Source organism: Typopeltis vanoorti, chromosome 1 (genome assembly GCF_054136105.1).
Source record: "Typopeltis vanoorti isolate ZY-2024b chromosome 1, IOZ_Tvanoo_1.0, whole genome shotgun sequence".
Taxonomy (NCBI): domain Eukaryota; kingdom Metazoa; phylum Arthropoda; class Arachnida; order Uropygi; family Thelyphonidae; genus Typopeltis; species Typopeltis vanoorti.
In genome coordinates, this window is record NC_143549.1 from 151,037,150 (window position 1) to 151,181,328 (window position 144,179).

The 144,179-nt window shown below is 33.4% G+C and overlaps 1 protein-coding gene across 1 annotated transcript; it reads right to left on the minus strand.

The window, feature by feature from the left end:
* Nucleotides 1-134,714: 134,714 nt before the first annotated feature.
* Nucleotides 134,715-135,791, minus strand: LOC150110542 (beta-1 adrenergic receptor-like). The gene has a single exon (XM_090400810.1). It carries the CDS (start codon nt 135,684-135,686, stop codon nt 134,715-134,717), a length of 972 nt encoding a protein of 323 aa, XP_090256936.1. The 5' UTR covers nt 135,687-135,791.
* Between the last annotated feature and the right edge of the window lie 8,388 nt (nt 135,792-144,179).

Genomic DNA, 144,179 nt, shown 5'->3' on the forward strand with positions numbered 1-144,179 from the left:
ACGTGGTGTGTTTGGTTTGCGTAAAGCACTGTGGGTGATATTTAGAGATATAGAATCGTGACATTATGTGTTTGGAAATTTCTGGGGAACATATGTCTCTCTGTGATATCACATGGTGTTGTTTTGGTTTGCCAATGGAATTGTGGGGATGTTTTTGAGATAAGATATCTTGAAATTTTCCAGGGTGACACACACATCCGTCATTGTCATCATGTTTTGTATTTGGTTGTCTATAGATGGCAGTACTAATTTTCCCATACAGTTTGGGGTATTTCTTTCCTGTTAAAAGACGATGGAAATTCATAGAGTATAGTAGAGTCTAGTAGCAGCAGCGTTTAGGCTTTTCTGAATAATTTAATTATATGCTGGTGTCCCTCAAACACCACACACTTTTTTTTCTTATATACATAACTCATCCGAATATTTTGATTTGTCTACATTTAAAATCTTATACTTCATTACTTTTCTAATTAACGTTATCTTTTTTACAAAATGTTTGGCTATTGGTAATTTTTACTTTACAGTCAAGAGAAAAACTAAGCAGCATTTAAAAAATATATTAAAATAAATGGACAGTTAAATGGATTACAAAACCTTCTGTATGTATTCTAGAAATTCTAATGATAATTTAAATTACTTACAGTCTTTCTAGAATTGCTCTTCTAAATGAGAATATCCCAAAAAAGATATTCCAAAATAGTTGAATTTTATATCCCCAGCACAACACACATGCTCACACAGAACAATATTTCGGTAAATAACCAGAACTAGTTGGCTACATTCTTTCGATTTCCAGTCATTTGGTATAACTGTGTGTGAATTTTTTCCCACAGTGTTTATATTTTCATTAGTCTTTCTTGAAGATAAGTCATTAATTTCCGGTCTTAGTTTTTGGTTCCCTTTCAGTTCCCATGGTGACAATGAGATTTTAGCATTCACATAAGTTTTACAGTAGAGGCAACAATTTTTCTATTAACTCAACATGTCTTTTCCTGAATAATATGGTTTATTTCCTACAGTCATGGTCGTTCAATCTATGTTTTTTTTTCCCACGGTAACTCAATGTGAACTTTTCTAGGGGGGGGGGGTTGGAATTCTCCTGGTCTTACTAGAGGGTTTGATAATATTTCCCACACGACAAACCAAACGGCACCTTCTTTATGACTCATACCTCTCTTTGATGTTTTGCATGGTATTATCAGTTCGGGGTTTGAGTATGTGAAAGAAATGTTTACAGATTTCTGATTAAGTGTTATCTTAAAAGGTATATCTCATATCCGTTTGCAAATTTGTTATACTAAGGTGAGAAATCATGTGTTTTAGTTAGAACTCTTCTTTCCTGTGGGTAATTGTTGCTGTAGTAATTAATGGTTACATTTTTTAAACTAATACATATAATTCTAATCAGAATAACTGAGCAAAAAGAAATACCGCAATGTTGAACGCGAACCAAACGCACCACATGGTCTCGCTGCCAGAAGCGGGGGGGGGGCGACACAGCGAAATTCCAAACATTCCAAACTTTATCTTATCACTATCCATCACCCATAATTCCATACGCAAACCATTTACTTATCTACAACTCATAACAGCACATATCCAAGACACTAACGCCGCTTCCCCCCATTCACCTTACCACTATTTTGTTCATAGTGTCCCACCAATCACGCCACGATTTCTTATCCACTAATATATCATCCTTTTCCATTCAAAACAATAACGTCACTTATTTACAACTAACAATTATGTTACTTATTTACAACTAACAATTCACGCCACTTATCTTCATCTGATAACAACACATCTACGTCACGATTCATTATCTTATCTTGATCTTGATCTGGTTAGAAGTGCCCCACCAATCACAACACGAATCCGTATCTCTACCATCACCCATAATTCCATAATCGAACCAAAACACAAGAACTGAAGCCATTGACACATATGCCCCCAGGGAAATTCCAAACATTCGAAACTCATGACGTCACACACAATGACGACATGAAATGAACAACCAATCACGTCACGATTCCTTATCTTATCTTGATCTTGATCTGGTCACTAGCGCCTACCATACTATTTATATGCATGAAATAATACCCTAAAGTATTGATTTTTTTCATTTGAATGATCTATTGGCTGAATGGTTAACGTACCTGCTCTCCAACCCACAAATGGTGCGTTCGAATCTCTGTGCACATGTTTATTGTTGTCATTTGGCAAAAGATGAATTTCATCGCTGAATATGAAATTTTGCATGATTGTTGAAAAACGTCATGCTGATGTTTAAAACGTTTCCAGAACACTCTTTCTTGCTTACGTAAAAATAAATAAAATAATGGAAAATCTCTTAGCCAATTCGATATACTGAAGTAGTATAAGTTTGGAATCTTTTGTGGTTGGAAGTCACATAAGAGCAAAGTATCTTTTGTCTGTCTCAAATAAAACCTTACCGTGATTTATTTCGGTAGAACGGATATGCCGATTTTTGCCATGCGGATGTTAGAAGAGAATTGGACATTAAATTTCCCCCGTGGGACTGCTGAAAATCCGAGTTCTTTTTAGCTGACTTATTAAGAGTAAACAAGTATAGAAATGCGAGCTCTTCTTTACTCGTAATTGCTATTGCACAACATCGTTCAACACAGTACTTTATTGTAGCAAAGGGCAGACATTTCTACCTGATAGCCAAACGGGCACTTACCTTAAATAGCTTTCTTTTGTTTTCTTTCGGTACAGCATGTTCCTAATTAAGTGCAGAATGCTGTCGACTGATGATAACAATTATTTTATTCGCGTGCACTAATTGTATCCACATCATTTAGACGAACGTGCTCTTCACAAAAATAACCTAATTAATCTACTCTGATAACCACTGCTTTTAAATTATAAAAAAAGTATTTTTTTTTAAATTTTCTTTCACATCGTACTTACAGCAATCATTCAAGATATTTCGTTTAAATGGGAGTGAATTGTTCTTGAACATTCAGTTGGAAAAAAATGATGAAACAAACCAAGCAGAAAAATTATTTTATTTATTTTATTTTCATTCTAACATTACAAAACATATTGGTTCAAGGTCAATATATCACGATCACATCTTTAGAACTCTCTTTTTTGTTTATTTTTTTATGAGGTTACCTTTATCAGTGTCATTTATCAAAATTCCTATATAACAATAAATAATTGATTTCATAGAGACTGTTTCATATTTTGAAAATAGTTGTGATTCTCATCATAAAGAAAGTTTGCAATTGACCCCAAACTCCCTTTATAACCAGTGTTTGCTCCATTTGTCACATCTGGGAAGGTAAATACTCCAAGCAATCCTTCAGAAAACACAGCAATTTTATTTCATGCTACATTTATTCCGTTTCGGTTAAATAAATACGGAAGGTATTTTTCGGTGCTGTTAGTGCATATATATGAGTACACATGAATTTACATGGTACGGTCATAAGTGAAAAATAACAAGTTATTTTATCATGTACAATCTATACCTATTACTTTCAACTAGTTTATTAATATTAATAATAACAATTATGACACTTTTGAGACGTTTATACTCAGCGATTAAAGTTGTTTTACACGTCTTATTAAAGAAAGAGAAGAACATGAACGTAATGTGGAGAATGAATGAACAGGATGTGTTAATTCACAGAATGGTTTGAATAAACGCAGAGCAGAGTTAGGACAGTCAAGTCAAAACGAATATATTGTATTTTATTATACGTGAATAATACAATATAGACTATTCATATTAATTTTAAATGTCAATATCTTCTCTCGACAAACAAATAATTTGAATGAGCTGTGATATGTAATTTACTTAACTACTGAGAAGTAAAAAAAAGTTATTTTCGGTGAAATGAAGTAGGTGTTTAAGTTAGAAACGATAAAATATTCATAATTAAATTGTGCGTTAACTGTGCATATGAAAACATTCTTGAAAACAAATTTCTTTATCTGCAGCATTTGTTACATAAAATTAATTATAATAATCTTTCTTGCATTTCTAATATATAAGTAATGCATTAGAAAGTATTTATAACGTAGAAAAAGTGCTCTTTTTACATGATACATGAGTAGTTCCACTTAGCTGACATCTTGAAAAGTCCAACGGATATATTAAGAATTTTGGTTGGAAAAAAAAAGTGTATTCTTTTCTCTCGATATCATATAATACGTTGAAATGTTAAATTCATCAAATTTGCTACATTTACATCGTTATCCTCCCTCGGTATAGTCTATATCCTCAATCGGTATAGACTAAACCCTTTGAGTAGAAAATCTCGGTTAGAATCTACAATTATTATTATTATTATTATTATTATTATTATTATTATTATTATTATTATTATTATTATTATTATTATTATTATTATTATTATTATTGTTGTTGTTGTTGTTGTTGTTGTTGTTGTTGTTGTTAATATTATTATCTGAGACCTCTAGAAAGTCAAGGACTCATCTATAAATCACCGAAACCAGCTATCATACCTTCACTTAAATTCATTCACACTAGATGAACTCACTCTAAGGATCGATTATTACACTCACTCATTGTTTTCTGGGAGAAAAACCTAGCTCTTATCCCTATTTTGACTATGAACAAACTTAACTTCCATGGATGCCCCGTGTTCTCTCCCCATCTTACATATAACGAAACATTTATCATTTGAAATGCTATAACACCCATTGAAAAGTTTATAGACCTATATCATATCACCCTTCTTTCTCCTGTTAACCAGAGTGTGCAATCCATATACTTGCAATCTGTCCTCATAATCTAAATCCCATAATCCAGATATAATCTTTGTAACTCTTCTTTGCATCCTTTCCGCAGCTTCTTTATTCCATTGGAACCCGGAAGACCAAATCAATTACAGTAAAGAAATCCAAGTATTCTTGGAAGGATAGCTTAAGTGCATTTTTGAGCCGCGGATGATGATCCTTCTCTAAAACATTCTCTTTTAATCATGTGATTCATTTTTCATGTCAAATCGTTTTCAATGTGAATTCGATATATGAAAAGTTGTAACGTCATAGTACATTAGTACTGCGGGTGGATTCACTATCTAAGCCAACATTCTTTGCTTTAAAGACCAATGTATGAGACTTTTTTCAAGCCACTTCCCACCTCTAATAAGCTGGGTTGTGGTTTGTGGTTTCAGACCTTAGGACACGATTCAAATTTAGCTCCACCTAAACGAATTTCACAAATACCCTTGCCCATGGTGGAATTCAAAACCACAGACTGTTGGTTGGATATCGGATAAGCTAACCAATAGGGAAGTAGACTGGCATGTATTTACGTGACATATTTAACATTAAAAGGTGTAAATTGCATTGGTCCTTCAGAAGCCAATACACATGTTTTTCATTTATGTTAATACAAGAAAAATGCTACATAAAAGAGACTAATCACATATGCAATGATCTTCAAGATAGGTTGGTAACTGAGAATAAACTTGCAAGTATAAAACTTAATATAAAGCTTCAGAGATACACCAGATATTTGTTATCATGTTATATCAAGCAAGGAAAGAGATAAACTCTCAACTTTACAATTAGGCTTCATTAAATTTGTAAGAAGTTTATTACTCCATTTCCTAAAGCAGGAACTGAAAAGTTAGATGAAGATCTAAAGACCTGTAAATGCATATACCATAAAAATATATTTATATATATGTATAAAATTATCTAGGAATACGTGCTTTTGTTATGATTCATTTACCAAGCACCTAGTTGCTGGAATAATTTCAAAATTACGCGTTTCGATTTTAGCATATCATTCCGTACTGCGTGGCACAGTCTTGGCGCAAACTGTATAAATACGATATTATAAAGGAAAATGAAATGATTAGAAGGAATGCTTAAGGAAGAGAAGCTTCGAATGATCGTTCTTCTGAAAGGGCTCCTGTAATTAGCGGGACTTCAATGAGATTGCTATTGGGCCATTGTTGTTCTTAATTTTCATTAATTATAGCTACAATTTTATTAAACATTACTAGTTTACAGATAATAGTGTGAAGGATAATTTACAATGACAAACAGGGCCTCTGGCTTCAAGACGGAAATATAATGTTTTATTAGTCTGAGTGGTGGAAATAAACTACAACAGTCTAAAATATAAATTCCTTCATATGGGTAGCAAAACTCCAAGAAAAAAGGCTATTATTTTGGAAGGACTAACTCAGAACAATGGAAGAATAAAAAGAGTTTGGCTGCAGTATTGCAGTCGAGTATCAAATTTCTGAGATGCGTGAAACTATTTTTATGCATCTCAGTTCGATTTGCAAGAGAAAAATTTAAATTTGCAAGACTTTTTCTAGTAGATTAAAGAGAAGGTAGAAATGGAAGATTAAAGAGAGCATGGAAAACGACTCAACCCATAAAATTTTTAACTAGTATATATTGAGACATCCAAAATTGCAAACAAGATGGTTTTTAATTTGTATGAACTTTGCTAGTAGACAAAATGTGATTATTCTCCTTTATGAAACAGCAGCTAGCCCTCTCATCCAAAGATTAAATATATATACATAAAATAATGTATTCAAATATGGAATACCTACATAAGAAAGAATGATTGATATGCCGCAGAGTAAAGCGAACTTAACCGGAATGAGGAGTTGTTGTTATTATTATTATGATGAAATAGTTCTTCGGTGTGCTAGGTTGTAAACCTTAGAAACAATGCGAATAAAATGGGATTGGAAGAAAGCTGTTATAGAAAATACATCACTCGAGTTATAACGATATTTTGATATTTTATTAGAGATTGCGTACTACACGCCATGGTTTTAAAGTAAGATGTAAGAAAATATTATTTTAGTGAAGAGTATTCAACTACTGAAATAAACTTCCTGAAAAATATTGTAGCTGCCGATATGATAAACACAGAAGCCCTAAGCAACTCTCTGGAGAGCATTAATCAAGTTTATTTGTTTTTCCTTAGATGTTGTGCTTATGTATAATACTTTTATTAGAAAAGTTTTTTTTAATTTATTTATTTTAGCGTGCTATTATTTTTTTTATTAATGTTTAGTTATTTGGGCGCAAATGCCGTAATCGAGGTGCTTAGAAGCCAAGGAGTACCAAGTGAAAAAATTTAGTTTTGAGAAAATTTAAGTCAAAGCTTAATAAGCATAGGAAATTCCAGCTAGCATCTTATAAGCCTATGCGGTTTCCTTATCCATGCTTACATCTACTTGTCCAGTAAAAACTGTAAAAAACAAATTGTTTATAACTTTAGTTACCTGCAATTAATTATATGTTTTTCTTCAAAATGTCACTTATACCTTTTGGCTTCTAAGCGCTCATTTATGGAGATTTTATTGCATGGATATATTGTTTTTATGATGAATGATATTCACAATAGAACACAAACTGAATCTCGAGGTTTAATTTGTATTCTAAAGTCATTAACAGAAACTTTTGAATCCTGTCAAGGACGCTAAGTAGCTTTATATGTCAATGAACCTTCCTTCAAAGTGGAATTTTTCATACACAAAACACAGACATATAATTGAGAATTCTTCTGTCATAATTCTAATTTCAAAGAACAATAACAACTTCTGTCATAATGCAGAATAGTACAATCTAATTCGGTCACATTGATGCTATGTAATTATGCTTAGCTTCCCTTAATTGGATTTCATACTAATATTCACTGACATTTAAATATTTATTAATATTTGTACTATTCATTTTTTTGATATTACTGCCTTTCTCTGTTTCTTATATTTTAACAGTTTAGTTTTTTTTCGCAGTCTGCTAACCAGTTACTCCACTTAATTTCAGTTTTATTGGTGTTATTAGGATTAGAAAAGAGAACAAACCCTTCATTACAAACTCTAATATCGCGTTCAATGGGCCCACATCTCTTCAATGCTCATATTAAAGTGTCTCTTGTAACTGACGTTTGTGAGAGATGCGACATTAATTCCAACTTGCAGCTTTCTGAATGACTACAAATTTAGAACAGTACAATGTTTGCTGATCAAACTCAAAATCCCAATGAAGATTTTCACACGATTTCACAAATTCAGATCCCAAAAAATGTTAATTTATAAATAATTTTTTTTTTCATTACAATATACAGATTTCTTTAACATTGGTATTAACATGTACTGAAAGAGTGTGAAATAGATAATAACAATAATAATAATGATTGTGATGATGATGTTGTTGCCGAGACGGTGGCTTTAAAATGATATCGAAAATTCAGGAAAATACATTTCTAGAGATAACGATCATTGCTGAGAATTTTTTTGCACTACATTTACACAATATATCCTTTAAAGTACTTTTAGTTAATAAACAAATATGTGATAAAAGTGACCCACTAATAAAAATAGACGCAATATATTGACCGTACACAAAAATATTTATTAGAATGAAGCATGGAAGAACTTTCTGCAATTAGAATACTCCACTGAATTATACGCAATATATCTTACGAAGCATATAATATACAACACATTCATTACACAAACGAAAGAAGCACTTGGTATAGTGTCTCACCTCGTGGCAATTAGATTTCATAAAGTTCTTGATATATAAAGCATAATTTATTTCTTTTAGCTGTAAAGACATCTTGCATGAAAATCATCTATAAAAAAACATGTAAATTATTAGATACATAACATAATCAAGAATGACAATATTTTAAAGTCGTACTATTTTATACTATATTATCGGAATGAAGAATGTGCTCAGGTTTTTAGAATAGATAACATTTAGTCCTTTCATAATACTAATTGTAGGATAGATTGGCATGATTCACAATGGAAAAAAAAAAGAAAAGAAAAAAAGTAAAACTCAACTTATGGCTCACAAGTAAACGATGCACGATTGATTGAGTTTTTAGTAATCAGCTGAATAATAAATCATGAACTGGTAACTAACGACGTGAAAATTTATAGTTAGTTCATTTGTCATTTCGAAAATATATTAATTAATCCATAAAATTAATTTTTAATTAATTTTATATGATCTCAGCCACGTTTGTAGTTTCTACAGTTAATTTATATTATGAAATTACGGCTTTAGACAATATGAATTTAAAACTATATAAGATTTATATCCTTTTCGATATTCAAAATTATGTGGGCATAAAGAGAGAAGTGGAGGTCGCTACTTTTAAAAAAAGATCATGATGCTGCGAAAATAAATGGAAAGTCATTGCCATATTTAAATCGATTAATAACCATTTAAACTAAGCGAGCGATTTATTAGTTTTTCTAATCGGCTTATTCCTAGTCAGGTTTTTTTAACCATCTGTTAAAGATATTTCTTTTATTTGGAATACGGATATTATGTTTATGGAAAGTTTATAGGTTATAAATCATATAATTATAAGAGTGCATTTTAAGGTAAGCTGAACATTTCTGTACAATTTTTCCACCACGTTTCATTTGAATGCTACCTTTTAGGTGTTGTTTTTTCCAATCTTAAGAGCTTAACAGGAGCTGCAAATTTCAAACGTAACCTTTTCCAAACTGTAATTTACGAAATCACGTGACCCGCGTATCGAACATAAGTACAAATTGTTTTCCGATATCGCTTTGAATAATCTTAGCAAGGAAACCTGTAGTAAACAAAGAATACAGATAATGTTTTTCATTTTCTTCCGTTTTATGTAAAATAATCGATATTAAAGGCTGCAGATACTCATTACTGTAAAACACCGAAGTCATCGCTTATTTCGATAAATTTCCATTCGGTAATGTAAAAATAAATGAACACCCAAGATACAAATACACACTCACACGCATCTAAGTGACACACTATTAACTAACTGTAGTAATAAAACTGTGTCACTCACTTAGAATACAAAACTTTCATTAGAAGATAAACTTAAAGAACAGCTTGTGGAAATATCGAATACCACTTAATTCTAAATATAAACTTCATCAAGGTGATTTGAATACCGAAATATGTATCAACATGAACAGTTCATAATTTGGCAAATGGTTTACTTTCCGTAAAAAAAGTCATTTTTGCTATACAGTACTTACACAGCATTGGCCAAATAATTGTTGAACACGATGGTCCGTTTTATATAGGTTTATGCAAATTAAAGTTCAAATTTATGTGAACAATGCAAACAGTTTTACTGCCTACAGGGTGTAAAGATGCAGGGTATAAGGGATACCTACACCCTGCATTAAGGGTAACAATCCACTTTATATGCACTGTTTGGTAGAATGTGTTTGTCGCCTTTGTAATATAAAAGTACTTTGCTAAACTCCAACAACCTTTAAGAAACTCATAAAGGTTGTTGGAGTTTAGCAAATTAAATTATTTGATTATTTTATTAATGTTAGATTTAGTTTAGTGTTCTGGAGACTTCTGCAGCAGTTTTATAGCATTACGTTCTTAACTACAGTAGTTGCACATTTTTTCTATAAAATGCTACTTAGTAAAACATTACTGTTAGAAATGTGTAAAATTGACTTGGTGTACTATTACATTCGATTATATGATGAGATACAAGATTTTGCGATGACATTAATTGAAAATGCCTAAAGTTTTTACATCTACTTACCTTTTTACTTGTTTCCTAATTCCTTATTCCTGTCAAAAAGGAAAAATGTACGATAGGTCAGCTCTTATCCCATATGGATAGCAATTTACACCTTCGTATTCATATTTCATTAGCAGAAGAAGATTATTTTCATTAAAATAGATATATAATAAATATCCATGGTTAGTTTACATGGAGTTGGAAGAAAATATTTTTAATTTTAAATAAAAAAAAAAAAGAATTTCGAAAGGGATTGCGAATGTATGAGAATACAAACCGCTAATCATGGATTGTCATGGTGTCGCAAAATATAAACACGAACTCTTTCCACATGTTCGATTTATTCATACTTTTGATGAACAATTTCTGATAACGACAGTGTTCAGCTGTCAATTTATACCTTCCGACTATTATTTGCCATCAGAGGCATCGGATACCATCCAATACTTATTTACCGACAAGAGAATTTTTTTTAAAGTACCTTAAATAGAAAGTCACGTCCATTTGCACCAAAAATGCTCATTCCTCTTAGCATTCAAATGTAAACACCTGCTTAATTGCTTATAAACTCGGAGATTTATTTACACACAATATGAATAATTTGTGATGCTAAGAATTGAACCTCTCTGAATATTTCCTACTTCCCATTTTCATATTTTGTCTGATTCTGTCTTATCTCCCTTCCAAATTCATAACGTTTTAATGTGAAGTAAAATTTAAAAACAAAATACACGAAAAGAGAGTCGGAGTCCTAATAACCTAAATATATAGCCTTCCTTTCGCCCGTGATCATAAGCAGCTGTTCCGGTAGAGTAGAGCATAACCTGAAGGAATTCACTTATTCTCTTAGTTCCAGAAACACGATCAGACTTTTTTCATGCGTGTCATTTTTCTTTCTGTACGTCTTTGCAGGTCGCGAGTTTCCTTATCCCGCAAAATATTAGAAAGATTTTCTAACGGTTGACAAAAGAACTTAAAGTCAGCATGCTCGGTAATCCTTTTGGTTAGTGGAAAGACGAGTGGGGGTTTAATACATCGAAGAAAGCTGTGGAGAGAAAGCAGACCAAAGAAACTTTCTCAGGTTCGTTTATTTACTTCAATTTTTTTTTTTTTATTAATTCTACTTAAAATATCATTTTCCTTTTCTGTTAAGGAAAAGGAAAATGCAAACTTTTCCAAACAAAAGAAAGCTATAAGCAGCCTTATTCAAAGCCAATATCAATCACTACGGACATTGTAATAACCTATATAACAATCTAAGAATCCTTTTATAGGGCGCCGTGTACTTATCCATATTCACTTACTCTATTTATTCCCCAAGAGGGATTTTTTTTTTATACCCCAGGCGAGGCCATTTAGCAACAGGTAACGTTTGAATACTGGTAGACAGTCAACCTCCATCCTTAGCCAATCACCGATAGCTCTAGCAATGATTTTGATTGGCATTCGGGAAGGAGTATACGAAAGGCACCAACAGTACTCACGTCTTTATTAACCCGAACAATCTATATTATATCCTGAAATAGTGTGAGTTCTACGGCCGTTTTATTTCATATACTTTTTTTAATACGTAGACATGGATTGAACATCGGAATTGTTTAGATGATTGGTTGAACTAAGATTTGTTCCAAATAACTGTTGCTATTTTTCTGTTATACCGAAACTCAAATTCCTGATTAGCTTTGTTTATTCACGTTAAAACTGAATTTGCTAAAAAATACGATGAGAATTATTTATACTCAGAACAGCTGAATTTGTTCGAGATATTAAGCTTCGTGAATTTTAATAAAATATTTGTATATAACATTTTATAAAGGAGAAACCACTAGTAAAAAGTAGGATTGATAACAGCACTCTCACATAATGATTTATTCATTATTTGATTTCAGATAATTAATAATAATCCATTCTTTTCACTGTATTTGAATCTAGAGCTGTTCATACTTCATGTAGTCACAAGCATTTTTTTTAGTTAAATTTTTCTAAAATGTTCCAAATAAAAGCAAAATGGAATTGAGGTCGATAATTATACTTGAGATCTGGACGAACATAGTAGAATTATTATCATCGCATTGAAGTATTTTGATAAATATGAACAAAATGGTCCGTTTGTAAACAATTCAGTTAATTGGGAATATTATAGCATAAATAGAAAAATTAAAACACAGTTATGATGTAAAGGCGAAGATGTCATGTGCTTCGCTTTTACCTCCTGAACCTTAGTCAGAATGATTTGAACTAATATTAATAAATGCACGCAAGATGGATTTTAATTTAATGACAATTGATATTTGGAATATTTGTTAAATCACATGTGGCCATAAAATTATGCACATCCAAATTATATGTAATGCAAAATCTGGAGTATATGATTTGCCACAGTAAAGTATCAACCAGTTTGGGATTATATTCCCGAAATTTTTCAAAAATTCCAGGAACGTTATATTACTTTATAACATAAAAGCAGCTCATCGGATTTTAGCAAACAACCACAACTTCGTAAGGTAGTTCTCGCTAAAAATAACTAAAATATCAATATCGAGAATTGAATATTCATCTCCAGATATTATAAAAATTGTATTTCATATACCGTTATTGAGCTCTTTCTAAATGAAAAAATTCCTTGATGAGAGGTTTGTTTGATATAATTGGATACGTTTAGTAGCATTCTGCATTACTAAAATGCAAAATCTTGTTTTTTTTATTTTTTATTTTCTTACTTGTTTAACAAGTCCTACTTTCAAGATTGATTGATAAAATATTCTACTCATATTTTATTAGAAGTAGAGCGCTTTCGTTTCATTTGAAATTATAATTTCTCTGACTTTATTTAGAAAAATGTGCTATAGACGAAGCCATTTGGTTAAAGATAGCTAGGTTCGAATCCTCGTCGAAGCGAAGAACCTTTATCATGGCTTTTCAATGAAGGTAAGTTAGTCAGTATCATATGGTAGGGCTGGTATTTCCCTCTGGGAACTCGAGTAATTCATCCCACAATCAGGCAAACCGGCCAGACGCGATTTACATACAAAAAATACTTTTAGGGATAGGGCCAACTACTTTATCCTAGAATTATCGTTATGAAATCCAAGGATACTTGAAAAGTACCTTGATTATTCTTGAAAGCTTAATATAATCCTTGTTATAACTCTTATAACCTGCTATAATCCTTGATGATAATAACGATGATGATTAAATTTTACTTTTAATTTGGGCCATTTATTTGCAAAAATTTGTTTTGCTAATTTCATCTCTAAACATATACTGAAACAAATATTGAAAATGTGCGTCAGAGTTTGTTATGATTCTAAATAAAGAACTTTAGTAAATTTTGTCTACTAAAAACTGAGAATAACATGTGTTCGGAATTTAAAAAAATATATATATATATATATACATATATATTTTTTAAAGTGAATATAATAGGTGCTTATGCATTATGCAACGCGTTTCTCAATCTTTTAATAGACTTCAACAAAAAGAAAGTTTCAACTTCCTCAGATACTTTGAGTGGGTAAGTGTTTATGTTCATTAAAATAGCAAAATTAATTACCGATTTGGAAAAATAAGGGTAGAGAAAGAACAAATACTGTGTAGAATTATAAGATAATTATACGTAATGCATTAAAATTGATAAAGCTGAAGTGGAAAGAACCATCAAATAAATCATGAATCTTAGAGACAATCTGTCTTAAACCGCTTGTTGTAACCAATATACTTCGATCTACGTGTGTTTCATGAATTCAAATTTAAGATTGCACTGTTCCAAAGAACAAAAATCATCTTAAATGCTGAATATTTTTTTATTTTTCATTCAAAACCATTATCACTGATAGTAGAAGTAGTAATATGAATAACATGCTTATTTTATCTAGAAAATGGTCCTTTTTCAAGAAGATATGTCCGAGTACTAAGTGCGATAAAGTTTTCCATTAAAGTTTTCCATGTCTGTTAAACATCTTCAGTTATTCAACGCAAAGATTATTGGAAATCGAAAGATTAATAAAAAAAGGCAACTGCAGAGCTGTTGTTAAAAATTTGAGAAACATGAAACGAGATGCTTAAGACTTACTTGACTTACTTTTTTTTTCAGAAAAAGTGTATGTGTTGGAAATCTCTGATAATCAATTCTTTACTGCAGATACTACTTTAAAAAACTTATGGGGAGGATTTCTTTACCTACAAAGGCAGGATATAAGAGTCCGTTCTTCATCGAGCAGCAATTTTATTTCCGAAACAACGAAAGTGTGAATTATACACACGTAAGACTTTCCGTTAATAATTTGTTGTCCTAAAAATATCGTTCTTCAATCCAAATACTCACTACCATCGTGCAGAAACTATTGACTTCCGGCTTAATGAAGAGTGTTTCCAAGCAGAGCGAATTTTCTCTGTAATTATTGAGTTATTGATGGCTTGAATGTCACCCTTCATGCTTACTTTCAAACGTTCTCTTCTCAAACAGGATATGAATAAAATTTCTGTGTTAGTTATCCGCAGTTTTACATATATGGAGTAGCTTAGTAAATTAATGATGACTTGTGAACCATTGCTTGCTGGAAAAATAATTTCGAATCTTCACAGTCAAGAAACTGTGGGTCTGTTTATTCGGTTTGGTTAACAGTTCACAAACAGAGGTGATGACTATTTCATTTTCTCCCGAAAGTTTAGATCATCATTTTCGTAAGATAGATTAATTCTGCTGTTGCTTTTTTTGGGAATTTAAAATTTAGTTAATAAAATAGATTATGGTTACTAAATATTATATCTCTCTCTATTATTTGGTTACTTTGAGAGCCTATAGTATACTGTTGCAGTGGATCTAACAAGCGGGTGGATAAACCGGAAACCCACGTCTGCATACTTATATATATTATACAATCTGAGGGCTCCTGTCAACAAGATTATGATGATGTAACATGGGACAAGGAATGATTAGAAACTTATGAATAATGTAAACATGTTTACGAACGGTCTCATAAGGATTTGCAATTCTTATAGCTCGGTTAAATTTTGTCATTTTAATAACATTCGTATATGTCTTATATAAGAGCAAAGTTAACTTTCTTCTTTGTTGTTTACTACAAAGCAACCCGAAGGGCATATTATGTCTGTATTGTTGAATTGTCTGTCCAATTTTTTTTTTTTTTTTCGTGTGTGTGTTTGGTAGAAAAACAGTACTTCCGAAAATGCGAACTGCAGTTTTTCCTTCAGGAGCTATATTCTATCCTATGAAAGCGCCTCCTTGCGGTTTTGAGATTTCGCAGATGATTCGTTAATAACGATGTCATATAGTTGGAGAAACGTGGCTTACAGTTCCTTCTAGGAAGCGAATTATCTAAAGATTATTTCATCTAAAGGTGTGTTAGCCAGTTTCATAAGGAGGTGGAGGGATTTTTCTTACAGGTAACTCATCTATTTAATTTAGAATATTAGACTACAGAATACATGCGGTTTATAAATATTGTAAACTATGTACGAAAGGCCTAATCACTCTGTCCAGAAGTATTAATTATGTTTATAAGTAAGTTGCTTCGGTGTGATTAATTGAGCCTAACACGTAAAGAAAAGCTGAAGATGACTGAAACACTAGCGTTTCCAGGGAAAACACTTTCAGCCCCACGATATTTCACTCTTTGACTGCACTACTGAGATATTATTAAACAACGTTTGAAAAATCAACGATTCTGAAGTAGTTATCACACATTCCTCCTCATCTATGCTGGAATTATTGTGAGCATGCAATATTTTCTCATCTCTCTCTCTCTCTCTCTCTCTCGTCTCTCTTTCTCTCTCTTGTTAATCGCTTATATCAAAGAACTTATTAGATTTTCGCTGAATAGATATTGTTCGTTGTTTTCCACATTATTTAGAAGTCTAAAATGTATTTCTCCTTTTTGAAAAAAAAAATGCAGTTCTAGCCTCATTCGTTTTCACTGTCCAAGCTTAGCCTAAAAGAAGTTGCTTTGTAATACAGCTTCAAAGATCTACGCCCAAGAAACTATAAACCACTGAACCTGATAGATCTTTTTCTTAAATGTAGACAGAGAAAACATTCGGATAGATTAAACTCTTTAAATGGAAAAGCTGAGAAACAGTTTACAGCTTAGACCAACTATGCTCTCCATTCGGGAAGCTGTATCATTAATCTAAAATTTTCAAAACGCAAATGTTGTCTGATGTTTCTTATGTGATTCCTTTCACCTGGGCCACTTTAACGACTCATCCAGTTACCAGTTTCGCCAGCCAATACTTGGCACAGTTCTGTTGCCTCAAGCGAAGCGAGAATCATACTTGGATCAATAAGTAATAAAGCACTTAATAATGTCGCGTATGGCTCAGGCCGTTATCCTTGATTGACTACTACCGGTCTCTACTCATCAGATTAGACTACTTTCTTGGAAAACGTATGTTTAATGCAGGAGATCTCATGGCATCCAGATATATAATTTATGTAATACAAATGCGCCGTATTAGCCTCGAGAGATGTGAAGTGTTGATTACTTTACAAGTTTTGATGATACATGAAATATGTTTCTCTTAATGTCGGACGTCTTCAAATGATCGATGCAATAACCTGAAGCTATGAATTTGGCTTAGGAGTTCGCAGAATAATGAGAATTTCAATGTACATTACGATTTAGTCATTGTTATATTTTTAAATGCGTATGACCTCAATTCTTTTCACCGTTTAAAGAACATGATTTTAAGTAGAAATTTATGGATTTCTTTGCGTTTATATTTGGTGGTGTTCGTGTAGTTGTGAATTAATTACATTTCTTAACAAACATTTTAAAAAGGCACTCTTGAAATCCTTTGTCTGTAATTACTTCCATTGTTAGAGTTCTTACAAGCGTAGAATCGGTTTGGTATCGATGACGCGATATTCTAACATGGCCTGGTTTTATAGATTTCTATAAAACTAGAATGACATTAGTCTGGCTAAAAATAGAATCACATTATCAATTACCAATCATCAAATTGATGATTGGTAATAGAGGTTTGGTGCGGTTGTGGAGACGGAGAACTGTACAGGGCGTCCTCCGCGATGAGTCTTCGGACTCCTTGGAGGTGTCACGAATAATAATAATAAAAAAGAGTGAGCATGTACATGCAAAGAAAAGAGAGTTTATCTCTGGGAAAATAATAGAAAAAAAGGTATTTTTAGTTTTCGAAGGACGCAATGTGAAAATCTTCGGAGTGTTATATACAAATACATCGAAATCATCAGTGAAGCAAAATAAAATAATCAAAAACAAATACTTTAGTGTTAGTGTTTCGGAAATTTTCGACGTTTATATGAATTTAGCTCTTTTATAGAGTCTATTTGTAGGTCTGGAAGGTACAGATTGAGATCTTTAATATGGAGTCACTAATCAGATAAGTGAGACCAGTCAATTGCTTGTGACATCTGACGTATTGTACTGAATAGATTGTTTATATATTAATGCGAAATAGTATCTGTGAAGAAGGTACAGAGATCTTTTATGAAACTTGTTAAATTACCCGTGTGCATTCTTCAGTTTTGCAGTAAAAACGTGACACAAATGGTGAAGCTACTCCACCACAGCTCTGCTTAAAAGTATGTTAAAGAAGAAGGAATGTGTTATCGTTCGATAAAGTGAACTTGCTCGAAAGTTTATTAAAAAAAAGTAGAAATATGAGGAGCATTATAAAACTTCCCTCTCATAAAATTTTTCCTTTTCCCTTGCATAATGTTACAGTGCCATGGGGGAACAACCCACAAGTTCATCGATAGATGTTGCAATGGAAGTTATATAATTTGCTAGTAGCTGCGTCCATAGATTTTGACATTTGCAATACTACAAGAGTAGATGTCATAGGAGTTTGGATGCCCGATAAATACTCATTTATTGAAATAGTATGCGACTGAAAAGAAATCTCAAACAGGATTTGATAATGCCTTTCCTGGAAATCATGGCTAAAGAATAAGAGACAAGAAAATTGGTGTAAACGTGATCCTTCCCACTGTTATTACACGTACGCGTAACCACAACAGTGTTCCTAAGCTTTTTTTTATACAAAGTAGACTGTAGAAAGTGTATTTAATTATTAAGAACATCAGCGGTTCATTCACAATTTTGAAATTTAGGCATGGCTAACTCCCAGTGACATGCATGGTCTCCAACAGTTAATTTTCTGTTTGAATTCACAAAGAAACCTTCTCATTCGCTTATTATACTTCGATCAAATATTCATACTCGTACGTAAGAATTTCCGAATCGTTCATTAACTGGTTAAAGATATTTGCATTCTTTTCGGAATTTCAAGGTTACGATATTTACTCTTCACGAGTAGGGAATCTTCTTGAAGTTATCTTGAGATTTACCAAGTCAAACGTATATCCGATTTCTCTCGAGCATAATTCAAACAGAATCGCATTATCATCAGAAACGTTTCCAACCCAGTAATGAAGTTGGGATCTTCAATGTAAGGACTTTTTGATCGCATGAATGCGTTAAAAAAAGAAATCTATCAAATTCTATCATTTAAAAGAAAAAAAAAAGTCTTTAGACTGCTCGTTTTCCAAATGCAGTAATCAAAGATACTTCTTTTGTTCGAATAGTCGGGTCACTTGTATTAAAGCATTACCAATTTAAAAGCTCTGCGCTATGTCATGTTTTTATTCCTTTTTTAAACACACAAACAGCTACGGGCGTAAGAACACACACACACACACACACACACACACACACACACACACACACACACACACACACACACACACACACACACACACACACACACACGCGCGCGCGCGCGCCTACAGTTAGCAGACATAATGCACATCATTGCACATTGGCCTAATTAGTCGTCTTGCGTAATTAATTCTTATCCAGTCATAATTAGTCACCTTAGGATTATGGTCTTCATTTTCTCGTATTGCGTTTATCAAAATGCATACGCACCAATAACAGTCATTTGTGCATGACTCTGGACACTATTTACTCAGCAGTTCTGACCTGCATGAATTTTACTCAGATTTGATTTCCATCATTCAACTAGTTATTCAAAATATTGTTTCAATGGGATCATTTGCTGGAGAACAAATGGGGGTAAAGGTATCGATATTATATATTTCAACTAATTCAGATGGATACAATTAGTGTAGTCAAATTTTGGGTTTAGGATAACGAAAAAGCGAAGTTAATTGATTTTGAACTGAGTGAAATTTAATGAAATATGGGATTTGTATTAAATGTATCAAAACATTTCAATATCGGATTGAATTTATTTGTATTTCCTTGTTAAACGAGTTCTAAGCTCAATACATTGTAATAAAATATTGTCTCCGTTATAACTTAGTTTTAGTGAGAAAATTATATCTTTTGTTTTGTTTGTTTCCCGTATATATACGGTATGGCGTAGAAAACAGCTCTGAATAACTACAACGATATATATTATGGAGTAAACTGGTTTATTAACAAAGAAATATATGTTTCAAAGAAATATGTTTACACATGATGATGATGATGATGATATGTACATCCACAACTATTGGAGGAATCTTGGTCTAATAAAGCATTAGCGACGGTAGATTACGTGCTCGAAATGAACACCGTGTCTTTCAAGACAGGTTTCATAGCGCATGCGAAAGGTTCTCTGTCATCTTGAAGAACAAGGGTTGGGACATCTGCTGGACGTATTGTGTACTTTTATTCCTTAGTTCATGAAGGTTTGATGGCGGGTCATGCTGGAATACCCATTCCCTCGAAATACCCCAAACGAAGTCATCAAGTGATGTGAAAGCAGGAAAACGTTAAACGTACGAGAATTCTGTGAACCTCGAAATGAGAATCCCCGGGAAGTGGTGTGATAAATAGGCTCTAGAACCACATGATATGTGATAGGCTGCTCCTTCCTGTTGAAATATCTGTGCACGAAATAGAATGTTTTTTTGCACGAAAATTGCTCCAGCACACGCCCGTGATTATCATTTGTGTTAACAGTTCGTAGTCCCCTTTACATTGTGGCAGAACATTCCCCGTACGTCGGAACCTCTCGATTAAGGCAATGATGACACTATTGCTTGGGCACGTTTACATAAAGCACGAACTGCTCAGAAACATGTTGTAGTCTTTTACCATTTGCACTACCAATCCCGTATGAACGAAAATAATGCTCAACAATGAAAATTTTCTTCCAACGTCTATCTACGCAATTGCTGCAGCTAAATGTAATGGCGTGGACTCTATAGGGCTCTTCTATTAATACGCATGCAGTCAAACGGCATATCTTATATCCCGTGTACTGAAGAGGGTGCCGAGGTTCATTACTGTTTTTTTTTGCTCCATACCGTATAACCGATAAAATTATGCCAGAAGATTTTTGTGAGAAAAATAAAAAACTACTGATTGCGATTATTATTTTTTTACTAAGACTGGTATATAAATAAATATTAACAACTACTCAGAGAAGCACTTTGCAAGAGGTTGTAAGAGTATGTCTCCGGAACTTGTTCATTGGTAGCGTCGAATTAGAAAAATCCAATATCGAGCACCGAGAGAGAGAGAGAGAGAGAGAGAGAGAGAGGGATACTTATACCTACTCGCTAATATAATAAACTAAAGACCCTTTAAACAAAAATCACGAAGCGTGATTAAAATATAATCACGCTTCGTGATTATATTTTAATCACGAATTTTTCTTAGAATTTATCTTAGAATTTTTCTTTTCATGTTTTTTAAAGATGTAAAAGTATACATTGTGAGATAGTGGCAGGGTAGGGTTAAGGGAATACCCTCTGGGAATCAAGTTTTACTGCATCTGAAGTAAAACAGAAAGCGGTCCAAGATGTTTGAGTGGCGTTTCCAATTCTTCCATTCCATTCCATTTCTTTTTCATCAGTCCTCACGTGAGCCCAACCCTAGCACTGATAAGCCACATGTTCTTCTGCCTCTCATGTGAGCAATATATATATATATATATATATATATAAATTAAACACGGTACTATCGTCGTCTTTGACGCTGAAGATCGGGCTGTTCAGAAAATTATTTCCTTGTGGTAGAACAAAGTGAAACACTTATCATATGTGTTTTTCTGCAGCTTTGTTTTGTGCCTCAGATATAATTTTTTTTCGCCTTATCTGTATCCCAGATAAGTTGAAGGACTTATCCCCAAACAATATCTATGTCCCAACATATATTGTGGTATTTGTGGTATAACTGTGGTAATTATGTAATTGTGATATTCCAACAAGGAATACCTTGTTGGAATATCACAATGGTATTCCTGATTGGAATACAACATAAAGGTATTCCAACAAGCCTAGCTGCGCCATTTTCGAAGCAGCTAGAGGCACACTGAACAATGGAAGGAACCCAAAGATTCACTGCATACAGTCACGTGGATCTTACTTTGAAGGAAATAAAGTGGATTGTGTGCTTTTTAATTTCCCTGCAACAATTATTTCCAGAATATTTTGATAGGTCTTCGTATGTTCAATAGTTGAATTAAGTAGTTTTATTTCAGTCATCCTAAGTTTCAAAATTGGGCTGACCGGACATCATTTCGGTTCGCTTCACAACTTTCGTTAAATCATTAGAGGGGAAGTGACGAAATCACAAAGCAAAATCTGTAACGCTTCTGATGTCTAAACGAAATAAATTCAAATTTTAGGAATGGGCAAGAAGCTCGAACTCAAATATATTTCATTGGATATCCCATAATTGCTGACTTTCTCAGGCGTATGATTTTATATCTGAATATTTTTATGAGGTTTTCGCCCACAAAAGGTTATTAGTAAACCGATTGTAGATTGTACTGTGGGTAGGCTAAGGATTTCTTTCCCCATGTCTATCAATTTTATATATTTTTGATTTTTTTTTAAATTTATTTTACTGCTATAGAGAGACCAAACACGAACCGTTTTCAAGCCATTTCAAGCCTCCCATAAGCAGAGCTGGGGTTTCACACCGATGAAATTCATCTTCCACCTAAAGACAATCACAAACATCCATCAGCACTGAGGGATTCGAACCTTCGACCTGTTGGTTGGAGAGCGGGTATGCTAACCAGGCCGGCATTTATTTATTTAGAAAATAAATCAGCTTAACATCTAATCCTGATGTTCAGATTGGTATTTTAAATTTCAAACTTACATTTTATTAAATCACTCATTTCTTATACAAAGTTTACCTTAAAAAGTATATCAGCGCAAATAACTAACCTTAATACTTGTATTTTACTCACTTCAATGCATATGCTTCTCGAATTCTTCTGCATACTAAACTCCCCGTGATCGATATGAGAGAGTTCTCATAATTAACATTTTAAAAGTGATTTTTATACCTAAACCATTTTCTTAGGAGATCAATCAATATTTTCATTAAAGCATGACATGCGGCCTGACAACATGTTGTCCAACGTCTACATCACGCCTTGCTTTACCATACCTCATTACGCTTTCGAATTACAGCGTCTATCGTAATTTTACTCATTTTCTGCATAATTTTCAACCAACTTTGTAAACGATGCAGAAGAGGTTTTCAACTATTTCTCTGTGTGATCGAAAATGATGGTTAAAAACTATTTTACACAACTTTTTAAACTATTTTCAAACTATTTTACATCATTTGGCAGCAAAATGTTTATCTGTAATTGTAGCATAATTTAGTTTTCATAATTTTTCACTGGAATTATGTTTCCGATTTTTTTTAGTTCTTTGAATCTTTTAATAGTTCATTTATCACTATGTGAGAATATTTCTGTAAACAATCTTCTTTCTAAGTCGTACTCATATTTGGAGAAAATAATATTTAGTTCTTACAACTATTATCTTCATATCTTTCTATAATAGGGGATCAAATAGTAGTAGTGTGTTTGTGGGGGGAGGGGCATTGGGTCGTAACCATATCAGCGTTAGTGGTTTTGGAACTTTGTGATTACTGTTTAGCAAACAGTTCTCATTACCGAGTGCGACAGCTTTATGCGAATACATTAATCATAAACACGTATCGTCGAAACATAGGATACACACATTTTCCCTGATTAAATGTTTTTCTTTTTGTTGTTATTGTTTTACCTTAACATGTTCATTGCCAATCACGCGATATCGCGCGATGCGAGCTCTCACCAAACGGTCGATCACGCGTTATCGCGTGGATGTCGCTAACTAAATAAAAAATAAAAAAAAATTTGGCCACCACACAAAATTCCAATTTTCAGCTCGGCAATGAAAGTTTAATGACAATAAGAGCGTTAGAAGCCTAGCCTCGGATAGTTAACTTTCATGACATTAGAAATACAGCACATTTTCTTTCTTTCTTTCTTTTATATATATATATATATATATATATATATATATATAACACTAATTTACAATATGTATTTCAACCAAGTCAATGAATCGTCCCACACACACACACACATATATATATATATGTGTGTGTGTGTGTGTGTGTGTGTGTGTGTGTGTGTGTGTATATATATATATATATATATATTATTGTTGTATTGTACTACCTATAATCCAACAGTTCTATGTATGGGGCAAGAGACTGGATTCTCTTAATGCATTTCTTCTAGAACTGGAGAGTATGTATTTTTTGAGGAAATCGTGTAGAAAACAACGTTTCAAAGGACAGAAGTCTATGGAATGAAGGAAGAACAAGAAGAAGGGAAATTTCTCATTTGAGTTTGAAACTTTATATTGATGTTGACCAGCAGCTGCCGTATTCTTGCATGATTAGAGGAAAGTGCAAGAATGGTGTTGACAATGAAGCAGCGCCCTATAGAAAGACATAACGCAGAAATAGAATATAATGGAATGCGAGTGAAGACAGGCATTGGAAAAAAGGAGATTCATCTATTAAGCAAATAACTCTTTTCGTATCACCAACATTTTTGAAGGTTGAAGAGGTTTCCGAAGTAATATGTTTATGTCTGGATAGTCTAGATGTGAAAGTTAACCAAAGAAGGAGAAATCTCGTTAGAGAGAGAGAGAGAGAGAGAGAGAGAGAGAGAGAGAGGCGTGTTTTGAGGAATGTCATGTTCTCAAGTCAGTGCAACTGTGTCCTTGTGAAATGGCTACGAGAATGGAAGGGACTGAGTTTGAAAGGGGCGTTGCAACATAGTATGCTATGTTGCAGGCCTGTATGTTTCGCAAACTGTTGACAAATTGGACAAACAGTGAGGTCATACTAAGAGCGAAGCGCATAGAGTCAACTGCAAGAGCTACCTGCAGTGCACAACCCATCACATCCACCGAACATGACCGTAGGGTTCTACAAAGGATAATATGAAACTTTCATATTATCCTTTGTCGGTCGATATGTTGAATTCTGAATCTGAGCATCGACTGGAACACAAATCTCGACAAAAACATTTAAAACCGAGGCTTGCAACATGTTTTCCATGTTAGGACCGCAATATGCAAGCTCCACATTACTGAACCAACATACAGCGTCGTCTTCAGTGGTGCAAAGAGAGTGTTATTATGTGCATTTATATATGCACATTATATAATGTGCATATAATGTGCATATAATGTACAATATAATACCAATGTACCGTGTCATAAGGATACTGCTGTAACTGCGTGTTTTGTGGATATGAATGTCACCTCACTTGATTAGCCTCCAGAGATCTCTGATCTCAACCCTATTGAACATCTTTAGGATCAACTGGAGCTTCGGGTAGGGTGAAGGGACGTTCGCTCTACAACAGTCCAGGATTTAATTACATGTCTACAGGAAGAATGGTCTAAAATTCGCAATCGTACGCTTGTGGAAAATATGCTACATAGAATTTCTGCAGTCATCGCAGCAAAAGCGATGACTTATATCCTATATCTTATTAAGGTGGGCGCTTTGATTTGTTCCTCACACTATGGTGTCCGTTAACTTGTTTCCAAGCAAAGCGTATGTGGTAGGGATTTTTACATTTAATATTGTTATATTTCTTCTTTTTTTGGCGTTTTGATATTTTTTGAAATGTTTTATATGTTTGCTAGATTTTGTAAACAGTAATATCAGAATATATTTCATGCTATCTTTCATGACAGTAGAATTGTAGAAAACTATAGAGCAGTGAACACAACTCCCACACAGAGAATGTCCAAAGTCCATTCCAGACGCAGTCTCAACAGCTCTTCATTCAAGTTACTAAAACTTACCCCTTCTAGGCCCAGCCTGGAAGAATAAATAGCAGCAGAAATATTCGCTAACTGACGGGGAATCTCTCAAGTATTACCTGTAGGTTCTGTCTCATGTACTAATTTGTCGACCGGCTTGCTGAAACCGCATTACTGCTGCATCCTCGAATGGAGGTGCTGACTCCATGGTTGAATATTTATGGTGTGAACAGCATCACCAGCGAGGCCACAACCTACACTGCATGAAAGTAGACGGGATAGAAACCAGAGGCCTTCCACTAGAGACGGACCTTGGCAATAGTCACATCATGAGTATAATACGCAGGACGGTGGTGATTTATTCAGTAACTAAAGTCATATTCGACATAGCGCTTTGCTTGGTATTTCTTTCAAGTGGGAAAGACCTGTTAAGGCTGCAATACTCACTAATTGACTCGCCTGGTTGCCCATGTAAATATAGCGTCTTTCAGACACTGCAGCCCGTGTAGAGTTTCTTCCAGGAAACTCGAGTTTTTCATCAAGGAGAACAGGCAGATCTGCCAGAAAGCAGTAAACCAAGGCAATATTCTGTTTTCTGACCTTATAGCTTTAGTTGTTTGTCACTTATTCAAAACAATACAACACATTCCTGCATACTAACTATCTTAAGTGGCATAAAAATATAAGTTTGAGTTACCGTATTATGATTCAGTGTCCTGTGATGGCACATGTCCTAATTACCAAAAGACAAAACAGAAAATAACATCTTCATGTTCATGCTCATGTATTCATGGGATGACTCACTGCTCATAATATGCATTTTAATGTATGTTTGAATGCAGAGAAACCCACCAACACTATTATGTCTCACCTTGAATTCACTTAATATTGGCAAACATCAACTACCCACTTTGGCAACATTCAACTCATCATACATGTAAAGAATGCATTTTTGATTTCTTTGCTTACAACATCCTTATACAGCTTCCGAGCATCTCGTGTTTTTCCAACTCCACTATGTTTTGGTTTGGAGTCTCGTATACCAATTTGGTCAACTGATATCACCAACTTATGAGTCTAAATATATTTCTCTTGTCTGCTCAATTCTCCAAACTGCATTCCCTTAGTCTATCCTTATACGAGACGTTCTCGTTGCAATGTTAGTTACTTGTCTTTTAATTCGCTTCATCGCTTCCTTTATCTCCTAGATTTTCAGGAGAGGTATATGTATTCATTGTAATCCAAATGAGAGCTAATTATGGTCTTATACACTAATAACATTACATTCCTATCAACTTGGATGTTTCTTTCTGAATATGGCTGCAACCACTGGATAACGTTCGCAATGTTCTTCGTCTACGCGTCAATATTTTTTCCATTATTACCCTCTGATCCGTCGCCCTCTCCACCTGCCAGTGCTCAAATTTTTAAGTATAATGCATTACATTGCATTCCATTTTTTCTAGAAAAGATTCACTGTGATTGTTATCTAATTTATTCCAATTTCCAAATAACTGAATATAGCCATTCCAGCTTTCGAGTATGACGTTAATCTATAAACTGAAAAATAACTTTCACGAAACAGAATCTTTTGGTGCATTACGTATCATCGCTTTCAAGATACTGAGTTTTCGATAAAGTTGCCTATGTCTATCAGCCAACCATTTCCATTTACAAACAATCCCTCTAATATTCATTTTTCAGGCTATCCATGCCAATTTGCTATACGATATTCTGTCAATAGCAATTGCAAAATCCCTAAAAAAATTATTACCACATGTGCACCTTCTCTTTCAATGCATTTGTGACTCTATTACAAAATATCAAGAAATTAATGAAACAAGATCGTCCTTTAACAAAATTAGGCTATCATCTTATGTGATTATCATTTTCTTAAACTAGGTTCTAATTCTAATGTTAACCATTTTTTTCAAATTTCACCATTTATTGCTGAAACACAAACCAATTGACAGTTTAATGTTGTTTTCGATTTCTTCGGCACTTCTGCTAAATTCTGCTATGAAGGCAGTGTATTATGTCCGTTAAATGTCAATTCTCCGGGCACTGTTTAGTGGATGAACAATCCTTTTCATCAGCTGAAAAGCTTTTAAAAATGTGTGTCATAGACGGTATTCTAACTTAGGGTTTTCCAAAGATACTAACTGAGTTATGAAAGTTCCGATTTTTGGGGATGGCTCAGATCCGATGGCGGATCAAACGTAGGATTATTTTCATGTTCTCCGGTGGCTTCCAGACATATTATAGCTTGTGAATGGACGACATCGAATTGGTGTTATCATCTATGGAGTTTCGTTGGTTCGAGAATAAGTGTGTGTGTGTGGGGGGGGGGTAATTAAAATTGTTTTTATTGTCATGAGAGTGAGATTGGATATAGTCTTTGTGGTTTATTTCGTATTGGTTGATTATCACTAGATAAAACAATATCATGGGAATATAATGGCATTTAATAATGGTGATCTCTATTTCATATTTAAATTGTACTGCACGGAATGATAGTCCAGCAATATTTGTGAATATTTTCGTCCTTTTTTTCTTTTATTGTGGAGTATAAAGAGGTTGATAAGTCGATCAGTTAGTGTAGATTTAGTAATCTTGACAGTTTATTATGGCGAAGATTATTCTGCAATGAGAACATCTCACGATATGTTTGATGGCTTTTATAGATGCAACAAATTTGTTAGGATGTTATACAGGCGCCTGATTTTTGGTTAAGATATTAGGTGAGGATTAGTTTTAAGCATTAATAAATTGTGTTAACAGAGAAATTTCAGTAATTTCTAATATTTGTAGTTTTTTGATATACTTTTTAGCAACAAATTTAAGAACTTTATCGATTTAGTTTCTTCATATTTGATAAATAATTTTAATATACAATTATTAATATTAATGTGAATATTAAGAAATGTGTAATCTAAAGTAATCCGTAAATATGTATTTCTTTTGTTGAATGTTTTTTTTTTAGGATTTTCCTGAATTTGTTTTGAATATCTTGAGTAGAAACATCAACAATGTTCTACTTCAGGTTAAGTGAATGTCTTACATTATTTCTCAAAAAACTCCTTAAGTTCATTTTCCTTTTATGCTAACTCAGAATAATTTAGAAAGTATCTTAGAAATATATTTTCGAAAGGAGTGTGCTCTTTGTTGTTTTGCAACATTAAACACACAAAGTAGCAAAGTCTTGAATGCCCTTCTTAATAGAAACGATCACAAAGCAACGGTAAACACTCACTACCAGCATTTCTTTTGAAACGAATTTTGTTAAAAGATCTCATTCACATCACTATCACCTACAGGTATTTACTCGGTGTGCCTACTTCAAGCAATCACGACCGGATCTTTAGTGAGGCTCTCGAGCGTTCTGATCTTGATAGGCTCTTATCCACTTCTTTGAGTTTTTCAGTAAACAGAACCAGCAGTTAGACATTAGGACATTTTGAAAGTTCACGTGAAAAAAAAGCCAATGAACTCGTGATCACAGTTTGGTCTCGGAGGATGTGAAATGCAGCAGACAGAATCCCTTCGATGGACAAAATGAGAGTTGATAAAAGAAGTGAAAACTGCAGAACATAAAGAAAGTGCATTAGTGGTAAACTTTGTTGAATAATTGACAGGATGATGTAAGGCAGTTTAATATATTGGTTCACCTTGGAAGCAGTCACGAAACATTCCTGTTTCGTGATTAAAGTCCATTTATGTTTTTTTATGGTTTCTGCACACCTTCACAGGTGTGCAGAAACCATAAAAATCGGTGATTATGCAGAAGAACGCATCTCTGTACTTATTTTCAGAAAATAAGAATTAAGCATGAGAAAAGTATTAAGCATTAAGCTTAATACTTTTCTCATCGCAAAGACGAACCGTATGTTTATCATTACAAAGTTTAAATGAATGCTTAATGAATACCATGATGTAATTATGTTATGTTTCAATTTATATATCGGTGATTATTTGACCTTCTGGCTCTTTCCACACACGCATATTGTTTGCTTATTCAAGTTTTAGATTTGAATATAAAATGTTACCAAAATTAATTTAGCTTTCTTATTATCAGCTTACACTGACCTTACTTATAAATTTGACTTGGAAATCAGCTAAAATTAAAATTAGAATTGCGAATATTTATTTTCATTTTTTGCATTTTTAGAAGTTAATTGCGACTGAGGTCAAGAAAATTTCTTCTGGTAATAAAAAATATCAGATATAAAATGAATTTACAAACAAAACATCATTATATATATTAAGAACACAAAACACTGGCAGGCAAACCAACCATCCAGGTCTTTAGAGTCACTCGATAGGACACGTGATAATCATGGCCGCCAATCTCAGGACTGAAGACAGTACCTGAATAGATGAATTATTAAAATAGATGAAAATCACAATAAAGGTGCTCACTTTAGAAATAAAAGGATTGCTCTGGTGATTTGTGTACTACTGAGGATAAGGAGAATTGAGCTGAGATAGATTTTGTGAGAAAGAAGGCTTGATTGTGTTTTGGCAGCATCAAAGGTGACCAGGTTATATTCGATTCATTGAAGGATTTTATGGAAATTAATGTTTAAGGCACAGACTGTAGATGATTTTGATGTTTGAAACAGTTGAGAGCGGCAAAATGTGCAACATTAATAGGAGAATGAAGTGTGCTACCATCAGCAAGCTGGGGATTGGATTCTTGGTGGTTACGAACAATTCATTTATGTGTATGAGAAAGAGGGCAAGTGATAGAACAGAAAACGGATCTACTCTACACTGGCGGAAAAACTCGAACAGAGGGAGCCATTCATCATGACACAATGGACGACATTTCGAAAGCTAGCTATTCAATTACAGAGAGTAGACTGGAGGAAGGTAATTTCAGAGCATCCCTTGATGCCAGATATATACAGCCATATGCTGTTGAAATGCCAAGACTGACTGCATATTTATCCAGACCTCTCCACGGCACCTGTATAATGTAAATTATACAATTAGTACCTATTTGTATAGTGGTGGATGATTTAGGCCAGGGGTTGGCAAACGTTTTCTGAGAACGAACATATAGTAAATATTTTACGCTTGGCGGGGGCCAAGAGGTAATTCGACGACTTAATGTACTTATGTATATATAAATAGAAAACCAAATTTACGCATTGTGTATTTAATTTTGTTGTTGAGAAACAGATTTTTGGGAACTTAGTGAGAAGTATGGAACTCGTGTTTATGAAATACACTTAATTGGGGTTCAAACTTTGCGAGGGCAGTCATCAAAAATCAGCTGCAAATGCTCATCAGATGACGCTGACATGTAACGAGACTGCGTATTTCATCTTAAAAAAATGTATTTTCCGAGCTACGAAATTTGAATATAAACAAATAGGTACTAATATTTACCTAGGAAAACTGTTATGTGATACTTAGAAACGCAAGACACTCATAATACTGTCCAATTAGCACTGTGCAAGCGAGCAGCGTCAGTGGCAGAGAGAGCCTAAGAGAGCGAAACATAAGCACTGCAGTAAGTGTAACGCAAAATGCGACCATAGATAATGCACAAACGAATGGCCACTGTTGAGCCACATTAATACTATTCTATGATTTCATGATTCTGTCTTAGCATTTATTTTAAAAACCATGCGCCTTAGTTCGTGGTCCATACAGTAATAGACGGCGGGCCAGGTCAGACCCGCGGACTGTAGCTCTCCAGGCTTAATAAGAGATCAGCCGTGGTTCTAGAGTAGCAGAATTCATAACAGTAGTCGTTTATTAACTGAATTCTTCGTTGTTTTAGAGAGGACTGAAGTAAGAACTATCAGTCATTAGTTTGGTAGCAAAGTATCTAAACTTCATCTAATCTTTTTTTGGAAAAGATTGGATATATGCTTTACTCTCATGAATATTGGGGTAAGTGCTGGCTGAGTATAAAATATTGTAGAGAAAGTAGAGGATGGATGTGTATTTTAGTTCATCGGCATCTCTCCAATTCTCCATTGGCCTTCTCTGCAAGGCAGAACTTAGAAAAACTGAGGAAAGAAATCACACTGCATACGATTGAACATCGAAAGTGGATTATAGTGGTTGTTGTAGCTGCAATTTTTGAAAAGAATAGATGTCTTCTAAATAATGGTAAACATTATTCTATCCCATATATTTCTTTCATGTGGAGGAATACCGGAAAAATGTTTCTAGTATGTTCTCTCTTCACAGAAGCCTATAAACGACACATCATTTATATTTGTTTATGTCAAGCATGTTGATAGAATTGATGTGAAAGGGACTTTTGTAGTGATTTTGGCACTACAAAAGTCCCTTTCACATGTTTTGTATATTTTGTTTTATCTGTAGTTTTCGTTGAAGTTAGTTTCTGAGGGAGCTTTTCTTAATTTTGGAAGATACATCCTTGATGAATGCTTCATTTTGGTTATAATCAATTATCTGCGAGAGGGGGGGGGGGTCTGGAAAGTTCTGATAAACTCCTAGAACAAAAATTATATTAAATCAACTTATATAACACACGAGAAAGAACATACTAGGATATAAGAATATAAGAACATAAGTTACCTTCATAACTCTGCTATTAGTATGTTCTTTCTTGTTGTTATATCAGTTCTAGGTGTTTATCAGTACTCCCCCCCCCACCCCTCGTAGATGATAATAATTATTAAATAAGTAAAAAGAGAGTTGGGCTTAGACAGACGCCCATACACAAACAAGCGTATGGGCATCTCACCTTACTATAACATGGTCTCGGGAGTGCCTTCCACATACAACTACTGACCCCCCCCCCCTTCCTGCACGAACTTGCAGAGCATGTAGCAGAGGGTTATACACCAGCTAATCGGGAATCCTTCTGATTCCTAGTGACAGATTGGGCCCGTGTATCATATAGTGGTCGATCATGCACAGTATTACTGTTCACTCGAAATGGCGAGAGGTTTTGAGTTCTGTGAGTTTGGCATACCTTTTAGGAGCATCACTCACACTGCATGGAGAAGAGGATGAAGAAGAGAACTTCCAACTCTTTCTCTCTAGAAAAGTCATGCATTTGCCACTTTGGGACTACCATAATCAGGAACGTGGCACTTTACCAAGCAATGAAAGTAAACGTCTATAAAGTGAGTCTAGTTGGCATTTGCTCTAACTTCAACCCTATGAAAAGGCGTGGTTTATAATTGACAAGGAGCCTGTGTTTATTAGTGACCCTAGACCAACTTGATTGGTCCAATGAAAAATGACTTCGTTTTCCACCACATATTGTAGGTTGCAAGTGCAAATCCTCTTAGCAGTAAATGTTTATAGTTGAGAGATGATATTCATTCTCTGATTTAAGACAGCTATCTTTCTCTTTGAAGATTTGAGGTGACTTATAAAGTACTATGTTTTGTCTTTAAGTAGGTTCAAGGATATATTCCTGGTTGGTCCCACTACCAATTATAGTTTTCAAGTTCGAATCCTCTTGGCAGGCAATGAATGTTTGTAGATAATAAATGCTTTTTATTGTCTGATGAGAGACAACTATCCTACTACTCTTTGAAGATATGATGTGACTTAAAAAGTATCTCTTAAATAGGCTCAAAGATATATAATCCTCATTCCACTCAGGGTACCGCTCAGATGTAGTTTTTGTCTTTTGTGAGATTGTAATAAAATGCATCCGATGGCATATCATACCAATCATGTAAAGTTGATAATTAGTGGTTAAAATTTCCTTAACACTAAGGCATGAGTGGAAGCTTTATTAAGATTCATTCGCATCTACCTAATTCCACTTACACCTGAATATGAATTTCTCTGAAGTAATAAGCCAACACAGGATTAAATGAAATATAAGTAATACCAAGCATTATGTTGAGTTGTCTAGGATTATCTTTTGAGGTTCCGAAATCATATGTACGGGCATTAAAGGAAATTATAGTGAATGTTTGGCTGTTACAGAGGTTAATTAGAAAGCTGAATAACTTAATTAATACGACAAATCAAAAGAAATGCAATACTTTAGGACACTTAAGACAGTAATGAAACTTTTCACTACAGCACAAACACAGCGAATTTATATTATCACATTCCATGAGTATACAGATCTCTAATCTAAGCATATAAAAATATCATATGAAAGTATAACGTAATCTTTATTTCCATATTTTTACTAACGTATCTCGATGTCTTTACTATCTTTGCAATATCATTCGTTTATACGCACTTTATAAATAAAAGATATGAAAGTCTGAGGATGATCTAGAGACTCTACTCCTATGTATCATAGTTACCACTGGAAATTCTTGATAGCTGGCAATCCTAATAACCAAAAAGTATCTACACAGATAATACCTCTTCAACCACCAACTTCGGTGAATGCAATAAATATGCAGTTCTACCTTTTACTGAGTTGATTCGCTTGCGTGGTTACAAATAAATTTTAGCTAGCATTCGTAACGTTTCCAATGGCGACCTGATGTTTACGAATTTTGCTTAAGCCCATTGCGTTATTGTTAAACAACCCTATAGACACGAGCTATTAATTTCCTTGTGCAACATTTATGGATTATGTACCACCATTCAGATCGATATAGTAATTTGTCTTCGAACAGAACCAGACTCTTTTAAAATCTTTTTAAAAATGTCTTAGCAAGCATTTACATTCGCTCGGCAAATGTTTGATTTTTGTTTTCCTCATGTGAAGGAATTTATGTTGAACGAATAAATTAGGCTTTTCATCTTGTTGTAAATCCATTTCGATATATCATATGCAGTTTGTTCCTTTGTTTTCTTAATAATCATCAGTAATGATATCCCCAGAAATATCAGAAAATTTCGAAATACTCAGGCGCAGTTGTAAGTAAATTATTATGAATATTATGGGTAGCTGATTAATCACTGAAAAATTGTTGTCACAATAGGAATTAAATTCAGCATGATGGAACAGTCATTTTAATGAACATGCATATACATATAATGAATATGTGGGATTGAATAATAGAAGCATGTTCGTAATTTTGTCTGACTGGCCCAACTTGCCTCCCGCAAGCAGGCAAACCGGCCCCTGTGAAAATACACAGCTACAGACATAGGCCACACCGGGAGACATAGGGCTAGCCACCTTATCCCCGGGACGGGTACGGTTTAGAAGGGCTAAACATAGCTCCGTAAGGCCCCTAGGCCCTTAATACCTGAAGGGAAGAAGAAGAATTTACAGAACAACATTTTCTAGGTAACTGTGACATTAAATTAAAAGAAAAATAAACAATTTAAATTTAGTCTTTAAATTTTACGTTACGTAAAAATAAATCTTTAGATTTATTTTTACGTAACGTTTGCATACTTGATTACAAAAATATGGATTTTACACTTTTCATTATTAGTTCCACCCCATGCTCCGAGCCACCAATATGAGGCGTAGTCGTCAAATAATTCACCGCCCATTACGTGGTTGCTATCAACAATTTAAAATATAGTCGTGCCTCCTACCATTTATTACTAAACGTTACCAGTGGAAAGTATCATAAAACTAGGTCGCCATCTGCGAGTTCTATGTTCTCTAACAACAGAGTATATTTGTTTCGATGAGGGAAGTTATTTTGCACGACACTAGTTACTCTCTGAACAACATTGATCGATATTTCAAAATATAGCAGCAGTTAAGCCGTTCTTTATACTTCATTAATTGTCTAGTAAAAGTAATAACACTAGAATTTATGATGGGTTATAAGCCTTCATTAGAAAATGGCTATTTCAGTTATCATTTAAATAGCTTTGTACTAGGACTTTGTTATAGGACTTAGTTTTTTGCAAATAATCCAATTCATTTTAAGTATGTTGCAAACTGAGTATTTTTTATATAATATAAATATAAATACAAACTTAAATATAAAAACCTATCATTCTAACATATTCCTTGCGTACTTTGTAAGGTGTCTAAAGCGTGCTTTAAAGCAGAGTGATTGAATATTAGATTTCGATCTATGCTTTATGTGTACTCATACAATTACATTTTAGTGGTTTATTTTCAAATCATACGCCTATTTTTAGCCTACCTATAGTTGTGAATTTCAAGATGCATTCCAGCGAAAGCAATAACTAACCGTGAGCAATAACTAAAACGTTTGTGGATGGCCTTAAACCTAAGAGAGAACATTTAAATGTAAACGGATAAAACTAAAGTGACTTTACCTTGCTTTCGTCTGGAAAGGCTAGTCTGAAATATAGTGGTTATCTATGTAACACTTGGAGCGGAAGGTTGTAGCTGGAACTATGAGAACATGGGATTTAGGAAATACAAAATGCACTTTTAAAACCCCGAAGGAAGATCAACCTTCAAATGGAATAACAGAAATAGTATGTATCCAGTTAGATAAAAGAGTATAAAAAGAATGGCAATATCAAAGGCTTCAGGGAGAAAAACGATCTCAAACATCAAGAAAGAAAAACAGTACACGTATGGAGAACAAATAGTAGAATCCTCTGAGATGAAAGAAATAAAAGACTTCACAGTTTTCATACAAACCGTTCGAATTTTATTCTGCAACTACAATAATTTTACAATAAAAGTATGAGTACATTTTTGAATAGACTTTTTCTATAAAATTAATTTCCTCAGAGCCATAATCGAACAATTGGATAAGTGTACTTCATTATTATTATAATATCATAACATCACAAATTATTATTGTAATTTGTGATGTTATGAATGAGAAGGAAATATACAAAACTTGTGTTTGTTTTCTAAAAATGTTGATTTTTGGTGACGCTTTCGTGGATATAAATAAATAACTGCACTATCAATAACCGACAAAATCGGTTGAACTGTTAGTTTATCCAATCCCAATTTTATCAACCTTTACGCTCATAATCTATTGAAATATAATGCTCTAGTAAATCATTTCTAGCGAAAAAATAATTCGTGGTGAAATATAATACTTTTATTAGAATACTTCTAGGGAAAAGTTTTAAACTAGTAAAACAAGTCTAACGAAAATTATTCTAGCAAAAATTCAGGCTAAAAATAAAAATTTAATAAAAATTCGAATGAAAACTGATGCTTTCATTAAAATAGTAAAATATAACGAAAACAAACTAGTGAAATATAATACTATACTAAAATATTTCTGGTGAAAAAGAATACTTCATAACAAAGAAGCAAAATTCTAGTGAGAACTAGCACTTTACCTTTACCTTTCTAGTGAAAAATAATACTTTAGTAACATTTATGAAAATAATAGTTATAAAATAACGTCAATTTTGTGAAAAAGAATACTCTATTAAAATAGTTAACAAGTTGTGTTTGATAAATTCAGTATTCAATAAAAACCTTCAGTCTTGCCCACTTATCCCACTATTTTGGATCATTGAAGGTACCAGCAGAAGTACGAAATATATCCCGTGTACAGTACACTACAGATAAGGCGCATTCAGTAGAATCATGATATGCGCAACTACTGTAATCTGTTACTTTCTGGAATGAACGAACAGATCCTCCAATGCAAGCAGCTGTTCACATCAATCGACTTTTTCGAAGAATGAAATTTTTAATACAGTTTCTGTTTTATCACACCTGTTGTTTTCCTTATATATAAATGATAATAAATAGCTAAAAATAGAGTTATATATTTGTAATCCATTATATTATTACAATATATGAATGAAAAGAAACTGATTGTTATTACAATACGATACTTTTAACATGTGTGTGTGTGTGTGTGTGTGTGATATCTGACCGACAAACGAACTTCACAAGACCTATAGCACATTAATATTAGATACGAGTAAGAGGATAAGAAGAAAGAATGAAATAGTTGACATTTTTAATTAAAGGCTATAGTCTTTGGGTAAGATCTGAGCGAGCAAAGAACAGAGGAATGAAAGAGAAGGAGTTGGTTCGATAGTTTGGAGGTGGGTAGTAAATGGATGCCGACCAGTAGCTGCTCTTATTCGTACAGCTTTGGAGAAAAGTGGAGTAATGGTAGTGGATAATTCAGCAAAGCATTAGTCACCATTAAAACGGATAGAAGAGGCATACGGAAGAAATTGGAAATGTATGTGTGTGTGAGTGAGGTGAGAGAGAGAGAGAGAGAGAGAGAGAGAGAGAGAGAGAGAGATGAGTTATTGATTAAAACAAATCGCTTTGTAAATTAGTTATTCCAGATTAATTATTATATTATAATATTAGAAATTATTTATTCCATTGGGTTTTCTCGTAATTGCAAGATAATGAACTATGGTAAATGTAAATATTGATTAACTTTAACTTCAATAAACTCTTGAGCTGTAAATTTCAAGAAGACAAAAAGTGTTTTGCACAAAAAATGAAACTTTTTTCCTTTATTCTTTGTTTCCTAGTTTTTTTGAGTAATTACCGTTATATAATTAAGTACGAGTGGAGGTTATATTACGAAAATGACAGGAGTCTTCTACACTGCCTTAAGACGCCGAAAGTAAACAATAAAAGAGCACTTTCGTTGGCAAAGAGGTGCAGCACATCGACGCACACATTGCTTCAAAAACAGATGACACTGGATACTTTCTGCAAATAAAATTACTGAATTATGTTTGCATTTTTTTTGCATTTCATAAGAACATAAACTTACGAAATTTATGATTCTATTCGTGCTTTTTTCAGGTGATCATCTACTTTTCTACATGGATGATCGCCTGAAAAAATGCAAGTAAATCATTTAAATAATATTTATTTGCTTAATAGTTTCATTATGTAGATTGATTTGTTACGCAGAATTTTGGCAATCGTTTTATAATGTAACCGTTAAACAGATGCTTAATCTTACAGATTTCTGTTCATTTGAAGAATTAAATGGTCCTTTATATTTAACTCATTTTGGACGGATGGAGTTCTTCAGGAATATTGCTGATTTTAGGAATTTTAAGTTTTGTATACATTACGAGTACAATACAGAAATTTATTGAAGTAGCTAGTCATTCCATTAAGATTATGATCTTTATATAGATTCAATCATAATTCACCTAACGAACAATTAAAATATTTCATCATAATCATGAATTTAAAAATATCATCCTATGATATTTTTAAAAATATTTTTATAATGATTATCCAAAACATGACAGGTCGAAATAATGTATATTACGTTAGTATGAGCACTTCTAGATGGAAGTTTTCCTCGTCGGATTTGTTTGAAGACCTGTGAATTGTATTCGTTGCGACCATATGGGGGGAAGGGACCGTTCCAGAGAGAATGGAATATTATGGAAATATTTGTATAACATTCAAGCAGTAGAGACTGAACGCCTTTGTGAAAGTGAGTGAAGGGAATTGACCATAGATGGATCATTGACCATGCTGATAATTCTCTTCTTTTCTGAATCATACATCTTTAAAGATCTCTTAGGGACACCACCTCAAATAGAAGAACTGGATTCACTGGTTGATCAGATTTGTAATTTTTACAGATTTAATCGCTATTCTGAGGTAAAGCAACATCTTCAGCGAAAGACAGGAAGAGAAGATTTCGATGTTATCATACGTAAGACTTGAAGAAATTGGATCTGTTTTGTGCGATATAAGGTAGGATATTTTGCAGATTTATTGCATTGTAGAATGGTCTGGAGATCACAATTTTGGTGATAAAGGTTGACGTTCTGGATGTTGTGGTGATTTGGGTAGTTTGCGTTGAAATTAGTCTACGTACGACCTATCTTTCTTAGAAGAGGGTTGTACGTAGACTCATTTCAACGTTAAAGAATAAAAGAGCCTTAAGAGGCGACAGAACAGGACAACTAGAAAAGAAATACCATCAGGAGAAGGATTCTTTTTTATACCCAATTTAAAGAGTATTATTTTGTAATATTTATGGAGAAAAGTCAAAGAAGATGTATTACATGTTGTTAGGTATGTGTAATGGTTGGAGTATTTACATAGTGAATGCAAGAATTTAAGGAAAAGTAAAAACCAGGAGTTGACTTTTTGGATGTTGGATAACGTAATAAAACGATTCGAGTGTAACAGGGGTGGGAACATTGTGTTAAACAAACGGCAAGTTCCCTGATTTTAGGTCTTTCAAAATCAATTTTGGGGATATGTGGATAATTTTTGTTTCAGCTGTTTCAGGCTTTCATATAAGCAGTAAAGCAAGAAGCAGATTTTGGTGAAAGCCATTTGCAATATGTGTGGACCTTCTTTCAGACATTAGTAGAGCAATATTTATGGCTATTAGTAGAGCAATATGGAGAAATGAGTCTATGAACAACTTCCGGAGAACCAAGCTCCAGAAAATGTTGTCGAGGTTGTGGAGGAGGTTAGAAGTGTTTGGAGTTTGGAGTGTTTATAGCTATTTGGTATTCTGGCAGGCATGTAAACAATTGTTTGAGATTACTGATGATAACATCTATCTGAGTATCTTCACTAGTTTGATGTATACATTTGAAATTTGAGTTTGTTAGGAAAAGCAGGTGTGGTTTTTCCAGACTGGAGACGAAAGGAGTCATCAGAAAAGAAAGTAACTTAAAAAATTTCCAGGCAATACAAAGAAGGATAGATGAAAAGAAAGAAAGATGGAAAGAACTTACCAGGCGCGATAAGTTATTTTCATCCGTTTGTTCGTAGGCTCAACGCACGCAATGGTACCTGATAGTTTATTTATGTCAAAATTACAACCTTCGGCTAGTCTCCGAATGTCGTGCTCTTAATATTTCGTTAGTATCAGAGTGAAAAATGATAGATGCTGGCATACTATTTCTACCTCAAATTGTAAACCAGCGGTTGACAAGTATAGAACAGAAACATTACTTTTTTGATAACGAAAAAAAAAATGACATGTAAGCATCATAAATATTTTATCTGTTTAATTTCTTATGAAACAACCCCGAAGAAAGAGGGTAAATATTTCAGTAACTAGCACAATCCCGCGTGGATTATTGGGTTTAGCTGCGTAAATTTAGTAATTTGGGTACGTCAAGCACGTAGTAACACCTGCTATCCTTATCTGGTACACATTCTTCACAAAATATTGTACACTGATTTATATATTCAAATAAATAGTTAATTAATTTTTTGTACTATGGAAGTGCTTAGATATTCCCAACAGAAAAAAAAAAACAAAAAAAAAAACACGGTGCAATGAGAAGTTAAAAACGATAAACGGTGTTAGTGTTGGGAGCATCGCTAACTTAGAGAAAAGAAAACATTGGAGAATTTATTAAAAATGCATAAATGTGAAAAATATTACTCGCCTGAATGGATATAATTTAGAAACTCTTGTAGTAAACTTCGATAGTATGGTATTTAAATACATCCCTCTCGGCAGTTTTCGATTTATACGCCTGCGTAGTTCATAGCAAGGACGTGTTTTTCAAGAAGTACTATGATCATTAAGAGAATGATGAACGTTAAAACTGAATGATATCTTTTATTAATAATGACTCGGTTTAACATAAAATTTGATTAGGTAATCAAAATATCTTAATCGAAGAATATTATAATCAAAACAATAGTACTGGAGATGTGATATAAACATAATAATATTTACAATTAGAGTCACGGCGAAGAATTTAGCCATACTGCAAAACTGTTCGTCATGAAAAGCAATTAGAAAAGAATAACGAATAGAAAATTTATAGCGTCCTGTTCAAAATTCTACTATAAAGCACGTCGACGCCTACTCGATGATGTTCAGTGCCTTTCCATTCGTCTCTTTTAATATTATCTTGACATAATAATCTGTATGCCATAATATAGAGATAATATGCCACATAATTTATCGCGATAAAATGTCTTCCTGATGACGTAACAGAAAAATACGCAAACAGGAATTGTACCTCTAATTTTAGCTAATGTACACCGAAACCTAGTAGAACATGTAAGCTAATTATATGCTAATTACTGAAAGTGTTTTTCGATTCTTCGAAAGTATGTCAACTTAAAATTCTTTCCTTGATATTTTTCTTTGCAAAGTCGAGTTATAGATAGAGCTGTCTTCAGTTTTTATTACGGTGTGTTCTTAAACGTTATCGATTTCTTCGAGGATGAAACACGCGTGGTGAAATGAATTGTTCTGTCCCATTTCAAGCTTATAATCTCGTGGGAAATCAGTACCTCCAGTGTTCTACACAACTCAAAACTATGCATTCAAATAGCTGTTTGCTGAGTAAGGATTCCTACCAAAGACCGCAATTTCTTTAGCACTGGGGAAATCAAGCGTCTTTAAGTATTCTCTTTAAGAAAGAATGAAGACTTTCGTCATTTTACTGTATCGAATTATCGATCATAGCAATTCACATGGTGGAAAACAGACGACACGCTTCAAATTTGTTAACACCTTACGAACAACATAAACAAGAAGAATAAATGGCTTGAATATGTACATCATAAACAAGATTAATAAATAACGATAATTTACTTTAATTATATTGCATGACACATGATTACTGCGATATCTAAATGAGCCAAGTGATTTTTTTTATTTTACATTAATTAGTTAATGTATTCGTATTTTATTTAATGCGTACACATTCAGAATATTTGATTAATAAGGGAATTTTTATCCAAAGTATGTTCTTAGTTATCGTAACTTCTAACCGGAAGAAAAATGTATATGTAGAACGTTTCATATTTAGATGCGGGTCAGGCCGTTAAGATATGAGATTAGGATTTGAACATTAGCTACTGAAGATTTCATTACTGATTAATTTTATTTATTAAATATCCCCTAAAAAGGGATGCAAGTACAGGTTTACTCTTCTTCGAACACTTTTATAGTTGAGATTTGAAAAATAAGCTAGATTCTCTACTGCTTATGAGAAACACAGTTTTCGTCTTATCCCCCCCCCCCAATGGTTTTCCCATAAGCCTGTAGTTGTCTGAACAAATTAACTGTTGTTAGTGCTATCATAAGAGCTAATACCAGAAACTCTTCCTTTACTGATATGTTATTATCAGTCTCTTAAGTAAACAATGTAAGCTTATCAGGTTTATAAGTATCATTATTACCAGAAACTAAATAAAGGCATATGTTCTTTTTTCTTTTCTTTCTTTTTTCTTCCCCAATAGAGTTAGTCGTTCAGATTGTTAGACGAAATCACTGATTCGGTTCGGTAATTGCAAGTCTCAAGAGACTGACATCTGAGAAAGTTTAGACTCTTATCTGATCCGGGAAGCCTGTCGAGCGTGTAGTTCTTCAAACCTCTCTTCCAAGAATGATTTTGATGATATAGCAATTTCAGCAATCACATAGCTTACAGCCAAGGAGAGTTGAATGATTACGAAATGAATATCAGTGAACTTATATTTCTTACAAGCGTTTTTCGAATATGGGATTACTTTCCTATAAATTTCTAGACGTTTTATTAAGAATGTTTTTATATTGGAAGGAACATCGATGCTATTGTGCTAAGAAAACAGAGCATAGGTCATAATATCGAACCTGTTAAAACGAGAAATTATATTTTAAAATTGTAATAAACGGTGCTTACTATTCATGCATGGATAGAATTTTGAGACTGTTCTCTGCTACAATCAGAAAGGATATAAATTAATCATGCAGCTTTTCTGTAGATATTAACAGTCCAATGAAGAATCTCATAATTATGAATGCCTTTTTTATTAATTTAGTCCTGTAATATTAGTAGGTGACTGACCTTAAACATTCTATATCAATCGAAGTGGATACTTTATTGTGAATTACGATAGAAGTATAATAAGTATATTACGAAGAATAGATAAATAGAACCATACAATAAGGTTAGGAAAAGCATGGATGCATATTTAGGAATGCATATTTCATCGCAGGATTAAACTCCTGCTACCTCATTATCTAGCGGCTAACTAGTCTTCATTTGAAAGGATGTAAATATTCCTTTTGTCCTAGAGGAGAATCCAGTTTAGGTCTGAAACCAACTACAGCATGCAACATCCTCGCAACTTCAGTACGGAGGTTTTCGGTGAATAAGTAAAAGCTCCAAAACAATAAACGAATTCTAATGACTGTTATTAATTGCATATTAATTCCAAATAAAAGGTCAAATATTTCATTAAAATAATTATTGAATTATAATTTGAAAAATAGGTATAAACAGATATGATATTTAAAAAAAAAATTAAAATAGTATTTTCAGTTATTTATTTATTATTTAAGTTTTTGATTGCTGGATGCCATATTCTAAAGTTATTTTTGGCTAAAGCTATTGATTAATTTATCCAGTACAGATTTGTTATTTTCCATTTTAATAACAAACTCTATAATCAGTCTTTGCTTATACACAATGACAAACTTGATTTATTTAACTTAGTGAGAATTCATTTCACAGAAATTAATGTACTCTTTCGCCTTTAATTACTTCGCTATCTAAATTTATTAATCAATGGAATATCGTCTTCTAATTATCAATCTTGTTCCAGTCAAAAGACATTTCTTGAAACTGAAGTTTCTAATTAGCACAATATTCTGTATTCTCAGCTGCCCTCTTTAATATAACTCAACTTCACTTGATAATGAAAATTCGGTATTGCCTTACGTTTCTTTGAAACGCTAACCCTACTTCTTTAAACGGTTTATTTTTGAATGCGAAAGTCATTATATTCTTATATTTATTTCTGTGTTAACTTAATATTGACAAAATTCACTTTGAGTATTTGCATTGTTTCTAACTTTAAAAGATAATTTCTAGATAAATCAGTTACTTTGAGAAGAAGAATATATCAGCTAAGACCATATTTAACTTTTGATTTTGCTTACGATACTTGATTTTATTTTAAATTTTAAGCATTTTTTTACTGAGGAATCCAAAGTACAGGTTGCTTTATGCGGCGATCAGAACTTTATGGAATCAATAATATGAATTTAAAATTGCGCGATGGAGTTTGTCGTAAAACGTAGACACAATATTCATTAAGAAGTCACAAAGTCTAAGTTATACATATAAATTAAATAATGAACTAGATTGTTCTGGTAGCTTTCTGTCATATGAAATGCCATTGCGCTTATGCATTTTAGTGAATACTCATTAAAATAATTTTTATACTTGGAATAAAAGAGCCCATAAATTACTACGCCAACCATGTATCACCATCCTCCGATGGTGATACATGATTGGCGTAGTAACAAACACGTGGACTTTATGCTTTAGTCATTGCTTTCATCATTTTGCACAGTTTATAATGCCTTCCCATCCAAGTTACATATAGGACATCAATACTGTGATTCAGAAACCATGTTCTAGAGAACAAACATGGAACTTTTTCACACCACTTCAGTTCTCCAGTAAGCAGGGCTGAAATCACACAGACGATGGAATTCATCTCCAATCAAAAGACACTCATACATATCCAGGCATGGAAATATATTACTAAGGTAATATCTACTTATTAGCATTACGAATTAATAAAATAATACATACGTATTATTCTTCTATCATGCATCTCCTTTCTTTGATATTCAGAGCTCCCAAATACACAATTTCTCTCTCTCCCGCTTCTCTTGTTCCTTTCTTCAGATCCAAGAAAAGAAAGTTGTGCTTATTCTGGTTCTTATATCATCTTCTCATCGTATTCACGACGGGTGCATAGTATCTTCTCTCCCATCATGCTATGGGTTGGATCTGAACGTGGACGGTTGGGAATATCTTTAAATGGTAGAGCCTCATCGTTTTTTTGTGAGACTAACCTTTCCGAAAGTAGACTTGATTTTATAAATCCTTCCCATAATTTTGCTTAATATTACCCACAACCCTCTACATTTTAATATAATGTATGATAGGGATACAAAGTTCACTGAAGAACGTTAGCGTGCTAATAAGATATGTTTAATGTAATATTTAAATCCAAAATAGTTTATATTTAATTAATAATTTGAATATGAACGCTGATGATGATTTAGTTAAGTAGAAAATTATTTCTTCAACACAAAAAAAAAGTGAAAATCAATCGCCAAGATAAAGGTGCTCTGGCTTTTAAGATGCTTCCACACGTTTTAAAAATGCTTTGTTAAGGCCGGATTACATTAACCACTATAAAAATTAAGTGCGAAGCTATATAGTTTTATAGAAAGAAGGAAAAAAGAAGGAAAGAAGCACGCGTGAGTGACATGAAGTGGTTCAAAATGATAAGAATGAAAGAGAGAAAAATAAGGGAAAAAATAGAACAAAGGTTTAATTAAAGTTTAACCTCAGAGTAAACTAGTGAATCAACAAGTTTCTCAATAGCTATAAAGTGTTCGGTATTCAACAAATTCTGAAAAAAAAATTAGGTGTTCCAGAATAAACCACATATAAGACTACTTTTTTTTTATTACTCTACTAGATTAGTGTTCCTTATTGTATTCTTCTTAAGAAGATAAAATCTACAAAATACAAAATGTGAATATCATAAGGAGATAAAAATTTTAACGACACTAACTGCACATAATGGTTACAACGGTCAGGCAATGGTAATACAACATTATTGCCAGTTTTCTCTTATTAGTATTATACTTCCGTATTTTCCCCTCTATTAAAGGAAGGTACAATAGGGTATGCCAAACTAGAAGAGCAATGCAAAGTCATCGAATTGTATTTTTTCGTGAAGTTTATTCTGAAACACTCCAAATGAACGCACAGCGGATACGTATAAGAGAAAAAGGATTGAAAATAGTGACGTGTGAAAATAACTAGCAAAGGGCATAAAGAGCATGTTATTTCTTTTAATTACAGTGATTCCTACTTTAGCATGTTTCTGAAAAGTGATGTGTTAATATATACAACTTTTTAACAAAAAAAATAATAAAGAAATGAATTTATAGAGTAGCTTAAACACAATAAACGTGAATATTCTGGTAATGATTAGTAAACCATATACCAACTACTTGTTTACTATACAGTACTTATAAATTATAAAATAAAAATAAAAACACTTCACGTAACAGAACACATCTGTTCATGATCGATAGGCAATGATTCATGGCTAACACTGCTAGAAGTTGATGGTTTGATACCGAAGGATATTATCGAAGAGTGGATAGAGCTACTCTCCTAAAGAGAACATCAGACGAAGCCTGTTTAGTATGTCTTCTTCATTTTAATACAGATCTCGCCATTTCACGGCACATCACAAACTTTAACTGAAGCTCACGGCATGATATCAGTTTTCGTTTATCGCCTTATCACGAAATACTTCCTTACTGCAGTCTCGGCATATCGCAACATTTGCCCTTCTACTCGAAATACCGGAGTTCAAATTCTAGGGCACAAAAACCCTTTAATAAGATTTTTTTATCATAATAATAAAAAGCCAGACTCGTATAGATTTAACAAGTTTTTCTCCAAATCCATCACCAAAAGGCAAACGAATTTAGAGAATCATGTTATTTTATTGCTTAAACTGCAAAAAATCTAGATTTACGTCAGGTATAAAAGTAATAATTTTCGAGTAAAAATTGGAATTCATTTTGATATGTCTGTTTAGTAACTTTATGTCACTAAAGTCAATGGAAGGTATACACTTAGTAGTTTTGTGAATCATAACTAAATCTCTGACTAATTAATGTTGGCAAAGAAATATTTGGCAGCAGTTTTCTAAATGGGATCAAATTTCAAATTTAACAATTTATTCGTAAATGTTTAAATGAGAAAACAGTTTACATCATAAACAAGTATTTAGCCAACATTTTATTGACATTGCTCTTTGTGGAGTAATTTTGTTTTATCGAAAGTGATTCGGAAAGGTAATACTCGTACAATCTGAAATGCACATTAAATTTTATTTTTACAGAATAAATACACCAAGCCAAAAACTGTCCTTTCAGCTAAACTTTGTTTCTTATATTTCTGTTTAAAATTGCTTAATGGAATTCTGTAAAGTAATTCCTATAATAAAACTCACTGATTTAATAGTGTATTTCCATTTCCAGATTTCCGTATTTATAGTGATTCATGTAGAAATTTCTAGATAAAAACCACGTAGAAACAGAAATGAAATGGAGCTGGTTAAAGTCAGGTTAAAATTTTAACTTAGTAAATTATCCATCGCAATTTCGCTTCTACGTAGTTTTTATCCAGAAACTTGAAAACAACTTAATATCGTACGTCTTTTAAATAGGAAGTGCTGACTTTGAACAGTATTTCATGAACCGTATTTCAAGGAAGTATATCCTTGGATTGGAAGGATCCGGGTTTGAATTTCATCATTTCATCTAGGTCAATCAGCGAAATAGGCAAAACAACTGATGAATAAAAGTACTGGATATGCCTGATACACATGGAGGTCATGAATTCAGTTACCTCACTAAATATCTCCAGTCGATTACCCCTGTTATAGTTCTGTATTATAATTTTAAGGATTCCACTAAGGGTAGTGACTCTTAAGTCAAATTACTGTAGCGATTCACTGACTATTAATATTACAAGAATCATTAGAGCCAATAATTCAACGTGTTGTAACTCCGATTACTGCGAATCAGACACTGATTCTGCAAGACGTTGGCTTCAATTTAGAAGCGGCTTCTTGGCTGACATTATTGTTTTTATTATTAAGACCTAAATTCTGCTCTGAAATTCGAGCAATACTATCTAAGCTAAGAAACAGTACCACACTATTATTATTATTAAGAAGAATATAACTTGATTCTCTAAATCTACAATACGAACGTTTAAATCAGCAACAACATAAAGAAGATCTTGTCATAAACGGTCTTCCTGAAACTGCACCTACAGAAAACCTCAGCGACGTAGTTTTAAAATTAGGCCATGTAATTGATATCCCCCTACAGCTAAACGAAATTCAGACCGTAAATCGGATTCCTAGGAAGAGCAAAAACCAAGGCTTGCCACGACCTGCACTAGTCATAGTTCGTCTTACAAGCAAGTCCACAAGAGACAATCTCATAAAAGCCAGCAGATAGAAAAAACCAGTTGCCTAGGACTTGAAAGAACTGTAAGACAATACACCAATCTTCCTATCCGAATATTTAACAGCATTCTACCAGAATCCGTTGTACCAAGCAAGAAAAGCAAAAACAGAAAACAATTACCAATTTTTGTGGATCAGAGATACCAAGGTATTTTTAAGGAAGTCACAAACTTCAAAGCCGATACAAATTAAAAGCTCAGAAGACATAGAAAGGCTGTCACAGTGAAAAAGAAAAGTCTCCTAATTAGTTCAGAAAGAAAAACACAATAAAAAAGAATGTGAACCATTAAGACAGATGCAATAACACCAGAATATATCGGCAATTTCACTTATCAGACCTTTCAGATTATTCATTTGACCTCTCAAACATCAGCCTACTTCCAACACAGCAATGAAATCAATAATACATACATACATATATATAACCGGTGTCATCCTCAGATAAGCTAATTAAAAAGCTTCCAGGATGCAAGGTAAGACATTACATCTCAACCGAGATCAAAAGAAATAATAAAATAATAATTTTTTATTAGATATATGAAAAGCCAAAGGCTTCAATTCGGCGACATATAACTTGTTTAAGTTAAGGGATATTATATCCCATATCGTTTCTTAGCCGAATAAGAAACTCAAAGAGTTTCATGCCGAATATAGTAGAAACTATATAAAGTTCGGCGATTCCAAGCGTAAGCAAATACCTGGATACTGCTGCAACTGACCCTTAAGGTAGTGCAAGCTGAGGCAACTCATGAGTTGCCTCAGCTTGCACTACCTTAAGGGTTTAAGTGAAGGTTAAATAAGTGCAGTAAAATAAGTGCAGTTTAAGTGAAGGGATGTAATATCCCTTCACTTAAACTAATAATTTTTTACATTGAAAAAAAAATGTATGTATGTAATTTACCTGCATGTACTTGTGCAAAAAAATTATTTAAGAAAAAAATGTTAGCAATATGTGTAAACACCTGTATGCAGATCAGTGTGCAAGTATATATTGTAAATACTATGTGTGAATATTAATAAAGTTTGATTGACAAAGTTTGAAAAAATAATTTAAAAAACCCAGCTTGATGCATCCTCGGTATTTGATCAGTAATGTTCTTAATTCAGAGGTGGTGCAGTTCTGATCAACGTCTCTCCACAGCCAACTAAAACACTATCAGGCATTTTATTAAGAAAACATTTTAAGATACAGCGACATTGTTCATTTTGGCTTTTTTATTATACTTCTTAAAGTACTGTTATTTTGGGCAACAGCTTTGAGATGGCCAAAACTCTTAGGCAGATTTCTTCAGCTGATTTCAAAAACAGTTGATGTAGCATATTTTTGGAAAGAAAAAAAGAAAAAAATCTCACGTTTTATAGCAATTTTTCTAGATTTACGTCAGAATAAATTCTCTCCAAGCCGATATCAAATTTCTGTCCGATATTATAAATTTGATTTTGGGATATTTGCAAAGGAGATATCCACTCTAGCGTGATAGACATCGATGATATGCGAATAATTCATATACTGTATCAAGGAAAGAGAATGATGATATGGAGAATGTATGAGAGAATTTAATTTTTCCCTGAAGTACGTTTTTGCAGATCTCAGTCGTAGTAGGAAATGTAAATTTTATGCGCCTCAACCTTTCGGAGTTATCTTCTGTTAATATCTTTGGGGATAAAACGCCTTACAAGAGACGTCGTTTCTGAATGCATTTTCTGCTAAAACAGTCTTCGATTTTGCAAGACATTCTTCATCGTAGCTACATATATACTGCATGCTAAGTAACATGATACTTACCAAATATCACTCATGAAAGGAAAAGGTAGAATTAGAATAAGGACATGATGAATAATTTAAACTTTATTTTTAAAGCTCGGATGAGAAATATTATGGCACAGTTCATGTTTCTAACGGGTTAATTCAGTTTCTTTTGAAATTTTAGATATATTTGCTTTTTTTTTATTCACGACCATCAGATATATCTTGAATATGAACTTGAAGAGTTTCTGTCACTGAGATTCTAAACTGGAGCTAAAATGTGCCTGCACCACACAGAAGTTTTAATGAGTAATTAAAAGCGATTACAGATAAATAGAAAAAAGTACGAAACTGAAATCTCTGAAAAAGTACAGTTTACATGAACTAAACTTTTAAAACATTTCATAAAATATGTGAATCTCTTGGAAAGATGTTATTTACACAGAACCCTTCATTTTCTAAATTTCAACAGTTTTAGGAAGGAAAGAAGATCGATTTGTTGATTGTAGGTAAATAACTGTTGAGTACAAAACTGCTGTGTATATTACCCTTTTCATCTGAAGTAATTTCTTATAAATGCTAAAGCAAAACTCTTGGTTTATTAGTCTGGAACAGTAACATGGCTTTTGTTTAATTCATGTCATTGTTTTCATTGAGCATCCATAAGAATGCTCCATGAATATTTTTCGACTAAATTTGAGTTACCGATGTTATTCTGAGTTCCTGTAGCTTTTCGTCACGAAAACATGGTGATTTCAAAGAATACACGTAATTTACACATAAAATATAATCTCCTTACAGTCTTAGTTATTTTAGTGTCATTAAAACAACCAGCTTGATAGACTTGAATGATTCTTTTGCTCTAAAATCTGCTTATTCAAAGCGAATATATCGTTTATATGTGACTGTTATTCAGTTAAGGAAAGAATGAATCTCTCTCTCTCTCTCTCACTGTATTAAGGATAGCAGTTAATTGGACTTTTATACATATTTTGATAACGATGCCGAGACATTTGTACTTCGATTTAAACGAGCTTGGTTCGAATCTTGTCTACGATGCGAATATCTTTTCGAAGGACTTTTCATATGATGATGGGTTGTCCAATCTCAGACAGATGTAGAAGAGTCTACTGCATCCAGTAAGTGTAATTTTATATTTCGGATAAACAGTGAAATCCTTAAAAAAATATAAAAAAGATACTTTAAAACATTTACTGGCCTCACGGGCTTTTCCATAATTCCAGTAATCCCTCCATAGATATCTACATTTGATTATCGTTTCTCTTTATTGCGACTATGGTTTTTCTTACTGCATATAATAATAATAATAATTTTTTTCCAGTATTCATATCATAGCTTATTTTTATATACATATACAGACTATATACATATACATAATTAATAATAATAATAATAATAATGGTTTCTTTTGTTTCTTTGGGAGGCATTTCTGATTTCTTCCTCGAAGCATTGCAGAACATATCTGAGGAAGATAATAGATGGCGGTGGTTTCGTGGTTATGATTCTATACTGGTCGCAATCCAGGTGCTGATTTTATTGTTTGTTGGTACGAGCTTGGAAGACTTCGACTGCTATTATACAGTTTAACTTTTGTTTGCAGGTAGGGTTGGATGTGGACATGGTATGTTTGTTTGTGTCCTTGTAGCGGTGTTTTTTGGGAGAGGTTTGTCATAGGTTTTTTTTTTATGTATGTGTGTGTGTGTGTGTGTGTGTGTGTGTGTGTGTGAGGGATGGATAGAGAGAGAGAAACAGGAATTTCTCTAATTTTCATTCTCGCTATAATATTTATATAGCGCCTGTTTCAGCTCTCCGTATGTCCCAAGGTTTCTGTCATCGAACGGCAGTTTGTTTATCATGTCAGGTACGTAACAGTTTCGGGTGGCTTTGCCGTAGTGATTGTTGTACTTATATGTTATGTAGTTTGTTGACTGTGGTCTTGTTATTTGATATGTTGTTCTGGTTATTCTATAGGATGGGGTGAAGTAATGTTTTAACATGACTGTGTAGTGGCATAAGTGTTTCACCTTAAATATTTTGTGTTCTGTCCATGCTGCCCGCATAAGTGTTGGTTGTTTCCCAGAATATCAGTTTTACCGTTTTAAAGGTTACAACCATTGTAACGTGTTAGGTCTGTAGTTTTCGCAGAATTCGTATGATTGAAAGAATATGAAATATGAAATAATATGAAAGTATGCGTTGCATATTTGTGTAAGCGATATTTGCGTTGTTGTGAATGGATACTATGGCCGTGTCGTCTGCGTACTGGAAGATTTTACTTTTTAGGGGAAGATGGCTTATGTCGTGTGTGTATATGTAAAATAGAATGGGAGATAGGACAGCTCCTTGCGGTACTCCACAGGTTACTGGTACCTCTATGCTGTACGCTGATCCTATACGTGTTATGTGCTTCCAGTTTTTCATGTATGCTTTAAACCACTGGAGTAGACGACTTCCGATTCCGATATGCGTTAGTTTCGTTAACAAGGTTTTGTGTGTTAGTGTGTCAAATGCTTTTGTTAGGTCAATGAAAACGACTAATGTTATTCTGTTTTTATCCAATGCAGCATTTATTAGGTCTGTGAAATCTTCCAGGAGTGTTGCAGTTCCTTTATTTTTTTGAAAGCCATATTGTGTTTTGAGTATGATTTGAAATTTTTCAACGAATGTGGAGAGTTTGCTATGCAAGATGCGCTCCGTGATTTGGTTGATTACAGACAACGTGGCGATGGGTCTCTAATTACTTATAATGTTTCTTTTTCCATGTTTATGTATGGGTGTGATTAATGCAGTCTTCAGTGTTTCAGGTATGTGTCCCGTTTCGAAGATTTTATTTAACAGTTTTTGTATAACTGGAAGTAGGTTGATTGAGTGTTTCTTGGTGTCTTTTGGTCTGATTCCGTCTATCCCCGGTCCTTTGTTATGGTTAATTTGTTGAATTGCAAGTGATAGTTCTTTTGTTCCTGTGGGAAACCACATCGACTAGGGTGCTCGTGGACCTAGTGGGGAATGTTCATTTGTGTGAGGAAAGGTAGTTTCTTGTAGTTTTTGGACAGAGTTCACGAAGTGCTGGTTAAAGTTGTTTACCAACTGTTTGAGGGATTTGGGGTCGCAGGCAAAGCTGTGTTTTATTGTTTCTGAGGCAGTGGTTCTGTGTATATTGTCCAGCACCTGATTAATTTCATTAATCAGGTGCCAGGTTTCCTTTATGTCATTCTGAGCTGTTGTTAATTTGTTGCTGTAATAGTTTCTTTTTGCCGTTCTAATCTGTGTTGTTAGGAGATTCCGTTTTCTTTTGTATTCAGCTTGTAAAGCGATATTGTTCGGCAACTTCTTAAGTTGTTTCCATCTTTTCTTTGTATGTCTGTTAATATGTTGTCTGTTATCCATGGATTTTGTTTCGTTTGGGGCCGTATTTTTATTTTTGTTAATGCTTTGTTATATATTTTGTTAAATGCAAGTTTAAGATTATTTTATACAGCTTCAGCAGAGTCTAAAAATGCTATCTGCATCCAGTCTGTTTTTCTGATTTCATCGTTTACTATTGTTTCGTTTGTAATGCTATAATACTGTTTTGTAGTCTCAGTGAGTTTTATTGATTCTGGTTTAGTGTGTAACTGTAATGCTGTGAAACAATGGTCTGCCAGTTTGCATGTTATGACGGCTGCTGTGTGGCTGTTTGGATGGGGCCCGTATATTTATATGGTCAATACAGGATGATGTTGTTGTATATCCGACTATCTCTTCTCGTGCATATGACTGTATGGATGGGGGTATGTTATGTTATATGCTGATAAGAGGTCTAGGTATTGTGCTGTGTTGTTATTTATGTTCCTAATGTTTATATTCATTTCTCTCATTGTTATCAGGTATTCTGAATAATAATAATAATAATAATAATAATAATAATAATAATAATAATAATAATAATAATGCGCTCTTAATTCCTATTAGATGATAGTTACTTCTAACAGTCTGAAAGAAATTCACGATGAAATTATTCTTTCGAGTGATATTAGTTTAACAGCCAATAATTTCACTTGTAATATCACTTCTAACTAGAGATACGTTTAGTTTCAGCATGCAGCCATTTCTTTGCGTTTGGACGTTTTCTTGAGCTATTTTGTTGATTGTTATCTTTATGTATAATGCACTAATTCGCTACCCCCTTTACCAGGATATGCAACAGATTAAGGTATTACAATGAGTGTTACTAGCATTTCATTAAAGAGAAAGTTTCGTTTTTTGTTACTCTCAAGTATTCCATATTAAAATATGCAAAATCAAAATTTCGATGTTGTTTTCAGAAACCTATAGCTTCATGTCGTTATTTAAAACAGATTTTCGAAGAAGTAATTCTTGCATTGGATGTTCATCATTCTACACAGATAGAAAAAGTTTTTTATTCTATAAATCATCTATAATTGCGTGTTTATTTCATATGGAACGTAAACTTCAAATTAGGAGTCGTCTACGAGTTTATGAAGTCATAATTTATAAGAACATAAAAACTTTTTTCTTGAGAGCAAGCTTTCTCTTTTGCTTCATTTTTTAGATGTTCATACGGTGTGTAATTATGGTTGTAATTAACTCATGATTAACTGTTTATAACAGTGCGTCACGCACTTAAGGTATCTAGAGATTGCTGCAATATTATTTATCAGTATATTGATTGGGAAAGAAAAAGAAAGGAAGAAATGGCTTGCCAATTGCAAGATAAGAAAAATATATACCATCAACATGAAGGCGCCATTCTAATTTTTGCTTATATTATTCTGGTAATACAAGCGGATTTTATCATTTAGCCGTGTTGTTTAGCTGGCAATAAAATCCAACAAGATCTAAAAATGAAGAAGAGAAAAGAAAAACAGTTGATTTCATAAATCTAAGTGGGATTCTTAGAACAAAAGTAGAACAAAAGTCGTATGATTACTGCAGAAAATTAAGAAACAAATTGAAGAAACGTAGAATATAAAAAGAAAACAAACAAAAATAAGAAAGTATAACTTTAATGTACTAGAAGTATAAATGTATAAATAGTATATCCGTATCCTTATATTATATTGCTTGTGTGCAGTGAAGGAAGAGAGTCATGATTATAACTTCAATTAAGCTAACTAGACAATTACCGCTTGAAGACGAGGGAGGAGGAAGTATTGTTGTTGTCTTGTCCTTTGAAGAGTCTTAGATGTTTCCGTGTGCTCCTTGTACTGCTTTGGCTATGTCTGTGATTTTGTTTGTATAGAGCTCTTGTTCAGGATTAGGATCTATTTCTTGCAAGGCTGCTGTAATTGCTGGACAGGTAAAGATGTGAGTGGGTGTCAGTTCAGTATTGGGGCATTTGTTGCAGTTTCTATATGTTCTCGTATCATCTGTATTGATCTTCATTCCTCTATAATGTCCTGTTCGTAGTCTTGCTATCGTCGTGGAGGTCCTTCTGTCAGCATTGATCTCGGGAATTTGATGTTGTATCACTGATTTCAATGGAATTAGTTTAGCTTTTGCTAGTGCATTGGCATCAGCAAGAGTTATCATATGAGTTTCTTGGTTGAGTTCTCTGGCCTCTTTTGCTAATTTATCAGCTGCTTCGTTGTGATCAATGCCTACATGAGCAGGAATCCATTGTAAAATGCAACTTTTACCTAAACACTTTAGTTGATTTAAGAGTTTATGGATGTCTTGTGTGAGCTTGGTATTGCCATTTTTGATTGCCTCCATAGCTGATCTTGAGTCACTGTAAATTATAATTCCTTCAGATTGTTGAGATGATGATAGATTTAAGTAGGCTTCTAGTGCTTTATTTATTGCGTAGAGTTCGCTGGTAAAATTGGAAGCGATTCTCCCAGATCCAACTTTTATTGAATGTTTTTCACCTTTCGGGAGTAGAAGGAGAACACCAGCGCCTCCATTAATCATATTGGTGTCTGATGATCCATCGGTATAACAAATAACCTGTTTGGAGGATGAAAGCAGGTTGATGGTATTTAGGCCTTTTCCTTTAAGCATTTCTTTTGGTTCTTTTTTTGTACAGAGTTTGGTAAGGTTTAGATTTATGGAGGTATTTGAAGGTAAAAGACTGGAAAATAGAGGTTCTTTGTTTATGTGGCATTTAGCTGATCAAGACCTATTTCTTTCCTGATAGTGTCATCATATTGTAAAGTTGATGATCTGTGAAGTCTGCAATTTTGGTTCCAATGTTCATAAGTTTTTAGGGAGATATGATCACTTTGGTAGCTTCTGATATTATTTATGAATTTTATGGTGGCAAATTTTCGTCTGTCCTCCAGCAGGTCAAGCCCACATTCCTGTTGGGCTCTGATATTGTTAGTGGATGAGACTGCACTAATGATAATCTTGGATGCTTTTGCTTGTATTTTGTCTAATTTTTTCTTTACCGATGAGGCCGAAGGTGACCAGATAGGTGCTGCATATTCCATTATTGGCCTTATTAGTGTAGTGTAAGTAGTTTTGAGAATTTTTGGCTTTGCGCCCCAATTTGTTCCACAAAGCCTTTTCAGTATATTTAATTTTTTTAGAGCTCTGTTGGAAGTGTTAGAGATGTGTTGTGCAAAACGTAATTCCTGATCAAGCGTAATACCAAGGTATTTTGGATTTGTGACTTTTTCAATTAGCTTGTTATTGATCATGACTTTGGGATTGTAGGAATGTCTATTTTTCCTGTCTGTACTAAATGTACTTAGTTTTGTTTTGTCTGGGTTGATTTTGAGTTTACGTTCGTCTGACCATTTTTCTAATCCTCTCATGGATTTGTTTAGAATTTCCTCTGATTCTTTGATTTTAGCACTAGTGTGCCAGATGGCTATATCATCTGCATAGCAAGTTACTTTTGTGTCTTCTGTAAGGTAGGGATGAATATTATTGACATATAGAAGGAATAGTAAGGGACTGAGTAAGGGATGTAAGGGACGGAGGAAGTATTGCTATTCCTATTAGCTGGATGTATACCGCTTAAGATGCGAAGTATATGAGGCCTGCATTTTTATATCTGCCGGCTACTGTGTTCGCCGGCCGGTTGATCTGTTTTCCTGAATGAAAAAAAAGTTTCATGAAATAAAAATTCTACTAATCAAAAGTTGTTTTAAGTTCCCTGCTTATAGATGACTTATCGTCATTAATTGCTACTGGATAACGAGTGTCGTGAAAGGATGATGAACATTATGGTGAAATTATTCCTGGGTGAGAAGTGATATCACCTTGTTCTTTAATTTAAAATAGTTCATAATTGTTTAAAATATTTTTTTATCTGCGCAACTTACTAGAATTGTTCCTGTGAACCGTAATAGTGTAATATTATATACTTCAGCTGCGACCAAGACACGAGCTAATATACCCATGAATTATGACTCTATTTTGATTAATCTTTTGAATGTAGTTAACCGTCTGTCTCCCTGACGAGGTTCGCATAACACTGCATGAAATATGTTGAAGTTTTTAAATAAAATTCTATATAATTTTTGTTAGATGTGCAAGCCATGCAAGATATTTAAATATGTCTAGTGCGCATGTCCATTAAAACTATTCATTATTTTCATAATATTTAAGGATCTAGCTTCTCCCTTAAAATATATCAAAGATAAACAATTTCTCAAATTCTGTTTTATAATTGTTTGGGGATTGTTTTCCCCCACTTAGTTAAGGACTGTATTTTATCCAGAGCACATACGAGGTATTATTATTATTATTATTTTCATCGGCATCTATATTTTAATACATTATTTTAAATTTGTAGTGATCTGTTAATAGCCAGAAATGTTTTATTAGGTTAATTAATTATAACTTGCAAATTTCATTTTATAAATTGGTAATGTTTCTGTTAGAATAATTGAAATTGAGCTTGTGTAGGAGAGTCAACAATAAAGTACTGATTAATTCTGTAAAAATGTGTACTTTATAGTAATTAGATCTTAGAAATAAACGTATAATATATACAGAATTTGTTTTCATTGAAAAATAATGCTTTTGTTTGAGTAAATGCAAAAACATCTATCGGAATATTTTGAAATGATTATTGTTATAAATTTTTTAGCATCGATATTATTAAGTTTTTCTGCTATTATAATGATTGACTTTGATAGCTACCGTGACTCTTAGTAGATCATTTTTTCTGATTTCAAATTATTTGAACATTGATTTAACAAAAAAAAAAAAAGATTTAATAATGAATTTCTATATGAATTAAATACTCATGCATCCAGTCCAAGAAAGAATTAGCAAAGCACTTGACCCGAATGCTTGAAAGTCCATCCTATTTTATTTATTTATTTATTTATTTTGTAAAATGATTGGAAACAGTAGAGCAGGATTTGTGGACTATGCAAAAATAAAACCATATTATTAAATAACAAAACAAATAAGAATTTTGATTCTTTAACAAAATGGTGTAAACAAAATTCGTATTTTGTTTACACCATTTTCTTAAATACGAAAGAAATATGTATTTAGAGATAAGGCGCACAGTTTGTTTTAATGAAATAAAATAACCGATGTTATACTTAACTAACTTTCGGTTTAGAATTGATCTGCCAGAAAATTGTTTACATGCATATGCAAATATTATAATGGAAAAAGTAAACAGGAACTCAACTAACTACAAACTTAATCAAGTTATATATTTCTTACTATTTTAAGATAAGTGACTCTTAAATATCAGTTAAAGAAGATTCCTTTAACTGATATTTAGCTTGTCTAATTAAGACGACTACTTATATTTCCTAAATTGTTCTTTTTAATATTGTTTATCATCGTAAAGTATATTGTAAACGCTTTTATCTTAACTCATTTATCCGAGTTCACGATACTATACCTGGATGTACTCTCAGATCGTAGACTACGCAGATATTATACTTTGCGAAATCTCCTCAATCGTTAACGTTTGGCACACATTAACAGGTTTATCGCTTGCGATCGTGGCAGATTTTCAGTTAGTGGACTTTTCATGGGTATATTTCTGAGTCTAATTGAGTTCCTTGCAAATCTACGTAAGCTAAATTATCTTGTATAGCTCACAATCCTTGCGGTGAAACCATACTTGCAACACAATTGTTCACACAATTCATAGATGAAACTCAGAGTTTATTCAGTCTTCGCTACTTCGATGTTCAAGGCATTATCTAGAATTAATATCGCGACTGCACAACCGGCGGGTGCCTGTTTGCATTCGAATATAATGTTGACATTTATCAGTCGCTTATTTCCAATCACATTTCTGGCTACAATAGATGACTTTACTGTATTCCCGAGGGTTATTTATAATTATTAAGAATAAGAATATTATGAATTCATTAATACTGTGAGTTCGGAATATTAATAATATTCATGATAATTTATAATTATTCAACTCAAAGGAATAATTATGAATTTGCACTGTTAACACAAATCTCATTGTACCTAATGTTCCTTTGATGTCCTACTGACCACAACAGTCATCATGCAGAACAGACCAACCATCGTAGAAGAACACACCGAGCTGACGTACTACACTCCATTCACAATGGCAGCTAACATACTACACTAGCTTCATATCTCTTAAATTTCTTCAGCCGTAATTCAATCAGTGTAGTAGCTTCCAAAGTTATACGTGTTATGCGCATCGTTATGCACAAAGCTATAACGATGCGCATAACACGTTTCACTTTATAACAACAAAGGGAATTAAATGCAGAAATTGGTCAGGTAGGTAAGAAAAAATGTATAAGGAGAAAATGCGTACAATGAACCTCAAGCTTTTAGAAAATGCCCCTATCTGTTCTACTGTCGAGAGAGAAATAATACGAATGTGTCAAAAACAGAAGGTAGGGATGCATTACATATTTTGCAACAATATCATGGATGAGATTAGGAACCATAGTTGTGAAAAAAATCTTAGGGAAAATTGGTGTGAAGAAATCTGCAAATTCTTGTATAGAAATGATAGTGTTATAATCTTATAAAGCAAAACTATTTGAACAACAACAGTAAAACTTAATTTCCTTTAAACAACTGTCATATATTATTTATGTTGAGTTTTGCGAATATGCCGATATTAATGAAGATAAAAGTACTTTTCCATAATGCAATAATCCGATACACTTAATTTAATTTGCATTGTCAGTCTGGTTAGTGAATTATTTTTATAAAAAAGTCACGTTGTTTTTGCTTTATTGATGTAATAATACAGTGCATGACAATACCCATTAAAATTAATTACAAAGCCTTTTTTTCCCCCACTTACAGCTTTTTCTTTTACTCTTCATATAATTCAATTGTTGCACTGATAGAACAATAACTCTCAATAATTATCATCCTGGTTACGGGTAGAAATGGCTTTAAAATTCAGACAGCTTAATCTGCTTTTTCACGGTAACTGGACTTCAACAAAACGAAAGAAAATATATAAAAGAATGTTTTTGCTCCAGTGCGATTTTTTGTTATCTTGTCTGTTTCTTTCTGATACTTCAGAAATCGTGAAAAGAATGCGAGAATGCCTTCTAGGATAATCTCTTATCATTTCAGGGCACCTTGCCAGAAGAATGGTACTTTTATAAAATGGAAAACAATACTTTTAAAGATTTTCGCTCCTTTCTTTTTCTTGCGGTATGTGTAAAATAATTATCCACTTCCCTTATTCTTACAAACTTAGGTGTTGTTATTGAAAAATTATTTCTGACCATTACAATAAATCAACCCATTTCTAATTTATTGCATTTTTCTGTCTCTTATTTCTTAATGATACAGATTACTGAGAGCTAGGAAACACATCTTCAGCTGATTTAACATAACATAATTAGGTACAATGTACACACCCATGTTGCGTTATCAATAGCACATCAGTTCTTTGTTATGATCAGATGACTGTTTTAATTGGAAAAGTAACAAAGAAATATACCTTTATTAACATTTTCCAGAATATAGTATGAGTACCATTTATGAGTAAACACAACACAAATTTTCGAGTGATACGTATTGATCTGTTTCTCTACATTAAGTAGTAGATGATTTCATCACTCAGTGTAAGATCACCCGATAGTTTATTTGAGGCCAGAGATAACGACGCTAACGGACCTTTAAATGAAGAGGGCATGTGAAGTTCAATCCATTGAAGACAAGATTCTAATTCAAGTCATTTTATCCAATATATGATTGATACGAACTAAGTTTCGAAACAGATGAGACACTCCATTGTGGTAAGCGTTTTGGAAATCAGTAGGCAGCTAAGGTCATATCTCGACATCCCTAAAGTCGGGTGCATTTTTGCGGCTTAGGTAAAATGTGGAGCGCGCTATCTCTGTGTTCTCAACTCGATCCCTTCCCCTCTCCCCTAATCATCCACACTGTATGGAGTCAATTTGAGGTGATGGCTGAGGTTAGACTGCAGCGTCTATATGCCTACTCCCTTTTGAGGAATCAAATGCGTTTTAGGATTTATGTATGTTTATCATTCATTTGCACATTTAGCGTGGCGTGACTTCGAGGCTACGCATGCTTGTAGTTATATGAAAGCATCCTTTATATATTTTTCTTGTCCATCTATTGGTATATAAATAGTGCATGTATGGACTGTTACGTTTGACTGGATCACTTTAGTTGCTTGGCTATCATGAAGGTTGGAAGTTTTTCAGTTTATTAATGCAACAGTTCTCGACATTTTGGGGCATTAACTAATATTAGATTTGGGGTGTTAATGTCGCGACTCACGATTAAGATTTGAACACATGCGAATCAGTACATGCGTTAAATCTGAATAGTTACTATAATTATTTGTACAGTGTGTGTGTGTGTGTGTGTGTGTGTGTGTGTGTGTGTGTGTGTGTGTGTGTGTGCGTGTATATATATATATATATATATATATATATTTCTGATAAATGTTAAATTCATAAGTATGTCATCGGCGATTAACTCAAAAAAACTGCTAATACATATTTGACGACAACGTAAGAGTTAAAAAATACTTCTGCATTCGTTTCAGACTTCAACAAAATATCAATGAGAAAGGATATTTTCCTCCTCTCTTGATATTGCACATTAATTCACATCAATTACACATTAATTGATAATACCGCTACACCATAACATGTCACTTGCATATCTACAGAGAGTTCTTTTGAGTAAGTAATGGCTTTATTCATTTTATCTGCGATGTTTAAGATGCCTTTGCAAAGTTTTAGGTAGGAGTCCAATGGTCGCATTAGCGACCTGCGAATATATGAAAGAGTATAGTTTTAACTTTACAAAGAAATTTTTGGCCATTCTGTAGCAGTTATAGAATCACCTTAATTAGTTCTGACTGGAGCTGAGCTGACCTAGACGATACCGAACCCAGACATTTGGAGAATTGTTAATTCTCCTAATTATTCTAGTATTATCATAATAATGAAGTGATCCGATTATGTCGGGGAAACTGCAGGTATGGCTGTTTGCATACGGAAGAAAAATAGGACAACGTGATCCATGCACAATTAGGAAATCATCCATTCTGCAACTGTCTCATTATGACAGTAAAATCAGTAATAGATCGTTTATCTACGACACACTATAGCAGAAAGAATTTTATAAGTTTCACAGGGATCTTAGTCTACACATTTTAATGAATGCAAAATGATAATAACGAGCAAGATTCGTCATTTAAGTAAACCTCTTTCACCTTTCCATATTATATGGAAAGGTGAAAGAGATCAGAAAGACGGCATGGCACCATTGCAAGCCGTCTTTGAACATTATTGCATTCTGTGAATACAAGCATACGGCTGCTTTAACCCCTTAAAATCTTATGGCACACTTTTTAAATATTGTTACAAATGTTGTTCCGCTCGGTTTAGCGTATCTTCTTTTCTTTCAATGATATATCCTATCTTATAATTCGAACCTCACTTCTGGATCACTACATTCCGAGTACAAAAGTGTACAAGACGCATTGTGTCCCCCTTTTAGTTGCTAGATTACCATAATTTGCTGTGAAATCATCGACTTTCTTATTGAAAAATTCCGATGAACAGTTTGGTCGTTAGGCATGGTTAACAACTTATGTAATGTTTTGTCCTCTCATGTGGTGGTCGTAATTACCATAAATATTGGTACTAGCAGATACTATCAGATTCTCGTCTTTCCCCTCTCACTTCTCATAGTCGTATCCAGACTCTGTCATCGTGCAGTAATTATGGATTAGCAGGAAGTTTTATTCCATACACACGTTGCCATAGGCCTGCAATGCACAATATATGGTTCATACGTTACCACTCGGGAACTTTCTTTTCACTAAGAGAGAGAGAGAGAGAGAGAGATGAAAATAGAAAAGTGGTTCTGAATAGTATCAGAAAAACAGAAATATTCTCTTTTTGCTGGTGCATTTGATACTTCTGGAGTGTTCTTGAAATTTTGGGTGATAACCAAATAATCTCTGAAAAAATACTTTCTATAAGACCTTTAGATGATTTGATTTCTTTCTTTCACTTATTTTCCTTGTCGTTTCCAGGAGAGGAATATTTTATATACCAGCATTACCAAAACATCCACTAAAGTCACCACTCTTTCCCATCGAAGTACTTTAGATGATATACTCTCACAGGTGACTTTTTTCTACCTGGAAATCTACTCTACAGATTCCTGTACACTGACAGATTTTATCTTCGTAGGTGCTTTTGTGTTCAAAATATTATGATACGCACACCTAATCTGCAGGTCTTATACATAATCGTGCAATCACTGATATCATTGCTTCAATAATTATCCGTGTGTCGAAAAATGTTTATTTTTTCTATATGAAGGAATTATAGGGAATTTTATTGCAGTCGCATTTGGTAGACTTTTCCAATTTCAAAATATTAAGATAATGTTATTAATGGTTAATCCATTGTTGGAGAATACTGCTAATCGTACTTAAATCTGTAAAAGCTGTGCTTTAAATTCTTATCCTTATATTATTATCCTTTCAGTGTATATTCTTGCAATAAATTAAGAATAGTCAAAATATAATATTTTACTTTGATTACTTCCATTCCTAAATTAAAGTCTATAAGTATCGTGTTTTTTTTTTTTTTGAATTTCATCAAAAATCAAACCACTGCATAGAAAAGAACATTAAAACTTCTACTGTTCTGCATCCTCAATAACCTCCCCCCCCCCCTCTCTCTCTCTCTCTTGCTCTCTCCCTGATTAAATTCCTTTCCTCCAATGTCCCTTCTTCCATTTATCCCATCTATAGTTTTCGTTTTATAACCTTTCTAATACAGGTAAGTGACCTTCCTTTAATGTAATTCTAAATTTTGGAAAAATCTTCAAAGGTGCTTTAGCAGACCTTTCCAAAATACAGCAGAATTGCTAACATAGAAATAGATTTAATTAAAAAAAAAAACCTCCTATCAAATAGATATTGAAAATTATTTCTTTTATTAGCTGTTTGTTTTCCAGATACGACCAAGATGAGAATCAACACAATTTAATTCTAAACGTTGCCAGCTGTGTGTTTCTTATGTCGGTATGTGACGGTATGTTTTAACCATTTATAAGTGGTTATAAGATACAAAGGTTTTAATTCCTGAAGTTTGCTTTATAAAGGGTTTCGTCACGTCACTGGGAAAATTCTTTCTTTCAGATGTTGTCGAGTAACTCCAATAAGTTTCTGTAATGTGACCACATTCAATGGACTGCGAATCCATACGCTCTAGAGTATAGTGCAGAAGGTAGAGTCCATTAAAGGTGTTATGTTTGTGTGTCTGGAATACGCACATTTCCACCTTACAGAAGTGAAAGAACCGAGTGATGAAATCAGTTACGTCGTCGTATTTCTCGGTAGGATATAACGGGTTCCCGATGTCTGTTAAGAAGTAAAATATTAAGTTTGTATTCTTTCAACTCCCATTTGGTTTGCAGCCGTTCCGTTTCGAATTCTACTTTGACATTTGAATTGATTTGGTCCGACGCTGTCAACGTGACTACATCAGCACAAAATATCTTCTACAGGTTTTCAGAGATTCGAATTTCCCCCCTATTTCTTCTTCGTGTTAGTACTTTTCCTCTTCACCAGAAGGGTTTTATACGCTACACAAAGAAGAGGAGATGTACTAAGTACTAGGTTGTTGTTACATTTCCGGATAAAGGTCCACAAATAGAATGTCTTCATTTTATGTTACGATTCCGCTAGTAGCTTTCGTTTCTGGCAGTACTGAACTCTAACTATTATTATTACTACTACTAATCCTCCATCATCTTGTGCGAACACTCCTTGCTGATTCCTTCCTCTAATTAGGTGGCTTTAATCCGACGAGTTTTTGTGATCGAAGTAATTTTACTTAGCGAAAGGTCAGATGGAAATAATTGTCTGTTGTCATGGTGTACGCATTTCGAAATGAATGAAACACCTTTTAATTCCTCGTGAAATACATTATATTTGAAGACGAGGAGTTTTCACCACACACATTAACAAAAATAAAATGCGAAAACAAATTGAAATGATTCCTTTTCTTTTGTTTTATAGATACTGTCTACAAAACTTAATCCCTTGCTAATAGTCGGAAATGAATGGAAAGTTTGAAGTTTCGAGACACACACACACGCGCACGCACGCACGCACGCACGCACGCTGCAGACATTTCTGGTGTTTTGTAAGTAATGAAGTGATATATTCATCGCTTAATGAAACATGTAATCCGAATGATTGTGTTTGCATTTTTATACGTATGCCTTTGTGTGTCAAATAAAACAACTGAACGAAGACTAGAGAAGAAATGTAAATAATCTGAGAAAAATTACGGAAGTGAACAGGTGCCATCTGTAATGGCAGAATCATTAAAATGATAGTAAAAATGAAATTGACTGTTAGCATTCAAGAATGTGTGAAAAGATATAATGTAATATGGTAATTTAACATTAATTTCATCATCATCGTCATAGCAGTCATCACTAAAGTCTTCGTATGCACCTCGTAAACAGTTTTCATTGAAATTATCTATCAATTTCCCAATATGTATCGTGAATTTCGTATTCTATGACTGCTAAGTACTGCATTAATCGAGCAGGTTCAACAACTTCCTCTGGGTCCTTTTCAGTTATTCTGGCATCAACACAGATATTCTTGTTTACTTTAAGTAAACTTGTTTACTTAAGAATTTTGTTTACTTTAAGATTTTTTTGAACTGCATCTTCGATGTATTTCGTTTGTTAGATAACGTATATTATCTGCTTATCACAATGCGATATCCAACAAAAGTTGAAGATTCAACTCCTAACACAGATATTCTTGTTTACTTTAAGTGCAAGTTCCGATTTATTTCAAGTACATTTTAGCATAAAAGTTTTTTTAGATTTTATAGGGGAGCAAGAATAATTGTCATATTAAATGTGTGAACAAGCCGATTTTTTTTATTCCTTAAGTCGTGAAGAGATGTGAGTTTTTTTTTTTTTTTTAAGAAAAGAGAAGAAAAATAAGCTCAGACTAATAATTTACAACAATACAATGGAGATTTTTTTTAAACAAAGGTGTAATTTTAATGTCGCTGCAGCGTATATACTAGCTTTGTCGTGTCCCAGTTTAGCAATCGAAGTCATGACAAATTGTTGAGTGTATCACCAAGTAAATATAATTACTCCCATTACTCCTTAAACTCGAAAAGACAAGTAATCCTTAAGTCTAACTTACTTTCTATTAAAAATAACTCAGGAAATTCTTTCTAATGAAAAACAACACCCAGGTGGTCCTTACTTCACTCCAATCACAATTTACAACTAACCTTTACTTAACAACCTCTACCAATTGTTTCCGTGTGACAGGTCGGATTGCTTGTCGTTTTCCAATAAAATATCGCTAGTTGTTTGGGATCACCTCCAGTCCTTAATTGACGTGGCTCAACTGGGCTGCAGAGTTGTGGCCAAGAAAAGTCAATACGTTGTTTCTCATAAATTACTCCTTCCCAGCTTCAGGGCGATGTGTGATCTTGTTGAGAAACTGCGAAATCGCGTCATATCCTCGCTAAATATTATACGCTTAAATTTTATTTGCTATTTTGTGTAATCTGAAAAGAAATAAAAGCCATTGTCTATGATCAAAGCTATAAGTATTGGTCATACTTTTTGTATTTCGTCACTTAAACAAAATAGAAAGAAATTAAAACTAGGGATGAGCCTCCGTAGCTCAGTCAGTATAGACAAAGCCCGTTGGTCGGAAAGACCTCGGTTCGATTCCCGTCAGTGATGTGAGGAACCTTTATCTGGTCTCTTTCGACTAAAGGTGAGTTAGGCAGTCTCATAGGGCGGTAGGGTTTGTTTCAACAGAAAACTCAGGTTTTTCGTCCACCAGAACAGACAAAGTGGCCCCGTGAACACACATAGATTACAGTTATGAGTACCTCCCAGCCATACGCTAGTCTAAATAAAGTTGGGGCTTGGGGAAAGCAATGGTGAACTACCCCGTAAACATTCTCACCAAAAACACGTTGTGGGCATTGCCCACAACGTCACCTAGGGTTGGAAACGACTAAAAGGGAAAACCATCCATTCAAAACTAGTGATAGAGAAAAACAATGTGGATAACAGGCTTTCTTACAAAGAAGTCGGCAGCATTTTTATATGAATTCGATAACTATATATCTACACAGTTAAACAACAACATCGACATGAATACCAGTGGATTTGTACTCTAATTCGCATTCGTTTGAGAGATATTACAAGCTCCGTGATGCATTTGGCGGTTATAAAAATTCTTTCTGTACAACTGCAATGTAAAATATCAAAAGAAAATATGATAGATAGATAGATACGGAGCTAAATATAATTATTTAATGTAATTTAGTACGGCCTACACCTTCAGTCCAATGCAACATGGATAGTATCAACAAAGGCCTTCAGCTGTTTACTAGAATTACTGCGTCATCTTTCAAAAAGCTCGTCGATTCTTAACAGGTTGAAGGTGGCGTAAATTATTATCTAAAGTGCCGCTCCAGACAGTCAAGAAGTATACTTGAATTGATATGTCCACTACCGTTCTAATATACTGTAGGTTTACAACCTTCCGTGAAATAAATTCGTGAAGTTAAGATAGAAAGATCATATAAGATGTTTGCAATCGATATGTCTTGAAATCAATGAGCTCTTTATTTTATTTACTGATATGATGAATCTTGTCACCTATTTAGGTTGTCAGAGGTTGTGATATAGACAATCCAGCTATATTTATCAAATTAATTTCTCACCAAGACCAGTTAAATTAGCCTTCTCCTGGAAAAAAAGAACAAAATTTCACCTGCCATAAGGGGGATTTGAACCGAAAGCAAAGTATAGAAACCATTAAGCCAGTGGCACATCACTGCTTAGCATTGATAGAATGCTACATTATTAGTAGGTAAAAAATTAGTTATCAGGTATTGTGCCTTACAGAATCCCGTGAATAATGATCTACAGTATCTTACTCTTTTGTCACCAGGAATACAATAAATAGCATTCATATTGATATTGTAGTTTATAAATAAATGAGCAATTACTGTTTGTTTTTTTTATTTAGAATGATTACTGAATTCGTAATAAACTTTTGTTGCCATTTGATCTTCTAGTTTTGTTAATTTTTATGATCATCATTCATTGAATTACTTTAATATTTATTTACAAGTTTTATCTGAAAATTATTACATGACATCTCCAGGGAGTCCAAAGACTCATCGAGGGAGGGCACCCACTCCACAACTTTCCACATCCACCAACTACAACTAACCGCAACTATACCAACGTCATCTACTGCCAGCCACCACCACTAGTATTTCCAGAGACATTCACAAATACCCATGCCCACTGCGGGATTCGAGCCCACGGCCATTTGGCTGGAGTGCTGATACGCTAACCACTCAGCCAACCAGGCCGACAAATAGTGTCGGCTCAATGTGAATAATTCACAATTCGTCCTAACAATTTTTTCTCTCACGATTAATAATTCATAATGTGTGTGTGTGTTTACCCGTACACACACACACACACACACACACACACACACACACACACACACACACACACACACACACACACACACACACACACACACACACACACACACACACACACACACACACACACACACACACACACACACACAAAATGAATATGACAACGAATATAACTGACAACGTATGTACCCGTGTACGTTGTCAGTTATATTCATTTGAGAGAGAGAGAGAGAGAGAGAGAGAGCAGGAAGGAGCAACAAATGTACTGTAATGTTAATAATAAATCTAGCTGTTGTTTTAACTTTTTTATCTTTTATTTGCCTTCTACACTATGCTTTAACATAGCTTTATATTGTTTTATAGTTTGTACATACATCATGCAGCATTTTGTCTAAAACGGAAACTCTTATAATTCACTTTTGATTTTTCATATTCTTCTACATATTACTTACCTTTAAGACTTTCGGTTAAAAGTATAACTCAGATTTTATAGAAACTCATGTTCGAATATTGAAAAATGTGATTATCTGTGGACAATATTCTGCCCACATTTTTAGGATAATCCTCATGAATTTTCAGATCCGAAATATTTCATAGGATTTTATATAATGCACATCATATTTCTTTGCTTTCTGTTATACTGTTTTGTTAAGTATCATAGCCATATTGATTACATTTTTCACTTTTTAGAATCAGTGATAAAATTGTGGAAATAATTAATAAATGAAGATGTAATTAAAAGGCTAACAACGAATGAAACTTTTATGTTTTAAAAATAATCGTGCTCCTAGTTATAAGGGAAACTCAAGCCATGGCAAGATGACTGTGTGAAATATTTCAATAAACTATTATGTGATAGCTTGTTCGTTAAACAAGCTGTGTATTCAAAACATGAATTTTAATTTAACATGTCTTTGCTATTAAAAGAGTCATAAATTAACTAGAATTTTATTTGAGAGGAGAGAGAGAGAGAGAGAGGAGAGAGAGAGAGAGAGAGAGAGAGAGAGAGAGAGAGAGAGGTTCTTTATACTAGATTCAAAGTTTTGGTTATTATTGACATTCTCATGTTCGGCGAATGCCAATAAAAATAATCCCGTCTCAAATATTCTTTCTCCAAAGCTCCTGAGTGATTACATGTCACCATCTGCTACCAACTGTTACCATCTTTCAGTATTCTATTAATCCACACTTCTTTTTCTCTCCATCGAACGCATTCTTTCAGCTAAGACAACACAGTTTACTTTATAAGCTTCGTAAGTAACCTTTCCAAGGTCAAGCGACTTATCTGTTCAACCACGTCGATAGCACCCCGCTGAGAGAATGCCACTGCGGAATCAATGCCATTCTCTTCCTTTAAATATGAAAGCTTTGTCATGTTCAGGAACTAGTACTTTATGGATTTTCAGATCGCTTTGTAGACAGCAGTTCCGTTCCTAGCAAATCTCTAATAGTTATGTGTTTCTGAAGTCACCAATCGATGGCCGAATTGTTATAACAGTTTTAGATTACAAGTCATCAGTAAATCATTAATTACAGAGATTTGCTACGGCTAATCTTATGGATTTAAGTGTTTAAGGATTTAAAGGTGTAAATGTTTTTCGAAGGAAGTGATGAGAAAATATCATTTTAATGTTACTGGATTACAGGGATTTATTTATTCATTTTATCATGGATATTCGAAGTTATTGAACAGATTTAGAGGGCATTTAAGTAAAATCGGGTATAGGAATTTATATTTTTCAGTGAAAGAGAAAGGGCTCTTACATTAACTACTGCAGTGAACTGAAAACTTGTCAATACTATAACATGATTCTACTGCGTAAACAGATGAACAAAAGAATTTTTTTGCGCTTTATTATGGGAAATTGCAATTATATAAGCTAAACGTTCAACTGTAAATAAAGCGTTGTTAATTAGAAGATTCGCATCGCATGTTGTCCCTCCTTTCTCTCTCTCTTCTCTCTCTCTCCTCTTTATAATTAAATGGTTTTGTTCTTACATGCATACGGGCATGCTTGTTCTTCAATTTGTTTCTCATAGAAAGAGCTAACTTACATTTATCGAGAGTTCTATTAGTAAAGATCCATAATGGGTAACTCTTTCCAACTTATCTAAAGCATGTCTAAGCAGAGATTCAAATTAAATAATTTCATCAAAGGCGCTATCTATTCCCTAGCATATTCTCGTAATATGCGAGGTGATACTCCATCCAAATCCACATTTGGATGGAGTATCACCGCTGTATTCACATAAGATTCTGTAATGTCCTACATATCTCAACTTCCTCTCATGTCAACCCTTGTCACATCTATTATCAAAATATCGTTACCTGAATGATACACCCTTTCAAATTAATCACTGAATAATTGAACAATTTCGTCAACTGAACTATTATGAGAAGAAGGTAACTGTTTCAGTCGATTGCCTACTATCTGCATCCATCAAACTATTCTATCTATCTTCATTCTTTCTTCTACTTCCACATATTGAAATTACTCGTCCGGATTACATTTGGTTCACTCAGCTAATTTCATCTGATACTCTGTTGCCTTCCTTGCAATAAGAAGTACTCTTCGTCTGTGCTTTATACTGCTCTTGGGCTTGCTGATCACTTTTCCTTCTGAATCTCCTTCTCTTTGAATCATTTAATTCCCAATGCATTAATTTTATTAAATATAGATTTACAGTTAGGTACTTGTACCTTCAGACACCTCTTTACCACTTCCCATCCACTACTAATATTCATCTTCTGAGTACGACCTCCCATAGTACGATCGAAGCAATTTCCCAAGTTTCCGGTAGTTGCCAATACTGTAATTCCAGTTGTGACCGTTCTTTACTGAAAATTCCACATAATTAGCCGCCTTCCAGGTCAAAACTGAATTCTTTTAATAAAAATGGATTTATATTTATAATATAAATTATATAAAAATATAAATTTATATTACTTCCAAAATGTATTATTTTAAATATTAGGAAAGTGACAAAGACCGTGGCAATCTATGAAATACTTCCTATGAGAATAGATTGAAGGTGTGTGTGTGTGTGTGTGTGTGTGTGTGTGTGTGTGTGTGTGTGTGTGTGTGTGTGTGTGTGTGTGTGTGTGTGTGTGTGTGTGTGTGTGTGTGTGTGTGTGTGTGTGTGTGTGTGTGTGCGTGCGTGCGTGATAGGCGAAAACGAGGACACATTAAAGTAAGGAAATGTTAAAAGAGACATTAAATTATTATATTATTATTAAAGTACATTAAAAGGAGATATTAAAATTCACATAAGTTTGATAGGATTAACACTGAAGACTTTTTTCACATGCTAGTAACGAAGAGAATGCAGGAGTTTTCCTTGGAAATTGTGCAAGAAATATAGTTAGGAAGGGTATTAAAAGTGATTATTTGCTTGGAGGGTGTTGAATATGTGGAGTGGATTCCCAGAGGTAGTTGTGCGTGCCTATTCAGTGAATGAGTTTAAGTTGAGGTATAATAGGTATTGTATGAATAATGGCTTGTGCAGTAGAACCACTGATCAGTTTATGTGTAGTATTTTTCAAGAGGTTGCGAAGTTTTTAAGTAGTTGGACCTAAAGGGGTGCCGTGAATAAATTACTGAGAAACTAAGGGCGTCGTGAACTAAGAAAATAAATTTGGAAATCTCTGGTTTTGTGTGTTTGAAAATGGATCGCCCCTGATGCGTCTCCTGACTCCATGGAGATAGTAATTTATAATCATAATAATTTTCTGCTGCATTTTTAAGTGGGTGTTTTAAATATATAAACGATTTCCAGTATCATTGTCTTCTTTCTTCAAAAATGTTTAATGTGTTTTTGTATGAGGTTAATCAACCTTGTATAGGAACAGTCTGTAATAATATAGTTTCGTATAATTTTCCTTCTGTAAATTTGTTACATCACTAGACACATATCCGATTAATATTTTTCCAAAGAATATCGAAATCTAAAACAATACCGCTCATGCCTTGGGGATTTGTACATACTAGAAAGAAGGAAAACAAAGCACACATTAACTATTTCTTTTGTGAATGACGCTGTATTTTTCATTTCACGTATGCAAAGAAAACATTTTTCTTATTCAAGATTTTTTCTATTTATTTCTATTCATAGCATACATCAAACATTTCTTTATGTTATTTTTATATGCGTTATTGAAGTGAGGGCCGCAGTTTATCTTCTTAAGCGAGAGCCTGCTCATTAGTTTTCACCAGTGTAACTTTGCTCAAGGCATTAAGAAACTCTTTGAGTTGTTCAGAGAGAGAGAGAGAAAATCCATTCGTTATTCCTTTGGGAATTACATTTGAATCAAATTTCTAGAATATTATTATTGTCAAGAATAATAAAATTATTTCACCAGCAAGCAACTCACTGCTCAATAAAACATCAGAAAGGCCCAAAATGCTAAAATGCAATCAAAAACCCTAATGTACGTATCATACGGAAGTCAACACTGTAGTTATTAGCATTACAGGAAGCATCGAATTCCATTGCACGGTTTGGAATTCGCAACAGCAAAATTTCGAAGCAGTGCTTAGAATTCCATTTCTACGAGTGCTTTGTTATGTACTTTCAATGTAGCAATCTTAAATATAAGAATACTATACAGTTGGAACGAAGTGCTGTTTCGTTATAATTATTTTTCTTATTCCTCTATGAGAAACCGTTCTTTAATTATTATTCATGAAAAGACATTGATGGTTTCTATGATTGCATAAAATCACATCTAGCAACATGACTTATTCATAACTGCTGTTCTAAATCATCCACGTGCGATTGTCAACGCGGTATTATCGTAACCATCAATGACTTATGTTTCATTCGCTTTCTGACGTGATTTAATTTTCGTATTAATGTATCATTCGATATGCTACTGACTAAAGATTCCATCAAAAGTACGATTGTATATATTGTAAATATGTTATTTTAATTAATATAGGGTGTTTTCAGTGGTGAGCTATAAGGGGATCGCGGGGGCTCGTTGAGCCCTTTGTTAAATTCTTCTCAAATTTGCGAGCCCCTTGTTCTTCTTGTTTACTTTTTGATGTTTCAAACAAACAAAAAAACATAATATTTTGAAATATATTAAGCGCCAAACTCATACGGTAACTTAACAAAGTGATTTTATTAAATAAAATATTATAGTATGTTACTTCCATTTTACAAATAAGAATTCACTTTTTTTTTTCTTTTAGGGTTACACGGTGATCAGCACTCATATTTGTAGATTTAGGGACTCAAAAACACACGTGTTGAACAGATTATTTTATTAATACAAATAAAATAAAACGTGACGTTTCGACCTCTATATCGAGGTCATCATCGGAAGAATACAACTGTATACAGAACCAAGCTACATGCTCATGCTTTCTATAACAGTAAACTAAATCTACGTAGTTAATAAATCATTTTTCTAGCCTGACCTCTAGTGATAGAAAGGAAAAACAAAAATAAATAAAGAAAGAAATAAAATTATAAAAATTATGTATAAAAAAAAAAATTCACTTTAGGTAATCGCATATGAATCACTAGGACTATAAAATAATGCCCTTTGATTGGTACTGTTGCTTAGCACTTGAAGTATACAAACAAAAGAGAAATATAACGTATTTCAATATTATTGTGTTTAGATAATATTTATTTATTATTTATAGATTGTTTGTCATAAAAACTTCTATCGCAAACAAAACAAAATTATTTTGTTTATAAAAAATGTGGATTATTGCATATGTGCGATTATAAAAGATTTTATTGTTATTATGAAAGTAAAAAAATGTTTTTCTTATGTAAGATAAATTAACACAGATGATTGTGTGCAAATCTTTCATGTTTAGATCATGAAATATTGGTTAAAAATGATAGCCTTTACAGGTTGATTGTCTCCTCATACTTTTTGATTGGCATTTGTACACAAGCTGTATCAATAAAAGTTTTTGTGTGAATTACGGCTTTTTTTTTGCTTGACGATGCGAGCCCTTTGTTAAAATTTCCATAGCTCACCACTGGGTGTTGTACTTTTAAAATCTTATTATTCTTTTCCTTTTAATCAAGTAAATTTTATTGAATAAAATCTCTTAAGAGTATACATATATGATGTTTTAAGGATACTTGTGACATAAAGACTGAATAATATAAGCACGTAAACACAAGAAAGATATTTAATTAACCAAATATTTCGGTCTGGAAATAGCAGACCATCTTCAGTGGCACTACAAGAACAGTTTTAAAATAAATACAAGGTGGAATACTAACAATAGATTAAAAATAGAACAAGCCGCGTGATGTTATATCACTAAGTATTAAAAGGAATATTTTTAAGCAGAGACATGATTGAAATAAAGATATTAATTAATAATATTAAATAACATAAAATTAATATGAATTAATGAGTTATCCTGATTAGACTTTCCCAGATATTTGATATAGATATACAGTCATTCCGATTCAGGTTAGGACGATGGAGTAAGACCTCTATGCTTTCTTTGAATAAACGTTCAAATTTATAACGGGATCTATGTAAGAGGCGAGTTTTGACCAAAGGATGTTGTGGTTAGTTTCAATCCCGTGCTGAGCCAATCCAGATTTTTCAGGTTTGTTGTGATGAATGGAGAATTTGTGTTCTTAGATTCTTTTTTTTTCAAGAGAACGTCCAGTTTGTCCAAAATAGGAGAGAAAAAAAGAAACGTTCTCTTGAAAATCTCTCTTAATATATTATTCAGTATACATATAGTTATACAACTATGAGTAAAAAAGGCATCGATGATGTAACATGAGTAGCATTGCAATAGCATAATAAAATAACTAGATGATATACCACTGTTAACAAAAATAAATATATAAGTATTCAAGAGCGATTATCATACCGGATACTAGAAAAAAGTGTACACTGTAAGGATGGTTACACAATATAATTGAATTGCAACGTTTGGTTGAGTTCTGTAAATTATTTCTGATAAGTAATATTTTTTCCTATCTCCTAACAATTATATGTCCAGTAATAAAGCCGATCATAATCGGCCTTATTACCGGACAATTTTGTTGTTCCTGATCTACAATAATCAGCAGTATAGATAGTTTCCGATAATGGTAAATAGGAAGGAAAAGATATCGATCTTTTTACAGCAGGGTTTAACTCCGTATGAGAGCTGAACATTCCCCTTTCTTTTCTTTATCTTAGCAAGTGACGGCATACAAAATATGGAATTCATCCAAAAGTAATTATTTGGCAGCTTAAAATACTGTACTGTTGACAATTTTTAATTATGCGAACAATTTTTAACAAGTAGATTATGTTTATGATATACTTTATTTTGTTTGCCAAATTCCACTTCGGATTGTTGTCAATAAATAGAACCTAGGTGTCTTACGGAATTTATAGTTTTAATTAATAGGCAATGACGTTATTGCCATCCTAATTTAAGTGATTCTATTTTAGTGATAGACTGCGATTTTAGCTTATGTGTTTAACTGAAGTACACGCTGTTTTCGTTTCTAAGATCATTTTTACGAAACCATTTGCTTATTTTTATTATGTCTGATTTTTTATACGGAACCCATCCACGAGAGGTTGGTCCAGTAACGTTGATGAGCAAGAAGGAACTTGTTCGCATTTATCTTGAAGAGATGTGATCAGATTTTCCTTTTAGAGAAGTTGCTGAAAAATTACAGAAATATGACAAGGAAATAGCAAATGCTTCATAAATGGTAGACTGTTCCAGAATGCAGGAATGAAAGAGATGAACGAAGAAGAGGAGATATTTGTTCTATGAGGGGGAAGTATTGATTAGTGGCGGCATGCGTTTGAATTGCTTTGCTAGAGGGTGGAAGTATTATTGATAATAATTCTGATGAATAGCGGCCTTAAAGTATTTGTAGAAGATGAAAGCAACTAAAACTGTGCGAAAGTAACTGAAGTGTATTAGTGAGTGAAGATCATTCATTAGTGTGACTGCCCTATTTCTGTATAGAGTTTAGTATCTTTAGAGAGCTCTTAAGAACACTACTCCAGATGTCAGAGAAATATTCAATCATCGGACGGATTTGTGATTTGTATAAACTTAGAAGTGTCATCAGGCAAAGAACAATCTTTTGTTCCCATCAGGGATTTAAAGAAATCGGTGGATTTAAGGACTGTCTTTTAAAAAGAAAAAAAAACATTTACTGAGATTTCAGATTACAGAGCTGTTTACCTGCTGTATGATATTCTCTTTGGATGTGTTAGATAATATTTTTCTAATTCCAGTAGTTTAACAGCTGGAATGATGGTATTTGAATTTTCTTTTGCTAGCTCAAATGGATAACTTATTTCCATGCTAAGTTGTTGTACTGTCGTATAGCATTTTCTTCCCAATTTAAATGTAAATCACTTATTTTAATAGTTTATTCTTATTCGTCAGCACTATTAATCTTGGCCATCTCTTTAATTAATTATCTTGAATGCAGAAATTCGAAACCGAATTAGCGATGATTTCAAATAATGAATTTTAGCTGTTTAGAGATTTGTTAGAACGGTATCTGTTAGTATTTAGACTATCTGCAGTCTGTGTATCATTTATGGAGACGGGCTGCTGAATCTGAGCATTTTCTTTTCATTTTGTTGGCTTTTGATATCTCTCGGGAGTTATTCTCAAACAAACGAACACAAGATGAAAATACTTGCATCACTCTATTCAACATTGCAATAATTCGTTTTATCACATGGTTTGATAAAGTTCCACCAGAACATTCTCTATGCTAACTGTTAATCAACCTACAGTAGTAAATAGGTTATAGGTTTGTAAAATTTAGTTAATGGGATTCACGTACTCTGGTCTGTAACCTCAAATCAAAACATTGTGGGTTCGAATCTCACTGTGACACTGATGTTTGTAAATGCCTTTAGGCGATGCGTGGTTTTCATGTCCCATTCTAAGAATGCATTCCTGCTTATTGGAGTCTTGAGGTAGCTTCAAAAAGGACCATGTTTGATCTCTAACGCAGGTTTCTCGGATTTTATAATTTTTATCCCTCCGCCCATCCACAAAAATGTAATGACAAGTATGTTAGCGTCACAGCGAAAAAGTAGCTTCAGGTTGTTGTAATTGTAAGATATAGTTCTAAATTAAATCGTATTGATCGAAAATTTATATTTTTCAGATTATATAATTTTAATCGCTATTCGCGCAACACACTCGTGTTGCGCGAATAGCGATTAAAATTATAAACTGCCTACTAAATGTTTAGAAACTTTCAAATAAAGGTCAATACAGAGCAAAGTATCATAAACACCGTCATGCCAAAATGATATCAAATCGCGAAGTGCCAAGCCGCTGAGCGAGAAATGGAGTTAGCGAATGGAAACGATTAAGGCATCGACAGTGCACACGTTACTTTAGGAAAAAGAGTATATATATATATATATATATATATATATATATATATATATATATATATATATATATATATATATATATATATATATATATATATATATATATATATATATATAAATATATATATAAATTTAAAAAAACTCTAGTTCAGTCGCTGCAAGTTATGATGCCATACAATAATGTTATCTCAAAGGTGCATTTTTATCATTGTCTCGGATAATTTCCTCATTTATAACATTGTCTTTTTATAACAAAATATTTAATTCTTCACCGGCTCTCCATAGCAGCGTGCTCAGTAAGGATGGTTGTTGGCTGACCGTTTCTTACCGGCCATTATCATCAGAAAGAAATATGAGGCATATTAGTAAACCCAGAACGATAAGGAATAGTGTGGGTTCTTCGAATAGCAGCCCTAGCGTTATGGATTTGGTAACTCGTTTAGTAAGAGGTTTTACAGCTCGTAAAAACTGGTTTACATCATCCGATTTCCATCCGTGTCTTGAATGAAAATCATATAATAATATATAATAAAAAAGTATTTTACATAAAATGTTATTAGGAATATTTTTAACGTCATCCTAAACACAGAGACTTTAGATCAGTTTCATTGCATCTCTAACTACACACATCTGTACTATACTTACATCTGTTATTAATTACTAGTGATTTTCTGCGGCGCTATCAACCTTTAAACATTATTACTATAGTTACTATACATTACTATTATTATGTAGATGTCTTATAGTTAAAAGAAATGCATCTTTCATGAGGATACTCTAGGAAATTCACAGTGATCGATGTCTTATAATTATGCCAAGCAAACTGTATGCGTGTGTGTGTGTGCATTTTGGATTGCGTGTATTCCAAGAACGAACTATCATACTGAAATTACTGGAAACTGAACTCAAGAGTAGTTCATTACAGGAAATAGAAGAATAAAAAGGTAAATGCGGATTTATATCTGAAGTATATTCTACACAAGTAAAAGGAAATGGTTATTGCACCTAATGTGAATTATAAAACATAATTAAAATTACTAACATAAAGTTATCTCTTAATGCTTAAAATTATAACTTAAATCGATTAAAAAGACTACCCACAATTTTATAAAATTTGTAAAAATAACAAAAAATATATATAATAATATGACACAATGATGTACATTTTATCAACATGTCAACTTATTTAATTATATTAGTTATCTATCAATTTTAAAATGAAAACACAGTTAGGTACTCGGTCATCTAAATTGATTTTATATACTTAGTGTTTTCGAACTATCAAAACCGAAAGTATTAGTCTCAGAAGTGGAAAGATACATTCCGAATAAATACGCATTCATTTTCAGTAATGACTATTAGGTTACAGGCAAATTCATCGAAAAACAATTAATCGAAAGACAATTCATCGAATGCAATTCATCGAACAGCAATTCATCGAACAGCAATTCATCGAAAAAGCAATTTGCCGAATAAACAATTCGCCGAACGACAATTTAACGAATGGCAATTCGTCGAATGACCAATTCCTCGAAAGACAATTCATCGAACGACAATTCGTCGAAAATGCAATTCATCGAAAAAACAATTCACCTAAAATTATTCGATGAATTCTTTCATAATTCATCGAAAAGTCATTTTTCTTGCAAACTATTGTTTAGAAAATGTTTAGTAACAATGCGGTACATTACCCATGATACAGACAACATATGGAAGTGGGCATTAAAACGTAATAATTATTTTCTTGCATTTTATAACATTTAATGTAAGTGTACATCCTGCTTCATTGTACAGTTAGCGATTTATCTGTAGGGAAGACAGGAGTACCACATACACTTATCTCTCGAATAACCTCGACATGTAATTGTAGTTAATAAGGGGAAGAATAGGCTAAGAAATTCGTTCTACCAAATTTTGTCACAATAAGTCTAGTCGATTGAAATTAAAAATTTCATTAAATTTGATCCATCCAGAGCGAAATTGCTAATATCATTTAGGAACTTCTTTACGGAAATGTCATGATACAAGTGATCCATTACGAACTAAAACTGAACCGTGCATTCAGCTTCTTGTTCTGAAAACTTCCGCGAATTCTGCTAAGTCTGCGAGTTATTGTAATACATAATTTCGACACTTTTCTTTATAGTCCCGAATATAGCTGAACTGAAAACTGGAACGGTTCAACTTTTTTTTGTAAAAGTTTCAAATACGGAATCCAAATAAATTTTTTTCATTAATAAATGTAATAAATAAATAAATTTACTGAACGTAAGTTAGTAGGCCTAATACCGAGATGACTAGGCTTTTCCTCCAGGAAATAGGCAAATCGGACAAGAAAGACAATACAAATCCATATTGTTCTGTAATTATTCCTTAGTAAAGCTGCATTGCTATACCAACAATCATTATATTGAGGAGGATGAGGGAAAATAGCATTAATCATTAATATCACTACTACTACTACTACTACTACTACTACTACTACTACTACTACTAATAATAATAATAATAATAAATTGATTCTTTCATGTAAATATTTTTCACAATATAATAATAAAATATACAGGAATTCAGAGTAAAAATATTGGAAAACTTGTAAAAAATTCATTCCTGAAGATTTTTCAATCATGTTTTTTATTTACTTATTTATTCCTGTTTCTGTTATTCCTCGACGACAGGAGTGACGCGTGCACTTATCTCCCGAATAACCTCGAAAGCAAGTAATTGCAGTTAATAAGGGAAGGAATAGGCTAAGAATACTAATGAGTATATGCATGGGTATATTTCTGGGTTTTGAGGAGGTGATCGGTGCAGTTTGTTAAAAAAAATTAAAAGATTAAAATATTCTCTAGGAAAGGAAAATAATAAAATAAGGAATGATGAATAAAGAGTCTTAAAAAACAAACCTGTAAACCTTTTAGACGCATACTCATTTGGTGTTATATTTAGATGAGCAGCGGTTGGAAGTCTTATTCGACTTTTGAAGGATGCCAGTGGTCGGCAGATCACAGAAAACACAGTGCTAAAGGAAATTGGATCGGGTTGAGTTGTTTTGAATTAAGGAAGAAGCAACTGGCCTTAAATCCCTGCGTGTTTTTCCAATTCGGTTCGCTTGTTTTTCGGCAAGAAAAAAACCAAGTTTCAGAGAGGGAAACCTTCCACCCTCGTATGAGACAGGCTAACTCACCTTCAGGTTAAACGCACTGATAAAGGCGCTTGACATCCTTGATAAACGTAGGATGCTATAAATTCTAAATGCTGCTATTTAGAATTTATGATCAGAGATGTTGAAGCCTAGATTAATATCATGGCTTTTAAGACGTCATTAAAAGAGATTTTTTTAAGGGGAAGGGGCGGAAAAATATGCTACTGCACGTGGCGACAAAATTTCTAAGGCCGGCCCCGGGGCCAGTCCTGGTGAATATGTGTTTGAGGTAGATATTGAAATCCCAAGTCGTATATTGTCTGTTGGATTTCATAAGCAGGTGCATTGTCCTGCAAAAGCAACACGCCTCTGCTTACTTTCTCGAACGATTTTCCTTCAGTACCTCCTTCAATTTCTTCAGAACTGCTGTAACAGTTTCACCTTTCTTGAGGTAAGGTAAGGATTACACCATTCATATCCTAAAAGACAATGGCAAGAACTTTCGCTGCTGACTGTTGGGTTCGAAACTTCTTTGGCCATGGAGAACCTTGGTGTCTCCACTCCATTGACTGTTGTTTGTTCTCTGGGTCATAGTGACGAAGCCATGTTTCATCAACGGTTAGAATATGAGCTAAAAATTTTCACGAGGATGAAATCCCTTTATGGAATGTTATTTTGACATCTGAACTATACCCGCCTCAGTGGATATCATTCACTGCAACCAGTATGCCCCTCCAAAAAATCTCTTTCCGAACGAAGTAGGATAAATAGTAGTTATAAATAGTAGGATAATAAAAAGATATATACCTCTCAGAATAATCCGAAACAAACAAACAAAAAAAAATTGCACACACATCTTCGCCCCCACATGCCTTATAATTCATTTTTCGGTGAACTGTATTTTCGATGAATTGTGATTTTTCGATGAATTGTTGTTTTTCGATCAATTGCGTTTCGATGAACTGTCTTTTCGATTAACTGCTCATCGGTGAATTGCTTTTTCGGGAAATTATCTTTCGATGAATGCTTTTTCGATTAATTGTTGTTCGATAAACTGATTTTCGATGAATTGTTTATTCGGTGAATTGCTTTTTCGATGAATTGTTGTTCGATGAATTGCCTTCGATGAATTATCTTTCGGTAAACTGTTTTTCGATGAACTCTGTGGATACCGACTATTAAATTCCGTACGTATGACACTGTACGTCATATATACCATACATTTATTTGAGTAATGCAACGAACGATACAAATTATACGAAAATGCTTTCATCAAGGTAAATATAGCGAAGGCATTGGTAAAAGTATTTACTTTGAGACGAAATTAGGTTTATTTTGAAAAGTAGATGGAAAGCGAGAGAGAGCAATAAATTCCTTAGGGAATTCCGTCCAATGCTGATGTCGCTTTCACATATTTACTTACATAATGAATGAGCAGTAGACAAAGGAAACTTTGATCAGTTTATCCTCTCGTTATTTGGACAAGACACAAAGAACTAACACACCCACGTAATATTAGAATTTATCTAATATTGGAAGCAGGGTTTACATTCTGAAGTTAGTTTCTATGTGTAATTTCAAAAAGCACCATTTTAATAGATTTACAGTGGGTGGCACTGAGATGGCTTTGCTGGAATTATAGCTGAAGCAAAATAAGGCCATGAGACCACTGTGGTATTCAAGTATGCTAGCTGCGCGCCGTTGTGTCTCTTCTGTGGGAAAAAAGGACAGTTTTTCTAGAGAAACAACCAGGATATTCCCTTGTCGCTCCTGCAGTTTGTTTATACATATTTCTGCCACGAAAAATAAACACCTTTAATAGAGAAAGTAATAATAATTTCACATTATCAGTAGGAAAATATCTGTGTAATAATTTCTTAATTCATGTGTAGACATGTGAAGACATTCATGCGTATTCATGTATATTAATCTCTGTGTCTCTTCTTCTTTGGTGCATCAATCCGAAAATTGGTAAATGTAGCAGCACATCACAACATCCTGTCTCCTGTATTGTGACTTCCTTTTTATCTCTTCAATCTCTGTGTATGCATGTCTATAATAGGTGTTAATAAATACTAAACCTGGACGATTACTAGTCGGTGGAACAATACAATAATACCGGAAATCTTATTTAAAAATATTCAGAAATTCTCTGCAATTAGTCTAATGGCCTGTAAAGGGAGAAAGCGCTGCAGACAGATTTTTTCCTAGGTTAGGTAAACTGGACGTAAATTCCAGGTTAGGTAAACTGGATGTAAATCGGCCTGTCGAAGCGGAGCATATTCTTTATGAACTATAAAGAGATATACATAGGTGCTCCAGCATAATTCTTACCAGTCTGTTGTTGTTTTTCATTCTCAGATTTGGAACTCATCTAAAAGTTTCATTCCTTGTAAAGGCAGAAAGATCTGCCTTTACAAGGAATTCTGGTAATTTTTCTTTATACATAAAAGGTTTGAAAGATTTGGAAACAAGATTTGTTTGATTACCACTGACCATTTAATCAGCTCCTATGTATCATAGTTTTTTTACTAAGGTTTCTCGTCAGGTATATGAAAATTAATGCAAAATTTCCTTTAGATATCATGATATTACTTATTTTTGGTATTATCATAGTTTATTATTATTTTTTAATGTCAGAAAACAAATACTAACCAAATGAAATCACAGCAATGGGTTCGCTCACTCTATAGTCTCTTCTTCACTATTTGGAGCATTTTGAGCAGCAACATATCACGAACACCTTCATTCCCATTCCCTCCATATGGATCTGTTATATATATGTCATTTTTATTGTTCTCAAAAAGTTACATGTTCTTAAAAATCAATTTATTCCACCTGGAAATGTACTCCCAAATTAGAACTCAATAACAATATTTCTTTCGTTCTTTGGTAGGTTTCATTATATACTACGAAAAACGAGTAAATTTTTAAGTTTTGGGTATATGAGGAGATACATTGGCACTATTTCCCACCATCAACCTCAAAAATCTGCCTACTTTCTGTCTAACTTCCGTGGTAATAAACAACTATGGCCTTAGCTCTCATTCTCATCATGAAGATGAGAATTTTTCAATTTCCATTTTTACGTCTAAGACCTAACTGAAAAATTGTCCAAGTTTCTATCTACCATAAATCTGTATTTTTCTTTCCATCCAGTTAGTAAAACAGTAATTTTCTTAAGTGCTCGAAAGATCGTTTTCATCACTCTCATCTATAATTATATACAATTCGTGTTATTATGGTCTTTAATACTCGAGAATACTTTGATGCGCTCATAAGAGCACAAGGTCGCATTTATTTTTCTGTGCAGACATATCTGGCCTTGCAAATCATTCTATATCTTCCAAACTCAGAGTACATTGGAAAAAAAGCTAAAGTGCAACATATAGACGTTATTTTTATAAAGATTATTTAACATCATTGTGTGTTTAAAGAATATATATTGACACCTAATTTAAATAAGAATTACTACCTCAAACTTTCACAAGTTTTGTAAAGAATCTTACTAATATGCTTATTGTTAATATTTATTTAATGGTATCCTGAATTTTATGGTATACTAGTATCTTAAATATTGATTAGGAAGCAACATCTTAATCTTATCTAATCTCAATTTTAATCTTATCTAATCTCAATTTTAATCTTATCTAATCTTATATAATTTCATCTTAATCTTATCTAATCTTGTCAGTAATGTCCAATAAATCTTAATCTTAAGATTAGATTATCTTAATCAATACATGAAATATCTAAAGAGCCACTTGTTTAAAGAAGTACCATATGATAAATCTACATGCTGCTACAGGGCTCGACAAATTACGTATAATCTTACTTGTCAGGAATGTCCAAGATCCTCCTCCCCAGCATTTTGTAATGAAATTAACCTAATAAGTTCAATACGAGTTTCTTAAAGTGATTACTTGATTAATAGTGCTGCATAGCTAATTAGAGAACATTTCTTATGAGGGAGAACCATTCCGCAAAAAAGTTGATAAATAATAATAGAAAAAAACAATTAAAAAAAACTGATTTTTTGGAAAATATAATTTGCTCTTTAATTTTTATTACTAAAATGGTTCTTTATATTATGCATATTCTTCTGTGTTTTCTTAAGGTTAAAATATTTTGTTTAGAAAGTTTTTTTAATAATTGAAAAAATAGTCCTGTCAGCAGTAATTAACAAAAATCTTTTGTTAAGAATTACAAAATTCTTAGCGGTCGTCCGATTTTCTTCTTAATTTACAGATTTGTATTTCTCAGTTGATTATTTTATCGCGGGTACCCTTTTAACGTTTTAGTTAACTCATGTACTCGTTTTATAGTATCGCTTATTATTATTTATCAATTTATATATATATATATATATATATATATATATATATATATATATATATATATATATATATATATATGATTTATCAAAGTTTAATATTATTACCAGTTAAGTTTAAGTTTAGTATGACTGATTAGTTTAAGTTTTATATTATATCCATACAGCTGAATGAGCAGAGGCCATTTAAGATATCAAAGGTAGTTCCTTCATATTATTTAACACTGATGTTTTAATAAACAATTTATTTTGGAATTTTGTAAAACCATATTTCATGTTATAATTATATATAAATTCCAGGCCTGTGTGGCATTGTGGAATTGGTGTTTGCATTTATAGCGCTACCCTGAATTAATTTTTAGTCCGTAAATTGAGGATTTTTCTAAGCTTTTATTTTATCGGTTTACGAATGTGTCGACCTCTAACTCGAGGCAAAACGGCTTTCTCTCCCCGAAACTCGGGTTTCATCCCGTAATTTTTAACAAAATCAACCGTAGAATGTAAATTATTGCAGGCAGTAATATACAGTGTTAGGGTTAGGGAACACGAGGAGATACTGGCAGTTGTCTGCCATACTCTACTCGCAGGGCCCCAATTAATATCACTGATACTCGTGGGCTAACTATTTTGTGACTGGCTAAAGGTGAAGGCTGGATGCCACTAGTTTTCTAAAAGTTAATGTAAGCTAAATGGCTTCGCGTATTATCTCTCACGACTAAAAAAGTTAGAGGGCTTTTTATATAATTTGTAGCCAAATGTAGATTATAGTAAAGTATCTCTTTAAACAAAAATGCTTTAAACAAAAATTAAAAAACGCTTGCCTAAATAATCTTAGATTTAGTTTATGTATATATATATATATATATATATATATAAAATGAAAAGAAAAGAAACAAACGACTTTGCATGAACCTCAAATCTTAGCCAGTTTTGCTTGAATATGAGTAGTTGCCACATCTTAATTTGTCTTCGAAAAGATCTGAGGGAAAGGAAAAGTTCCCAGTTCGCAGAACGTTTAAACTGGCTTGCTTTAATATGCTGGTAAAAAATCTTCTGAATGGCAAAGGGTCAGCTGTACATCACCGGGAAGTGAAAATGTCTAGTTCCGTGATGTCGCTGAATTCAGGACTTTTTCTTTAGAAATAACCTGCAGTTGACATGTTTTGTGTAGGAAGATTTAAGAAAAACTGTTTTCAGAAACAGCTAGAGTCTTTCGTCTTACGTCTTTGCAAATTATTCTATTCCATTTGCACTTTATTGAATGCAGAGTGCAGTACCGCACGTGTTATAAAGAACAAAACCTTTATAATATACTGTACAGCAATGCTGAAAAATAGTTAATGATATGTACAATACTTAACAAAAAGAATATACGACACAGTACCCGATATTGGCAAAAACAACATTTAATGCAGATAATAATACTTAAAAAGAAATGTTGAACCATACAGTGCATAAATGCCTAACTAAGTATATAACATGAATGATATACAATACAAAACATAACTGACACATAGGGAATTTCAGTTACTCTTTTTACTGAACAGTTTGTGTCATTCACCACTGGAAATGTAGTGAATCATTTTCAAACAGGTTTAAAAGAAGCGGGGAGTACAACCAAAAAAAAAAAAAAAGAAAGAAAAGAAAAAAAAAAGAAATTAAACTTGTTGTGAATCACTTATTTGAGAGGCGCAAGTGTTATTCACTTTGTTAATGTTAATCCAGAAATAGGAGTGTTTATATATTTTTTACATTTCTTAATGTACAAGAAATTACACTTCCTTACTTTTCTTACATTTAATCTTACATTTCCTTAACATCCAGAACTTCCATAATAAATTACTTTATATTTATTTTTGCAAGACCTTACCCACATTTCTTCCTTCTTGACTGCCGACTTTTGACTGTAAACTGTTGATTACTGACATAAGATGATAGCAAATGAAAAACATTATCGACATATTGCAAAAGTGTCTGTGAATGATCGCTTTTCTAATACGTAGAAATCATACTTTGTCTATCTTTCATGGAGAATTTTATGAGTATTCCAGTTGGCCTTTGGAGGATGTGTAACATAATGCAATACATATTATAATTGCCTAAACGGATAATGTGATTTTTTTTCGCTACTCTACCCTCACCTTACTGAATTATAATAAGTAATAACTTATTTGCAGTACAATTATTATGCTAGTTAAGGATGATAATTATATAATTTTTCAGCTTATTATAGCACATTATATAGTTAACTGAACATGATAAAAATACCGCTGCATCACGAATTTTTCCGAGAAAGGTCGCTTACTTTCTGCGTATTATAAATAAATATTTTTAATGTGTGAACTTGGCGTCCTCGGGACTAAGGTGTGTTGAAATGTCAACTAAGGAAGGAATAGAACAGAATTAAAGACGTAACATTTGGTTAATAAGTTTTGGTTCATAGGTTTGTACTTTCTATATAATTTTTGTTTTTTTTTTAAACGCGTGTGTTGTATATCTTTTTCATGTATGAAACAAGATGAAGACATTGCAAAACTTTTAAGTTAAATATACTTTAGATTGGAATTTGTTCTAATTTTGAATCAGGATCATAAAAAATAAACTTCTTATTTCTTATTCTTATTTGGTATTATGTGTCAGGTGCATCGAGGGGCATTGTATTATCAATGGATTTAAATGAAATCCATTTAAATCCATTGATAATGGATTCAAATGAAACGCAAAATGTGTAAGGAGGGGGGGATGAGGATGGGAGAGCAGATATATGCATGCTTGTCTCCAATGATAAAATCCACAAACCATCCTCGAGTTAATTTATATTTCTTCTTCTTTCAAGGATAAATTCGAGCCTTTCAAAGACCTATTTAAAAGAGAGGGCAATAAAAAGCCGTGCTGCGTTTTAGTTCACAATATGGCGGCCTGATTTTAGATCAAGATATTTTAGTTAAAATTTTAATGAGGATTTTTTCCTTATGAGTTTATGGTGTTTATGAGCTTGCATAACTATTATTTCTCTAGTCAGGCTGTTATGTATTTGATGTTGTTTAGTTATCACATTATATTAGATGAATGGATCTTTTTCTAATAGTGGGCATGTTTTAATATCATTCAGTCATTTTTTGGAAACATTTTAGGTGAATACACCACGTGTGTGTGTGCTAGGAAAATAATGTGCAAAAATATGGAATTTGCAAATATTTCAAGGACTTTTATTCAAATTTCGTTTAGGATGTGAAGATTCATTACGAAGGTATTTGCAATTTTCAGCTGAAGATGAGTAACCTGATTTCGAATACAGAAGTAAGATTTTTTATTGTCAAAACTTGGATTTTTCATCACTCAAAGCAGACAAGCTGACCAGAGAATGTACAATATAATTTTATCCTGCAAATCTGGAAGATTATTCCTAGAAAACAAATAGTTAATAGACATAACATGTGCACTGACCTCATAGTCTTTGTTATAATTTTAATGTGTATTATATCTAAAGTAACATATTTTGTGACTTAAAATTACAACTTATAAATATGTATGCATTGTTTTTGGAATGTGTCTTGCCGTAGTCTGCATTAGAGGAAATCATTGGCATTTAGAAGTCTTACAAAATGGTGCTGTTTAAGATTTGTATGTATTCGGTGCATTAAGCTAGATTTGTCTCCAGGTTCGGTGAATTGGTGCGACAGTGAATGGTGTCAACACAATAACATACTATTGCAAAAGGAGCCATTCTAGGATTATCTGAACCATTTTCTTACTATCTACTGGTAATGGAGAAACTAAATGGACTGTCATACGCAACATTTTGTAGAAGCAGTTAATTTAAGTAACTTTAAAAAAGAATTAAATAATTCTTATGGCTAAAGGATACGCTAATCAAAATAAGTTATTCAGTTAGCCCTATTGAACATTGTTGTGTTTCTTTATAAATATGTATATAAAATAAAAATATATAAAACTAATAAAATGATATAAAACTAATAAAACTAATAAAATGACATATCACATTCACGAATAAATAATGCAATACGCATTATTTTGGTGATGGCATTGATTATTTACAATTTGGTACACCTATTGTCTTTTTTTTTTCCTGCACTACTAGTCAGTATCTCAGCAAAACGGTGCTGTATCACTTTCACTTGGGTTGTGACTGTATTGTGCGTTTCCTGTTTGATTTTCTTTTAGGATAATTCGATTTACTCTTCAATGCTGTTGAATACATCTGGTAGAAATGGTAGTAGTTACGAATAATGTGAAGTACAAATTGGGATGATGCTTCGGCTGTTGGCTAGCCATCATTTTGCAATGGTGGATTGTTTTGATATTTCACTAGAAATCATATAATAGACATAAATCTATTATTTAATTAGACGTGTATGCAGAAGTTGTAGAAATTTTAGTAAATAATAATTTGTGTGTCTGTGACCTGGTTGCTAAGAGAGGTTATCAGTACGAAATAAGTATAAAATTTGTGTTGTTTTTAAAATCTGCATGCTACTATAACCCAGTAAACCTCTCTTTTTTTTTTTTTAATTTCGGAAACAGAGCAGCGTAGTGAGCAAATTCCTGTTTCACACGGATGTTAAGAGTTGGAAAATGACTTCTTTTTGACAGACATATTTTCATAACGAAACTAATTAGTAATTATACAACGGCTTTGTGCATTCGAACATACAGAATCCATTTAATTACTCTGTGCATCTAGAGGTGAATAAAAACTTGTTTTAAATTTTCTTACTTATCTATTGGTAATCGATATGAAACGATTTGCTTAGAAAAAAAAAAACCTTTCGAGATCAACTAAATCATTAAAGAATTCATGGTAGAACAGTGTAATAAATTTTTCCCTGGATTCACTAAGCAATATTAAAGCAATATTATGAAAGCAATATCCCTCGTCAGATATCATGTTGAAAGAGTTTTTGACAGCAAATAGAAGTAAAGAATTTAACATTTATACGCCATTAGAAATAAATGTTTATTTGGTGTACAAATGTTTATTTAATTACAAGTCTGTTTTATTAGTTGGAAATATAAGTTCTGATTGATAATTGCTAAACGTGAGAGCACGTTCTCCAAATGGCTTTGACTAATCGCAGTAATTATTTCCTAAGTAAATTTTATATTTTAGGCTATTTGTGTTCAGTAATCGTAATTTAAGTAATTTAATTTAATTAGTAATTTAATTAGTTTTAAGTTTTCAGGTTAAGTGGTTATCATTTCCTCGCGTGCTATTAATAGTAACTTAAATGATTTTAGTTTCTAATGACTTACATGTAAAAAGGCGATATTTCAGTGAAAGAGAAATTATCGTTGAATATTTTTCATAAATATAGGTTACTAAAATATGTTTTATAGCTTTTTAATATTAATAACATTTGACATTTATAATGGAATTAGCAATGCAAATCTCTAAAATGTAACATAATCTTCATTCTACCATCATTTCTGACCTCGGCTCTAGTTTAATTAGGAAGAATCAAATAATTCCAGAATGGTATCAGAATTGGCAAGGGACCGATAATTTTAAGCCTTTTTTTTGAAATTCCGAGAGCACAGAGGTCATCTAGTAACTGATAGGTAATTTTTCTGGCAATGCAATGTTGACCTCAATAAGCAATTTATCTTTTGTGCACGCGCACAGTTCCTATTTGAGTAAGTTTCGTTTCACATCGTTCACTGACTTTGAATGACTCTCAATGTATTTAAGAATAAGAGAGAAGACATTTTACATGTTTTGACAGATTTAATCGGAGACCATAAAAGTTAGGCGCATGCTCTTTATAAGTTATAAAACTGGTTAGAGAAGTTTGGGATGTGGCTGCATTGGAGAGGTTAGTTTTTGTTGCCTAAGGGTATCGGTAGGTGTCGTCTATTTTTATAGTTGATAATGGGTTCTTTATATGTATGGTAGATTAGTAGGGATACTATTAGTCCCTTTTACGAATATTGTTTCAATCAGTTTTAGTGTGGAAAAGGAATATGTCTGTCAGTTCGTATTACTTTCGTGTATTTTTCGAAGTTTTTTTTTTTCTTGGTGCGACTAATGTTTGAGGTAAGGTTCCTTCGGAGTTCTGTTTGTACTCAATTTTAGCATTTTTCATGCAATGGGATGCGGCATGTGTATATACAATATTTGACTGGCAAAAAAGGTGGTAAGAAAAAAATGTGTTCGCTATTCCTTTTTTTTTTTTAAATTCGAAAATATCACTATAAGTTAAAAATATTTTATCCTCCTTTTCATGTTCTTCTTTTCAGCAGTTCTGTAAATATGCTTTCTTACAGTAAAGCATATTTACAGAACTGCTTCTGGAAAGAGAACTACAAGAGCTCAGTGGCGCACCCAGAGGGGGGGGGGGGGGCAATGGGGCCCGGGCACTCCCAAAGAAAAGGAAAAAACACTAGAAAAATTTCCAAAAATCTTTTCCTAATTAAAATTCATTTTTTTTATTTATGTTGTGTGCTACTTATGAATTAGCGATCACTGCAGATGCTCAGCTATAGGTCGTATGCGATGTGTAGTGTGTATTCGCAAAACGTCTACTCAACTCGCCCCCCCCAAAGGTTAAATCCTGAGCGCTCGGCCCCCTCCAAGATTAAATCCTGAATGCGCCATTGCAAGAGCTGCTGTCTTTAGAAAGGAAACTGTCTTTCTAGATCTGAGAAAAGCAACCAGAAGGCAATTATTTCCATCACCTGGCATTCCTTCATTACGTAATGCTCTTCTTTATCAGGTACGTCTTTCCATGTAATCCCTTCATCATCACACACTCCATTTTAGATCATTTGCGCGTCTGTTCTTGGACAGAGACGTAATTTCTTTCCTGTCTTAGCATTCAAAGTATGAAGTAGTGCAACCATTGCTTTCTTTGGGAAGAACTGAATGTTGTAAATCTGTGAATAGTTACCTGAATGTAATTATCTGTCCCTTTGAGATTCCTTGACATAATTTTCCATTCTTTCCAATTGTCCATTCTTTGCAAAACATAATTTTTCATTTTCTTTCCTCCTATGCCATGCCATGTAAAGACTTGAGAAACAGTTTACCCCATTAACTTAAAAAAAATCGTGTATTTTTTTAAAAAAATGCAATACTTCTGTCACTATTTACGATTACGCCTTCCCAAAGAAAGACTTATTATTGATATCTGTAGAGATCTAATAAACTAAAATTAAACATGTATTGAATCTAAACAAGATAATTGTACCTAGAACATGCAGTTCAACAAATGTTTTATCAGTTGGGTGATTTTGTTTCTTATTTAGACTAAATTTCTTTTCATAAAAATTATTTTTGTTTCATTTTTTATTTGTAAAGTTAAGATAATGTGCTCACTCATTTGTGTTTCTAAACGGTACTTCACCCAAGACAGGCAGCCTCCTCATGGCAAAGTTGTACATAAACAATTCTCACTCCTTACAAATCAGGAAAACACCTTCAAGCTACAAATCTCTAATCACCCTACCCTCCTCCCTTCTCACAATTTTCTCTTCTAACTAGTCTTATAACCTCTAAAGAGTCTGCAACTGACTTTTATGATTCTCCGTTAAGTCTATCAGACCTTCGACCCATTTTATTACAACTTTTTCTTAAAAAGTATCGAAGCAGAATTCGTTTTACTCCTAGTCCATACCATCCCTTGACAGCCTGCATGAAATGACTTGCCCTGAAAAATAATGATCTTTTGCAGACAGTCCCAGGCTTTGGTCTCATTGCTTTCAACCCTGCCAGGATTGAAATTTAAAATCATGTTTGGTGATGTTCCTGATGTATGAGTGTTAGGAAGAACGAATGTTGTTGAGATACTTTACCATTTAATGATAGAAATCAATGGATACAATTTGGCTACTGAACATGAAGAAGCAATTGTCAAAAATTATAAATAATAGTTAGATTGACCATGTAGAAAGAGAGAGAGAGAGAGAGAGAGAGAGAGAGAGGCAAACAAGTGGATCGCCTGTCAAAATTCACGGACACTATGTTTGAAAAATTATGGCCAAACTTATTGTCCCGTTCGTGCTAATGCCTTCGTAAACACAGTAGAATTCTATGTAGGACGATATGTGATTTTCACAGTTCAGTACTAAGAAAAACAAAACGCAATTGCATTTTAAAATGTTCATTGCCAATCACGCGATATCGCGCGGTGCGAGTTCTCACCAAACGGCCGATCACGCGTTATCGCGTTGACGTCGCTAACTAAATAAAATAATAAAAAAAAATTTGGCTGCCCCACGAAATTCCAATTTTCAGCTTGGCAATGAACGATACGCGTGATGCGAGCTCTCACCAAACGACCGATCACGCAATAACGCCTGGACATCGCTAACTAAATAAAAAATATAAAAAAAATTGGCCACCACACGAAATTCCAATTTTTAGCTTGGCAATGAAAATCTTAGAAAAACAAATAAAAAACCGAAATTATGGAATAACGACACGAGTTGCAAGCACACGTAGATTTCTGCAATAGAAATTGAAAAAAAAATCTTCCTTGCCCTAACAATGACATCGTATCAGTAAAAACGCGAACCCAATACGATGTTGATAATAAATCATATCGCGGACGAAGTGCAGGTATTCCCACTTGAGAAACTAAAAGAAACAAAAGTTTTTTTATGCTGTCGAATCGAATAGAATTGTGATTTATCTAAGAAGTGAGCTTTGATGTCTGTGTACGTTTACTAGAAATTGTCTCGAGCAAATCTTGAATTAGGAAAGAGGTGAGGGGAAATATTTCTTTGAACAATGGCTTGCTGTGTTTGCGAAACAACATCTACTAACTGCAATGGAAGATTCTTTTCTAACAAAGTAAACATAAAGAAATATAGAAAACAAACACAGTTTACTGATGGAGCCAAAATAATACCTGAATATGCCTCTAAATTACTCTTCGAATCCAAATATCTTAAATATATTATAAGAATGAAATTAATATATTCATATACTAGATATGCTTACAACTATATTCATTTGGATACACTTACTTGGCGTAATTTGTTATGATTAATGTAAAATCAGTAGTATCTGGTACAAATTAAGTAAATTAGAAGTCGTAAGTAAACGTACATTTAAAACTACATTTAAAATCGTAAAGTAAACATCCACTGTTAGTCAAATATTTTAAGATCACATCTAAATATCTGATTGATTAGTTTTGCATATAAATCTTATAGGACTTTTAACAAATAGTCACATAATCCTATTAGATGTTACGTTAAAACAAAATCTTTCTTTATATTGAAAAATAACTAACCTTTAAATCGTTTAATTTTCTTAAGGCATATGGATCGAAGCATATAGTACAATACTAAATTTTGGTTTCAGGTTTTTTGGATACTGGCAATGTAAGCCAGTTGAACTGGTTTGAGCAGAATTGTTATTTTCTTCTTGGTATGTTCAATGCATGAAGTTTTTAGTTTGTTCAATTTTCTTGCGATCGTCCCTTTTCTCTTTCCATAGAACTATTATAAATGGACTGAAGAAAAAAAAAAGCCTGTCATTGAATATTTTGATCTTGTGTATATATTCATGAAACCAGTCTGTCTATATAAATCTCTCCCTTCACAAAAAAATGAGTAGACTTGTTGTAAACGAATTCAGTTCAATGCAAAAGCGATATATAAACCTCATGTTTTCAGTATAAAGTGGCAACCAAAATCCAGACTTTGCAACTTGATGCCTCACCTGAGAGCTATATATCCACTCTATGGTGACAAATGGATAATTTATGTCCAAGAGACACCAGAAAATGAAATCCGTAAAGTAAGGTAAAGGTGCCTATATCTGCGGCCGCTTAAGACGACATAGTTTTCTTAAAGTACTTCCCAAGAAAGTTTTTCTTAGAAATTTATGTTTTCAGTTTTTTAAAGTAGATCTACGGAGGCCCTTATGTTTAAATCAAACGAATGCATTTCAAATAAATTTTTTCTTCGTTTCCTTCGCCTTCAGTAATACAGAGGTGGCCAGACAGTTTTGTTTTCCTTCTTGAAACGTAAAAGGTCTTAGAGGTGTCAGAAATAAACATTTTAGTGGAGTGCTGTCACTAAGAAAAATCGAAACATTACAAGGAATTGTTCACAGCTGCTATGAAATATTTCATTGGTATTTACAATACATCTGTAATTGTAATTAAAATAACTAAAATTATACAAAGAATCTAAAATTTGCGATAGACAGCTTTAAATACCTCACTTTTGTAATACAGAAGTAAATCTTATTAAATATAAAATATATAAATAAATAGTATCAAAAGAATAAGCGAATGGTAAAAAATAAATTTAGAATTTACTACGCGTTTCTTACTTTTGTCACTGATTATTTAAAGCATTTTGTTTGGCTCTACAAATCAAATATATTCATTAGGTATTCTCGAATCCACCAAAAATGTTAAGTATAACTGAGTAAAATATATTATCCACTGGTAAAATTGAGTAAAATATATTATTCTCTGCTTGTCTTCTTCCATTGAATTCCAAAGCATTATTTAGATAGTCATTCTTTAGTAAAATAAAAAAAGACAAATTTCTGCTCCCTCTCAGGAAACCCATCTCTCATAGGAAGCATTAATCACGCAATAATACCTATTTTATTTATTCATTTTTTTAACCTGATGCTGAATTTTTCATGAACTGTAATATTATGCTTTAGTAAACCCTTTTTATGTGATGGATGTGCTTTACAGAATAAGCAGAGTGCCATCAATTAATAATAGTAATGATGATTATTTTCTCTAGTTAGTGTGTAACCTTCTACTTATTGGATGGAGACCTGAAGTGGATCGAAAAATCATATTTTGTTTCTACAGCAAAGTACACGGATTTAAAACATAATACATACAATCTTGTGTATATATTCATGAAACCAGTCTGTCTATATAAATCTCTCCCTTCACAAAAAAATGAGTAGACTTGTTGTAAACGAATTCAGTTCAATGCAAAAGCGATATATAAACCTCATGTTTTCAGTATAAAGTGGCAACCAAAATCCAGACTTTGCAACTTGATGCCTCACCTGAGAGCTATATATCCACTCTATGGTGACAAATGGATAATTTATGTCCAAGAGACACCAGAAAATGAAATCCGTAAAGTAAGGTAAAGGTGCCTATATCTGCGGCCGCTTAAGACGACATAGTTTTCTTAAAGTACTTCCCAAGAAAGTTTTTCTTAGAAATTTATGTTTTCAGTTTTTTAAAGTAGATCTACGGAGGCCCTTATGTTTAAATCAAACGAATGCATTTCAAATAAATTTTTTCTTCGTTTCCTTCGCCTTCAGTAATACAGAGGTGGCCAGACAGTTTTGTTTTCCTTCTTGAAACGTAAAAGGTCTTAGAGGTGTCAGAAATAAACATTTTAGTGGAGTGCTGTCACTAAGAAAAATCGAAACATTACAAGGAATTGTTCACAGCTGCTATGAAATATTTCATTGGTATTTACAATACATCTGTAATTGTAATTAAAATAACTAAAATTATACAAAGAATCTAAAATTTGCGATAGACAGCTTTAAATACCTCACTTTTGTAATACAGAAGTAAATCTTATTAAATATAAAATATATAAATAAATAGTATCAAAAGAATAAGCGAATGGTAAAAAATAAATTTAGAATTTACTACGCGTTTCTTACTTTTGTCACTGATTATTTAAAGCATTTTGTTTGGCTCTACAAATCAAATATATTCATTAGGTATTCTCGAATCCACCAAAAATGTTAAGTATAACTGAGTAAAATATATTATCCACTGGTAAAATTGAGTAAAATATATTATTCTCTGCTTGTCTTCTTCCATTGAATTCCAAAGCATTATTTAGATAGTCATTCTTTAGTAAAATAAAAAAAGACAAATTTCTGCTCCCTCTCAGGAAACCCATCTCTCATAGGAAGCATTAATCACGCAATAATACCTATTTTATTTATTCATTTTTTTAACCTGATGCTGAATTTTTCATGAACTGTAATATTATGCTTTAGTAAACCCTTTTTATGTGATGGATGTGCTTTACAGAATAAGCAGAGTGCCATCAATTAATAATAGTAATGATGATTATTTTCTCTAGTTAGTGTGTAACCTTCTACTTATTGGATGGAGACCTGAAGTGGATCGAAAAATCATATTTTGTTTCTACAGCAAAGTACACGGATTTAAAACATACAATTCCTCCTTATTAATTCGAAAGTTTATAATTTAAGTTCTGCAAATAATTTTTAAAAAAATCAACTTTTCATTGACAGGTGACATCGTAATGAAAAAATGAAACAATTTTTTTTTTAAAAAAATCAGAATTTTAAAAAGAATAAAATATAAACGTAAAAATAAAATAAGAATGTATTAAAAAGTATTTTAAGCCATTTTAGAAGTTAAATTTTTGTTTCGTTATTTCTTTGTTTAAGTAATCTATCATTAATGAATGATAAAATTCATTAATGATAGATTACTAAGTGACTGAGTGACCACTTTATTAGGAACACCTCTGCATTTAGGAAAATGGGGAAGGTGTTATAATAAAGTGGCCACTCAGTGTATATCATCATCAAGTATGTGGTACTGGAATTAGAATTGTTGTAAATTCGAAAGAATTTCACTAATTGAAATTATTAGCCAAACTTATTGCCTTTAAATTTATCACAGATTCTTGACGATTTTTATTAACATTTTTTTCTATGTTCTGGTTAGATTGCTTTTGATAATTATTGTACGTATATTCTCGACAACTTCAATAAAAACAATTTCTCCAATTCACCTCATAGTGTAATATAATTAATTTTCTTTTACTGAGTTCACATACATGAACAGTGTTTTATTATTATTATTATTATTATTATTATTATTATTATTATTATTATTATTATTATTATTATTATTATTTGAAAGCAGAGAAATTACTCCTCATCCAAGATGTATCCTATGTGACCAAATGTATGTAATGTACGTATCACATGTAAACCAATATACGTAATGTAAGTATCATATGTAAACAAATGTAAGTAATGTATCATATATAATCAAATGTATGTAATATATGTAATAACTGTAACAAATGTAACAAATGTATGCAATGTGATTATATAAAAAATAGTATTATTATTATTATTATTATTATTATTATTATTATTGTTATTATTATTATTACTATACAGTATTGAGATCAAAATCATATTTAAAGCAAGACGTATATATCTGTTAAATATTTTCATATTTAATTAACATTACATTCTTGTTGCGCCATGGTTACGCTCTTTATAATTTATTGAAAAAGCAGGCTTCTAACTGAAAGATAACAAGCGACTTTACTATCAGGATGAAGTGAGAATATGAAAATGTCAATATAATAAGATGTTATATCATATTTTAGTGTATAACTATGGGAATAAATATTGATATGGGAATAAATAATCATATCGATAAATAACGCTAATATTATATTTGCTAAAAATAGGAAGAAAGGAAGAAAACGAAGAAAATAATTTTAAAAAAGAACCAAATTTTATAAATAAGATGCATTAAAGTATAGAATGAATGTGAATACTAGTTTATCTACTCCTTTTTTCTTAAAACGTGATCATCACTGTAAACTCCACATTTTTTCAGAAAAGTAACAACAAACGTCTATAAAATAAAAATAAAACTTTTTCATTATATCGATGGAAATATATGCACAGCCGTTATACTGTGTGCATGTGTGTGTGTAAGTGAGTGAGAGAGAGAGAGAGAGAGAGAGAGAGAGAGAGAGAGAGAGAGAGAGAGAGTGCACACTGTTCAATCACTGTTGCATGAAAACGTTTGTGGTCTTCGAGATGGAAGGATGGGGTGGGGTTTTTTGCATATTACGAGAATATAGAATATTGTACATCGATGCATTTTAGAGGATTTTATTTACAGTAGTAGTGTGTGGAAAATTTGTTTTCCACGTTTTGGCAGATATTAGAATTGCCTACAGCAGTAATATTTACAACCGCAGAGTCCTCGCAATCAAATACCTGGAACATTACTTTTCTTGTAGTGCGTATGATATTTTTGTTGCACAAATCGAAAAAAACACATCGAACAACAGCAAAGTTCCTGAGATCTCCACAGCATAAGAACCTATCCTTGTATTGTCAATATTTTTGGTCAAACACTACTAACATAAAGAATTAAATAGTTTGGAAAGAAATAAATGTGAAATGTGAAACCGCAGAGTCCTCGCAATCAAATACCTGGAACATTACTTTTCTTGTAGTGCGTATGATATTTTTGTTGCACAAATCGAAAAAAACACATCGAACAACAGCAAAGTTCCTGAGATCTCCACAGCATAAGAACCTATCCTTGTATTGTCAATATTTTTGGTCAAACACTACTAACATAAAGAATTAAATAGTTTGGAAAGAAATAAATGTGAAATAAACTTTTTATACTTAATTTTTTGCATCACCGGTTTCAATAAATTTGTAATTGGTCGGCAGTTATACTAGACTTTCTGTCTAAAGGTCTTATACAAGATTTCTACTGTACAACACTTCAAGCATGAGCATAGGTAATAGTTAAAGTTACACTTTCGGTGAATTTTTAAGTTTCAATACGTTCATAATAACTTTATAGAAAAAACTGATTTTAGTCTGTGCAATTGGAAAAATCGTAAAAATATCTTCAGCAAATATTTGAAGCAGTATTCAAATATGAAAATATTGTTGTGCCGACACTATTTTTAGATATGGCTTGTCTCTTGCTGTGGCACACCTTAGACCTGTATAACGTAATATAGTAAGAGATATCAGAGAAGCCGAATGAATTTCTTTTAAGAATCTATTCTGCCATGACTGCTACATAACTATAAAGTCAATAATGATGATATATTGGTGTGTAATTGACTTCTAAATATTTTATAGGCAAACTATGCCAATAGGCCACACTTTTTTTCAATGTAGCCAACATAAAGAAATTATATTCTTGAACAGATTAGTGTTTCTATTATTTTGTATGATCATATATAATGATAAGCTTTTTTTTTATGTCACGTTTTTATGCCACGTTTTTTGAAACGTTTTGAAACTCAGGGGCTACCCTGAGTATCGAGTCTTCAATTCGTCTTCAATTCACATAATTCATCCACTTGCTTGCTCTTGTGTTTGTTTTTAAACAAGAGAGGTAGCTGTACTTCCACTGAACCGGTAGATGTGCTTCCAGTACAACTCCAAGCACATCACACTAGCTTCTCCTGTTTATGATTTATTCCACTCACCTCTGTCTCCTATGCAACAACCTTCCTCATAATGTATCACCCAACAACTTATATATATACTCGTATATATAATGAAAATAACATAAATAATAGTTTTATTACTTGGAGATTATACAATAAATGATAAATTAATAAATTAAATGAATTATATGGAGCTTATGTAATAAATTTAGTGGAAAATGGAGCTGCTCCCGGTACAACTAACCCGAAGTCTGATATATGTCGAGTGTTTAAATATATTTGATTCAAATGTATTTTAAATAGAATACTGATCAAAAATACACCTGAATATTCTGAAGAATGTTCAGATATGAATGTTCAAATATGGCAACTCATTATTCTGAAGAGAATAATGAGTTGCCATATTTGTAGAACTTTCAAATTTATTTAATTCCAAGATTTTTACTTTATTTTATATTTAGTACTGAACTTACTAATGTGGGAAAAATTAGTGTAACATTGAAACGTTTGTTGAAAGTGAAGAACCAATAAATACACAAAGAAATATGAAATGGCAAAAATAAATATAAATGAAATAAAATAAAATAAAGTGCTAAAAATGCCAACTCTCCCACTAAAACATTTGTAGTAAGCACTAAAAACTAGCAGCATAATGTATATATTGTTTTTTATTTTTTATTTTAGTTCTTTGCGCTTTACTTTTCCGTCTTAAAATAACATAAAAATACTTAATGTAAGTAAATGTGAAGATTCTACAAATAGAGCAATGATCTATCCTTTCAAGAATATTTTTGAGCAGACATTTTAAATAGAAATCAAACATTGATTTTATTAGCCTTCTGGATTGGTTATACTGGAGCATCTTCCACTCAACTGAGATTTACTATTACATATTGTACATGAAAGTAATTATAAGAAATTCAAACCAAGTTTGATTTTTACGATTATTTATGCCAGCTCCAATGACAATTATAGAATGATAGATATAAATAATAATAATAATAATAATAATAATAATAATAATAATAATAATAATAATAATAATAATAATAATAATAATAATAATATATATTAGTTATTTAAACGGTAGATAACATCCTAGTGCAAAATGTTAAAATTACTAATAATGTAAAACATGGGATTAAAAGAAACCAGTTTTTGTATACAATAAAAAAAATGTCTTCGCATATGAAGAAATGCATTTCAGCAATGAATCAGATTAAATGATGTCATTATATATTGATGGAACGATTAGTAACCGTTCCATTAATATTTAAGGATCATCTAATCCAACATTACACGTTAAGTACTCTTTATATTCGCCAAACCTGCGGTTTTTTCCTAGCCTACTTATTAAAAATCTGATTAAAAACTGATATTCCGTTTATCAATTATGGGTTGCCTCTGTTTTCACTCATTGTTACGGAAGGCCTCTCAACTTCCCAACAACCCTTCTTCTCCAAGATCACCCAGTCAACATAAATTATATGTACAAGTGTGTGTGAATGAACGGAGGATATCATAAACATTCATGCCCAAGGCTGGATTCGAATCCCCAGTCTTTTTGGCCGGAGTGCGGTTATAGTAACCACTCTCTGCCAACTAAGTCCACACATTCTGTTTCTGCTCTCATAAAATCACATTCCAGATTTGGACGGTAACTAGCCAACAATATATAGTAGACATGATGAACAAAAAACCTGAAAAGAACATTGCGTTGGTGTGTTCCGAAATGCTTATGTTTCTCAATTCAAGAAGAACATTCTAGAGATATTCATCACGCGCAGATTATCGAAAAATCACCGATGAAGGAGACTTTAGAAAACGAACATTTCTTTTTAACTCTGTTAGATATATATAAGGATTATTTAAATGTCACAGATTGCTACATGATTAGGAATTTTATGCATCTCTACATAATACCACGAAATTCAGAATATAAAATCCAAAAATATTTACTTTTTAGAAAGCACCTACGAGGAAAGGTTTGTATATAAGACAGGAACCGAATTATTAAGCTATAAGCCTTTTTTCTATTTAACATGCATCCTTATCAACGGAACTGTGTTGCACCTTACGATGTGTTGTATTTACATAGATTAAGCCCTATGCTTATAATTTTAGCGATTAAAATCATCGGTAGTGCACGCCTTCAAAACATTAATTTTTTGTGTGCGTGAGAAAGAACATTAAGATTCTTCATTGCAGTTTTAAGAAAGGAAATCCCATTTCCTTTCTTAGTCATACTTCTGAGAAAGAAAGCAATAGAGAGGATTTTAAACTCCTGCTCAAGTGTCTCATATCTTGCAGTCACATGCATTGCATGTAAGTTAAGATCATCCACCCCCAACTTACGTTCCTTAAATACATAAAATATTTCATGAAGAAGAAACTGTTCTGCCTGAAAATGTTCCGGAAGTTCTATGAGAATTGTCATCATCACATGAATTCCTTGTTATCCATTTCCTTAGCCAGAGGAAACTGGGACTGACGTTTATCTAACAAACATCTTGAGATAATTAATTTCTGAAGTCATTAATGTTCTATCTTCGTAATGATATATCGTGTTTAAATTTCCTTAAAATGAATAAAAAAAGAGAAATAAAATTTAATGATTACTTTCTACGTACCCATCACTTTTAATTTGTTTCATGTTTAATAACAAGACGAGACAAAGTTTATGATTTAGCAAATGGTGGGATCCTCGTATAATTAATAAAGCTACGATGACGTCATAGAGGAACTGATTATTACCGGAAAGTCGTTTCCCACAAGGTAAACTTGACTTTTATTAACTATTCTTTTGTACGACTGTATGCTTAATTTACTCGAATTTTCATCATACAAAGTAAACTTCCTCTTGAGTTAGCGTATGACCCTAAAGTTTATTTTGCTAAGTAAACGACCCCTCTAAGAATGTAATATCTAAATTCGCACTGTTGCCTTATTTTTCATTTTCCACTTGATGATTTCTTATTGCCTTTGCCTTGTCTTGTCTTTTATTATTAAACTTCATTTACATTTTATTGTTCTGTTTTTATTTTAACTATTATAATATGTAATTTTCTTACCGTTTACAACATCACAAATGCAAAGAATTAAAATTCATGAAAAATACTTTTTTAAATTCTACATTTTAATGAATGTTTATGAAAAATTACGAAGAAATGATGAAGAATACTAGTAAGAGAGAGAGAGAGAGAAGAATAACAGCATATATAAACACAAACTAGATGAACTATGACAACCGAAAATATGTGAATAACCTATATATTTGGAATATGTTAGTTTTCAGTTCAACAGTGAAAAGCATTGATGATAAATTTCATCGGCTCGCATTGATCATGTATTTTGAGTAATTTTTATGATTTCTGAATTTATTTCATTTAAAATTAGGAATCGTAGTTTTTCAAAGTTCGTAATTTTCTTTAAAATCAACGTCCAAGTTCAATGTCTATTTTACTGCAGTAAATATTTAGACAAGTGGTAAACTGTACATTGCTATAATATTTCGTTGTCGAATTTAAGCAGTAAAATTACTTCCGGATGCGATTTATATTTTTAAACGTCACGGACTGTTATAGCATTAAGAAATAAAAAAAAAGAATAAAAAGATGAGGTGAATAACAACGTACGGATTCAATGTTTGTGCTTGTGATTTAGCAATGATTATTGCAAAAGCGAAACGTACAGGGAATTGTGTTCGTTTAGTGCTAAAAGGTGATGGGATATCGGTTAATATGAAATCGATTTACAAAAATTGGCTTCTTCAGAAAGCGACAATAATGATTATATGTTTAATACTACTTTTCAGTTATCTTGTACCTTATGCTATTCATTAGATAGAATACAATATTCAAATTTCTTCGCGATAACTACATTTACAGTCAGCTCATGAGATGAAGATCCACTTAAATGTATAATGTGTGGGAAAACTGAAATGCTCATCACCAAATGGGAAACCACTAGGTTCACACATAAATACAAATATACAAAGTATACAAAGTATGTAAACAAAAAAGGTTTTCTTATTTGATGGCACTTAAATATTATTCTATCAGAATAATATTTAAGTAATAAAATGTGAGTTTATGCTTTCATACTGTTAATTTCTTTGCATTTACTAATTCATTGATCGTTGATATTTAGTTTTGGGAGTGTTTATTATTTTTATTTCTTTGTTTTATTATTTATTTTATTTCTGCCAGATTTTTCGTTTAAGCAAAAATCTTTGTTGATTTTGTAGTCTCAAATAAAAAGACATTAAGGAGAAAGATGCGAGATATTTCTGACAACGAATCTCTCGTGCATACGATTCTAGCTAACGACAAAAACAACGCGACGACGGTTTCCTATTACTGCATCCAAATCCCATACACGTAAGCACACCATTCGGTTTGTTTATGTATATTGTAGCGTACAGTAGATAAAAATTCTGCCTTTCTGATGGGGAAGCCTTGACGATGGAACAATAGTCATGACGTTCCCACTCAAAAAGGTTGGAAACGCACAGCACATCATTACCAATGGTGGGCAAAGGAGCACATAATCCGAAACTGTGCACTAGAGGACAAACACAGTACTTTTCTCCAAGTACTTTGGGGAAAAGGCTCGGAAAAAATTATAAAGCTGGTCTCAAACTGGACTACAAAAATTATCTATTCGTAAATATTTTTACAAAAACCAAATTTACAGTGATTGGAATGCAAACCTTTGGCTTGTAACAGAAAGACTATCAGCTTACACTCAACTTTAAGATCCACAGCTACACGGCGTAGTTAGTGAAAGTCATTATATGGCGTAAATTTACGATCATCCTTAGCCCAATATGTGTGTTTATAAAAGATTATTAAAATAAGAATACTTTTGGAATGGATAATATTTATTGTATTTTATTTTTCTTGAAGGAAGCGTTATAATGTTTCAGTAATTCAATAAATCAGAAACTATGATAAAGAGACAATTTGGGAACGTTGATCACATGATATCATTCCCATAACAGTAACTAGACGATCTTATCATATTCAACGACGACACAACATGCTATGGCTTCTTGATGTGTCATATTTCCTCTCAAATAACGTTGTTTAATATTATTAATTTTCTAATTTATTAATATTTTTGTCATATGTACTAATTTTGCTATTTACACATGGAAAAATTATATAGGAAAATTATATAATGCTATTTGGTTGACATTTTATCACATTGGTAGATAATATTTAAGTTTACAAAAATTAGAGGTTTAAAAAAACTCAGATAACTTGGATCACATCACGAAAATCAGACACTATTGTACAACTTTACCTCCGTAGAAACATGAGTACGCATAAGCGGTCTAACATTTTATATCCATTTTTTTTTTCATCATTAGCCTCGATAACAACGTGTCATACCAACAATCATCATCTTGTGATCTGTTCGTTATTTCAAAATATGATCATACTGGGAGGACTTCGTTCTAAACGAAGACCTCTCCTGTGTATATCTGTATACACAGTATAAGGACTTCCGCTGAAACCTAGCAGAGAATCCTAAGTGTCACGAGGACTTCTGCGTTCCAAAAAATATCTAAAATTGGTTCAGGAAATATTCGTTTTTCTCTGTTATTAGCGGACCGTTTTATTGTCAAAACGATTATTATTATTATTATTATTATTATTATTATTGTTCCGGGAAACTCCAAGGAGTCGACAGACTCATCGAGGGAGGCCCTAACATCATGTCAAGAACAACTATTCAACATTCACACAGTATCTATCATACCTTGCCTTGAACTCATTCATGGTCGTAGCACCCACAACAGACTCTGGAAGCTTATTCCACTCATTTACCACTCTCCAAGTAAAGAACCTAGCTCTAACACCCTTGTCAACCACGCTCTTGCCCAGCTTCCATGCATGGCCCCTAGTCCTCCCACCACCAGTCATATTTTCAAAAATATCTTCTGGATCAATCTTATAAAAACCCTTCAGTAATTTGAATGTCTCAATCATATCACCCCTCCTTCGCCTATCGTCCAATTTCTGCAACCCACAAATCTTCAACCTATTCTCATAAGGTTCATTCCACAGACCTGCTATCATCTTGGTCACTCGTCTCTGGACCCTCTCCACTTCCTCCCCATCACGAAGAAACCCTGGTGCCCATAACTGGGCACAGAAGTCCAGATGGGGTCTTATCAAGGCTCGATACAGAGGAACAACAACTTGTTCGTCTCTGCATGTTAAAGTATTTTTCAGAAGCCAAGTGATTTGGTGAGCTGTTTTAGTTACTTTTGCAATGTGCCCCCTAAACTTCAACTCCTTATCCACCAACACTCCCAAATCCCTGGCCTCATCAATCTCCTGGAGTATGGTTCCACCAATGCGATATACTGCTGCTATTCTTTTCACCCCAAAGTGCATAACCTTACACTTTGCCACATTAAATTGACATCCATTTTTCCTAGCCCAGTCCTCCAAACTATCCAAATCATCCTGTAAAATTTTGACATCCTGTGCACTCACAATTGCTCTACCCAACTTTGCATCATCAGCAAACAAGTGAACACTTCCTCTCAGATCCTTTCCAATATCATTGATGAACAAATTGAAAAGCAGTGGTCCAAGAACAGAGCCCTGTGGCACTCCACTAGTCACAAGACGTCTTTTAGACTCCACTCCTGAATAAACCACTCTTTGATATCTCTCCTTCAACCACCCTCCTATCCATCTCACCAACCCTATATCTATCCCCATCTGCTCCAGTTTACTGATTAGGGTTCCATGTGGTATCCTATCAAAGGCCTTGGCAAGGTCCAGTAGTATCACTGTAAACCCATTACCCCTATCCAGTGCAGCCGTCACTGTGTTATAAAACGTGAGCAAGTTACTGAGGCATGATCTACCCTTCACAAAACCATGTTGTCCCCCATACAATATCCCATTTTCATCTATCCAATCCTGTATTCTTTTCTTGACTAATTTCTCTAAGACCTTGACAATGATTCCTGATATGCTAATCGGTCGGTAATTTACAACAGCAGTCTTGGAACCACCTTTATGCAGTGGAACTATTTTCCCCTCTTTCCACCCGCTCGGGACTAACCCAGACCCGAGACTCGAATTAAACAAAATGGTCAAGGGTACTGACAATTCTTTAGCTGCTTCTCGTACAACACGAGCTGGTATACCATCCAATTTGGGGAAAAGCATTATTCCAAATAATAATAATAATCTTTCTCACTTGGTGGAATTTACGATCTCTATTAAAATTCATCAAGAAATGTAACATTTCCTAATTATTTTTGACGATTAAAAATTTGCTTTATCTTCTTTGCTTTATCTTCATATCTTCGTCTCATTCTGTCATATTTTTCCTTCGCATCTTATCGCAACATCATCCATTGTTAGCAATTGTCTCTTGTTCGACAATATCCTGATCTCGATGCGGTTTTGATTTATGATCTGAGGAGGATTCTGTTCTAAAATGCATTTTAAAATTTTGATATTACATCGAATCCGCTCCTTGCTTCTGCTCTCATTGCTATTCCGCCATTGCTCAAATCGTTAATTAATTCCATATTGACAAATGACGCTTTTCTTTATTTGATCAGTGAAGTCCTATCCTCTTGGATTATAAATTTGAAAATAGATACTAAGAATTTAAATAACTGAGATCATATCCAGTATTGAGAGAGAATACTACCGTGTGAAGTCATTATGTTTAAATCACATGAACTTCCCTTAGAGGCAGTATGACATATTCTTTGTAATTCAAAATCGTTTCTGCAACTTATTTTGACTCTTTACAATACATATTTCATAGCGAACAGAAATATTAGGAAATTATTAATTAATAGAATATTTGTGTCAAATCTCGCATTGCTGGTAATCAGAATTAGTTTTAACATGTAGAGATAAAAAAAAAAATCTGTTTAAAGAATGTAACCAAGACTCTTAAACATTTTCTTATAGCGGGAAAAACTGAGGAGATTATTTTCGAAGGGGTCTTCTTCTTAGAAAACATCAATATACATATTATACATATTTCTTTAAGGAAGCCGAATTCGTGAACAATAAAGAACACAATGAAGTAGACCAAAGGCAGAATCAGAGAATCTCCAAATATTAGTCATTTGAATTTTAGATTTCTCTTCCTGGGTTTGAGCTTGGTTTGGACTCATCTTCAAAATACATTATGTTTACCTGTGGTCATTGGAATGCTACTGGATAGGCAGTTTCTGAATTACATACTCTTGCCAAACAGCATTTATATATGCGGAGCCCTTGCAAGTTGAATAATGTAACATAATTTCCGTCAGTAAGCTTTAGGAGTGGTGAACAGTACGTATATAGTGGAATTAATTCTCATCTTTCTTCCCTAATACAGGAATTTTATGCCGAAAGAATGAAAAAGATAAGAACACAGGCATCAATGGAATACAGCTGAAAAGAGAAGTTCCTGAGAATAATATCCACTAGTCCATGTTTGCCTTCTGTGCATTTGTTGTACATACGGATGTAGGAATGTTCCTCCCGGAAACTGGAGTTTTTTTGTTTTTTTTTCTCTTACAAACAGGCAAATTGAACAGGGAACATGCACGTAATTAACAGAGATAGTGCTCTATCTCATAACCCTAGTTATCTCGACGGTATTATTTCTAATCAGCACTAATATGTTTATTGTAAGCATGAGCATCATAGACCAGAGGGCATGGCACTCAGGACAAACAAATGACTCTCTATCCACTTGTTGTTTTCATCATAATGACGTCACTGCATATACAAAAGTCTCATCGTTTGAAAAAATAAGGAGATTGATCACATCAGTCGACTATAATATAGCGCTGTTTCCCAAGGGAAACATATAATAAATAAGCCAAGGGATTTCCCTGTGCACAATTAATGCGGCTGTTGAAAAAAAAGATTTACTGCTGAAGATAAGAACCATTGATGTGAATCCACTAGAAAACAAAATCCGGGTTAAATACGAAACGCCCTTTTTGAGATTTTTAATCATTCATATATATTAGATTTATCAGTATAATATGTATGCCTAGATGTGATTTTTATATAATGGGAATGCAAACTGTTATTGAAAAGACTAACTAATGATTCTAGAAAATAAAAGTAGGTCTGGGTATCGACTAGAACAAATGCCAAGCCATGTTTCCATGACGACAGTAAGTTCACTGTAATCAGTATATATTTCCGCGGTTGTCTTAAATATAACATCAGTATTTTTTTTAAAATAATATTTAGGTGTTGGTTAAAGAAAGTTTGCTAATTTCAGATATATTAATTACGTAAGTCCGTAAATTACATTTATTATTTACACATTTGGTGCATTTGAATGCTGAGGTTCATGCACCCATGTGTTTTAAACTGTGCGGATCACAAGTCTCCTTGAAGGAGGACATGTATAAAATATAATGTATAAACATAATTTCGTACTATAAGATGAAATTTTATTCTTTAGAATATTGTTATGCACATTAATAATGGTGCATATCGGCTAAATTCAACTTAAAGTTTCTGTGAAATTTTATTTTATTCATGCATTCGAATAGCACATCTCTCTCTTCAATCCTAAATGGTAAACACTGTTAAACACGTCTGTATGTCTGGATTTGTGTCCCTTGCGCGAACTTTATTTTGCTATCACAAGTGCTAATCACACTGTTCAACGTGTTACTTATTATAAGTTGCTATTTCATTAGTTTGTAGGTAAGATGACTACTATAAATCATTTCTAATCTATGTTTCCCTCGAGATTTCTGCAAGTTCCTAGATTCTTAATGGTTAAGCCACTGTTAGCTGCCTATTCTCTTAACTGTTTATGCAAATGACTATTTAATTACTCTCATTGACAGCTCTTTAGTGCAGTGCTCGGTTGCCTCTCTCGTGGGAACTCCTTCCTATTACTTAGCTAGTGAAACTCTATCACTTGCATAAGCCATCTTAGCACACCTGACTTAAGGTTCTAATTGTGATAAATACAAGAGTTTCTGCGCGAAATTCGATACCAATTCTAAGAAAAATATTATTACACTTGTACTTTCATTTGTAAAGCCAACTTTAATATCTTTATAAATGAAAACTGACATTTGAAATAACAAAAAAAAAACAAAAAAAAACAAACAAACAGAGATGGAAACAAATGTCTGAGTTATTTCGCAGGAGTACTTAAAAGTATAAGCAAAAATAAATTCACAACAAAACAAAATCGGAAAAATCTTTTGCTTGATGAACTAGATTTATTCATTATAGAAGAAAGAAAAGCTAGTTATGAAAATTTTAATATTATCAAAACACAATCCAGTTTTATTTCTCTGAAGAAACACATTTGTTCACTTTTACTTACTTTTGATAATATTTCAATCTCCAGTCCAGATCCGTTTCTCTTTTTAGTTGGCTTTCGAATGTAGCCGATAATAGCACAAACATATTACATCCAAAGCCTCGCCCGTCCAAACCCTATCACTTGGCAATTCCCAATTCCAATTCCAGATGATCTCCTTTCAGCGGATTCTCACAGACTCTTTCCGATTGCTGTTTCATTGACACTCTATTTTTATTTTATGTTGTTTTATAGACATTCTTATACGTACTGCTCCACAGAACTGACCACCATTATTCCACCGCTTTTCCGTAATCATTAAGAATTTCTGGTCTACATCCATGTACAGCTCTTATCCAAATTTAATGAACCAATATCGTCCTCTTTTCCACCTCTGTCTGTTCGTTGGAACTATCGTGAGTTACTTCCTCCCTCTTTCTTCAAGAAACATTAACGGACTCTTGTGTACAGAAGACATCAATCTGTTGGAGGATTTGTGACATCTCGTGTGATGGAGGGATGATTTTAAAAAAATGACCTGTTCTAAATCACTGGATGACTCTGTCACGTAACTATGGAATTTCGTATTATCTCGCAAAGTGTGCCAAATTTCCAATCTTTTCACATTTCTATGCCACAGTTAGGCCCACAGGTTTACCTTTAGGGGAGTTCGGACATGGTTCGAGAGTTATTTTATACTAAATGCAAAGTACTGCTCATCATTTTTACAGATCATACAAACTTACTATGTATATATATGTGCGTTCTTATGGAGTGACTTAAAAAAATATTATTTTTGAAGTACGGGAGGCTTCCCCTCCCCCTGTACTGCTTTTAGTTAATTTAGGTTTCAGTCATCCAATGCTATGAACGTTACATCTTATAACTGCGAATTTATTATAGCCCGTGAGTCTGTGCTAGCGCAGAATGAAAATCCAACTTACAAGTTACTCGGATGAAAACTCAGTCCATCTCTCAAACATAGATGTTAGGCTAACTCACTTTCAGTTGAAATCCGCTTATAAAGGTTCCTTACGTTCTATACTGGATTTGAGCCTAAATCTATTCAACAGTGAACTAAATGTCTTATCGGAATGTTGCAGAGAACTAAATGTCTTGTCACTTTATCCTGGTTATTTACCTTCTCGTGACTGGACACTGCTTGGAAAGATTTCAACGACCCCCCCCCCCCATGGGCAAGGTGCATCGTGTCATCTAACGAGCCACCTGTTTATAGCCAGTATAAATTGGAGGAATAAGATGCTCCCAAGTCAGCGGAACTGTGTCAGGGACAAATGGCTGCGACAAGCCAACGGAAGGAGCTAGGAAGACACATTGTGATAGAGTGTGATATTGCAAGCCTATCTGTTTGGCAAATTGTTGAAAAATTGGGCCATCCCACATCAATCAGCGATATACCATACTGAGACAGAAGCGCAGGGAGCCAACTGCAAGTGCTACCGCAATGGACAACCCACCTTGCTCATGGAAGGTGACCGTAGAGTGCTATGACGGATAAGTAGAAACTGCACTTCTTCGGCCGACATGTTGAATACAGAGTCCGGGCATCGACTGGAACACGAACCTGCACAAAAACATTCAGTACCAAAGCTCATGACTTGGGTTTCCATGGTAGGACCGCAATATGCAAGCCCCACATTACAGAACCAATATGCAAAAGTCGTTTTCAGTGGCAAAAGAGCGTTTACATTAGGACGCTGAAGCTTGGAAAGCTGTGTTATGGAGTGATGAATCACGCTACACCCTCCCCCGAGCAGATGGACGGGTGTGGGTGTGGGTGTGGCGGATGCACGGTGAGCGTCTCTTAGCGGAGTGCGTAACCCCTACTATGAAATTCGGAGGTAGCAGTGTGGGGTGGTATTGTCCCATTTTCCCCAGGTTTAGCCTAGTTGTGCCACGGACATTGAACTCCAGGAGTTATCTGAACTTTCTCGACAATACAATGCTTCCTACTTCGTCTCTTTCTGCAAGACAATGCATCTTGTTATAAGACTGCTGCTGTAACTGCATGGTTTGTTGATGTGAACGTCAATCCACTTGATTGGATTGCACAATGCCCTGATCTCAACCCTATTGAGCATCTGTGGGATGAACTGGAACGTAGGGTGAGGTCAAGGGACGTCCGACCCACAACAGTCTAGGACCTCATTGCATGCCTAGAGAAGAATGGTTCAAAATTATCATTTATTGCTATCGTACGCTTCTGGAAAGTATACCCCGTAGCATTGCTACGCTCATCGCAGCGAAAGGAGTTCCTACATCTTATTCTTGTGGGGGAGTCAAGGCTATTTGTTCCTCACACTATGGTGTCCATTGACTTCTTTTCTAGCAGTGTAAATAAAAATGATGCATTTTTTGTGAAAATGTATTGGAGTGTTTTCTTTCTTTAACACATAAAAGCATTAACTAGTAAATATCTGTAGTTAAGAATTATATTTAGATTATTAAGAATTAATAAATAAATTAACTATATTAAATAAATAAACATAAATAAGAAACAAAGCTGTAGAAAATATACAACAAAATAGTTTGATTATCCTTCGGAGAGTATACTTTTATCGTAATTTGAATCGCTAATCTACTTGCCAGCATATGGCGCTTGCTTAATTCATTAAAAATGTCACTTATTTCAAAGACACATCATCTTGTGTAAAGAATATTCACTCAGACAACAGACTTTGTATTACAGTGTTTCACAATCACAAGTAGGTTCCAGACTGTACTTGATAATATCACTACTGTTTTCTTCCAAAATATCAGTTTCTTTTCCTTCTTCTCGTAGTTTTCTTGCACGAGTTTAATTGTCGAATCTCAAATAATTGATACGATAAGTTTATACTACGTGTACGTGCATTATATTTAAAATAGTGCAACATCTTTCAGAGCGTATCATTTAAAGTGGAAGTGTATTATTGTGAGTTTGATATTGCATACATTATTATATATATATATATATATATATATATCACATGTTTCAACTCAAACATGTGTCCATTGCTTGGTGTCTAGTGTGAGATATCGTAAACACTTCAGGATTATACCTGATGGAATATGAATTTTGATATATTACTTTTAAGACAGAAAGGATTATTAGAATAATCTGCTATTGCCCATGGCAAAGCTGTTTACAAATACAGGCTACGTCTATATATTTTCTGATGCAATGGTAAAACTTAATCAGTTGTTTATCTAAGTAAACACAGGCTTTTATTATTTTACTTTTTGTTTTAAAACATTCTATCCTTGTTCATTAATTAATTAGTGTCACTGGATAGAATTTATACAAACTTAAGTTTGGGCTACTGCATATGAGGGTTGATTTAACTAACGAAGGGATACAATTGTTCCGATTTAGGAAATTTAATGCAAGAGCATCTCGGATATAATAATACCGCGTTATAGAGATGCACGTTAATCTACGAAAAATGCAAATTCTACGAAACTAAAATAGAGCCAACGAAAACAACTTCAGAAGAGATTAAGTTTATTTAAAAAACCAAAAATATAAATAAATATGCTCTGAGAAAATGAAGCTACACTCCGTGATGATGCTTGCATGAATCATCCTAAAGAAGTGTCCATCTAATGCAGAATTAAATGATGACGACAAGATTTATAATAAGTAGCCGAGGAAATAATTCCATGCATGAAAACTCAATTTATTTAAGCCGTGCTATCAAGAAAAGCAAGTATGGAAGTGGATCGTATACATTTGCCATCTGTTAATATTCTGCCTTGCAGACAACGTTAGGGAAAATATCAGTAACAGAGAAACCGTTCCAGTATTTCAACTTATTCGAATAGAATAGATGTTATGTAATAAACTTGAAAGCTAAAGTTTATATCCGTTTCGGCCAAAAATAAATAAATAAAACAAATAAGTTTAATCCAAATTCACTTTTGTCGCCGCTTCAAGAACGTGATCACAGAGAATCTGCCTTCTTTTTTTTTTTTTGCCACCTGGGCACCGTTGGTGACACCACGCTTGCTGCATTGGAAAGAAGAACTATTTTAAATTCCATTCCTGACGGCAAAGCCAAATTTCCTGTACGAGAGAAACGAGAGAAAGTGATCTTACGCCAAGTCTATTACATTCTATGTTGAAATTCAGTTATTATTCTCTGGTTTTTGCTGTAAGGTTGCACATGTCCGTATGGCGAAATGTCATCTTGCTAGCTTAACTAAACAGTGATAGAGTTGTGAATGTTTTAAGGATGGTTGTGTTTACGTATTCACTATGGAGACTAAGAATACTACAAACAGGAAACGTGTAGCGAGTGGAAATCATGAACCAAATCGATTTTCCTGTATAGTAATATCCAATTGTTATCATTTAGTTTACAATGTTTACAAAGTACGATAGGAATGGCAGTTTTATTAATATGTGAGATAAGGTCATTCGCGTATATAATTTGGATAAACAAAGAATATTTCTGAAAGTTTTTGTCCGAAAAAAGACAGAGTCAAATCAAAAACAGAAATACAGACTGTAACTTTTAATTTGCTTAACATTTAATTGACGGTACAATCTTGCATAATAATTAAAATATGAATCGTTCTTACGTTTCTAATAGAATTTTGTCCTTTTAATTGCATAACGGTTATTCGCAAATACTGCACCTTAGCATATCAAACTGAATCGAATGTTGCAATTTTCTAACATATTTCATAACGATTAATTAAAATATGTTTTTTTAAAATTATGTATATGTGCTATTTAAAGCATTTATTTATGACTTTAACAGTATGACGTTGCTGAATAAAATAGCAAAGTGTGGAATATCACAATCAGATTGACACGAAACTTATACTGTAGTTAATGTAAAGTAATTTCGTTTTGGTGGAATTTTGTCCGAAACGAACCAAAAGATATGAATAGTTCTTTAGTTTGGTGGTCTGGTTGAAAGTGTCATTAGCATATGAGTTCTCAAACAGACGTGGATTTGAATCCAAAGTTGGTATGAATATTTTTGAAAGTTTTTCCGAGTGAAACGATTTGAGCACTTAATGACCTCGTGGAGCTGCATATAGTGAACTAACCGTTAGTCATCTACAGTTTGTTCCAGGTTTTACGGCCTTTCGAGGGTGAGGTTCATATTGAAAAACATACCTAGAATGAATTTTAGTTGTGGAAGCAGCTGTTAGATTTATTATCTCTATCGAACTGTACTCAAATTATTATACTCGTATCTTGGATATTTGAATTTCGTTTAGATTTGAATTTAGAATCTGTATAAAAATTAGCAGTTTTTTGTATTAATTTTATATTTTGTGCATTTTTAAAACTTATTTTTCATGGTACTGTAACCATGCTCTAGAGACTAAATATTGAACTTTTTCAATCACTTTAGGCCTCAATAAGCGAGAATGTGATCTACATCAGACGATAAAGTTCATCTTTCACCAAACATTTTACGATTTGTGACTTATTAAATTTTATGCGTTTTTTTTTGTGTTGGTATCAGCTTGTGAATATTAATTTTAATTTTAATTCCGTTGTTGCCTGGAATTAAGATTATGAGGACAGTGTTTTATATCTCTTAATTGTGTTAATCTAGTTTAGTGGGGGAGACAAACCGTTCAATCTCCGTGTGGGACCGGATTATTTGATTCAGTTGAAAAAGTTATTTAAATGGCAAATATGCGGCAAACCAAAAGGCATTCGAGGTACAAAGCAAACAAAACTCTGTATTCCGTTGTAATAATTAATTTTGTGAATATACAAGAATGTTACTATGAAATGCATCATTCTTATATTCTGAGATTATTCCCTTCGTATTCAAATTTGGTTTCATTTGAAACCAAATTTGAATACGAAAATTTAGCTTTTTCCTCCATGCAAAAAATAAATTCTTAAATTTACCTTTTCATGAAATATAATACTGGCAAATTAAAAAAGAAAAAAAAATCACGAAAACAATGAATGAAATAATAAATGAAATATAAAAATAAATGCTTCACCAAGAACAAAATAAGAAACAGTTGACATTTTAAAACATCATTTGCCGTTTTTTACGATGGAATTACGTATTGGACTCTTAAAGCTTGCCAATGCTCTGGTTATATTATAAAATGTCTAAATGGAATATTCAAAATTTTAAACTTTAATGTATCTTCTATAAACTAAGAACATGAACTACCCTTCCATAAAATTCACACACATTTGCTTGCATAAATAATATAATTGTTACCAATGAAACTCTTCGCAGAGTTTCATTGATAACAATTTATATCCCTTAAAACTCTCATTTGTATTATTATCTTGTCGAGTAAGATATGCTCGTTCAGTTCTCTCGATAATATATGTCGGAACATTCTATATTAATGCTTATTATTTTGTACTTCTTATGATCGATAATTTTATGTATAAGATAATCCTTTCCGACGCTTTAGCAAAATCAGAATACACTTTGGTTAAAAGTCTCCCAAAATTTATGGTAAACCACCAACCTTCTTTTAACCAAATAGAGTCGGTCTTCAGTGACGTCAGTGCGGGAATATAATTAATGAAATTGCTTTGCCAAATGCTCTGTTCCACTTGATGAAATAAATAGTGCATACCACTGGCGTTCATGAATATTCTATTTTGAATTCTCTTGCCCTTCAGGTTTGGAGAAGCTTCAATTAGCAAAATTGAAAAATTTGCAATCTTTCAAGTTTTATTAAAAGGAAAGCATGCTGGGCATTCATGAGCGACTGCTCTGCGCAATTTTCTGAAACCTGTTATTGGTATTATTTTCTTGTGATTTATCGAACCTGTGTTATAGTCGTTAATCCACCTGTAGTAAGCTTAAAAATGCGATAAAAAATCTTTTGACATAATACAAAATATTAATGATGTGATCGCGTATTCATTTATTTATAGCGGTTATCTCGAGTGTTTTATAGCTATGTATAGAATGAATGGGCTTATCTATCATAAATAAGATACACTGTACCTCAGTAATTGATTATTTTGCATATTTCTTTCTTCCCCTAATAACTTACTTGATACGAATGACATGTGAATGTTTAATTTTAATATATTTTGCCATTGGCCTTTGTTGTAAATTTCAAACTATTTGTAAACTTAATCTTTAAAATATGTAACATCCACCTGTTTTCACGAAACCTAAAATTTCTGAGAATTATCTCTTAAAGACAATAAAAGATCTAATAAGACATTCTTAAAATATACTCCTATTTCATTTATCTAAATGGAGTTGTTTCGTAGTATCGCATAATATCCTTAGAAATGTATATGGACACACATGTAGAGAAATTATAATTTTAGTTACTGAAACGGAAATTTTGAGAATTCTTTTAAGATTTAAGACTCTCATTGTATACGTTTCTTCATATTTTCAGACATAAAAGTGTTGTATATGTAACATTTAGAAGAACTGCTGTCGAGAAGTTTTGGATTGATGCATGGAAGTTAAGTCATTGGTATGTTCTAATATAGTTCGCCCACCGTTTGTAGATCTCTCCTTGACATTTTGTCAAGAATAGTCGATTCATGCTGAAGGTAAGAAAGAAATGAAGGATGTACGAATTGGTTGCCAACATGCGAAATCACGTGCTTTCTTGTCTGTCGCTGTACTAGTACTATCTTGATTTTTGTTGTCGCTTTTTTTGCATTATTTTTTGATTATTAATTTGTATGATGGACCCAGTACAGTCAACAAGTTCTGTTGTTAAACGTTTCAGTAGCTCTTGCAAAAGAATACTGAATAATGTGCTGACATTCTGCGAAAAAAGAATTGTCTCTTTGTTCCCCTTTCTCAAGTCATAAAACGTGCAAGTGCAATTGCGGGCGTATCGGGGTCGACTGTTAAAAGAATTCGTAGGGAATCAAAAGGTGAAGGTAAGCCAAAATTTAAATCTCCTAAAAAAGCGCCAGAGTAAAGAAAACTATCGAAACCGTAGCTTTGAATGATTTTGATGTAGACGTTATAAGAAGATTCACGAATTTTACGTGGTCGAGAAAAGAGTGCCAACTGTTCCGAAATTGATTCCTGTGCTTAAAGAAAAAATTAATTTTCCTTGGAAAAGAGAAACTTTAAGGAAAATACTTCATGAAATCGGATTTTGTTTTTAAAAGTCTCAGAATAAAAGGAAACTTATCATGGAGCGAAGTGATATTGTTTTATCTAGAACGCAGTATTTGAGAGCAATAAGACGTTTCAGGGAGGAGAAAAGACCGATTGTGTATCTAGATGAAATTTGGATTGATAGTCATTTAACTTATGGAAAATGTTGGCAGTCTAAAGAAGAAGGTGGAGTGCTACAAACCGGAAATGCCTAATAATTTTATGGCGCATAATAATTTTGTGTGCGGGTGGAGAAATGGTTTTTTTTTTACCGAATTCAAACTTACTATACAAAGCGAATTACTATAGCAAATGAATTCTACGATCTTCGAAAAGTGGGCAGAAGAAAAACTGATTCCAAACCATCCTAAAAATGCTGTTGTTATAATTAATAACGCTTCATATCACTTTATTCGATTAAACAAAGTTCCAAATTGGTCTAATAAGAAGCAAGTTCTTATGGATTGGCTCTCTGCAAATAACATTTCTCATTCCCCAGATAAGCGAAAAATTTAATTGCTTAATTTGATCAAAAGAAACTCGCCCACAACTAAACTATTTAAATTCGACACGATGCTCAAAGAGCATGGATTTCTAGCTTTGAGGGTACCACCATATCATTGCGATACTAATGCTATTGAGTATGTTTGGGCAGAAGTGAAAAGTTTCATTCGCCATCGCAACGTAACTGGAGATATTGACATGTCGAAACTTTTTAAGCTTTCAGAACAGGCGATTGAAAGTATTACAGTTCAAAAGTGGGGAAAATATTGCTTTCATGTCACCTCATTGGAAAATATGTATTGGGACAGAGACGGAATTATCGAAGAATTATGCGAACCTTTGGTGATCAGTTTAAGTGAAAGTGATGGCGATTCGGACACCGATTCAGATGACTATGAAGATTAAAAGGATTTGATAATGGTTTTTTTTCGACCTTTTTTTGCATGGGTTTGTTAAAAGAGTCACAACAAGTCATAAATAATTAATCGGTTTAGGACATTAAAGTGTCTCAGTTCTCTCAACTGCAAGTTTAGAATATCTAAGTTCATTTGAAAAAAATTCTGTTTTTCTCTATAATTATTTTTATTTTATAGAAAACTTTCTTAATAATAAACTTAGTTAAATTTTTATTTTATGCTATACCTTTTTTAATTTTGTTAATACTCTACGTACATTTTCCCAACTGTTATACAAGCAAAATAGTTATACTTTAAAAACTACAATGTTCGTAAAAGAAAAGCTAAATTTTCCCACCTGTAATAATAAACAAACACATCCCAGAAGACAGATTGATTACCCTATTATCGCATTGGATTCGCCTTTTTCTGGCATGCGCAGAAGTGTTGAGGGATCTCTAATCGGTGGGCGAACTATATGTACAATTACCAGATACGCGTACTACTATCAAATAATAAATCATTAATAACTTTAACACCTCTTTTTGCTTACTTCTCATTAAACATCATCAGTGCCGGATGAAGAAAAATAACAGAAATCTAAATGCAACTGAAGAGTGAAACGTATAGTTTCACTCTTCTAGCACTAGCTAGGTTAAAACACAACATGGATGAATGAATTAACTCTTGTTGCTATAGTCAACTGTGTGTGTGTGTGTGTGTGTGTGTGTGTGTGTGTGTGTGTGTGTGTGTGTGTGTGTGTGTGTGTGTGTGTGTGTGTGTGTATGTGTGTGCGTGTGTGATATACATGTCGTAAGGTTTCAGTACTTTTAACATTCAAACTGAGATAATATCGAATTGCTGCATTGTGCTGGAGTTCGATAAAAACCTCCTATGCAAAGATTTTGAGAAATACCAAACTAAAGATTACTTTGATTCCATGATGGAATAAGGGAAAAATATAAATAGCTAACTTTTAGATTTTTAAAAATTCTTAAAAACCATAACCTACTGTGAGGGCATCACAGTAGGTTATGGTTTTTAAGAATTAGATGTGAATGAAGGCGATCCATTCAGAGATTGAAATTTAAGGACATGAACTGAGAGGAAAGTTTCTCATATTGCTCAATGTAACTTACCACTCTAATTTTTATTATTGAAGCACACCATTAGAGAAAGATGAATTATTTTGTTAATTTATCTTCTTAAATTTTATAATCTAACGGTAACTCCAAGTCAGTCGTTATAAAACTTAATGCAGAATTCTTGATTAATCATATTATACAAATAATAGGAATATTTATTTTAAATGCTCTCGGTATTTTGACACTCATTAGGCTTTCTAAGGGTATTTTCGTGTTTTTTTTTTTAGTCAGAAGTTTTTTTTACACAGTTCCCAAAGATCTAAAGTTTGGTTGTTGTACAGAAAGTACAGAGTTAGCGTACTGAGTTTTTAATCGAAAAATTAAAACGAATAGCATATTTTGAATATATTTATATTCACGTAGGCGTAAATCTGTTTCTTCTAATAACGTTTTTGTTCTATCTCATGCACAAAATCTTTTATATATTATTTTAGTGCATTGAATGATATAACTTTATTCATGCATTATTCTTTAATGCTCTTTATGCCTTTAACATATCCTCTGTCTGTGAGAAATCAATAAAAATCACAATAAAATTCATACATAAAATTCATTCATAATTCATGCCAGTAAATCAAAATTGGAATTTCGATTTACTGGTATTTGATATTTCTTTGTACTCTAAACGAATGTGGACTTTACAATCTTGAAGGTTTGATACAATTTGATGTTTTGAAAATTAATTTAAACAAAATGAATATTATTTTCAGAACTAATAGGAAAGCCAGCGTCGAATAAGAGCGATAGAACAACACTTGACATAAATATAAAGCGATACAAAATCCAATACGAGCATCAATGTTATCCAAGATGACTACACAACCTGAGGAATTGATTCACAGCTACTATGGAACCTGATTGAAAGGGAGGGACGGAATAGGTCACATGAGTTTATTACCCTGAATTAATGTCATTACATCAGCATCGTTCCCCCACGAGATCTGCCTTCGTCATATAACCTTCTCATCAGTACTATTCGTGGTCTCGCTGAGCCACAATGCATAGTTTACATTCTAAGGTGCCGTAAAGTTATCCACTTCCTTTAAAATCTGCCAGCAGTGTGATGAGAATCCTGTGATGTCAGGCGTACCCTGATGAAGTTTTACCCTCACAATAACATCAGGTTTATTCGACCACTAATGTTCGACTGCGTGAAATAGTTTGAGGAAGCGAGATTGTGCCGTCTATTGCCAGCACTGTTTTATTGCTAACGCACCATATAAAGTGAGAGCAGACATTGGAAGCAGTACCATTAATGGTAATACAATGGGCAGTATAGAATAGGCGTGAATTATTGTGATATAGATGTTACACATTTTTAAAAATAGCTTAACTTGATTTTATGGTCATATTCTATGGTGTTTATCGACATGTAGGCAGTTTAGGGGTTTAATTGTTGTGAAAACACGCAGGCGCAAGGTATCAAACTAAGGAGTTTACAGTTGTTCAATCCTGTGTCGTTTCTCTAAAACCCTTTACTGACATTAAAAGAACGATCAGTTAGAAAATAAGTTTCTTGATGTAAACATATGGAAAATAAAATGATGGCTGTTTAAACTGTCTTTAGCAAAGTAGTTAATATTAAACGAGTGTTTTATGAATATGAAACAAAGGAATGAAATTGAGTTAAAAAATATTATATACTCTCTTTAAATTCTTGAGTAATAAATCATTCTAAATAATTATTTTTATTGAAATTTAACAAGAGATAATGTAGATGGAAAAAATCCGAAAAGGAATTATATTTCTTGGAGCTGGCATAGTAGCGATCGAGTATGTTATATCTGTTAATTTTTTGTGTTCTACAGCCAGTTTGTCTATGTTTTGCGACATTAAAGTCGGAAATTGGATTAGATGATATTGACTTTAAAATTTATTTTCTAATATTAAGAGCGAAAGAGGAGTTTTGAAATCACTGAAGAAACTTTGTTGTCAATGCAGAAAGTAATGTTTATTATTACGCGACACCTCCAGGGAGTCCAAGGACTCATCGAGGGAGGGAACCTACTCTCCAACTCTCTGTCTTCACCACTCCACCAACTATAACGAACCGCGACTACCTCATCATCTACACTAACGCCATCTACCGCCCACTACCGTCACTAGTATTTTCACAGACAATCATAAATGTCCATCAACGCGAGATTCGAACCCGCAGCCTTTTGGGTGGAGGGCAGATTCGCTAACCACTCGGCCATCCAGGCTGGCCTCATTATCTCACAAAGCTTTCAATCCTGTGCACAGAAGAAACATAATTCGATCCTTATTTATGGAAAAAGTTGGTGTCTTTTTTATTTAAATCTTAATATAATTTTATTGTTTAATCTAAACTGTACAAATGAAAACAAAATAACAATCTTATTTAGTGTTATATGTTTTAGTATTGAAATAAATTAAAATAAAACAAGTATGTGGCATGTTCCGTTTTCACATATTTTCATTACTATTTTCAACTTGGTAAAATAACGAAATTTTCTATGATGAAAAACACCAATTTCCTAAAATGTAATAATTTCAGTAATCAGAATAATTCTAAGAATTTTATTATTATTTCAAGACGTTTTAACGAACTTGACAAACATTAATGGTGTTTGTAGCACACTACAAACACCAGAAAGGAAGCTAGTTAAATATACATGAAATAGGAATATATATTTATGTAAACTACGTATGATGAATTTATCACTTGTGCGTTAGTATTATGAAAAAAATACATTTTTGTCAAGATTATTATCCAACATCCGCCTTGTTTACTTAGTGATATTCACACCTTTATTCTGGAATCGTTACACTAGATTGCCATGGCAATTAATTATTATTAGCGTCATAATTAATTAACAAATTCTTTATTTACGCTTTGTAATCAGGATTATTATGAATGAAAAAGAAAACTGATATTCGATTAAGAAAAAATGCTATGTTTGGTTAAGCCGCTGAACACGAAGATGAAGGCGTATTTTTAAATCTATTTTCTATAATAAACTTTTTTCTATAATAATATGGTAGTCCACATTCTTGAGTGTGAACTACCATAGAAAAGATAACACTGTTCGCTGTACTCGTATGGCTTTCATAACACTTCCATGGTCATCGATAACAGATCACAATCATTGTGTTTAGGGAATGCGATCAGATTTTTAATTACTGTCCCAAACAGTGTTCATGCATTACATTTTTATGTACTAAACTGTTGATATAATGTCATTTATACACTGTTCATGTAATGTTAATAACGATAGTCATTAGTACCGTAAATGGAATAAAAATACATGATCTGGGAATGGTGAGACTAACGTAAATTTTCAAGTCATTTCAAGGCTCTAGCATGGAGTGTAATGGTCTCTTATTGGATGATGAAATTCTACCACCTTTCACAGATAAGACATTCACATATATTCGTGGCATAATAGGATTCAAATCCCATCCTGTTAGTTGGAGTGAATGTACTTGGCTAACTATGCCGCCATACACTCACATATTTCCCTAGATTGCAAACTAGATAAATAACCCCCAAACATTATATTAATGATCTGATGTGCACTAGAACGACGCATGCCTATTTTGGTTTGCAATAACGAGGTTTGAATTCCACAGAGAACACATGGTACATCTAAAAGAACTTGACACCCGAAAGAAATGAGCGGATCTCATATGCAGATATAGGTGGATGGTTTTCTCCGCAGAAACTCCCACTCCTGAAAAGTAGAAAGCGACGAAACCAGCTGAAAAACTCAGTCAGCAGATAGACCATTGCCAACTGCTTTAGCTGATTCATCATAACACTAAACAACCAACTGTAATATTTTATCAATGATTCTATTCATCCAACATATGCTAACGATTTAAACCTGAAACTAATGGTTAGTTATTTTTATTAAACACTGTAATTTCATTTACCCATCGAAACGTTTAATTGAGGTAAAATTTGTGTTTGCTATCTATCCTCTGTCCAAAAGAAACCGAACTTTTCAAAAATAGAAGAAATTAGTCACGCCACCTGTTGTATCTTTTTGTTGTCGAAAGCGGCAACCTTCATTAGTGTTGTGTCAACTGTTTATGACATTTGTTTCATTAAAAGCAGGGTTATAGTGCCAAGAGTGAAAGTGTGTTTTGAACGAACGGTCGGGAAATGAGTTTCAAACAGAGAGCTGCGATTGACTTTTCTGTTAAACTTGGTAAAGGTAAAGTTTAAAACTTGGTAAAGTTTTACCAAAACGCATCAAATGCTTCAAAAGGCATACGGTGATGAATACTTATCCCGTACTCAAGTTTACGAATGGTTTAAGCGATTTAAAAGTGGTCGTGAGACGCTTGAGGACGACGAAAAGCCCGGCCGTCCAAAAACTGGACTGAGCGAAGCTAGAAGATCATTATTCGATATGTTGATCGTTTTTAGCTTTTCCACAAAATATCCGGAGTTTTCAATGTAACTCTCTGAATTGTGGATATGTTGTTGTAAGAGTTTCGAGAGATGTTTTGACAATAAGTAGGTAGGAGAGTTGATTGCATCAACGATTGGGCGTAAACTAACATCCAAGAAGTGCGTGATTTCATGAAAGAAAACCGGAAATCGTCCGTGAGATTGATTGAAGATGAATTCGGGATTCCAATATAAACTGTGATAACATTTTGACAGAGAGTTTGGGCCGTCGTAAATTGAATTCGTGATTTGATTCCCCACAAGTTGACCGACGACCAAAAAATGTATCGAATTGAACACTGCAAGGACTTCATTAAAACCGCTCGTAAGGAACTCAAACTTCCTTGAAGCGATCGTTACTGGTGACGAAACGTGGTGTTTTGAGTACGAGCCCGAAACAAAGTGCCGGAGTGCTGAGTGGAGGGGCATCTGAAAAAAAGTCGTTTTGAGAAGTCAAAAGTAAAAACAATGCTGATTTGTTTCTACGATTCCAAGGGAATCGTAGAAACAAATTCACAAGTATCCACAAAGAATTCGTCCCGCCTGGTCAAACGGTCAATGGTGAGTTTTATCTCGAAGTGTTGAAGCGATTGATAGCGAAATTCGTTGTGTACGGCATGAATATCGTGGTGCAGGCAGCTGGACGATAACACCATCTCATCGTTCGAACATTGTGAGACATTTTGTGAGCAAAAAACAAGTTTGTGTGTTGGATCACTCGCCATATTCGCCTGATTTAGCATCCTGTGACTTCTTTCTCTTCCTCTGACTTCATTTGCCGATGAAAAGAAAGCGATACGACACCATTGAAAACGTTCAAACGGCAATAACCACGACCCTCAACAGTATCCCAAAAACCGATATAAAAAACTCATTTAACGAATTAATTGCCCGTTAACGAATTAATAATACCAAACGCTGTATCGAAGCTGAGGGAGAGTATATTGATTGAAATAAATGATTTGAATAATTATAATTGGCCTGTGGTTTATTTTCTATCAAAAGTTCGGTTTCTTTTTGGACATAGGATGTAATAGTTGCAAATACTGCAGAATATTCTTTAAAAGTAACACATATATGGATTAATTTGAAATACGTGCAACTATTGAACACAAATAAAGAACCTGTTTATTTAGATTTAAGAGTAAAATCGAGTTATTTTTATCACTTATAAGAACGCAAAGTTCTTATTCGTTAAAATTAGCCTTAAAGTTTAAGGAAGTTAAACGTTAAAATTATAAGCTAGTTTTCATCCATCAAACGCGATGTATACTGTATAAGAAATTCGTACACTAAATTCGTAAAGAAATTAGAATGAAACATCAAAGATAAATGCGGAGTGCCCACTCTTAGATATGTCAGAAAGGAGTTCGAATACTAGTCAGTCCCCACAACCACCTACAGAAATAGAAAAAAATCATTTCTCCCTTTTTTCTTTATAAGGAAGTTTTCCTTTTAAAAGTTTGTTAAGTCCCATTATTATTACAGCTAAAGATGTTCTATATCGGTAAAGTAATTTTCTGATGACAGGAGGGGAGGGCTTTGTGAATACTTTCCAATCAGATCCAAAGTGCGGAAACATGTCAGAGTAAGTAGCGTTTCGAGAAACCACGTTCGGTGAACAATGATGGTTTGCCTTGTTCGTAGCCCTTTTTTTTAAATTTCGCGTACGTATTTTGATGTGTTGTAAATAATCAAGCATAAAGACATTGGTGGTTGGTTGGTTTGGCGATAAAATATCTTTGGTTAACAAATGATGGCGTTAAGTTCTGATATAGAATAGGTATTTATATATCATTTATATTTACTGCGTTCATTATTGCTTTATTATTACATAAAAATTTTAAATATCGTACATGCCATTCATTACTTTTTTTTCTATAAAATGTACGCATAATCATCGTTTATTTTAAACTCTTTCTGTTTTCATTTAAAGTTAACGATATCTGGGGAAGGCTGCCAATTTTCAAAGTTACTTATAAAGGTATATGACGAAGTTCAAAGTAACTCTTTAACACTTTAAGATGAAAGTATGTATTTCAATATGTCTTCGTTGTCTCCAGTTTTAATATGTCTTCAATAAAGTCGTTGTTTTTTTAAAATAAATTAAAAACGACTTCACTTTTAATACAAATATTCAAGATCACGTCAAAAAAATGTATTCTCTGCAAAATGGCAAGGACCACAATAATGGTAAATGCCTTCATCATTTCAGTGACCTTTAAAAAGGGAGGATCTTCTCAAACAGACATTGAACGCTATCCGATGGAAAAAATAGGGTGTACAGGTCAGAAAAATCTTAGTATATTTTCTTTCAAAACTAACAGTTAAAGAATATATGTCCTTAACAAATACTTACGCGCTTAAAGGAAGCAAGCCGGTAAGAAATAAAACCCCGTTAAATAATAAATCATTAAAATACGTTCCTCATTTTAATTATATTGGCCGTAATATAAGTGAGTAAAAAACAAATTCCAAAAATTAATAAATCATTTTGAATAATTAATGATGTTTTTAAAGCAAAGTTCAATACATGTAAATACAAAAATTGGCGTATTCAATATTTTACCTAAGCCTCTTACGCTAAAGAAAATGAAACAAGAAACAGTAAATAAAATAGACTAATAAAGAATATCTTTAGTAGATGTGAAAGAGAAAAAAATGCTGAATATACTATAGTGGAGAATAATAAAAGAAAGTCTTACAGGATTAAACGGATTTAACATAAAAACAAGAGCCTCCGTAGCTTCTTCTGTATAAACGAATCCGTTTGATCGGAAAGACCTAGGTTCGATTCCCGTCCATGACACGAAGAACTTTCACCCGGAAACTCGGGTTTTTCGTCCCTCAAAACAGGCAAACCGCCGTGAATATACATGGATCTACAGTCATAAAATACATACTTAATCCCTCATTGGGAGGGATCAACCAATCCTAAGAGACGATGGAGGATAAGGGGAACCCAAACGAATAAATATATAAAAAACATGAAAACAGAATTCTGCTATGAAACTTATCAAAATATTGAAATATCAAATAAGACTCTTAAAGAGGTAATATGACACAGAAACAGGATACGGGGAATTGAATACTGTGGAAGGAAGGCTCCAACAAATACATCGATAGTTGTGACCGATATGCCATAGTTACATCGGGGATAATTTAAATAATTCATCCTGACGGGAGAATTTACCGAATACACATAAGGAATACGATGCTCGTCTGAATGAATCCTGCACTCCAGAACTTTTAAATTAATTGATCCTAAGCCGAACTATGATGAAACATCATGTTTTCATTATGAGCATTATTTTCCAACACCCTGGCATTATATCCTTGTACCGTGTCCTTCATGAACGCACACAACTTATTTTGAAAGTCATTTACGAGAAGATGAAGACGATTGCAGTCAGATCATTGCCGCAAAATGTCCTTGCTCGCTGGGAAACAACGTTCTGTGAAAATAAAAAGACTAATCGTTAATGAAGAACGATAAAAGAAAGTCCATGGAGCAGAATTATGAACAAAACGCAAAGGAATTAATTTCTCTAGATAAATGCAGTCGCAGAAATGCCTTATTTGAATGGGGTGTGTCGGTATCGCGAAGTAGTGAATAACTGGATGAAATACTTTGTTTTATGACTTCATCATAAACATAAATGTAATCAACATGTTAGCAGCTAGGTTGCTTGCGTTGATTTAGTCCCCGCTCTCCGTCCAGCAAGTTGTGGATTCGAATCCCTCGTGAATACGAGTGTTTCGGAATATCTTTTGGTGTAGGAGAATTCCATGGCGCTGTGTGAGACCACCTCATTACTTATTCTACGTCTTAAGAGGCTTAAAAATGTTTTAGATTTGTGTGTGTGTGTGTGTGTGTGTTGAACGGGGCTTCCAGATTATCTAACTTTTAGCTCTCTGACCGTGCTCATGTGAGATAGGTCTGCAACTTTTTCTGAGTAGCTTTACCATACAAATTTCACATAAATTACACAACAATAGTATATATACTGAATGGAAGAGAGAGAGAGAGAGAGAGAGAGAGAGAGAGAGAGAGAGAGATTTCTAAGTCATCATATTTTCAAATGTAATCTTATGCCATTCACACATACCCTCCTCCCCTTTTTACTTCATATTTTCCTTTTCATTCGTCACTCTTTGCACAATTTCGAAATATCTATAGAAACGTATCAAATAATTTGTAATTCGTTAATGGATATATTTTATTTGTACCTTGCAACAACTGTGAGATCAACTCACTTCAAGGCTGAAAGGCAAAATTTTATTCAATGCTGTAACTATTACTAATTCCGTTTATTCTAAATAAAATCTCATAAATAAATGCATATTAAAATAAAGCAAATACTAACTGAGAATGATTTTCATTATTTTCAAAGTTGATTTTATTTAATTTTTTTTATCGACTGATATGAAATAAATATCAATTTTATATCAGATAAGCCGAAATTAAAATCTATTCCTAAATTTTAGTGAAAGAGTCTGTTAATTTACCATACGCACAATAGGTGTTATATAGTTTATGAAAAGCGTTCCCGAAAGATCAGGAAAACTATTGTACACAATTCTTAAAATGATTATATTATTACTATACTTCTATCCAAGGAAGAACGCCAATTGTTTTAAGCGAGAACTTTGCGAGTTTCGAATCCTAGTATTAGATGAGATAAGATGAGAATTTATAAGAACATTTCAAACTGAAAGAGAGGACAGTCGGCTGGTCTTCTTTGAAGGTTTTCTTCATCCTTCGTTCGCAGTGATTCAGGTTTCCCATCCTGCAAAAACAGACCCGTCGAGAACACGAATACAATTAGCAGACATAAATCTCCTTCCTCGTAGCTTTTGTTGTTTGGTGCATTCTTTAACAGCCAACCTCCCAACTGAAAGGTAGCTCACAAACAAATTCTCTTGAGAATAATAAGCGGATTTCATATTCCCACTTGGTAGGAAAAAACAGGCACGGTGTACTGCTACATTACGTCGCCTTGCATTGTTTAAATGAAGAGAGGACGTGTTTTGTACTTCTGTAATTGAGGATATCGTTATCTGAGAAACTGACTGGATGTTGACATCATAGGTGTTAGCATCTAGTGGATTTTTATGTTTTTCCCTATTTTCTGTTGATTATAGTAAAATCATTTTTGAATTGGAAAATAAACTTAAATTTTCTTATAGAATATTTATAAGATCCATTTACTTGTAATGCTATTTATGTTCAAAGAAAGTTAATTCTAAAACATTTCAAGAACAAATATTTCTTGTACATACTAGAAATACCTTCCATAATCGGTGTAATATAGTATGTGCCATTTTGGAATGCTATTGAAATTTCTGCAAGATGGTATGATTATCGACTGTCATATAATTGATTGATTTCTGTTATGTATTCAGCGGTGTGAGCACAGGTCTATAGCGAATTGTGATAGAAAGAAAATATAGCACTATTTGCAAACAAAAAAGATTTCATAAAACAATTTTTTGTATATTGGGTACATTCATTATCACATACTGGAACTTGTACTGTAGATAAATTGTTCTATTGCATCAAAGGAATTACGTATAGGTAAAAAGGAAATTCATATTCGATTGCATATTTTCATTCTTTTACCTGAGAACTATCATAATGCCTGTGAAATATTTACTACACTATGCAAAGAACTCTATCAGTTGATAGCATTCGCTCACTCTCATAGGGTCCGCGCGGTTAGCCTAGTGGCTTTGCGCTTCGCAACCATATGCCTGGCGAAGGAGTGTCCTTTGTTCGATTCCCGTCGATGACGACGTGAAGAGCTTAAGGATCTTCCTTAGCCATAGCCAAGTTAGCCGGTCTTGGGCTTGTACAGCAGGTTTTTTTCCCCAATTTATCTGGGTTTTTTCATCCCGCAAGCAGGCCAACCGGCCCTGTGAACACACACACACGGATATAGTCAGGAATGCGTAAGACAATCCCTCCAGCTATGCCGGTCCCGAGCCCGGAATAAAAATAGGGGGATTGAAGTGGTGCCGAACCTCCCCGTAAAAGGGGCTCACGGCTGTTGAATCACCATACGAAATGAAAATGAAATAAATGAAAATGACTCTTGTAGAAATCCGAAGAGTGTATAAGAAGTTATAGCATGTGTGTGTGACAAATAGAATAATTTTGGCATATTTACTCTAGACGGATCCTTTAATTTTCTTAATTTTGTCACAATAAGTAATCCAACTAAAACCACAACTGAAATGAGTCAACAAATTTTATTCGATATTCCACATAGGAAATTAATTCCATCCAGCTAGCAGAAGTATTAATATTAAATTTTCCAATTTAAATCAAAATTAAATCTTGTGGATATTGTCATCCTTACATCAGATATCCCAAACTGTATTAAACCTAATTAGCCAGAGTCGAATTAATGTTAAACGATTTCGACACGTTTTTCCTCGTACTGCTCTTGGAAATGGTCTCCCAAACAAACAAACAAACAAACATTGGAATGATTGGTTCCACATCCTTTGTAAGGATTCCAAATACCAACTTTTAATGTAATTTATCTATCGTCTGGATCTGGAGTCTGAAAAATCGACTAATAATTGTGAAAGTCGTATTTTCTTTTAATGTTGGTATATATCAAGGTCTTATAATGTTCTATTTGCTTTATCTATTTCTTCGGAAAATATCTTATAGTTCAGTTCCTTATTACTGTTAAAATCAATAATAACTGATGCTGTGAAAAGATCAAAAATCAAAAACCGCTTCGGCAATTTATTGGAGGTCTGAATAAATAGAAGCAATAAATAAATAAAGTAGGATTTCTAGGATATGTAAATATAAATATTTACATATACTGTTCATATTTAGCTGTTCATATTTAGCTTAAAACATTTGACGATGCTTCCTGATACAGTCAAGAAGATCAATTACTTGCAACGAAAACTGATTTCAGTTATGTTATCCATGATATTCTCCAAGCAGTCCATTACAGTCTCCTACCTACCATACAAATCATCTCTAGTTTCCTGAATAACCATAGAACCAAACAGCGCTACATGTTCTCAGCCATCAGGCTTTGTCGATTACTTGCATCATTGTCAATATTCCTCATGATGCAACAATTTAAAAGTTATAATTAAATAGAAGATTCTGGCACTTTATGAGTGAACTAATAAATAACTTTTATCGTTTTATCTATATAAACGAAAGAACGCGACTGCTTTTGCTTGGTAAAATTTATATAACGTGCTTTAGAGTCTCTCTCTCTCTCTCTACACACACACACACACACACACACACATATATATATATATATATATTATTCGACGATGATAATCAAGGGTATCTGCAACAAAATGTGGTTTAGCCTACTTCCGGTATAGTACGCACGATGTTTAAAATTTTCAGGTGGTTGAATATTTATATTGCGTGATATGGGAAACCGCTACTGTGAATATTAAAGGTCTTGAGTGGTGTTTAATAAATATGCTTCATCTCTAGCAGGGCTCCCGGATTATATAATCCTTAGACCGCCTACGCTGTCGCAAACTTTCTAAACTTTCAGATCGAATTAACCTTAAAACGTTTACAGTTTATTCTAACACAATGACTTGAGACTGTGATTCTTAAAAGGCATTGTTTTTCTTTATTTTATTACCAAGTTAGTTTTCTGAGATTTAGATTCCTCTCTTGTTAAAACACTCATTGCCTCAAGTTAGTTTACAAACATTCCTACTAGGCTTGATGTTAACTGTAAAAATCGCACTTTGAAGATAACTGCAAATTTCCCCACTTTGAGGAAGTATTGATTTCTGCTGTAAAATTCTAATACTCAACAGTGTGTATATTATGATATCCAGTGACACTCCAACATAGATAAGCAGCTCTTCTATAAAGAAGAGCTGCATTTTTCTTGGCTGTTTTATAACTTCATTATTGCTGGCATTGTCCCCCACTTAAAATTACCGATCTGTTTTCTTACATATTAACTATCACTAAGAACTCTCTCTCTGATTATGCAATTTCCAACGCATGTATGACATTACTTATGAACAACAAAAGTAAAGAAAACAACTCACATTTCAATCTGAGTGGCTGGATGTTGGATAATCCTGTACAGGATCATATTTCTTCATTACCTGCACGAAACTGATTCAATTGGTAGTAAGTTAAGAAGAGCACAGACATCACAGTATTGTTTTACCATATTTAATCAGGACAATATTGATACATATTGCGATCCCTGATGAGAGGGTAGACAGAGGAGTGGTCGATACAACACACAGATGCACGCACTCAACATGGAGAACTTTCCAAGATGGAGTTCAGTATCCGATAATAATTCGCAGTTCGTATGTATCATATTGGCTGGAGGAGCAACAACAACTTTATAGATATAGATATGAATATATATATTTATATATATGGTTGTGTGTGTGTGTGTGTATATATATATAGACAGAGATAGTGCGAGAAAACCATTGGACACATTGGACAATCAATACATATGGAATATTTTCACATTGATATGTAAGGTATATTAGGATTCTCATCTCAGCGGCACCCTGCGTTCTTAGAACCGTGAGAGTTTAAATAAGTGCACTTATGTTATTATTATCCATGAGCGGTTCCCCCTTCTGAAAGCGTCTGAAGTTACAAGAACTCTTCATTGTACAGTTGCTTGAGATCTAGACAGTTGGCAGGGGCTCTAATTGGCGATAAGGGATACTGAGAAAATGCACTGGGCCACATCGAGGTGTCCGGAGTAATACTTGGGGTACGAGGTTCAGGGGTCACAATGTCTACATGGAGTCGATCAATGCGTTGCAGACTGCGACTAGTTTCATCGGTTCCAGGACTGTCGTGATCAGAGAATCTGCGACAACAGAGGACATGCCGAAAGGCTTCTTTGAAGTCTTTGTTGAGAAACGCATATATGCATGGGTTGAAGGAAGAGTTGAAATAACCGAGCCACGTTAGTCCACTTCTTACTTCGTAAGCCAGGTAACACTCGGTACAATACGCTAGGATAACGTACATGAGAAAGAAGGGCAGCCAGCATGCACAGAACACTCCCATGACGATGCCCAACGTGCGAATCGCTTTCGTGTCGGTTACGATTTGGCGGGAACGCTTTCGGATGCTGCGACGTACTCCGTGCGATGCTCCCTGTAGTGAACGTTCCAGTTGCCTAATCTCTCTTGCTTGATGCTCGGCCACCATCAGAATACGATAATATACATAAAACATAACGGGTAGCGGAAGGTAAAATGAGGTCATGGACGACACGACAGCGTAAATACGATTGACTTTTAGAGAGCATTCGGAGCTGTCTTCGAAGAGAGACGTGGTTCCGTCACTGTACCATCCCATGAATATGGGAATGAACGAAATTGCCGCGCTGCACAACCACACGGTGGCAATCACTATGGCTATTCGTCTTTTTGAGACGAAGGACCGATATCGGAGGGGACGAGTGATTGCCCAGAACCGATCAAGGGCGATCACGCACAGATGGAGTATGGATGCCGTGCAACACATCACGTCGCACGATATCCACAGGTGACACGCTATGGAACCAAACCTCCATCGACGTTCCAGATCGTATAGGACGAGGAACGGCATAACAAGCAACGCCACTGTGATGTCTGCTGTAGCCAAACTTGCAAGAAGTAAATTCGTTACCGACCTTAATCTCCGGAATTTTGACACCACCGTGAGCACCAGAACATTCCCGACTAAGGTTGTAATTACCAAGATACCACACACGACTACACCCACTAACCTGAAGGCCCATTCCGTTTCATCCATTTCAGTCCATTCCTGACCTTCAATGTCCGTGTCGCCTCCGTGCGTGACCTCTCTCCCCATCGTCTTATTAACATGGCTCTTAGGTTCTTGTTCGCCGATTAAACTTCCGTAGTAAGAAATGCAACCTTCGGCGATTGCACACAGAGATGTCGTCATTCTTCTGACACTTGACTCGCAATGAACGGGCCGCACCAAACGACACACCTTTTAGCGCACCATGGGATCTGTGTTACTGTACCTCTCGCGGCAGGTGATCATCTGCTTCAGCTCCGCACGAGACTGGAGCACAGATGCTGGTTGCTATGGAAACAAAGTCATGCTCACACTCCCCGCTCTCCAGACCAGAGTATTCATCACTATTTCAAAATACCCACCTTTTTTTTTTTTTACTCTTTCTCTCCCCTCTTTGGTATATATTTGTAGTGTTTTCTTTGAAATCTCTTCCAATTCTTTTTATCATACAGGAATATTTTCGGAAATAGAATTTGAATACATTAAAGAAAGCAAAGAAGAGGACGATTTCCTGCATATTTCTACATATGCGGCAACTCTGTTTTGCTCTGAAAAAAAAAAAAAAAAACTGTCATATTATGTGTGTTGAAAGATACGCTTGTTGGAATATACAGAAAATATAGAATGCCGAGCATGTATTGAATATCTCCGGAAGACATTTGAATACCTCAGAGACAGCAAATATTCCTCCCGGCTCACATATTACGTTTTAGTTTTCTTACCAAACTAAAAAGAAAATCCTCCAATACTACTGGGAGGAATTTTGTTTGCTCTGTTTCAATAGGGATAGCTTGTTTATTCATAAAACTGCACACTTAACAATAAAAGGAAATATCAATAGTAATTTGAGATTACCGGATTCTGTTTACAGCGTGTTTAAGTTATAAAAGGTCAGTTTTACGAGCCACGTATTCTAGTTTAGTACAATGATGCCAGACATGTTAATATGCTACCTCTCAATCTACTTTCTTTTAAAACCAATGTTTTCTGTAGGAGAAATCAGGGTTTTCGTGGAGGAAATCAATTTTGTGTTCATCTGAGGCTGACAATACTCAAACTGAGAATTTTTTCAGCAATAGGGATATGTTTAATCTCAACAAATAAAATAATAAAACCATTCTCACTGATAAAGGATTACTTTTTTGTTTAAATGAAGAAGTTGCAGTTATGATATCATAGAAATAAACCTTTCCCGTTTAAAATTTTAACGTACTCATTGGGTATTCGAAAAAGAAAGGAAGCGCACTGTAAATTGAAAGACTTCGAAATGTGTATTCGAAAAAGATCAGGTTTTAAGACATTTTAGCCAAGATGCAATTATCACGGCTCATTACAGAGGGTACAGTATTATCCTTTCTAAAATCATCCTGTTTTTCTGAAAGAAGAATCTCAGTTTATGGAATGAAAAATACTGCCACGCTAGCATGAGCAAAATAGTTGAACTTACTAGAGGACATCGACCACGTGGTATTAATTGCTTTATGTAGTAATAAACATAACTCAGGCATGCATTTTTGGTCTGAATTACCACAAGGTAACTAAAGTATACAAACCAGTGTATTACGTCTCTCAAACCAGAACAGCACACATCTTACGTGTGATCTGGTTTATGTGTATCGCCATATGCAAAATCCCTTATATGCAAAATCCCTTATGTTGGAACCTTCCTACATTACATTCAAACCAACCTTAGAACTGAAAGGAAAAAAGCCACATATTCGTTGAAAACTTAATCTTTTATATTAACACAGTTATTAATGATTTTGTAAGTGAACATTATGTTCTCTCTCTCTCTCTCTGAAAGTGAATTTTTCCGTCATTGAGTGTTACTAATTACGACAGTTTTCAGTAGAATAATCTAGAGCGCTTTCAGGCATTTAAAGATAACTTGAAAATATTGAGAAATGCAACTTCTTTCCATATATTAAAGCATTATTTTTCTATTGATTATTCAGTCGTATACTGAATGTTAACTTAAAAATATAAAAATGATTATTTTGAAAAAGAAGGATGGATTGCGATTGTTCAAGTATTGTTATTCCAGCAGAGCGATAATAACAGAATTGTTATTTTGTGAATCCTGACTAGGAACAGTATGAACTATTAGCTGGATGGACTTAGCTTTAGATAATCAGAAAACCCTACTATGGAAACCAAACACGTTCACGGAATTTTTTTTTTCAGACCAATTCAGGCATCTAATAAGCAGGGCGACAGTTCAAATCGGGACAAGAACACCGCGTGTCACTTAATTAATTGTACTAAAGGATAAAAATATTAATCAAAGTGAGAATCGCGAAACGTTTGACTTAATATTCGAACCTAATAGTTTTGTCGTTCCTTGTATTATTAATTTTCCAAGTAACAATAAGAATAAATAAGTTATGAGGTGGTTTTGCTCTTAGTATTAGAAAACAAAACAAAGGAGAAAAATTGAATAAAAATTCTATTTCTAAATTAATATTGTAACAAATGCTTATGAGTATTTTATTAATAGATTTGTCTCTTATTTCATAATTTATTTAAATTTTGAATAACTATTTATTGCATTACTTGAATTCATTCACTTTCACTGAGTCTTTGCGTTTGAAAAGAATGTTATTTCATATCGGAGAAGATGTCATATCTTAGCTTATCGAACAAGAGATGGGTAATCTTAGCGGATGATGTCTTTTTTTTTTTCCTGCAAGAAATCTCTCACTGACAACGAATGAGCATGCCAGCTTTGTCTCACGCATTTTCTAACAAATTCGATTTTCTTTTTTTTTTATTTAAATTATTAAATATTAATTAATTGAAACCTATTAATATTAATAACCTATTAATTGAAAAATTAAACAAATTCGACGAAACTTTTATCTAAACAAAATTCATTATAATAATAATTATTATTATTACTGTATTTCACCAGGAGAAGTAAGTTAAGTAAGAGAGTTAATACTGTATTGCATTAACTCTCAATTAATTTTTTAAAATATTTTTTTAAATTACAAATATATTTCGAAGAGAAAGCTTCAGCAACGAAAAAGCTTTCAAATACCAATATATGATACATTGTGGTTAACATATTGATAATTGAGGTTGGTTTCTGTGTCAAAAACCTGCATCTCGTAATCATCTTTTTAATTCTCTGAATGAGATTTTAATCCCCACCTCCCTGTCCTCTCTTGCAGCCTTTCAAGATCAAGAGACTTGAAGTTATTAGAAAAATGTATTGCTTTACCTAATTTACAAAATTAACCGCAAAGAGAGAATATTACCATTAATGAATGAACTGAAATCAATAAAAAATATGTTAATTAACCTCCCAAGCCTGAACCTTGAGGATTTCGCTCCTACCCATTTGAATGCTAGAATCCCTGTTCTTTAAACATGAATTTTTTACATCCAAATCTGTTCCACGTTCCACCTGAAACGAATCGATTTTCTTAACTTTATACGAACTTATTTTGAATTCATTTCTGAATGATATTGAAGCCTTTTTTTCACTGTACCATCAAGTGCGTACTTTTTTTCGCTATAGTAGCGACCCACCGACTTAAGTACGCATATCCCAGTCCGGTTGGCGAAAGGATGCCTTAATCTCTCTTGAACCAACAGGCTGGGGCCTCAAATCCTGCAGTTTTCATGGATATTGACTGGTGTATTAATTTCATTGCCTGATGTGACATTCTTTTCTGGCTTAGTGGAAACTTAACAAAAAGCTCACTCTGGTTGCTAGTGTACTATCGTTTTACAAGCTCGTGTTGGCTGACATCACACACACACACACACACAGACACACACACACACGCACACACACACACATGCACACAACATATTCTGTTGTGTGCATGTGTGTGTATGTGTACACAACATACACAAAATTTCTATTCATCGTATTAAAAATCAATCGCTAAAACTCCAATCTTTGTTTCATAGCCCATATATTTATAATTAATTATTTATGCCATCAAAGGAGTTGACTTCCAGTTACGTATAGTAATTGCATTACATATTTTATGAGGAAAAGCTTGAGAAATAAATATTTAAACCGTACAAGAATGATTACGGAGTTTTAGCATAAAAATGCTAACGTATATTACGGTGATTCACCACATGAATTTAAAACCGTGCGCTAAACACGAACCCCCCCCCCGAAAAAAAGTGTCGATTTAAAGAAAAAAAAAGCTGTCAAGATTAGAAAGAAGGAAGTAAAACGTCATAAGAAAAGCAGCCAAAGCGTTTCAAGTACGTAAACATACTTACAAAAGATATGAAAGACACGCCGCTATTCCCTATGTCCTATAACGAAATAGTAAATAAGGGATCCCTTGAGGGTGTATGTTGGGGGAAGGAGGATTCGTTTGAATGACACGATGGTCGTCTGTCATTATAAACAAAAAAAGTGTTATTGCGTAAAATATGACAAAATTAATATTAGAAAACATGTATGACATGCGGAAGCTGAATTTGAGTACTACATAAGCAATATCACGCATCGTCTTTTGAAAAGAAACATACAACCTTAAATGAGAAACATATTTTACATGAAAATATTTTAATTCTGACAAATTTCAAAACAGGATAAATGGAATCATGTTCCAACGTTTATAATTTATCAAGCATTAATTAGAATGGTTTGAAAACAATGTAAATTTTTAAAAGTTGAAATATGAGTACACCATAATTAGCAAGTACCATGAAAAGGTTTGCAATATATTATAATTAAATAACACCTCCAGGGAGTCCAAGACTCATCGAGGGAGGGCACCTACTCTACAACTCTCTGTCTCCATCGCTCAGTCCACCCACTACAACGAATCGCGGCTACCTCCATCTACACGAATGCCATCTACTGCCTACAACAACCACTAGTATTTTCACAAACAATGAAAAACATCCATGCTCACGGCGGGATTCGAGTCCGCAGCCTTTTGGCTGGAAAGCAGATACACTAACCACTCGACCAACCAGGCCTGCTATAATCAGCAGTTTTCTGATTATAATATAATCAGAAGACTTTCTATAAGTTATTAGTTATTTATTGGTTTTCCCCAAGGTCCTTAATACTGGAAAAATATTCCTTAAAATCTTAAAATATGAAGAAGATAATTCTTCTTCTCTCCCGTAGTCCTAAATGGACCCTTAGGTCACTCATGGCTATTCTTTGATATTCTTTGTTAGTCTCCTCCAATCATCTCGGTCTCTTATTCTTGATGTCAGTTAAGAAAGGGAGGAATTTGTCCATTTTTTGATGTTATCAGTCCATTTTAATCGAGGTCGGCCCCTAACCCTTGATCTCGGAACGATTCCTTCTAGTGCTTGCTTTGGAATGCATGCCATTAGCCCTCTCCACATGTCCAAACCATTTCGCCTGTCTTCTTCTTCTTCTGATGACTGTCAGAATATTTTAACTAGATAAGAAGATGATAACTAGAACCAATGAAAGACTTCTTCCAATTATTTTAATAAAAAATATTTTAACAAACGGAGAAAATGATTCCTCTTCTATCGAGACGAAATATTGGTTATACATCAGAGTTTTTCTTTTATTGTTGGCAACATGATAGTATAAAATACATTTGGAAAAAAATCGCAATAATTAAGCAGTTTAAAAAGCTGCAATTTGCAATATAAAGTCCAAACATTTTACGTTAAGATTGTGGGATTGAATATTGCAGATGTCTTCTATAAATTCATACATTCACTGGTGTATTTGTTTTCTTGAAAAAAAAAAACACGTCGCTTCTACCAAAGAACACTGTTTTTTCTTACGTACAAAATATAATTGTTCTAGTTGCAAAACAAATTTGAAGTAAAATATAAATAAATAAGTAAATAACGCTCAAAACTCGCTCTTCTACAGAAAATTATATTTAAAGATTAAAAGAAATAATAAAAAAGAAACTGAATACCTGGGATAGTATACAGAAAAGATACTTGCTGATATAAAATTTTACATTTACTCCCCGAGCAGTTTTCTTGCTCTTTATTTAAGACTTTGTTTATTAAGGAAGCAGGATAGATCTCTCTTCAGATCAATTTATCAGCTTGAATTTTTCACGTATATTCTTCTGTATAGAACTTTAAAAAAGATACTTCAGAACACGAGTGTTATCTTTCTCGCCTCCTGCCCTAGCTATTCTAAAAGAAAATGCATATTAATGATGGTGACATGGTTATGTGACGAAAAATGTTTATGCTTTTCCTTTGCTATTCATGTTTTGGAATTTTTGATTTTAAATTGGTCTCGGAGAACTCTGATTTCTACAAATCGAGTCCCGCGCGTGGCAGATGGGGAATCCCATCAGATATGGTGGGGAGATCAGAATATATTGACCTAACCTATCTGGTTTCTTTTGACCTACTTCTGATGCTGAAGCTCTTTGTTTAGTCGAGGGACAGGAATCTTTCCTTTCCTTACTTTACTTAATCTTTCTTCGTATGTGTACAAGGAGTATGGATACAAAACATAAAAACGAAAGTTACAGTTGCGCGATTCAGGATAGTTTTATCACATCTGGAATAGCGTAAATGAGCGAGAGCTGAGTACTCTTTATCTATAAAAAATAAATGGTAAAGTCTATTAAAAGCTTGGAGGAAGTCAGTAAGTACTCAAGAGGGGTGCTCACTGCAGCATATAAGCATATGCTACAACAAGGAATGCACCAATACAAGTGAAAGATGAGGATTTGAACAGTTGAGTGAATTGATAGAGACAGATAACTTTGTTTTGTCCTTGGACACTAAAACAGCAGAAGTTTTCACAGTACTGAGGACCTAACAGCTGGACATTTTTGGTAAGAATGTAGAAAATGAAAAAATTGTGTAAAGCACAAGTGTGCCAGTAGAAGAAATAATACTCTAGTACATCTGTTCCCAACCGGTGGTACGCCTACTAACCGGTGTAGGACTGTATAGAAGTAGGATAAATCAAAGATTGAATGAACATGAACATTGGTATGCTAATGAAATATATAATCATATTAAAGAGGTCGTTCACGAGACATATAAGGAAGCACTTCGTTTTTAAAAAGGAATTTGAATCACAATGAGGCGGAAGGGATGGCAGGAGAAGATCTTGAGACCATCTAGAAGAAGGCAGCATATAAAGCTTTAGCTCTGGGAAAGTATCAAATTATTAAGAGGAAAGTGAAAAAACATTGCACAAAACGCAAGGTAAGTGACAGCATGGATGAATCATTTTAACGATAAGCTGAAAGGGAACAGGAAGAAAGACATTGAGAGAAACATAGATGGTGATTGGTGGTTACAGAAGTTAGCTGGTCAGTTTTTGGAAGAAGTGCGAGATGCCTTGGAAAGGTCAGGTAATAGGAAGGTAGCTGGAATAAGAAGAATATCCATCGAATTCTGGAAGTATGGAGGTGACAAGCTGCTAAGAATAGTAAGAAGGATGTTATATCCAGTTCTATAAGGAGATAGGAGATATGATTCCTGATGAATAATTATTATTATATGCAACTTGTATCTTTAAAAAGGTAATAATAACAATCCTTCAAATAGCCGAGGAATTCGTAATATAGATCAGAGAAAAAAGGACAAAGGGCGGGAAACACACTTGCTTTTTGTCGACCTCGAAAATGCCTATGATTCATGTATTAGCAGACACTGAGATCGATTAGGAGGATGAAGGTGAATAATGTAATCACTTTTATTAAGAGAATATATAGAGCTTACAGAGATGTCTAGTGTGGGAATGGTATTAGCTTAGAATGGTATTAAATGCTGAATGGGGGAATGGTATTAGCTGACAGCATTGTTTGACGACGAAGTGATAATCACTCAAATCCAGGATGACAGTGATTTGTGATGAGAAAACTGGTTGATGTTTTCTCATCAACTGGTAGTTGGTAGATAAGGCAGAGACTAAGACCTACTCAGTAAAGTCAAGGTAGTACATCATTTCAAATTCTAAGTATCAGTTATCAGTTATTCGTAAGACTGAAACATGTGATTAAAACGTAGATCATTGTGTCAACCAAACGTTAATCAATTGTGTCAACCAAACGTTAAACTATTAATCAATTAAACATTGCACCCTGAAGACCTTCGAGAGTAACCCGAATAGACGACACTTTAAATGATAGTATATAATATTTTGAAATATGGGAAAATGATGTACTTTGAATGCGAGCTATAAGAGTCGTCAGAGATGACCAAAGGATGCTTATACTTACATAGAGAATAGGAGTTGTGAAGACGATGCAGGCCAGAGAGGTTGTAAAACGTAGCTCCTGGTATGACCTTTTACAATGGAGAAGAAGTTTATAAGCCAACTGCATTTTTGCTGGA

Coding starts and splice junctions, on each gene's coding strand:
- LOC150110542 (XM_090400810.1), bottom strand. CDS start 135,686: ATGCCGTTCCTCGTCCTATACGATCTGGAACGTCGATGGAGGTTTGGT.